Source organism: Mirounga leonina, unplaced genomic scaffold (assembly GCF_011800145.1).
Source record: "Mirounga leonina isolate KUSES-001 unplaced genomic scaffold, KU_Mleo_1.0 Mir_91, whole genome shotgun sequence".
NCBI lineage: Eukaryota > Metazoa > Chordata > Mammalia > Carnivora > Phocidae > Mirounga > Mirounga leonina.
This window is the reverse complement of record NW_023270839.1, coordinates 49487536-49629975: the sequence shown is the minus strand read 5'-3', so window position 1 is coordinate 49629975 and position 142440 is coordinate 49487536. Positions and strand designations below refer to the sequence as shown.

The 142440-nt window shown below is 47.1% G+C and overlaps 3 protein-coding genes across 6 annotated transcripts in view; 2 read left to right on the top strand and 1 right to left on the bottom strand.

The window, feature by feature from the left end:
• The window catches only part of RCN2 (reticulocalbin 2), a 15966-nt gene extending 3617 nt beyond the window's left edge, over positions 1-12349 (top strand). Inside the window, exons 3-7 of one of the 2 annotated variants that reach the window (XM_034993722.1) lie at positions 221-417; positions 6228-6341; positions 9876-9972; positions 10852-10991; positions 11520-12349. In XM_034993722.1, coding sequence (XP_034849613.1) covers positions 221-417; positions 6228-6341; positions 9876-9972; positions 10852-10991; positions 11520-11672 — 701 coding nt within the window. In that variant the 3' untranslated portion in view covers positions 11673-12349. Of the gene's footprint in view, positions 1-220; positions 418-6227; positions 6342-9875; positions 9973-10848; positions 10992-11519 lie in introns of both variants that reach the window. The other variant, XM_034993721.1, reaches the window with a different exon arrangement.
• Positions 12350-45535: 33186 nt separating this feature from the next.
• Positions 45536-91882, top strand: PSTPIP1 (proline-serine-threonine phosphatase interacting protein 1). 3 transcript variants are annotated; one of them, XM_034993609.1, is made up of 15 exons: positions 45537-46069; positions 65111-65211; positions 65578-65652; positions 74064-74098; positions 74321-74427; positions 76728-76790; positions 77411-77509; positions 78266-78311; positions 85480-85559; positions 86162-86260; positions 87354-87450; positions 87852-87942; positions 90200-90255; positions 90518-90588; positions 91573-91882. In XM_034993609.1, the coding sequence occupies exons 1-15, from the start codon at positions 46034-46036 to the stop codon at positions 91702-91704; spliced, it is 1188 nt and encodes a 395-aa protein (XP_034849500.1). In that variant the 5' UTR covers positions 45537-46033; the 3' UTR covers positions 91705-91882. The 3 variants fall into 3 exon arrangements, with proteins under 3 accessions (XP_034849499.1, XP_034849500.1, XP_034849498.1); XM_034993607.1 differs by having other exon boundaries at positions 45542-46069; positions 90455-90588; XM_034993608.1 differs by lacking the exon at positions 90518-90588 and having other exon boundaries at positions 45536-46069.
• Positions 91883-99498: 7616 nt separating this feature from the next.
• On the bottom strand, positions 99499-127080 carry TSPAN3 (tetraspanin 3). Its single transcript, XM_034994904.1, has 7 exons — positions 126841-127080; positions 112776-112967; positions 112474-112548; positions 108499-108600; positions 107440-107592; positions 107096-107179; positions 99499-100399 (listed from the first exon to the last, which is right to left on the bottom strand). The coding sequence occupies exons 1-7, from the start codon at positions 126901-126903 to the stop codon at positions 100307-100309; spliced, it is 762 nt and encodes a 253-aa protein (XP_034850795.1). The 5' UTR covers positions 126904-127080; the 3' UTR covers positions 99499-100306.
• Positions 127081-142440: the final 15360 nt, after the last annotated feature.

Here is a 142440-nt window from a genome sequence, read left to right as displayed (position 1 = left end):
TTGCATTCTGTTTGGATCACATATTGTTATATTCTTGGACTCCAAACCACTCTCACACCTTCTACTCCTATTTCTATGGATACAACTGGGCTAGTTCTCACTCAGTATTTGAAAACACTCAAGATTTTTGTTTTCTTTTAGAGAAAGTTTAGAAACCTTCACTTCTGTAAATATCAGAATTATTGTCAACATTCATTTGTGTTCTGGGAAATTCTCACAGGCGAACTCAGTTCGTGGATTCAGATGTCTTTTAAACATTATGCTATGCAAGAAGCAAAACAACAGTTTGTTGAATATGACAAAAACAGTGATGGTAGTGTGTCATGGGATGAATACAACATTCAGATGTATGATCGTGTGATCGATTTTGATGAGAACACTGCTCTGGATGATGCAGAAGAGGAGTCTTTTAGGCAGGTGAGTACCAGTGCGCAGGTTGTTCCTTTTGATCATATCAGTTCACTTTTCCTTCCTGCATGAATGAGCACAAGAGGGCCTGAGCTCATAGACTGGGGTTGCCTTGTTCTCTGGGCAATCACCTGTTCCACTTCACTGGTCATTTTGATGATTTCCTTTCTAGCGGGATTTTGACCTCTTATTCTGCACTACCTAAATTATCCTTGCATCTGTTTTTCTCAGCGGCATCATTTGTCCTCATTTTGAGTTGCTTTTTAGTGTATTTTGAATATATATCTCAATATTTTATTTTTTGTTATAATTGAACAGTTTTATATCATAGTTACTAAGAATATAGAGGCCAATTCCCATTTTTAAACAGATAGTTTTATATAAAATAATACAAAATTTTTTAAATTGTAATAAAATACACATAAAATTTAACCATTTTTAAGTGTGCAGTTCCATAGTGTTAAGTACCTTCAGACTGTTGATACAACCCATCTCCAGAACTCTTTTCACCTTGCAAAACTGAAATTCTAAACCCATTAAACAACTCCCCATTCCTTCGCCTGTAGGCCCCTGGCAACCACCATTCTACTTTCTGTCTCTGAATTTGACTCCTCTTGGTACCTCATATAAGTGGAATCATACATATTTTTGTCTTTTTGTGAGTAGCTTACTTCACTTAACATAATGTTCTCATAATGTTGTGTGTGAGAATTTCCTTTTTAAGACTGAGTAATATTTTATTGTGTGAATATACCACATTTTGTTTATCCATCTACTGATAGATACATGGGTTGCTTCAACTTTTTGGCTATTGTGAATAATGCTGCTATGAACATGGTTGTACAAATACCTCTTTGAGACCCTGCTTTTAATTCTTTTGGGTATATACCCCAAAATGGAATTGCTCGATCATATAGTAATTCTATTTTCAATTTTTTGAGGGACTGCCATATGGTCTTCCATAGACGCTGTACCATTTAAAATAACTCATTTTTGAAGATTTAGTATCACTATGAGTTTTGTTGATTCTCATGGTTTAATTTGTCAAAATTAAAAGATGTCTTGTTCTAATGCTTTTTAAGCAGAGGTGAGGAAGACCATTTTTATTTAGGAATTAATAAGAACTTTTAGTAATTTGTAGGAACTTTTCAAGACAAAGGACTATAAGCTTAAGAAGTTGCTATTTCAATACTTCTATATTTCAAAGGTAATTATAAAGACTTTATATTTAAATAAAGATTTTATTTTATTTATTTTAGAGAGAGAGAGAGACAGCATGTGGGGAAAGGGAGGGAGAGGGACAAGCAGACTCCCCCTGAGAGCAGAGCCTGATTCAGGGCTCAATCCCAGGACCCTGAGATCATGACCTGAGCTGAAATCAAGATTCAGATGCTTAACTGACTGAGCCACCGAAGCACCCCATTATAAAGACTTTTTTTTTTTTAAGGTATGTTTTTATATGTGGAAAAAAACAAAACCAAACACCTTGTAGCAAACTATTATTCCCAAAATACTAGTCAAGAGTGCTTGGAAAACATTTGAGCCTCTTCTGTTCCTTTACTTATCCCATTGTGGGTACCTACCTTTTAGTTTTTGTTGTGGCCATATTTATCATTGTACATGCTGTTTATTTTAGGATCATATTGGCCACTTGAACTCTGTAGGCCATCACTAACACAAAGTGGATTGCTTTTTCTGCTAATGACTATGCATATGCTCTGCATATGCCACCATTGTAGAGTTTAAGGGCTTCAGCCTTGGAGCCAGTCTGCCCAGCTTCACATCCAGCTGTATAATTTAACAGTTGTGTAGTTGTGGGTAAGTTATTAAACTTCCTTATGCCTCAGTTTCCTCATATCAAAAAAATGAGGATAATCGTATGGAGAAATAGTAATATATTTATTATACTATACTATTAAATATACTATTGTAGCAGTTGGGCTGGTAAACAGTTCTCTGTTGATTTAAGAGAATATTGTTGAAGAAAGCATGTGTGATTCACGTAGGTTTGTATTTAATATTTAGTATAGAATTAGCTTTTTAAAATTGTTGAAGCATTGGTTAACTATATCAGTTTTAGATTAGTTAAGATTCCTTTTCACTTTTTTCCTCCTTATTTGGGTCTTCATCTTACAGCAGACTGAAGAGAGTGGAAATCAGTCTTTTTACTACTTAGTGCTAAAAAAGAAACAAATGATAATGAGATTTGGGATTTGTCTGTCTAGAGATATCCTGTAGGAATTAATTAATCTTAAAAGCACCATTCGAGTTCTGAGACTTTTCTAAAACCAAACCATGGTATGATATTATGATTTCCCTGCTAGGTAACAAGAGAAGTTAAATATAGTATTATAAAATCTTACTAGAAAAAATAAATAAATAAAAAATAAAATCTTACTAGAATCAGATTATAATTGTGTCCTTTTTTTTTTTCCTTTTGGCACCCAAAAGATTTAATGATATCCCATCAAAACATGAGAAATATGTGTGTTTGGTTTCTTGAGTCTGTATTCTTGGGTGGGTGTGATTAGTAACAGATGGTGGTGTTGAGAAGAAAATCTTCACTTTGAAGAGATACAGGACTCATTAATATAAACTGCTTTTGAACAGTTTTTGTTTTAAAAAGTGTCTGGTTCTAATACTGTGTTCACCACCCAGGTACTCAGTACATGTTGATTATAAGACTACTTTTTAAGAATGAATTAGATAGATCTTTTTTTTTTTTTTAAAGATTTTATTTATTTATTTGACAGAGAGAGACACAGCGAGAGAGGGAATACAAGCAGGGGGAGTGGGAGAGGGAGAAGCAGGCTTCCCGCCGAGCCGGGAGCCCGATGCGGAGCTCTATCCCAGGACCTGGAATCATGACCTGAGCCGAAGGCAGATGCTTAACAACTGAGCCACCCAGGCGCCCCGAATTAGATAGATCTTAATAGTGTTAAGGAATTGATGGATCCCTAAAATGAACACTTCTCAATGGGAGTCCTGTTGGTTATTCTGTGACAACCCAGGAATATCCCTACATGAGATATTATCTCATGTCTCTTTTCATGTCTCTACATGAAGTCCTAATCATAATGCTTTATTAGAATTTGATATAAACCCCCTAAAATTGGACGTGGGGTATAAAGATGAACCCAGAAACTTCTGCATTATTCTTCAAATTAAAAAAGCAAGGATGAAGAATGGATCAGTCTTAATCAAAGTTACAGACTTAACATTATACCATAACTAACCAACAAAAGTAATTGGATATCTAAATAAAATAAAATTTTTCTATATGGAAGCCTGTTAAAAACAACAACAACAACAAAGGGGTGCCTGGGTGGCTCATTCAGTTAAGCTTCTAACTCTTGCTTTCAGCTCAGGTCATGATTTCAGGGTCTTGAGATGGAGCCCCCTGTCAAACTCTGTACTCAGCCAGGAGTCTTCTTGAGATCCTCTCTCTCTCCCTCTCCTTCTGCTTCGCCACCCCCCCCATACTTCCTCTCAAATAAATAAATCTTAACATAAAATTCAGGCATCAAATTTTTTTTTTAATTTTTCATAAGTTTCCATGTAAAGAATGGAGATAACCTATAGTAAGGACCCTCTTGTGCTGTGAAATGCCTGAAAAAGCATTTCTTTATGTAATGATGAATAATTATAGTCAGCACTTTTAAGCAAGATAATTAAAGTTTGGGAACCTACCTGGCAAAAGTTCATTTGGTGTAACTTCCAAAGCCAGCTGCTGAATGTGCATGTACAAGCAATATTTATTTATGTAAGATATAATCTGGGATGTGGCTCATCAGAATTTTTAAGACCTAGATTTTTGTTCTGGTATCACATATTATATATTTACTCATGTAAAATCATAAGTCTACCAAAAGATGGCAGATTTGTGCTTCACAAGTTTCTGTTATAATATGAAAATAAATGATTATGGTCATTTCTACCTTTTTACTACTGTATGTAGCACTTTCTATTCTCCACTGGAATACGATATTTTTACACAGAAAAAAAAAAGTGTGCTGAGGTTTTATGAAACTGACAGCCTTTTTTTGTTGTTATCGTTTGCCATTTTGGAAAAACAGTCTTTCTGTGTATTGGCTTCTTTAATTTGAGTTGCTCTTAAATGGTTTTCTTCAAATGACCATGAATAAAACTGCTTTTTAAAATCTCATTATTTAATCTTATTTTAAAAATCTGAGAAATGTGAACCAGAAAACTACTTTCCTTAATTTTTTTAAAAACAATCTGAGCTTGCTGAAAGAGATCCTTTCTTTCCATAGGCAAATTTGGCCAAATTCAGCTCCCACTGCTGAAACATGGACCTTTTTGCTCCAAACTGAAGGGTTCTTTCATAAGGAAATCTAAGCACTTAGTATTTTGAATAGTGGTTTATTCAAAAAGAACTTGATGGACTCAACAAAGTATCTCAAATTCTTGTTTGTCTACCTCTCCCCGTGTTAAACCCCTGAACATCAAGTGTAAATTATTTGGTCTAGTTATCTGAAATTAAGAAACATGAAGTTAAAAGCAGCTATTTGGAAACAAGTTTGTTGTTGTTGTTGTTGTTTCTGTCATGATTTGGTAAGTATAACTGGCTAATGGAAACTGGATGGTTTAAAAGATGAATTCTTTGGGGGAAGAAGTGAGCCTCTCCACTGTAAATCAGTCATTGTAAAAGAAGTAGTGTTCAGTAAATGACGGCCACCTAACTTCTGTTCTAGAAAACTGAAAAGAGCATTTCTTTTCAACAGTGAGACACATAAATTAAAAGCTCCTAAAATATTTGAAATTGTGTGTTTTTAAATATGCTGTTTAATACATGTAGTTTATAGAAAGGAGAGTTTTTCCCAGAAATACTCAAAATGGAATTTATGCAGAATTAGCAATATAGCACTATTGGCTTCCAAGGCTCTTGATTACAGAATTACCTTTGAAAAATGCATTAAAAGCATTTTGTCCCTAATAGCTGCTATTTGATTTACTACTTGAGCATACTTTACAAAAAGAGAAAAAGGAAGATTTACATAACCTCAAAATAGGTCCACTTCAGCTTTTGATATTTATGCCTGAACATACATAATTATTAACACTATAAAGAGACTACCAAGAATAGACTTCCAAATATTAGATACATATATCAAAAGTATTCTCATATGAGGACTGTTTTTCTGAAACCTGTTAAACATTTTTGCAGTCATTCCAAGGACCAGAAACAATTTGATAATGGCATATCAAGAATTAACACATAGTCTGAATTTATTGCTTTTTGGGCATCCAAAACAGCTGAGATTGTTAAAGAAGAGAGTGGTGCAGTACTGTAGAAGAACAGGGAGGATCAGAATCCAACCTATTTTAGCTGTATTTCTGACATCCCTCTCAATAAATCATTTACTTTCCGTTCTCTATCAGTAATAATAATATGTAACATGTAACATATTACATTTTTTAAATGCTCAGGTTTACTAATTGCTTGATAGGGGTCCTCATCCCAATTGCTTAATAGTTTTATCCCGATTTTATAGTTGAGAAAACCAGAGAGGGTAAGCAGTTTGCCCTAAGTTAAGCAAAATGCCCTTGCCACAGCTGGTAAGTGGCATTGCTGGAATTCAGATCTGCGTCTCTGACTCTAGAGTCTGTCTCTCTATTGCTTCTCATAAATGTTTGTGATTTTTCTAACCTACCTTCAAGAGAATGATGTGAAGGAAGATAAGATAATGTATGAGAATGTACTTTAGATTTCACATAGTATGTAATTTTCAAAGTATGTATAATGATGTTTCCACGTGGGTAAGATCTTAATCATGTTCAATGTTTAATTTTCAAAGCTTCATTTAAAGGACAAAAAGCGATTTGAGAAAGCAAACCAAGATGCAGGTCCTGGTTTGAATCTTGAAGAATTTATTGCTTTTGAGCATCCTGAAGAAGTTGATTATATGATGGTAAGGAAGAAAAGTTTTAAGAGAGTTCTTGAGTGACCAAAACTTTAAAACCTGTTTTTTTCTAAGTCATTAAAATGAATTGTATGGGGCAACTGGAATTTTAAGAGACAGCAAGATCCAAAGTTCTCCCCACTTAAGATAGGGGTGGGAAAAGGTTTCTGGTGGTGGGGGGAGGGGTGCTGATGAGAAGGTAGAAGGTAAATCTCCATCATATGGAGGGAGAAGGTAAATCTCCATCATATGGAGGGAGAAGGTAAATCTTCCTGGCTGTTTTCTCCTGCACAGCCACATTCCCTTCATTGCCTTCCTTTTTGTAGCTTTCAGACTTTTCTCTGTTTTCCAATATCAGTAACATCAGTATTTCCTGTTTAGTTTACAACATCACTTGCAAAAACTTTGGCTCTGGGAAAACTTACCACCTTTGGATCCCTTTTCATAGGGTTTTAGGGGGTGATGAAGCTGCTACTGACTAATGTGTTTACAGCAAGAGGCATAATGAGTCTTCTCATCCTTTAGTACTTAAAAGAAGTACCAGTTCTTCAGAACTTTTGTTGAACTCTACATTTAACTCAACAAACATTGATTGAGTCCCTACTATGACTTGGCAAGCTTCTTGAGAAGAGAAACTATCATGTTGGAGAGTAAAGACTAATACAACAAATAGCTTTGTAGAAAATAGACTAAGTATTTATATTAAGGTTTATTGTCTAGCCTCAGCCTCTAGCTGTGTGGCTTGGTTCTCTGGATATTTCAGGGAGGGAAGATACAGCTTTATGTTAAATGGGTCATGGTTAGAAGCTGCTGCCTTTGAATAACAAGGGTGCAAATAACATTTTTCTCCATAGCTCAGTGGCAAGACACGACTGTTGCCACCACTTTTGCCATTGAGGCTTCTGGTTTCTCACTTGGCACAAAATACACAACCTAATTTTAGAACAGTGCAGAGCACAATTTGTTCAAGTGCCAAAATTAAGTTGAGACAAGCTAATTGCACCCTTCCTAGCATGGCAGGCAGAGCATGATGGATACTGATTATCTGGGGAATTAAGGAATAATTGACTTGAAGACTGGCAGGGGAATGACCAGTGAAAGCAATGAAATAATTTGGGCATACCATGCTGCAGTCCAAGAGTATGATGTGGCAATGGCATGAAATGGACGTGAACATCGTTTTGAAGGAAGCACAAGCAGGAATGTTGACTGACTAAATAAGTATGAGAAGAGAAAGGAAGAGTCAGAGATGACTCTGAGATTTTGAGCTTGTGTAAAATTATTAAAATGGTGTACATTTGACAGAATGGGGTGTGTCAGGATGGGAAAGGATGTTCTTTGATTGTGCCGAGTTGGGAGTTGATTGCAGCACATAAGAGGTGTGATCATAAAGTGGTGTCTCATTTAGAGCAGCTTCATTAATTCGTATTTACCTTAATTTGTTTTGGTGTTTCACTTTTTCCATTTAAGAATATATTTGATAAAGGAAAAGGCAGGGTGCAAGATCAACTAGGTGATTTTGATTTGGATTAAAAGTTAGAATTTAGAGAAACTTTCATTCATAAAGTTCCAAAATTTATTTTAACCATGGCAACATTATTGAAATAAGTCTGTTGTTTCCCAAGAGGATAACTTGAATGGAAGAATAGTCATTTTAATCAGGGATTCTTAACTCATCTTGCATCAAGACTCCTTTAAAAATAAAGAGCAGTCGGGGCACCTGGGTGACTCAGTAGGTTAAGCATCCGACTCTTGATTATGGCTCACGTCATAATCTCAGGGTTGTGAGATCAAGCACAGCGCCCGGCTCACACTGGGTGTGAAGCCTGCTGAAGAGTCTCCCTGTCTCCCTCCCCCCACAGCCCTCCCTCTTCGCAGTCGCGTGTGTGCGCACGTGCACTAGTGCTCTCTCACACAAAAATAATAAATAAAAATAAGCAATCTATGGACTCTGTCCCAGAAAAATTACATATACTCATATACACAAAATATGGGATAATAATTTCAGGAGATCCTCAGATTCTCTAAAAGTAATCTTTGGATCTCTGGTTAAGATCCTGATTTCTATATGTAAAATCTGTAACATTTGATTTTTTAAAAAGTAACAACTTGTATTTAAGTGTTATTTCATACAAATATAAAGGAAGCCCTTGGGTTTGGCTAGAATTGGAGACTTTTGAGAATATATTTTCGTTACAGTTGTGTTGCTAGAATCCAGGCTGAAAGGTATTTGGGTGGCAGCAGGTAGTGAGGAAATGAGAATAATAAACGTAACCTATAAGAGACCTGGCATGGGAGAAAAGAAACCAGGATGGTAATTAAAGCGTGCAGGGGACTTGAATGTGTTTAAAGGCATAGAAGAAGGAGCTAACAGAGAAGAGAGTGGAGCCTTAGGAGAGGCCAGAGCTAAAAGTGAAAGAAAGCACTCAGGAAATGAGAAAGGATGGGATCTAGGAAGACTCTTGAGGGCTTCACTCTAGAGAAGGGGGAAAGATAACTTTAATTCCTGAGATTGAAGGGAAGGATGAGAGGAATAGGCATAAAAATAGAGGTAATTAAAGGGGAGAATGCAATGCTGGTAAACAGGCATTTCAGAAGCCTTGTACCTTGTTTGGAAAAATGGGTGGGTCTTTGCCAAGAGAGTATTTGGAGAGTGTTTCGGTGAGACTCAAAGTGGAGTTTTCAAAAAACAGCTTTAGAGTATGTGTTAGGGAAACTGAGGCAGAGACAGACTTCCAAGCTGCAGTGAGAGCCCACTGAAACGGGAAAAAATTATAAGGATTAGGTTTGTATTTCTGTTTCTCTTTCTTTTAGACTTTATGATTCTGAAATAAAGGAGAACGTGATGTGGGTGTGCTGTGCAGGGTGGAGACTGGCAAAGTAAGAAAAGGTAGAAGATATAGGAAGGTAATAAGGGAAGAACCGAAATAGCTGGCCATTAAACAGGTCATCTTGGGTCCAGTATAACTAGAAATCGTGTAATCTTGGGGTTAGAGAGGACTGGTTGATAAGCCATGATAAGAAAGAGGAACAGATTTGGGGCAGTTTGGGGTGGATGGGGTAGATTTGATGGAAGAGGAAGCAGGGAGGTGTAGGTTTATGGGGCCCGGCACCTTTGCTTTAGATCTGGAGGCAGAACAACAGTTCTGGGCAGAGGGATCCAAGATAAGGGTTCTTTTGGGGTTTTTAATGGACTGGAGGGAAAGTGGAGTTAAGGAAGACCAGGGTAGTAAGAGGTGTCCTTTTGGAGAAGGAGGGAAACATGCAGAAAATAGGAGTTTGAGTTTAATGCCGAGGTTGTTTAGGAGGGCAAAGCAGAGTTCTTCTCGCTAGTAGAAGCTTAAAGATGTTGAATTTAAAGCTACTCAGTACTTGTGGTTTTATTCCTGTCTCTGAATTCCACTGTTTAGAAAGACAGTTTGCAAGAATGTACAACAAAAATGATTATTCCTAAAGAAGTTCTATACTGGAATAGATTCAGGTGGTGGTGGGAAAATTTTGTGACTAATTGTTTTATTTTGGTTTTTTATGAACATGCAACAGGAATTTGTCATTCAAGAGGCTTTAGAAGAACATGACAAAAATGGTGATGGATTTGTTAGTTTGGAAGAATTTCTTGGTGACTATAGGCGAGATCCAAGTAAGTACCCTGGGTGTGTGGAAGGAGGGAAAAAAGCATGGAATTAAAGAAGAAAGGAATTGAGAGACAGTCTTGCTCATTGAGAGCTGTGTTTGACAGAGGAAAATGGAACAAGAAAGAGGTGCGCCTGATTTTTGCTTGTTCTGCCAAGTTAGATATAATACAAGCAAAACAGAAGGACTCAGCCTACGTGAGAACGTGGTCTCGCTCACTTTTAGTTCCATGTCTGGATTCAAAGATTTTTCTTCCTTTTCAAACAAATAATGTCATTCTCAATTCAAATGGGCGAGAAAGTAAAGGTTGATATTTTTAAACAAAATCCTGTACCTTTGCATGTAGATCTTAAAAGAGAAACAAAATACTATAAATACGGGTGTAGAAGGTGTCTTACTGAGCGTTTGAAATTTGAGGAGTTTGCATATGCAGCTTTTTCTATTCACGGCTGTCTTTTCAGACAGAATTATTGCTGAAAAGCATCACTTCCTGTGAATTTCACTTTAAAATTACACATGGTATTACTTGCTAAGCACATGTAGGAAGCTTTATATAGTCACACGATGTACATAAAAACATTACCCAGCTCAACTGTGGGAAAACTAGATACCAGAACAAGTAGCAGCAGTTAACAGACTTACGAGTTTGTGATAATACACATCGATCTAGAAACTCTGAGCCATTTAAACTTAAGTGTCACTTTGGAAAATCATATAGTGTGTACTTATGTCAGGACTTTTCAGATAAGTAGATCTGTTTCATCGGGCTTCCTTTATGTAGTAAGCTTTAAGTTCATTTCCTTTATTCTAGGGACGTACCAAACTTCTTATTGGATACGTGTTACATTCTTGTGATATTTATTGTTTTATTTTTGCCATTAAGCAGCAAATGAAGATCCAGAGTGGATACTGGTTGAGAAGGATAGATTCCTGAATGATTATGACAAAGATACTGATGGCAGGCTTGACCCCCAAGAGCTGTTGTCTTGGGTAGTACCCAATAATCAGGGCATTGCACAAGAAGAGGTGAGTGTTACAAAGTGACTATATACCCCTTTTTTCTCCCCCAAATTAGGTGCTAGTGATAGGAAAGGAAGTTCAAAGCCTTAAGCTGAAGAGAGAAGTACCAGAGTTGTTTGTCTAGGATCCGTGCATGCCATTTCTTGACTGAAATCTGTGAGCTGTTTTAGATTATCAGGGAGACAAGGAAGTTAAGATTATATCATGTATTAATTTGACCACACAGTGAATTGAACAATTAAAGTTTATAATTTACCTATAGGGGCCCAAAATGGGTTATATTAATTTGGTTTAACCTTGAGATATCCTAAATAGGAGTTGAGTAGGGAGGAGGCAGAACCTAGCAGAAATTAAGAAGGAGGATAATGAGAAAAGCGTAGACAGCCCTGGTTATAATGTATAGTATTTTGAGATACTCAGACAGTAAAGAGTACTTGGCATACCTGAATGATTTTGACAAACAAATCACATCGAAACGTGAACATCTTGCTGAAAATACTTATTATACTTGATTTATTTTGTTTTGTTTTAAAGGCTCTTCACCTAATTGATGAAATGGATTTGAATAGTGACAGAAAGCTCTCGGAAGCAGAGATTCTGGAGAACCAGGACTTGTTTCTTACCAGTGAAGCTACAGATTATGGCAGACAGCTTCATGATGAATATTTCTATCATGATGAGCTTTAATCCCTGGGTAGATCTGAATAGGATACTGTCTTCTTTTATAATTTGTTACCAGCTTTACTTTTGTGATAAAATATTGATGTTATATTTTACACTCAAGTCTTACCACAGCCAAAATGATCTTAAATGTAGATTGTAATTTTGGCCTTTTAGAAGAAAAATGAAACAAAACCTGGTATTTATTTCAAAATGTATTGAAGAAATAAAACAATATTATGCCATATGACAACAAAATCTTTCCTAAATATTCCATCTGTTTAGTACTGTATTGTGGGATATTTGAGTTCTATTTCCATACTTGAAAAAATGGAGGATTTTAGAGATGCCTGAACAATATTATTTAAATAGTATGTGACTGAGCTATTGATTTTTCTTTTGTTTTAAGTAGATTTAACTTGGGAACTGACAGAAAGGACATTGTCTTTAGATTTAGCATTTTGTTTTAAAACCTTTAAAGGAACCTTTAGAAGGACTTATACCTCACATTTTAATGTTGAGAAGTTCTGCTTACTTTTAAAATGGTTTCTATAAAGGGTTTTACTGTATGAAATAGAACTTTATATTTTTGCATATGTATAGATAGTAATTATATTTAATGTGTAACTATAGCATTATGGTGTGTGGAATTTGACATTGTCCAGAACTCTTCATTTTTGACTGATTAAAAATGAAATGTCCTATCTTTTTATATGTTTGTTTTTCTTTGATCTCCCAGATAAACCTAAAATTTAGAATAGGTTTTGTTGAATTACACATTATCTTACCTTATCCATTCCTATATTTGGGTAGTGAGTGTTCTCCAACCTTGAATTATTCTTGCTGCATATTATTTGGGTTTTTTTTTTTTTTCCTTTTTGATAAAAGAATCATGTTACAATTGAATGTATACCTGACATATTTCAGTTGCTGTTGTAACAAATGTGGTTTTGCTGTTTGGTGCTAGAAATAATCATAAGAATTACACAGGCTGGGGGCGCTCAGTTGGTTGAGCATCTGCCTTCAGCTCAGGTCATAATCTCAGGGTCCTGAGTTCAAGCCCCATGTCAGACTCACCGCCCCACAGGGAGTCTGCTTCTCCCTCTCTGTCTGTCCCTCCCCCACCCCTGCTCATGCTCTCTCTTCTCTCAAATAAATAAATAAAATATTTTTTAAAAATTACACAGGTTGAAATCAGCAGTAGAGCTGGTTAGTTATCAGTGGTAGAGCTCAGTATCTGTTATACTAAAAGTAAAATCATACTTGGTAAGTGTTTATCTATACCTAAATGGTCAGTTTTAACCTTATTCTGGAGATGAATTTATTTACCTTTGGGGGGAATAAGAAAAGTAAGAAGGTGAGGAATTTGAGTTTTCCTAGCCCTTACACCCAGTTTTTCTTTCTTTTTTAAAAAATTACTTTTATTTGTGGGGGAAGAGGTCAGCTACGTATTCTGTTAATCTTTTCCCAGACTAAAGTCGTGTCCTCTATGGCACACAGCTTTCTAGTGGCTTCATGAGGCCTTAATGAATATTTGGGAAAACCTGAAGCTCTTTTCTGATAGAATTGACAGCATCTGCCTCCCTCTCCCGTCCTCATCTTTGCTGATGTGAATTATGAATGCAAGTTGTAAACTTTTATACCATACTGATAGCTCGCTTAACTTGGTATCTAAAGTACAAGGTTTTCATTTCAACCTACAACACCTACCTGGTCACAGCAGTTTAAGAATTAAAGATATACCATTATCACTCACTCATCACTTGTCAGCCTTACTGAAATTGGGATATTTGGAATAACTAGTTTGCTTAGCATATGATAACTATTTGTTTTTATTACTAGATTCTTCAAAATCTATACCAGAATTATTAGATAATTAGATATGGATTTTATTTTCATCTTAATGAGTTAAGAATTAGCATTCTACATTAAGCCTTGATATCATGCAGATATAAGAATTTTGGTGACATTAGAAGAACATCTGTTCTTTCATTCCTGGCAAGAAGAAAATTACATTTTCTAGCCCCCTTACAGATAGACAATAGCTACTTCTGACCAGTTAAAAATGAGTGGCAGTAGTGTGTGTCACTCCCAGACTGGGCCAGTGACAAACCCATTTTCTTTGCCATGGCATTGTAGAGAAGGCCTCAGTTGATACGGTGGGTCTGCAAGATCCCAGAGGCCTTGATTTCTGAGTGACCACGTGGAGGTCAGCTGGACCCTCTGGACTTTGCATGACCAAAAAATAAACTTTTACTATGTTAAGCCGCTACGATTGTGCGTGTGTGTGTGTGTGTGTGTGTGTGTGTGTGTGTGTGTGTGAAGCCACTGAGATGTGGAGGAAGGGGAGGTGTATAACCACAGCGGAGCTTAGCTTATCCTGAGTGAAGATGTAGTATTAAACAGTTGGCTCTTATAAACATACAGAGAAAAAGAATTGTCTGCTTGAAAAGAGTTTCTGTATTTTCTGCTAAGTCAAACTAGAAAAATTTATTTTTAAGGCTTTTTTTGGATTTTAATTTTAATAAACCTTAAAAATAAAATTGCTTTTTATTTTTATTTTGATAGGAGAATTTAAATTTATCCTTATAACATGAGAGTAAAAATAGAATGTGGCTTTCTGAATTGTTGGCTGATCCTAGCTAAAGGACATAATCACTTCCATTGTTTGACTGCAGGTACTACTTCACAATGGAAAAGTGGACAGGATTTGTACAAATCAATGCATATATGGTTCTGATTGGACAAATTTGCAGGATAGAAAATGACTGTCTAGTTTGTGACAATTTAAAGGAAGCCAGGACACTCAGGGTAAAAGCCATGATGCCATATTTGCCTTACTTCTTTCCATTGCAGTTTTTTTAAAAAATAGGCTTTATTTTTTAGAGCATGTACAGGTCCATAGCAAAATTGAGCAAAACATATAATGACTTTCCATATACTTTCTGCTCTCCACATGTGCACAGCCTTCCCGCTCCCAAAATCCTGTACCAGAGTTGGTATTTGTTACAATCAATGAACATACATTGACACAACATTACCCCAAGACCAAAGACCATAGTTTACATTGGGGTTTACTCTTGGTGTTGCACATTCTGTGGGTTTGGACAAATAAATAATGACAGGTATCCACCATTATAGTATCGTACAGCGTAGTTTCATTGCCCTAAAAATCATCTATGCTCTGCCTAATAACCCTCCCCATCCCTAACCCCTACCGACCACTGAATTTACTGTCTCTAGTTTTGCCTTTTCCAGAATGTCATATAGTTGGAATCATACAATATGTAGCCTTTTCAGATTCCTATACAGGTTTAAATGTAAGGAAAAAAAATTGTGCTGTTGTTTCTCTAAGGTTTTTGTGTAACAATATTTCCTTCTAAGTGAGAAGTTTCTACTTAAGCTATGAAATCTTTTCCACTTGGGAAAATGATTTAAGAAAGGTAACTAGAGTTAAATTTTTGTTGTTTTGAGAGAGTGAGAAAGAGAGTGGAGGTGAGGGGGAGAGGGAGAGAGAGACTCCCAAGCAGGCTCCACGCCCAGAATGGAGCCGGACCTGGGGCTTGATCTCTCAATCCTGAGATCATGACTTGAGCTAAAATCAAGAGTTGGACGCTCAACCAACTGAGCCACCCAGGAGCCCCTGGAATCAAGTTTTTGATAGAAATATAACAACTAATTTGCTTCATTTCAACATTGAGTTTCTGTGGAATAAATATTTGGCTAGATTTCCTGCCTGCTATAAATTTTTTTACGACTGCTAACAGTTGAGAGTATCTCAACTACTTAAGGGCCTCCAGAGAAGCTACCAAAATACAAAATATCTCAATTTTATTTGGAAAAAAAGACTCAATCCAAGCACAAAGAAAAACAATTACCTAAAGTTTGCTATATCTTCATTTCAAATTAACCAAAGACAGAGAGTTCATGAGGTATAGAAAGGAAACTATTTGAGTTTATAAAACTATTTAAAAATGGTTAAAGGGATTTTTAGAAATCACATAGCCTTTAATCTTGGTTTTACATATCTTAAAAAATAAAACCCTAATTAGTTCTCTGTTCTTCAAAGATATTTTTCTTCTCTTCTGAGACCAGGTTCCAGTGAACAGAAGGCATCACTGTTCTGCTCTCTTGTACATTAGCAGTGTTTGCAAAGTAACGCAGGTAAGGAGGCCATCCCATTACAAGGATACACTGAAATCATAAACAAGGGTCTTTTTGGTGCCAGCTGCTGGACTATCGGAATTGATTTTTTGTCATCTGCAACAGTGACATCATACAAGTGATTGATTTTCTAAGAGTACACTAATGAAAAACTTGATCACATTTAATTGTGGACTACCTTCATGGCAGTCAGGAAAGGGAAGCTGGGCTAAGCTGAGACAGCTGTGATGAAGCTATTGATAAGTTGTTTTACCTGCCAGTTACACAGCAATGTAGTCAGTCTGTCCTCTTTCAGCCCTTCCACATTATAGACTACAACACCTCAGCAAAGCCCCCCTAACCCCCCAACAACCCACCAAAGCAAAACAACAATTAACACATGCTTAGAGAAGGCAAGAGATGAGGATGGTTTGTATTAATGCTACTCTCCTGCTAGACTTAAAGACCTGGTATTTACTAAATTTATGTGTGGCAAAAAGAAAAAGCACAACAGTTTATTTAGAAATCAATGTATTATCTTACAGTTTAAAAAAATGGAATGTAGGCTTTTTGAGGGCTGTAGCTGTATCTTCTTTACCATCATGTGTCGAGTATGTGATTAGCACATAGTAGATATCTACTGAATGAATTTACTAATGGTACAAGATGAGAGAGCAGACATAATATCAGTTGGTTTCAATGGCTGTGTTTTTTGTTTTTTGTTTTTTTTAATGTCTCTTAACCTGTTCTTGCCTTGGGGTCTCTATGTTCTTTATCTCTTTGGATATTTAAATATATATATGTTAAAGTATCTTTGAAATGATTCTGTTAGTTCTAGTTATATTCCCATTTGTTAGTCAACTGACTCTCCCTCATTGTGGTTTGCAAATTGGGGCTGAATTCACATTTAGTGAGAGTTGTTTTCATGGGAATCTGGTATGTCCAACATTGTGGAAGTGTCCTTTGTTAAACCCCATGGTTTTATCTGTTCTAGACAGGTTTCTGTGTTAAATTTCTCAGCCTAAAGTTTCCATACTTCACAATAGAGTGAATTTAGACCTCCCATATATCTGCACAGGTACAGTTTTGGATCTCAATTTCTTATGTACCCATGACTGGCAGATACTACACTTCCTTTCTCCATTTTAGATCAGTGAGTGGTGTTTTTTCTAGTCTCCATCTCAAAGAGATCTTCCTTCCTTCATGGTCCTGGCCAGATTCCTCCTTTGTTTTTATTCCTTCTTTGTTTCTAGCACCTGGAAATTTCTCTTTCTCACTCTTGTACTCTGATCTATATTCTTAAATGTTTTAGATTGTATTTTATCCAGGATTTCCATACGTTTGGAGCAGGATTTCAGTCAGCCATAATTACTAGAAGCCTTAGTGTTAATTTATATAGAAAGAGAGCTGGAGATGTTATGTGGCCACAAACTGGTAGCATCTAATAATGCAAAAATAATGCAAAGTAAAAAATGCAGTCTTACATGCTTTTAAAATGAAAATGCTATGTGCTGATTATGAGAAAATTCCCACTGCTAGTTAGATCTCATTTGCATTTTGTTCCTGAGACTTAGCCATGAGGTCAGAGCAAACCAGAGGCCAGTTGAGTCAACTAAATGACTAAACTAGAATTCTTAAAGTTCCTCAAAAGAAGAATAATGGGGACATGTCAAAAGGACACTGGTGTCACCTTGTAGGGGTTCCCACTGGCCAAATATGGTACAGTTTAAATATCAAAATGAATCATGGTAATAGATTATAACCTTTTGAATGAAATAAGAATCTATGTGTCCATGGTCATACAAAGTAATGAATTAAAAAATAAGTGAGAGGAAGAGGGAACCCACCTCCATATAGTAGAATCCCAACTGATAAATGTTGAACAGTTGAAGGAGTTAGGAAATCATCAACGGGAGCGCCTGGGTGGCGCAGTCAGTTAAGTGTCTGACTCTTGGTCTCGGCTCAGGTCATGATCTCACGGTCCTGAGATTGAGCACCGAGTCGGGCTCCACAGGGAGTCTGCTTAAGACCGCCTCTCCCTCTCCCTCTGCCCCTCACTCTTTCTCTCACACTCTCAAATAAATAAATCTTTTTTAAAAAATCATCAATGGATGCTACAACTAGTGTGTGAAAGTTTGATAAAGAACATTACATTTATGGTTTCAAAGTATCTCGCCACAAATTACTTTTTCATTACAAAGAGAAAAATAGGAACTTTATAGATGAGAAACCTGGTGGACACCACGTTAACCAAGTGATCAAAATTAACATCACCAATACTTGGACAAACTAGCATTTTATGTCTTTTGATATAGTCATTGAGAAGGACACACCATCATTTCTATGGTATTCCTGGCAAAAAATAGTCTGAATCTAACTGCAGGGAAGCCTTGGACAGACACAAAGGGAGGGACATTCTATAAAATGCTTGCCCTATGGTCTTCAAACATGACATGTCAAGAAAGATAAAAGGGGTCAGGGAACCCTTCTAGTTTAAAAGAGATTAAAATATGACAGGGAGATACAACAAGTATCCTGGGTTGGATCCTGAAGAAAGGAAAAATAGGTATAAAGGACATTAATGGAACAATACTGGCATTTGGAAATGTACTGTAATTAGTTAATACTATTGTACCAATGATAAGTCTTACTTTTGACAATTGAACCGTGGTTTTAATGAGAATGTCCTTGTTCTAAGGAAATACACACTAAAGTATTTAGAAGAGAAAGAAACACGATGTCTGCAACTCACTTTCAAACAGTTCAGAAGAAAAATAAACTGTGTGTTAATGCATGGAGAAGGAGGTTGGGGAGGGACGAGAAGAGAAAGAGAATAATGATGCAAACGGGGCACAATGTAAACAGTTGTTGAATCCGAGTCAAAGTTATATTCTTGAAACTTTCCTGAGGTGTGAAATTATATCAAAATGTAAGAATTACTCCATAAAGTAGCTCCTGATGCTAGGAATGACCTTAGACCTTGGATCAAGGTCGATTCTGCAGATGGATATAACCAGGAGGTAAAGGCAGAAAACCAGGTGGGTCATTTCAGAGTTTACTGGAAAACACCACTAAGTGTATGGGCTTGTCAGGTTGACTTGGAGAAGATCATTTTGGTTGTGGGAATAAAACGATCTGGAACAGGCATGTGTAGCTAAAGTGCGGAGCCACCAGAGTTGGTCTCCATCTTTCTAAGCCCCAGTCCCCAATCCCACTCTCCTCTAGAAACTCAGTATTTCTGATGACCTCTGAAGCCCTCAACTCTTTCCTTCCCACTAACTTTCCTTATAAATTCCCATACCCTCCACATTATCCCCTTTTTGACTTCTGTTCCTACCCTCTTGAGATCTTTGAAAGCAGAAAAATATTTCCTCTCTCATTTCCATTTGTATCATATTCAAGTTTTTATTATAACTGCAAAGGTTGGCAAAAGAGAAAGGGACCCTACATCCTTTGGTGTATGGTAACCTTATTCAAAACCCCATGAGAGAAGAGAGCTCACTAATGACACTGACAGGATAAAACCCCAGGCAATCAGGCTCACAGCAGAGAACAAACCGAGTTTTGATGGCAGAAGCCTACCAGGGAAGTTGGGTCCCTTCACCTGTTCGCTCACCTGAGCTGGCATCCGTGGACATGCAGTCAAAACAGAAGCTCTGGGGCGCCTGGGTGGTTCAGTCAGTTAAGCGTCTGCCTTAGGCTCAGGTCATGATCCCAGGATCCTGGGATGGAGCCCCGCATCGGGCTCCCTGCTCAGCGGGAAGCCTGCTTCTCCCTCTCCCTCTGTCTGCTACTCCGCCTGCTTGTGCGCTCTCTCGCTCTCTCAAATACATAAAATCTTTAAAAAATAAGAGAAGAGAAGAGAAACAGAAGCTGGGGGGCCGTCAGCAGGGCAGCCCCCCCGGGTAGTCCACTGTGCTCCTGGCCCCCACAGTGGGAGCCCCGCCTCACTGGCTTTCTCTTCGTTTGCGGGAGGCGGTCTCAGTCAGGGTTTCTCCACCTTAGCACAGTTGGCGATGGGGGCTGATTCTTGGCTCGGAGCCTGTCCTGTGTGTAGCAGGATGTTGAGCAGTGTCCTTGGCCTCTATTGGTGAGATGCCAATAGCATCCCCCCCCAAGTTGTGACAGATAATGTCTGCAGATGTTGCCAAATGTCCCCCAGGGGGTAAAATCACCCCATTTGGAACCACTGGTCTAGTTGCTCTGCGTACTGCTTTAAGAGCCTGGTTTTGAAAGCCTCTGTTTGTTTAGTGCGTCTGCTCTGGCAGGAAGCTGCATCACTGTGTCTGGAAAAGGCACGAGGCTGGGGTCAGAGCAGACGGGGGCCTTTGGTCACTCCACAGGCGGCCGGCATCGCAATCCTGGCCGCTCTCTCCTTCCCCGGGTCTGGGTCCTCATTAGAGGGCCATGGAAGGGATCGCGCACAAAGTGGAGCTTCTCATTTCCTTCCAGTCTTGACTCTGTCTTTGCCCGCTTTACCTAGCAACCCGTTGGAAATGGAGTGTGTTTTAATAATTGAAACATTTATTGAAGAGAATTTTATATTTCCCATTTAATTAAGAAAAATTTCATTGAATTGCTTTATGGTTATAACTTTTTTGATTCCGCCCTCCACCTCAGTAAGTTTCCTGTACCAACCTCCCAGGGGACAAACTAAAAGTAAGGCATGACATTGTTTTCATTCCTAAGTTACATAACCAATCTCCGTGTGGAATATGATTTAAACAGACAGGAAGAAACACTGCCTTTTTATGAGAGGAATTTAAAAGTGGAGACGATGGATTTAACAATTTAACTCTCAAAGACAGAAAAAAATGTAGGGATTTTAAAATGTAGATGTTATCTTTTTAACGTAGATTTTTTTTTTTTAACAATGCTAATATTAAGGGAACTTCAACGATCTATTTCCAGTTTGGGGTGTGTGATTTCAAACGAATCTGCTAATTCACAGAGACTCCCTTCCTTCTTTCGCCCCTCCTCCTTTTTTTTCTCTGACAATCACTGAGCTCCTCGTAGTGAAATGCGGCAGGGCCGCGCCAGTGCCCAGAGATCACCAAGCCATGGAGAGCCCTGCAGTGGGGCAAACGGCCGTCCTGCCGGGCACCGGGCATGCAAATCCAGCCAAGACTGCTGCCTTGCCCTTTAAGAGCCAACGGTGAAATCAGAGGAACCTGTAAAGGAGGCAGTATAGAGTCGGAGGGAGGGGCGAGGGAGGGGGCGCGGCGAAAGACAAAGCACTCGGGCTTCTAAGCGAGGCTCCGGGAAGCCTTGGAGTCCTTGACTCCTCTCTCTCCTCTCTCTCTCATTCCATTTCCAGCCTAGCCACTTGTCCCCCCTGCACTGCTCCTGCCTGGCGCATCTCTTCTGCTTAATGTAATTGCCTTTTATTTCTTGCTTCCATCTTGACTCCCCTTCCCCCACCCTCCACCTCCTTCTCCGTAATCTCTTCTCTAGAGGGCACCAGAGAATAGACTTGCTCCCCACCGAAGTCCTTATGATAGCTACAGGGTCCTGCAGAATCCGGCTTCCCACCCCTCCTCTTGTCTCTCGAATCTCATCTCCTGCTCTTCTCCCTTATCCACTCCTCTCCCTCCACACAGGACACCCTTCTAGTTCCTCAGACATACCAGGCACTGGGCATATTCCTGCCTCAGTACTTCTGCATTAGCTGTCCCTTCTCCCAAGGATGCTGTTCCCCCGACAGCCATAGGGGAACTCCTTCACTTCCCTCAGGTCTTGGTAAAAGGTCACCTGCTTAATTCAGCTACCCTGAGCACCCTATTTAATGCTGCAACCTGCCATTCACATACTGACTCCTCTTTCCCTAAGCCCTTCTTTTGATCCCATAGTACTCACCACCTTCAAACAGACTATATACTTTACTTTTAATGTGTGTTCTCTTTTGTCCATTTCCTGCCACAAGAATGTAAGCTCTTTGAAATCGGAGTTCTTTGTTTTCTTCTCTCCTGTTTTCCAAGCACCTAGAACAATGCCTGGAACATAGTAGGTGCCCCAAAACCACTAAAATGAATGAATGAATGAATGGTGGAAGGCTCCTCTGTCTCCCACTATACTTTCACACCTCTACTGCAACACTTAAACATTAGATCTCTGTCTCTCCCACAACTGTGAAGCCTGACCTTGGGCAAGCCGCTTAGCATCTCTCTGGGTCTGTTTCATTACTGGTAACTGGCATTGATGAGTTACTATATATCTTTACCTAATATTGTGTGGATCAAATGAGTTCTTACTTGAATGGACAGTGCCTGGCCCCTTGGAAATTCCTCAGTAAACGTTAGCTGTTGTTATTGTTATGAAAAACTGTGGCCCAGGGCCAAAGTAAGGGCACGGTGGGTGCTGAGTGAATGGATGAGCTCCAGGCTGCCCAACTCACAGGCAATGGCTGTGGGGTGGAGCTGGGAACTAGGAGACTGAGCAAGGGAAAGCTGGAAAGGCTGGTTGGTGGTGGACTCTGTGGTGCCCTCCTGGGGAGGAATGTGGACTTGATCCATGGGCCCTTGGAGGGATCTGTGTTTTGGGAAGTAGGTGGAAAATGGATTATTAACAAAATGAGAAGGGAAAGACAGTGGGGGTGGGGAGATGGGAGGTGGGGGTGAGGAAGATGTTGACTCATCTAGAAAGGAATAATGAGCCCTTGGGTAAGACAACTGTCCTCACAACAGATGGCAGAGACATTTTGGAGAGAATCAACTCCTTCAAAGGAAGCTCAGGAAGGCAATCTGCTTTTTATGCTCTGTCAGGTAGCAAAAATAAGATTAACATGAATTATATTCACTCTTACCTACCATTAATTTCTAAATAGACTTTACTTTTTATTAACAGCCTCTTTGGCCTATTATTCAATAGAGAAGCAGACTGTTTTTCTCATGGGGAATGTTTAGACTAGAAAAAAAAAGGAAATTCTTTCCTTGCTAGGTAATAATAAAAAGATGAAGCAAGCATGGCCAAAATACAATGTGAAGGAAAGCTCTGGAACCCTCTGTCATAAAACAGTTCTTGTCAAACCTCAGTGGGTACTGTAGCAGTTCCTCTTGAAGGTTAAAACAGAAAATACACACATTCTGATTAAAGCTCATCTAAATTCTGATAGCCACTGCCAAGGTTTGAAAACTTTAGCATTTCAAGGTCTCAATAAAGTGACTTTCTAAGCAACAAAAGGGCAAAGCTTTGATAAGGTGGCAAGGTAAGATGAATCCCACAGCTGGGAGTTAAGATGCCAGAGATGAAGCCTCTTTTTCCAGACCTTGGCTACCAATTAACAGCTCCTGCCCCTTAAACTTAATTGCCCTTTCTCTTGGACCCGGAAGTTTCACAGTCTGTTGTCAGTCTTTGATGCTCAGGTGGTAAAAATTTAAAAAACCAACAAGCTCCCCCACCTTCCCCAAACTCTAACACCTCTTTGCTCTGATGACAGCCCAGCCTCCTGCTTTGGTTTCCTGCTCAGCTTCTCTTCCTTACTAGTGTCGTCTAGGATTGCAAAATCAGGTCGCTGTTATTGTTAAAGTATTTCTCATCTCTTAGGAGCCACATTTCTTGGGAACCATAGTTCTCAGAAATTTGAAATGTGCCTTGTTGAGGTCTCTCGGACACTTTGACATACATGGGTGTTGTTTAAATGCTGGTTGAGGGCATGACTGTGCTCAGCAGGCTGTTCCGTTCTCTGATTACTGCCACCGCCAAGACGAAATGGCTGTTTTCTTACCGATTCTTTTTTAATGGCCAAAATTGGGTCCCCAGGAGCAGTTTCCTTTAGTCTCTGGGATGAAATGGTCAGCAAAGCAAGGCTTACGTGTCAGACACACTGCTTCCAGGCCTGTGAGAGTCCATCTGGCGGCTGATGCTGCAGGCATTTGGGGGGGCGGGGGGTACACCTCGGAAAGAGGCATGGGTGAGCTCAGCTCCCTGCAGAATGTGCGGGACCAGCCACAAGCTTCCCTCCTGGGCACTTGAAACACTTCCATTCTTTGAAACCTTGGTTTCATTGTGAATGCTTCTCATGGTCCTTTCACCCAGTGGTTCTCAAAGTGTAGTTCCGTGACCACTAGCCGGGGCATCACCTGGGACCAGGTTAGAAATGCAAGTTCTCGGGCTGCACCCAACACCTCCTGAATTGGAAACTTGGCACAGAGCCCAGGAATGTGTTTTAACAAGCCCTCCAGATGGTTCTAGTGCAGGCGTTCAGGTGGGAAGCCACCAGCTTGAAGGACTGTTTCTATTGGTGTGGGTCATCAAACCTCTTCACTTGTAGTTTAGAAAGCCTTTCCTGGGTAATTCTGTGCCTCTAACCTGGCAGTTAAGGCTGCCAGTCCCCTGACAGCCACAACCTCCGTGAGGGGAAGGGAAGAAGGACAGCTCTAGGAAATGCCTGGGGAGGCAATCTCAGACCTGCCGGGGCCTGCCTTCCATCTGACACCTTTAAAAAGGGAGAGAACTCACAACTAGGAGGAAAAAAAAAAAAAAAACATTAAAGAGCAAAACAACTGCTGTTTTGAATCAGTAGCACAGCAAATTAAAGTGATAGCCATAAAGCATTTTTACTTCTGACAAGAGAATCTCTTTAGGGCAGGTAATGGTCTGTTAAATATCAAAGGAGCAGACCAAGGACCTGAGGACATTTAATAAGGAGTAGAGGTGAGGTGGGGAGGAGGGGAAGGATGTGAGCTCTGCCTTTAACTGGCTGCAGCCCAGTCAAGGAGAAGAAGACAGGAATAGGACCACCCCGGAGGCTTGGGGGCTCCTTATCATGAAAGCTGCCCAACAGTGGAATGGCATCTCATGGGTGGTAAGGAGCGTCCTGGCTCTGCGAGCATGTAAGTCTGGATGGCCATGTGACAGAGATGCCACAGGAAAGGGAATTCTTGTATCAGGCACAAAGCTGCCCTAGGGTGAGTGTTTTGCAGACTAATTACTTTTTTAAAAATCAGAACTCTTTCTTCAAGCTAGATAGTACACCGTTGTACCTAAATTTATAAAACAGATTGAAGAGGGGCCTCTTTGGTGATCTCTGAGGTGCCTCTTGGGTCTCTTCCAACTTGAGTTTCTCTGATTCTGTGGAGCTTTGACAACTTTTCAAACCCGACTTCTCTTTCCAGGCTTCTCCTGAGCTGCCCACAAGCTTCCTTGGATGTGGTATCACCAAGATAGCGTTGTTTAAGGGAGGGGGGACAAATCCAGGAGTGTGCCTGCTACAGCCATAGGGCTCACCTGTTCCCCCCACGGATGCACCCCAGTGCATGTGCACGCAAGCTGAGGCTGAGGATCATAGTGGCAGGGAGAGGGCTGAAGCTGTCATGGGAGCTCACCCAAGCGGGACATGCCAGTCTTTAGCCACCTTCGGTGCAGACATGACAAGGAAGGCAGACCCCAAAGCCTGAGCCAACAGGTAGGCATGAATGGAATTGTTGCCATGTTGTGGGAAACCCATCTTGAAGGAAGCCCAGAAGGCTGTCTGGGCCTGCCTTGGTGGGGGTCCCAAAGGTGAACAAGGAATACTTCTTCGACTCTGAAGGGGCCAAATGTGAGATGGCACAAGGAGCTGCTGTGGAGGGCTGGCCTCCAGGGTCCTCCCTTCTCTGCCCAACACTTGCTGGCTCTGAGTCTGTTTTTTCCCCGACAGAACCAGAGCTCTTGTCATAAAATTCTTGGACTCCTTGTCCTCCTTGGAGTTTCTGGATTATAATATCTTTCTTTTTTCCATAGTGATGATAACTTGAGTCACTCTTCTAAACATCTAAAGGCAGAAATAATAGAGGAGGGGGAGGATGTAAATGGGGGTAGAGATGAAATAAGTTTGGCTCTAAATTCATAATTGCTGAAAGTGGGTGTTGGAACATGGGAGTTCATTCTTCTGTTCTACCTTCTGTTCTACTTTTGGATATGTTTGAGGTTTTTCCCAATAAAACGTTTAAAAATAGAAAATAGGGACACCTAGGTGGCTCAGTGGGTTAAGCATCTGCCTTCGGCTAATGTCATGATCCCAGTGTCCTGGGATTGAGTTCTACATCATCAGGCTCCCTGCTCAGTGGGGAATCTGCTTCTCCTTCTCCCTCTGCCCCTCCCCCCACTCGTGTGTGCGTGCACGCGAATAAATAAAATCTTAAATAAAATAAGATACTTAGACTGTGCTGGAACATGGACTCTTGGAAAAGGCTTCCTCTTCCTCCATCCCCCCAGCTTCGTCCTACATTGCAAGGAAATGTGTGCACGTGCATGTGGATATCTGAGCTCACATGTCCAACCTCTGTCCACACTGCCTGCCAAAGCTGCCCTTGGCCATCCTCTGGGCCTATGTCTACACATGCCAACAGTTTGGTTTACCCTCAGGAGGACACAGTTATGAAGAAGAGGCCCTTGCAGGCTTGGAAGCAGTTTGGGAAGGCTATTCCAAAGGTTCAGGAGCCTGAAATTTGTTCCAGAAAGAGGGTACACCTCTGCTTGGGTATGTCTCTTTGGTCCTGTTGACTCCTTATGCTGTGGAGAGGAATGTGGTTGGGGGAGGGCCGTGATGGGGCCCAGAGTCTGTGGGTCCCTAGGGTGATACCAGTGATGGCTGGCAGGAGGACGGGAATTTTATCTCAGATGAAGCAAAATGGGGAGGCCCTTGGAGTTTTCAAAATCCACGATTAAATACATGACTTTCATCTAAAGGATATGGAAAAAGGCTAATTTTCTCAGTCCTCAGCCCTATTCCCACAGCAAGATGACAAGCCATAGGAAAATCAAGGCACACAGATGGAGAGGGTGTCCTAGAAGCCATCTTAAATTGGGAGACTGATTCATCCTTTGAGGGTTTAAAATCTGACTGTTTGGAGTAACATAAATAATATAATTATTTGACTATTTGGAGTAACATTATAAAGAATATAATTACATTGTGAAAATAATTATATTATTTATAATGGAGGTAAATAAATATCAGTTCAATTAGACACAACGTACCTTCTAAAAAGTCACAGCACTTTTTGAAATTGAATTCATATTGTGCCTCCAAGATGAAACTGGCATGCTTCCAAGACCAAACAGCAGGGGATAAGGCCTCCAACAGTTATTGGGATGGTTGGCCAGGTGGCAGTCTTTTGGCCTAATTTGAAAATTCTTTGCCTCTCAGCTGCTTGAAGTCCCACCATCAGTACTTCATTCATTAGCATCAGCAGCAACATACATGCCTCAGGCTCTCAGAGCAACATGCAATTTGTCTGAGGAGGGGAAACCTTTCAGACCCTCACACCTTAGTGAGAACAAGTTGATCAGCTTTTCTCACAGGAAGGGCTGGGGCAGCGGAGCCTCAGGCATCCTGGCCCCTGAATGGAGGGCTGAAGAATGAACAGAGAACTTCAGATGGGGTAGAGGCTTCCACCCAAGTTTGCCTTCTTCATGATTTTCCTGAGGGTTCCTGTACCATAGGAGGTGGTGATACAGAATGTATCGCAGACATAAAACGCCAGGGATTTTTCAGAGCTCTATAAGCCAGGCAGCACTCTGTGAATCTGAGACTTGTGTCTCTGGAATCCTGGCTGATTTTGTTTCTTTTAGGAGCTGGATGTAAAGGACCAAAGGCACAGCAGGCTTCAGGTTGACCAGTGCTCTGCCAGGGACCTGCTCAGCCCGTTCCTGTCCCCACAGCCATGGCAGCCTGAACGCTGCTCATAGCTAGAGCTTTTGGGCAGTCAAGGGCTTGGAGGTTGGCCAGGACAGATGGCCAGGCTTCATTCTCTTGAAGTTTGATTCAACTCAAATAGACCAGAAACAGAATCCTGTAACCACAGGCCACTTCTCTGGCCTCTAGGGGGCGCGTCTCTCTGTCTTAACGGTCATAGGGTGAAACTTGAGCTTCGACCATCCTCCCTACAAGCTTCTAGGAATTTTCTGTAATGCAGGATCTCTGGGTGAGTGATAAGCCACAGGCCACTGTACTTTTGATTCAAACTCTTGGACGCTGTTGGGCCCCAGAGCTGGAGAAGATGGACTTGGCTTTCACCTGGAGACAGGAGCTTTTCAAGGTTTTTTGTATTTTTGTCCTTAGGTGTCAGGAGGGAGGTTGAGTTAGCATTCTGGGCCCATTATCACCCTTCAGTGAGACTCCCTCCTTGATTTCAAATTGATGAATTCCCTTTTATGTCATCATTTCTTTTCTTCCCCCTCTCCACTATAAACATTCAGATGTGCTTAATACCTATCTTATTTGCACGTATTCTTGCATGTGTTCTGTGTGAGTATATTTTTTTTAACTTGGAAAATTATGTATTTTTCTTAAATGTAAGTGGAAAATTATAAGCGTTAATACATTACAAGAACTTTATCCAAATGTAGAATAAGTATGTTATTCCAACTCAGGGCCAGGCAATGTGAAGATGAAAAATAATTTGGGGAGCAAAGATATATTGTGATTAACTCATATATTCACATTTCCACTGATGTACATTATTCCTGTAAATTTGTAAAATTTTCAAATTTTATTATTAAAATAGTACTAAATTGGGGCGCCTGGGTGGCTCAGTTGGTTAAGCGACTGCCTTCAGCTCAGGTCATGATCCTGGAGTCCCTGGATCGAGTCCCGCATTGGGCTCCCTGCTCGGCGGGGAGTCTGCTTCTCCCTCTGACCCTCCCCCCTCTCATGTGCTCTCTCAAATAAATAAATAAATAAATAAATCTTTAAGAAAAAAATAAATAAATAAAAATAAAATAGTACTAAATTGCTGAATAGTGCTGAATTACTGTAGTTACTGAAATAGTTTCAACTATGTGAAAGATGCAAAAGTGGCAAATTAAAAAAAAAATTTAACACAGGTGAGATGTTGTACAATCATGCTGGTCTATGAAGTTAGTGTTCAAATTTTGGATGAAAAAACGTTCCCCTAGCACCCTAAAAATAAGCAAAGTCCTGAAATCTTTTACACACCAGTACAAGATAGCTGTGTTCATTTTATTAACACCAGAGGCAATAGCACCAATGTTAAAAATCAGCACGCCACCCATGCCTGTATTATTCATGTACAGAAACGGTATCGTCTTATAAAATCTCATCTGATTTCCTATTTACTTATTTATTTTGAGTTCCTTCTTTTTAAACTAAGCACTTCCATTTAGATGCATTCATGTTACTGAGTGTGCCTGCAGCCCATCACCTACGTTTTACTAATCCACTCCCCTGCAGATGGACTCAACCTGCTTCCTCCCCCAGCATGGGCACAGGAACAGAACTTCTGGGTCATAGGACTGAGATGGAGGTTTCAGCCTGGAAACCTGCTAGTGCAGCAGATGCCAAAATGCTTTCCCTGTGCCTGGAAGAGATGTTCTGGAAGTCTGAAGAGCCACAACGCCTCTCTGTAGTGCCAGGGTTAACTCTGCAAACTATCAGATTTGGGGTATGAAAGTGGGAGTTGAGGAGCAGCCAGTCTCTGCTCAGAGAATAGTCATCCTGGGATCCAGTTGAGAGGCCCCACATCTCTGAAGACTTTTCTCGAATGTTGCTTACAAGTCCTGAATACTGAGCACAGCTCAGGGTAGGGAAAGAGCCACCTCTCGCCCCACGGCTAAGGAGACTTGGGAGCAGGGTAGGGCAGGCGGAAGACTTGAGCAGGTATACCTGGGATCAGATGGAGCCTATGCACCTGTCCCTGCACCTGGGGAAGGCCTGTGGGGAGCATCTTCACTAACTGTTGGACTGAAGCCACCTTAGGAAGTTCAGGCTTCTGGCACTAAATACCATTCAGAAGTGCCCAGGTTGACTCTGGCACGAAGCTCTTCAAGCCTAAAGAGGGGACCTTAGCGGGGGCTTTTGCTGATTTCCACTGTCCCACCCCTCTGGCCTTTAGGGGGTGCTGTTCCTCCACCATCTGAGGGTCTGAGCCAGAACCAAGGGCAGCTCCCAAGGGAGAGCTCGGTGGGGCCTCCTGGGGATGGTAAAGACCACTCCGATAAAGGCTTGGGGAGAATGAAGGGAAACTGGCTCGGGGAGAATGAAGGGAAACTGGCTCAGGCAGAACCCAAACCTGGACAAGTCCTTTGGGGTATAGCTTCGTTCTCTTCCACCTTTGCTCCAACAGCACCATCTTTCACCATTGTTCCAGGAGCTCCTCCTATTCATCCAGACTCTTCCAAAAGTGACCAAGACAGGCTGAGCCCTCCCCCCACCACTGGCTAGTCCTGCAGTTCCATTTCTTGCCTCCTCTCCTCCCTAGCGGGAGAGCAGTGTCCTGGCTTATCTCAGGAAGACGCAAGCCCAATTTCTGTGCAGAACACACACCACCACACAGTAAACAGCCGAGGTGGGATACTTTTCTTTGCCCTCTAGACCTGTGTCTTATGGGCATGAGTGCAGATTAAGGACACCCACGCTAGGGTAAGGCCAGTGAGATTGGGAGGTGTCAGAGTGGAGAGGTGAGTAGGAGCCCGTGGGGGGCCAGTGAGCTCTGGGGCAACCTGGGGTGGCGGTGGGGGGCAGACCCTCTAAGTCTGGCTGCTGCCTAGAGAAAGGGCACTCACTGTGAGGGTAACATTTACTCTTTGATTCCACAACTATTCTGTGAGCGTCTCTTATGTGTCAGGCACCGTGCTAGTTGCAGGATACAACTGTGAACAAGAGATGTTTGCTTCCGGCTGTCATGGGGCTGACACTGGAGAGCAGGAGAGACCAACAGCCAGAAAAAACGTAGTTACAAAGTGCAAGAAGAACAGTGAAGGAAACTGGGAGGCTGCTGAGATAGAGAATCATGGGGGGAGGGAGCCACTTCCCACAGGGCGATCCGGAAAGGAGACATCGAGCTTTCCTGTGGCTGAAGCAGTGAATTACGCAATGTTTCCCCCTGCCCAGCACCCCTTTCCCTCCTTGTACACAACAGCATTCTCAGTTCCCTCGGCTACGTGGGCTCCTGGAGGGGACATGTGACACAGATCTGGCCAATCAGGAAACTCCATCCCATCCTGGCCACAGTGATTGGCTCAGAGATGGGCGCCTAGGCAGGAAACCTTGGAGCATCAGATGAGAAGCGTGTCCCTTTTTGTCTGAGGATGCTAAATGAGGATGTCAGCCTTGAACAGCACATGGAAAGAGCCTGACTGAAAGTAGAGCCCACCCTAAGGAGAGCAGAGCTGAGAAATGGAGAGAGAGTGGGGAAGAGAGGCCTTTTGATCAAGCTCTAATGCCATGTTTGATTCTCTGAATCTGCAGGAGGGGAAAGGAAGAGATACATCAGCATTCCCCAAAACGCTCTCTGGGATCATGTTCCGTCAGCGGTCTCCTCTCTGCCCCCGACTCTACGTAAAGCTGGAGGTGGATGCTGAGCAACAGTGCAGGACCTGTTTGGAGCCCCCTGTTGGCCAGACCCCGCCAGCACAGGTAGTCTCCTAATATCTTTGCTCATCTTCACCTTTGGGTGTCAGCCAAAACTCTGAGATGACAGAAAAGCCCCATTTAACATCCTGTTTCAGGAGTATCGTTGGTCCTTTTCTACAAATGATGCCCAGAGAAGCTAAGCAACTTGCCAAGGACAGGCAGCTGGGCAGGGACAGAGCTGAATTCACAGCCAGGTTTATCTGACTTCGAATCTCCCTCCCCCTCCCCCCGCCCCGTTTCTACTGCTCCAGCCTCGGGGTGGTGTGGTTCAGCGGGCAGGGCTAACAAGGGCCAGACAGATGCATATATGGAGCCAGGTGGCTCCTAGCATCAGGGCCACAAGCAGCTTGGCCTGGGGTTCACGGCCCTAACTCCAGCTCTGTCATCTGGGGCAGGGCAGTCCTCCATCCAGCGGAAGTGATATTTATGGGGTCTGGAAGGTGCAGCTCAAGGTCTAGGGTTAGCACTGGGGGCTGAATGCCCACTGTATGTCAGGCACCAAGCCAGGCACTTCACTGTGTTGCTGTGTTTCATCCAGACGGGAAACTGACTGGCAGCCAGAGCTCATGACCCCTGCTGCTGGATGTCTTCTTAGTCTCCTTTCTTGGGCCAGGCCCGCCCTTTGGGATGGGGTGGGACTGAGGCTGACCAGCAGGGTGCCCCAGCTGTCTCGAGCAGTATCAGGAGCCAAGCCCATGCACTCGTCACCCACGTCCATCCTTCCCTATTCCTCTGTGCCAGCCTGACCCTGTCCCAGCCTCCTCATGCCTTTCTAGAAACCTCACCTGCCTCTCTGCCTCCAGGCCTACCCCTCACAAGAGTTGGAGCAAGATGCAACCTGAGTCTTATCTGGCCTATCTACCAGAGCTGCCATTGTTTTGATAATTTACTGTTTTGCTGCCAAATTAATGGTCTGAAAACATGTATTATAATGGCGACCTTTATCTACAAAGGATCTTTGAAACTTCCTGGCCTGGCATTTAAAGTGGTTCAAAAATGTGGCCCTACCGAACTTTTCAGCTTTACTTCTCCTTCCTTTCAGATGTGTATCCTTGTCCATGTGTCACCATGCGTGTGCTCATTCCTGCCACCACACCGCAGGCTGCTTCTCTGTCCATCCTGCTCTCCTCTCTCCATCTGATTAATAAAACAACTCACTCCTTCAGTCAACCTTTCATTCAGCAGGTATTACAGGCATCTCACTGTGTGCCTGCTGTCCTGACACCTCGTCCCCCGTATTGTGATCTCTGTAACCCATCTATTAACCCCCCGCGTGAGACCCCATCCTTCTTCCCCTGCTCCACTCAACTGCAAACCCTTGCCCATTTCACAGCCCCACAGTGTCCTGCCTGTGGCAGGGGTTAATACACAGTAAATGTGTGTCACATAAATAGGACAAACGCAGGCTCGACTGGAAGACACTAAACACTGGCTTGAGAGCCTAGAGCTTAGTCCCGGCTCTGCCACTGGCCGGCTGTGTGGCCTGAGAAGAGCTACTGTCTTTCTCTGGGCCTTTAGATCTCCGCCTGTAAAATGGGACTGCCCTTCCTTGTCCTGGCCGCCTTGTGGGTTAAGGTGAGTGGGAGATTCTGTGCAGGTGTGGGCTGTTATTACATTGGTTTCCCCTGCAGTCGGGATGTGTGTTGGGGCTGGAGGCGGTTGGCTGCTTCTTGGAGCTCCTTGGCTGGAAGAGCTAAGCCGAGCAAAGCCAGCATAAGGCCCCTCTCACACCCCTCAGAGGCCAGCCCAGGGAGAGTAGGTCAGGTGAAATGGCCAGCTACCTGCCACACACGTGTCTATCTGAGGTGTGGGTGAGGTGTTCCTATGCTCCTGGGCTTTCTGCCAGTGCCCAGACCAAGGCTGCCTGCAAGGGATCAGTGGATATGGCCTCACTTGGGTGGCTTGCAGTCCTATAGTCTCCAAGTCTCCAGGCTGCCCCCAGGGACTTGGGGTGGAGTTGGGGTCCCATCAGAGTATTTCTCATCATGGGTTACCTGTGATGATGGGGAGGAACAGTTGAGCCCTCTGAGTTAGCACCTTGCTGTCCAAGGGGAAGCTAGGGCTCGTACAGGAGAAGGGACCCCGCCAAGGTCACTTTTGCAGTTCTGGTGAGGGTTTTGCAGATAGAGAAGTTTGAATCTCTGCTCTGCCATTTATTAGCCATAAGAGTTGGAGCAAGATGCAACCTGAGTCTTAGTTTCTGTATATGTTAACCGGGGCTTTCAATTCTAACATTTTAGAGCTGTGAGCACTCGAGGGAATGGTGTATATAAGGTGCCCATTCCCGAGTGGCAGGTCAGGCATCCAGCTCCATTCCCCTGGCCCAGGGTGATGGGGATGCTCTCTCGTCCCCATCCTGGACCTCTCAGGGGAAACACTGTCCTGTTTCTCAGGTGACAAAGCTGCCAAGGCTTTAAGAGAGACTTGGGTTGGCTGTGGGCTCAGAGCAGGAAGTGGCAAATCTAAGATCCTGCCACTCAGAAGACTGAGTCCAAAGAGGTGAGTGGCCTGGGCCCAGGGCCAACCTTCCCACCCCTTCTGTTCCTTCATTTGCTCGCTCATTCCACAGTGTGGGTGGCGCACCCACTCGGAAAGAGATTCTATCGGGATGCTCGCAGCCCAGTAGGGAGGGAGACAAGGCAGGATGCCACCATCGGCGTGGACACCGCCGTTGGAACTGTGTCCCCTCCATGCAGGGAACACCGGAGAAGTAGAGCTGCTCAAGACTCGCACTTCCTTTTTTCTTGTTTTAGTTGCAGAGCATGTTGTCATGGTTGAGATGGAGCTGCACGCGTGATTTAAAATCTGCTATTTTTATTTGGCATTATGTCATAAACATCTTCCCCCTGTTACTATTAAACCCTCTGTAAATATTTTCAGTGGCTGCAGTGTATTTCCAGTAGAACAATGCCATAATGTAATTAGGCTTGGACATTTAGGTAGTTTTCAGCATAAAGAATGCTGTTACGAACATCTTTGTATATAAATTGTTTCCTACGTTTCTTATTCGTTCCTCAGGGTAGATTTCTTGTCACGGAATTCCTGACAGTATATCAACATGTTAAAAATCCTTCCACAATCCCTTGATATTTAGTGCCAAATGACTGTCTGGAATGGTTTTCCCAGCATGCCCTATAGTAGTCGTGGTATCGTCAGTGCTGAGGTCTGTCTGGAGGTACAGGGTTGTAGTAGCAAGACAGGGTTGGGGTGGGCTTCAAATCAAACAGACCTGGGGGTCTCGTGGCCCGGCCATGTCTGCTCTCCCTCCTGAGGGCGGTAAGACAGGCTGAGCAGTTTTGTGAGGACGAGACATGGTGACTCTAAAGCATGTAATTCCATGCCTGGCACCCAGTAGGAACACACTAATTGTTTACTGCTACAGTGTGACACTTCGTGATTGGGACTGGAGTGAATTCAGGCCCTCTGTAACCTGGTGCTGCCAGGTGAGGCCTTAGCTCTAGTCTTCACCATGCGTGTCATTAGGGGCCAAGACAGGACCCCCAGGAGCCCTGCAGATGGCAGGGCAGAAGGCGAAGACAAAGGCCAGAGAAGGTGAACAAAGGGTTCTGAGAAGGGGATCTACGAAGGAAGAGGGAGAAGACAGGAGGGGCCCATAGGAACAGTCAAGACCAGGGGGCTGAGATCCAAAGGGAAGGGCTGGGTTAATACCAGGACATAAGGTGAATCCAGGTACGAGGTGAGCACAGGTAGGCCCAAGGGCAGGAATGGACACCAAGGGGCTCTGACAGCCTGCCCAACACCTCTCTGACTAGCTCGTTGTGTGACCTTAGACAAGAACTCACCCTTGCCCGGCACTGCTCCCCTCTGCAGCCGAGAAAGGCTCTGAGGGAACGGGCACTGGAGACTGCCTGCCGATTACTGTCCCTGCAGCTGGGCAGCAGGTCCTTCCTTGAAGGGGGATCTGGGTAGTGCATCTTCACATTTGTCACACCTTGGGCAATGAACTACCTGCTCAACTGTACATGACAGTCCCGTGGAAGAGAAATTTTGGAGAGTACAAACCCGTGCCTTGTCCAGATGCTTAAAAAACTGTGGATAGGGAGAAGAAAAATCAAATAAGAAATCACTGTGTTTGTACCAAGGGAGTCCCTGTTAGGAGAGTCAGATACTCTGAGCACACTGGTTCCTGATTTTCTGGCCTGGCAGTTTTGAAATGTCAGGCTTGTCATATCTCGCCACTTCCCTCCCCTCCCCATCTGCTGGCTCCTGGGTCTGGTAATAGGCTTTCTGCTGGGAGAGGGCGTCAGATTATTCTTCAGTTAAACATTATCTCTCCTTTTCCCATTTCTGTGTGATCTTGTCCTGAGGCCTCGGTGTCAGGGAGAGAGGACACAATCCTAGAGGAGGCATGACCTGAGCCTTGAGTCTTCAAGGGAAAGTGGGAGACGTGATCCTCTGCCTTCAAGGCCTTCAGGAGCCCCTTAGTGTCCTTAGCTTGAAGTCCCGACCCTCAGCCTGGCATGTAATACCTTTATGAGCTGGCTCTTCCTCTTCCCAGGCTGACACCGACTGGGGACTCAGTGAGCGTCACTGAATGGGTGGAAATGCTTATTGTTATTAATAGTGATAATGGTAATAAAAGAACTCATGCTTCTCTAGGCTCCACCAAAGAACAGGCACTCCTAGGTTTTCAGTTTAAGCAATGACCTAAAACCTCTTGGCTCACCCACTCCTACAAAGCCTGGACCCTCTCCTCAAAGTCTAGTCCAACCATTTCAGGGAGACAAGAGAGAAAGAGGAACTAGTTAAAAGCAAAAGCTTTGGGCTCACCATTGAAAGGAACCAGGGATCCTTGGAGAAAGGTTGATTGCAGAGCTGGGGGGAGGTAACCTACAAGATAAGCCTGTGCATCTTGTGCAAGAAATTAAGGAAGTGCTCAAAAAGCAATAGAGCTGTATCAGAAGGAAACAGAAAGCACCCTAGAAGGGCTCCCACCCACCAAATCTGGGACAGTTTGAGCATCAAAATAAATAATAGTAACAGATTATAACTCATTGGATGCAATAGAAGTCCACATTAATATAAACAAATGGATAAATACACAAATGAGGGTAAGGGGACTCTCTCCCTTTCAGTAGGCTGCCAACTAACAAACACATCGGGACCGATGGAGTTAGGAAATCATCAATGGAGGCCAACTAGTGGGTGAAGTTGCAATGAGGAACAGGATACACATATTTACATAGTCTCAAAAAATTTTCCTATGAGCTACTTATGAATCACAAAGGGAAAAACAGTAACTTTATGGTAAAGAAAACTGGTGGACGCCACCTCAGTCAGGCGGCCGAAGTCAACATCACCGTGATGGGACCAGCTGACACCGCATGCCTCCTGATATGACCACTGAGAGGGACACAGAACCACTTCTGGGGTCTTTCTGCCAAAAAGGCAAGCTCTAAATCTCATCATGAGAAAAGATCTAGACCCAAACCTGAATGGAAAGACATTCTACAAAGTGACTGGCCTACAATTTTCCAAAGTGTCAGTGTCATGAAAGTTAAGACAAGACAAAAGAACTGTCACGGATTGAAGGAGAGCAGGAGAGAAGAAAATAGAGTGAAGGTACATTACAATTGCTGGAATCTAGTTTGAATGAGGAGTGCAGCCTCGACAATAGCGTTGTATCAGTACTGTGGTTATGTAAGAGAGTGTTTTTATTTTTAGGAAATATACACTGAAGAAATTAGAAGTGAAGGGATGCCACACCAACATAATATAAGAAATTAATATGCATGTATGAAAATAGAGAAACAATAATAAAGCACTTGCGGTAAAAGTTAAACAATCTGGTAAATCTGGGTAAAGGAGACAAGACTTCTTGGTACACTTTCCTCTAAATTTAAAATCATATCCAAATAAAAATGTACACGTTTTTTAAAAAATGAGAAAACATGCTTTTTTTCCCCGATACTATTTTTAATTTAAATTCAATTAATTAACATATAATGTATCATTTGTTTAAGGGGTACAGGTCTGTGATTCATCAGTCTTATATAATACCCAGTGCTCATTACAACACATACCTCCCCAATGTCCATCACCCAGTTGTCCCACCCGCACCTCCCTCCACTCCAGCAACGCTCAGTTTCCTGAGATAAGAGTCTCTTATGGTTTGTCTCCCTCTCTGGTTTCATCTCATTCCAGTTTTTCCTCTCTTTCCCAGTGATCTTCTGCCTTGTTTCTTAAATTCCACATATCAGTGAGATCATATGATACTTGTCTTTCTCTGATTGACTTATTTCGCTCAGCATAATACCCTCCGGTTCCATCCAGCTCATTGCAAATGGTATGATTTCATCTTTTGATGGCTGTGTAATATTCCATGGTGTATATATACCACATCTTTATCCATTCATCTGTTGATGGACATCTGAGCTCTTTCCATAGTTTGGCTATTGTGGACATTGCTGCCATAAACATTGGGGTGCAGATGCCCCTTCAGATCACTACATTTGTATCTTTGGGGTAAATACCCAGTAGTGCAATTGCTGGGTCATAGGGTAGCTCTGTTTTCAACTTTCTGAGGAACCTCCATACTGGAAAACATGCTTCTTACAGATAACCTGGAGGAGGGTGCTGCTGAGGGCCAGGCTTGGGAGGGAACTAGGAGCTGGACAACAGCACCGCCAGAACAGGGGGTCTCATGGTCTAACGAGAGTCTGCTGTCTGGGCAGCTCCCCACGCTGCTCAGGCTGCCAGTCACTCTTCAGGCTGGTTCTGCTATTAGAAGCGCTGAGAGTGAGGCTTTTCCCGCTGAGCCTGAGAGCACAGGGCTGTGGGCATCGACAGTGCCCTGTCTCCGATGCGTCACCACCGTGGGTTGGAAGCCTGCTGTGTGTGCGAGCTGGGCTCGGCGTCTCTTCATGTTCTCAACGTCTGGGCTAGGCACATTAGAAACACCTTATTTAAGCTCTAATTTAGAGCAACCCTGTTAAATACAGAGGCGCATTATCCCCGTTTTTTCAGATAAGGAAACCGAGTCTTGGCGAGGTGAGGCTGGGACAGGTTTCAAACCCCGCTGTTCCTACTCCAAGTCTAGCGCTCGATGCCCCCTCCCTGGACCCGCCCGCAACTTTCTCGCCTCCGGGGCTCGGCCGCACCGCACGCCGAGGGAACCTTTGTCGACATCTGGGGTCCCCTCCTTCTGTCTCAACTTCGTGGAGTTCCGGCCGCCAAGTGAAGTCAAGGTCTCCTGGCCTCCGAATCCCAAGTTCTCAGTGATAAGTAAACATCGACTAGGCCAGATGTGGCCTTACTGTGAACAAGTCATTTTCTGACGAAATTAAAACCAACCCAACTGGGAAGAGGATGCCGAAAAACTTCTGAAGTTCTTAGGCGAGAGAGCGGCGCAATAGAAAACACACACAGGCTGGGCGGGGATGCGGGCGGGGCCAGGGGCTGGGGTGGGTGGGAGGTGGTTACAGCCTGCCTTCCCTGCTAGAGTCAGGCGAGTGCTTCGCTCCTGCTGGGCCTCAGTTTCCCAGTCTGTAAAATGGAGCAGTAGGATGATAGCAGGAGTTCTGACCCAAGGGTGTGTCTGCCTCACTTGTGAAACCTACACACTATGCAGATTCCCCGGCCCCCTCCCAGTCAGGAGGTCTACGTTGGAGGCTCCCTTATACTTTTTTACAAAATCGCTCAGGGCTTCTGGGAGGCATTCGTCCTGTCGTTTGAGAACCTCCAGATGGTCTTTGTGGGCCCTTCCATCACGCAGGCCTCTGTCCTCCGGCCAGTGAGCTGGTGGTGGTGACTCTTGGCCCTCACTGAGGGAGCCCCTTCCCACGTCTGGTTCTCTGGTTACTCTGCCAGCTGCCCACTGGCCGCTTTGCACCTCTCTGATGTCATTCCAGGATCCTGAGCAGCACCCCAGCTTCTGAAGACTCACAGTGCTTGGAAACTCAGAGTCACAGTCCTGCGGCTGCGAATTAGTAAATCTGAAAGCTTCTTGTCAAGTCAGAAGAGCTGTCTGAGTGGGAAGAAGCCTTGCTATTTGCAACTGCTTTCCCGGTGCAAACTGAAAAACAATCTGTATCACGGCCTCAGGGCTGAGGGTCACACCCTCAGGAACCATCAAGGGCCTGGGAGAAGATATCTCCTCGGGTGACAGATACTATGTGGGAGCCCTAACCCCTGCCAGCCCGGCCCCTGGTGTCCGCACTTCCTCCTCAGCTGGGGACTTCCCCTCTTTCCCTTCCCATCATGCTTTTGCCCCAGACCCTGGCCTAGCCTCTCACCTCCAGCCCCACACCCTAGGGAGGAAAGATTCCACTTAGGATGGGACTCTGACAATTAACTGACCTCTCTGAGCCTCAGTTTTTCTATCTGCAGGATGAAGTGAGACCTACAGGACATGAAGTTCTTGGCACAGGGCCGGATACAGTGAGACCCTAAACAGCCTATGGCAGGTTTTCTGGAATTCCCTTCATCCTGCCTGGTCTCACCAGTGAGTTCCTTCTCATTTACCAGGCCCCAGATCCCCTCCTGTGGGAGGACTTCCCAGCAGAGCCTCTCTCTCACTGTTGCCCTGCCACTCAGCATATGTCCCCACCTGGGCTTCCTCCCCCACCAGACTAGCAGGAGCCGTGCCTTGTTTTCATGTGCCCAGAAGGAAGGCTTAGTAGAGGCTGATGGCATGTAAAATGCGTGCAGGTCCTGCAGGTACTGATATCCCCTCAACGTTGGCTAATAGTGCACTGCAATGGGTTTTTTTCTGTTCCTGGACAAGGTAGGTGGGGTTGAAAGTGTGAGCCCCAGTCCAGGGGACAGTGCCTCTGGCCACCTGAAGGGATTCTGCTGGCTTCCCCTAGGAACAAGGGACCACAGTGGTTAGGTACAGGAACATTTTGATTCAGCCATTGGGCACCTGACAGCCATGGCCAACGTCATGGACGTGCACTCTGCTCCTCCAGGAAGGAAGGAGATGCATGTGTTGACTGGCCTGCCTGGAGAATGACAGATGTTATTAAGACAGCGTGTTAGAAATGAAAGGAACAAAAAAAATGTCCCTTGGACCACAGGCAATGCCATTTCCAAGTGAAATTTATGGTAAAGGCCTTCTGGCTTCCTGATGTCACCAAGTAGCTTTGAGACACTCCTTTACAGCCTCTTCCCCTCTCCGGGATGCTCCAAGCTCTTGCTTCAGATTTTTCCTGTATGAGAAGAGGTTGAAAGGTAGGCTGGGGCTGGAGCACACAGGGTCTGTAAGCTGTGTGAGAACAATGACCACTGGGGCACCTGGGTGGTTCAGTCAGTTGAGCGGCCGACTCTTGTTTCAGTTCAGGTCATGATCTCAGGGTCCTGGGATCAAGCCCCGTGTCAGGCTCTGTGCTCAGCAGGGAGTCTGCTTCAGGATTCTTTCTCCCTCTCCCTTTCCCTGCCCGCACCCCCGCTCCCTCTCTCTCTCTCAAATAAATAAGTAAATCTTAAAAAAAAGAACAATGCCCATTGTCCTAGGAACAATGGGAAGTCATAGCAAGGTGACAATGGGGAGGTACATGATCAAATTTGGGTCTGAAAATGTTACTCTGTTGTGTGGGAAACAGACAGTAGTGAAGAGATTTGGCTTCAGGGATGAGCTGCTAGTACAGGTATGCGGGCTGCCGTTGCTCAGAAGAGCCCTGCGCTTGGGGCTTGATGCTCTGCGGTTGCCATCTTGAAATTCTTTTTTTTTTTTTTTTTTAAGGTTTATTTATTTATTTGAGAGAGATAGAGAGCGCACAAGAGTAGGGCGGGGGCAGAGGGAGAGAGAGAGACTCAAACAGACTCGGCGTTGAGTTCGGAGCTCGACGTGGGGCTCAACCTCAGGACCCTTGAGATCATGACCTGAGCTGAAACCAAGAGTCGGACGCTTAACCGACTGCACCACCCGGGAGCCCCTTGAAATTCTTAATAATATTATCTTCGAATTTGTGTTTTGTAAGTGAAGTGTAATGAGACAGTGAAGGGCTTGGAACCTTGGCTCCTATGTGGTCCTGGCTCCTACTACCTCCCCTGCGTTGGTTCTCAACTTCCTTCCTCCACTCCTGCCTAGCAACCACTGCCACTCTCTGCCCCCACCAGGGACCTGGGTGCAGGTGTGGGGAGGCTCAGGGTTGCCTGGTGGCACCTCAGGATGTGGCATGTCGGTGGCTGTCACTGCCCTAGGCTGACAGAACCATGGCACATTCAGCAGGTGACTTGGGGGGGGCGTTGGTAGTCTTTCTCCCATTCCTGATGCAGGTGAAAAGTGCATCTTTGGGGCACCTGGGTGGCTCAGTCAGTTAAGCATCTGCCTTCGGCTCTGGTCATGATCCCAGAGTCCTGGGACTAAGCCCCACATCGGGCTCCCGGCTCAGTGGGGAGCCTGCTTCTCCCTCTGCCTCTGCTCCCCTTGCTTGTTCTCTCTCTCCCTCTGTCAGATAAATAAATAAAATCTTCAAAAAAAAGAAAAGAAAAGAAAGAGAAGTGCATCTTGGCTTGAGTGTGCAAAACCCTTGGGGATTGCTATCCATGGGGGCAGGGGAGAGGACTGGCTGACTCCCCTGCCTCTAGCCAGGGAACTCCGTCCAGCAGTGGGCCGGAGAGGAAACCCAGCAGCTGATGGGGTTTGGGCAGAAGCACATTCAATAGCAAGTAAAGCACCAGGACAGACTGAGAGAACACGGCCAAAGGAAACACTTTACATTTTAGTGCCTTTAGTGGCAATTTTTGTCCTTGCTGTTTTAGTAAGAGGTCTTACATTTTCAGTTTGCCTTGACCCCACAAATGATGTAGCTTGTCCTGGTAGAAAGCAGTGAGCTAAAGCATGTAAAATGCATGCAGGTCCTGCAGGTACTGATATCCCCTCAACGGTGGCTAATAGTATTGATTTTGTTGCTCATTTGGCTCAAAAGGATAAACGAAGTGGCTTCCGGAGCGGAGCCCTGCCCAGGGGCTGGCGATGGTGATCGATGTAACACTGATTTTGCATTTTATTCTCAGTCCTTGGACCTACTACATCTTGAATCCTTCAAGCAGATGTGTTCAAATACCATGCAAAACAGGTTGGGGCTCTGCCTGGGCAGGGGGCGCCCCCCTTTAAAGAGGAGCCAGAGCCTGGCCTGAGGCATAGCCACCCGCACCTCAAGGCAAAGTGAGTTTTGAAGCAACTGGAACAGTCATTAAAAACCTGTGATTTTCAGGACTGGATTCACCTCCCTGGGGGAGCTGGTGACTGAGGGAGGCCCGAAAAGATCTCCCTTTTCTGAGGGGCACTCAGGTGTCTCTGTCCTGCTTTTCCACCTCCTCCATGGCTTGCTGTCTGTCCATCTCTTCCATCCTGGGTGCCCCGCCTCTCTCTCTCTATCAGGGGTATTATAACACCCTCTTCTGACTTTACCCCCTACCCCCCACCCCTAGCTACTTCTCATCAGGAGAGATCTTTCTAGAACCTGTCTGTGGGCCTCTCCAGGCAGCTACCAGGTCTGCCTGCCCTCTGGGCCCCAGTTCTAACAAGGCCTGGCAGGAGTGGGTGCCCCGCGGTGTTTGTGGACTTGGCTGAGAGAAGGCTGTGGTAGTCACGGTGGTTGGCTCCCAACATCCATGACACCCCAAGGGATCTCCTTCCCAGTGGTGAAGTGTGGCTCACTTCTGGTCACGAGACAGCAGGGGAGGTCTCCTGGGAGGATGAGGGTGGAGAGGACTTTGAAGAAAATGAGATGCAAGGAGAGGTAGACTTTCCCTTCCTGTAGATGTGGCTTTGTTTGGATAGTGCAGAGCTGCAGCAGGCCCAGGGGGAGACAGAAATGGAGGAGAACTTGGGGCGCCTGGGTGGCTCAGTTGGTCAAGCGACTGCCTTTGGCTCAGGTCATGATCCTGGAGTCCCGGGATCGAGTCCCACATCGGGCTCCCTGCTCGGCAGGGAGTCTGCTTCTCCCTCTGACCCTCCCCCCTCTCATGTGCTCTCTCTCATTCTCTCTCTCTCAAATAAATAAATAAAATCTTTAAAAAAAAAAAAAGAAGAAATGGAGGAGAACCACAGAGACGCTGAGCTGAAGCCCTAACGCACCCCATCTGGAGGCCCACTGTCTCCGGCCCCACCTGTGGGAGATAACACACGTCCTCCACATCAGACCCTTTGGTTTTGTGTTTCTTGCAGCTACCATGTCCTCAATGGACACAAATAACACAGTGAACTTGGACAAGGTGTGCAGCGCTGGACTCTCGCCCAGTAACACCACCAGCCCCAGCAACCTCCTGAGGCTCAGTTTCTCTGGCTCTGGATTGGGGTGAGAGGTTCTGGAGGCAGAACTGGAGAAAGGAAGGGTGAAACCCATCGTTAAGAGAGGGCTGTTGATAAAAGACACCCATGGAGATCAAGTGCCTGGGCTTTGGCATCAGACGGACCTGAGTCTGAAGCCCAGTACTCTGTTCACAGGCTGAGGCCTTGGGTTAGTCACATAAACTTGACTCCCTAGTTTGCTCCCCTGGGAAGTGGAGGCAATGGTGAGGTGAGGACCAAGTGTGGTGGGCTATGTAGAAAGCTTCACGGTGTCCCCTGCACTAGGCAAGGGCTCCAAAGCCGAGTTGCTGTTCGGGCGGCCCAGCCTTGGGAGCTGTGGAAAGTGGGGTGGGGAGAGGGGAGGAGGAAGTCCTCTGCAGCCGAGAACTTGGGAGCCTCTTTGGATGCCTCCCATCACTTCCTTCTGCGATTGATCTGGCCCGCGACCAGCACGGTAATCTTTCCGGGGCCATCCTGGCTAGACCAGAGCAATTGGGAAAGGAAGGCCTCCTGTGCGGGGTCCTTGAGGTAGGCCCTGGGGGAATTTGCCCAGGTAAGGAAGGCCAAGGAAGGAATGCCAAGAGGGAGGCTGGAGAGCAGAGGGGAAAACTGTAGCAGTGGAAAGGTACCTTTGGGGAAAGGGAAAAGACCTGTTTGGAGCAGAAATTTGTTGGGGGTGATGGGAGGAACCCCTGGAGAGGCAGGGGAAGGAGCCAGGCTGTGAAGTTTTCTGCCATTGAGAGGGTAGAAGCCTTCTATCACAAGCGGGTTTCTAGTCTGCCTCCAGAACTAGAGGCATCACCCCAATTGATAGATGGAAAAACCGAGGCCAGGGAGGCTGAGTCAGTGCTATCAGAGATCAGTAGGATAAGGTGCAGCCTCCGCATTTGGCCTTCAGGGTTCAAGGTGATATGTACACCATTAGCTACATCATCAGCTGCAAGCAACAGAAAATGTGGGTGCCTTCAATGCTGAAGATGTTTATTGGCTCAAACCTAAGGGTTCTGGAGGTCGGGGTCTACCAGGGGCAGCCCCACTGCTCTGCAGTTCTCCCTGAAGGATTCTCTCTGGGGCGGCTATTTCAGAAGTATGGGTGTGCCCCATCTCTAACCCTGGGCACACATAACTGGCACTTGGGAGCTGAGCTCTCTTCCACAAGAGCTTTCATCTGTCTTACCACCTGCAGTCGGTGGTAAAGGAGGCATTGGTAAGGGTGGTGATTTGTGGACAAGGCTGACTCATCCCTTCTTACCTACCCAGCTTGGGCACAGGCCCCCCTGAAGGCATATTCTGCTGAGTGGTCAGGCCCTGGCTCCTTGGGGCTGTGTTTGGGGCTGCAGCCCAAGGCTCTTTCCAAGGTCAGTGTCCCCAGCACCTGCCCAACCAAACCGAAAATCCCGGTAACATTCTCAACATTGTCTCCTTTCTAAAGATGGGGGCGGGGGTGGCCGATAGGGAAACTGAAGCTCAGAGACTTGGAGGGTGGATAAACCACCCACTCAACCACTAAAGGGCAGAGGCCAGACAAAACAAAAACGGGGACCTCAACCTGGGTTTTCAGACTCCCACATTGCCTTTATAATCCTGTCTCTCAGTTGAACCATAGTCTTTCAACCTGAAGACTCCCATCTCCCTGGGGGGGCGCCGGGGGGGCTTCCTGCCCCAGAGAGTGTGTAATCTGGAGATTTAGGGGGCAGTGCCTATGAGAGCTCAGGCTCTTCTCCCTTGGCTAGTTACCTGCTCACCCCATCTCTATCTCCCACACCCCCCAACACACAGCTGTCTGCCCCCAAACTGTGAGCTCCTTGAGGGCGGGCTGTGGATCGGGGCCCCAGGCAGCCAGGGTTTGATGAATGATAGCGATGTCCTGGGCCTGAGTGAGCCTCTCAAGTACAGTTTGCTGGTGTGGGGGGGTGGGGTGGAGAGTCTAGCAGCTCTGTGCCTGGCTCAGCATGGGGCCGGGGTGGTGGGCAACAGCACTCGGGTTCCTGCCCTGTCCTTGCCCACAGCTTCAGTGGGCTTCAGGCTCCCGAAGTTTCTGGCCACTGGGCATGGCCCAGCGAGGGCTTTGGAAGGGGACAAGGGGAGGCGGGCAGCAGGGTGGCGGGTGTCAGGCGGGGCTGCACGAGGGAGCCCTGCGACTCCACTTCCTGTGGGCGAGGGCCCTGGTGCCTGCCCCAGGGGAACTTGCACAAACCTTCCTGCGCAGGCCCCAGGCTGCCTTCCCGCCTGGCCTGTGCGCCAGCCTGCCTCTCCCGCTGGCTGCAGCCTCCCACCCCGGGCTGGTATCTGTGCTCTCAGTGCTGCAGCCTGCCTGCGTCTCCATCAGCACAGGGCTGGCGAGGGGCCGGCCGGACACCAGGGCCCGCCCTCCCATCACTGGAAGGCCACTGCTCCTTCCTCATTTTGCTGCTGATTCTAGCCCCAAACAAAACAGGTTGAGCCCTTTTCCTCCCTCCGGCAGCTCCTCTCTGGCTTGCGGCCGCCTTCTGAGGCGCTGCAGACGGCGCCGGCTGAGGAGGGGGGCCTGGGCCAGCGCTGTCGGGCCTGGGACGGTGCGCCTGGCTCCGGGCCCTCATTCAGCCCTGCCTGTGGCAGGAGAGCAAGCTTTGCCGTGGCATTCGCCTGAGGATGCTGCCCCAGCTTCAGTTCAGAGATGCCTTTTGGGTGAGTGAAGACGGTGGGGCACTGAACAAGCAGAACGGGCTCTGGGAGGGCCAGCGGGCCTGAAATTTCCCCGTGGCAGTTAATGGGGATGCGGCTCCAGGAGGGGGGTTTTCTCATAAAAATAGCGGTCGATTTTTGGCCTTAATTATCCTGGGGCATAACCTGAGCTTCTGTCCCTTCTGAGTTGGGAGAAGAAGGGGGTCCTTGGTCTGGGGTACTGACTTCTCTGCAAACCTCACCACGGTGGGCAAGGGATATCCTCTCTACTCCCAGGTCTGACTTCTCTGGGGGACCCTCCCCCCCACCGCAGGATCTTTGTAGGAGAATCTAATATGTGGGTGAGAGCTTGAGAAGGCCATGTGAGGTGAAGGTGGGAGTCAAGGGTTTGGGGACCAGACAGACTTGAATTTGGGTCTTGCCTCCGCTACTTAGAGACTGGGCGAGCTGTTTGACCTCTCCGAGCCTCACTTTCCCCAGCTCTACAGTCCAGATCAATATTAATAAGCATCTCAACCAAATGGGAGACTTTAAAGAGGCCGTCTAATGTAATCAAGTCCCCAGCACCTTGCTGGAACGCCAAATGACAATTCTTTTCCCCTCACACAACCTCTCTTGCTCGCAGACTTTCGGGGTCCTCTGAGGAGGCAGCAAGATGGGGCAATTCCTTGCTTCCTTTCTTCAGTTCAGTGCAGGTGTATTTCAAGTCCTTGTCCCCCATGAAATAGCGGCACCCAACAGGCTCGGGAAGCAAGATGGCTTGGTGTGGACCCCACGCAGCCTGCGAGCCCACTTGGACCCCGGATCCCCCCAGCTTTTCAGGCAGCTGTGCCTCTACCTTCCCCTCTGTGTCTCAAGCTCTGGCTGTCCCCAGTGGCTTGTGGGGACAAAGCTGAGACCTCTCTGGTTAGAGCTGGGGAATGAGGCTGTCCTGAGGGTGCGCCCCCCTCCAGCCCCGCAGAGGACTCCCTGGTCCTTCACTCAGCCGGCTCAGCCTCAGCCAGCAGCCTGGCCCTCCCTGGGCCCTTTCCTGGGGCCTACGGCCAGGAGGATGAGAGCTAATGAGCCAAGCCTTCCTTCCCTTCCGGGCCGTGCTCTGCTTGGGGCCTGTGGCCAGCATGCGAATGGCCTGCTTCCCGCTTGCCCTGACCACACACTGGTCAGAGGGCCATCTGGGGAGGGTACCCTGTTCCTCTCTGGGCTCCCATTTCCCCATCTCTACAAAGAAGAGGTGGGCTCAGGTCAGAGATGCCAACGGAGGCAGACCTGGCTCAGCTCAACCCAAGCACCAGGCTGGCAGCTGGGCCCTCACAAAGGGGCAGGGGTTGCAGTGGGGGGTGGGGCAGTGAGTCATCACCTCTGCTCCGACTGAGAGTGCGAAGTGGGGCGAAGAGGTAGGGCCTGGGAATCCAGGGTACTCGGTAGGCCAGGGCAGACCGTTTTACATCTAGGACATCTGTCCCAGCCCAGGGCCCTTGGCCCCACCTTCCCGAGGGCAGAGCTCTAGCAAGGAGCAGCCCCCATGGCAGGATCTGGGCAGTGGGGGATGGCATGGGGGGGCAGGGTGTGGCAGGGAAGGCAGCACAGGAAGAAAGGAGCCCACCTGTGGCAGCTTTCTAAGGGACATGCAGCCATGCTCTGGGCTTGTCCCACCTCTGAGCCACTGCAGGCTTCATGAGCTCCAGGTGCCTCCTCCCCTCCCCTGCTGGCTCCCTGGGCTGCAGTGAGGATCTAGCCTAGGGACGACCAGAGACAGATGGGGAGAGAAGTGGCCAGTGGGAGCTTCTCACCCTGAGCCTGGGCAAATGCCAAAGAAGGTCATTGTCAGCATCACTGCCCCCAGGCCTCTGAATTCGAACCCCTCTGATGCTCAGGCCAGCCCAGCCCATGAGGACAGCTAATACTGAGTACTAAAGATGAGTTAGGCACTGTTCTCAGGACTGTTTATCTATTCATTCATTTAAACTGATGAGGTAGATGAGATCATCCCTATTATTCAGAGGAGGTAGTTGAGGCACAGAGAACTTAAGTAGCTTGCCCAAGGTCACCCAGTGGGGATTAAACCCTGACAGCCTGGCTCCAGTGTCCAGGCTCTCACCCAGGGTGTTTTAACACCCTCTATCAGCACAGCAGGTCATTGGATCTTTGGGCCACATCAGCAAAATGGAGGGGAAATTTCTGTTCTTCTTACCTCCCAGAGAAGTAAGAAGATCAGATGAGGCTGATAGAAGTATTTGGAAGCTCAATTTACAGACAAATCTGTAACACAAAAGACATAGTGATCTAACTGCTGTGTACGAGGGACAGAGCCCAGCCTGCCCCTCCCCCAGCCCGCCCCCCACCGTAGCCCCAGGCATTAAACCCGTAGCCCCACAGTTTGGGAAAAAGAGGGGGCTTACGTAGAGGAAGGGGGCCCGTGAGCTAGAAGGATCACGTCTAATACCATAGCACTCTCAACCCTCCGAGCGCAGGTGAGAGCTAGCCCTGTTCCTGGCACTAGTTCACAGTGAGAGAGGGAAACAAAAGTGGTTTCTGAGGCACTAAGAGCTTATATTAAAGCTCACATACTTTACTCACATGAGCTGCCCCATCATTTTTCAGTTAGGGCCCATGAACTCTAATTTTACCCACAATTTTAACAAGTTTAGTCATGTGGTCTTTTAATTTATAGGTGCAGCGTTTAGTAGGGGTCTACGTGGAACCTGACAGTTGGTGACTGATAAATATCGGTGGGCCTGAACTGTTTCACAGGGAGCTGGTAGCCTAATAGCAGGGAGGAGACCAAAAAACTCTAAAAAGCAGACATAATGGCTCAGAGGTGGTGGGAACACTCAGCATGGGAGCTAGCCGCTTCTGTCCCTCGGTAGGTCTGTGTTTGTCATTTCATCCGTGTGGCCACCTGGTATTTATTTATAGCCTGTGTTTTCCTGTGGCAAAACATTGAGATGCAGGCCACTGTGGAGTGAGGCAGAGGTGGACTAGCCACAGGGGAGGGATAATTTGATTTCTGTTATACAGATGATCAAGAGCATCGCAGCTTTGCAGGAAGTTAGTGGCTGGGCCTCAGAGCGGGGCCAGTCAGTGAGACAAAGTTGGGGGTGAGAATACCAGCTACCTGAGCTGAGAGGGCTTTAGATCTCGTAAAACCTGCCTCAGCAGTGAATCAGAGGGGCACAGAAGCCCAGAGAAAGCAGGGTCCCGTCCCCCACCTCCCAATCTCGCCTTGCCAGTGGCTCTGCTCCCAGCAGGCAGCCAGACTCTATTGCAGAAAACAGTGGTCTGCATCCTTAACACAGTGTTCAGTGTTTGTGGAATAAAGGTATGAACGGTGAATGCCTCCATGGTCCCTTCCTGAACCCATTTTTCTTCTTTGTTTCACTTTAGTTATATTCTACAAATATTTGCCGGGCGGTATTCTCTGCTAGGTGGTCTCAGCTGGACCCCTAGCCTCACCCCCACACCCAGTCAGGTGAAGGAGACTGTCTTGCCCTCAAGGAAGTCACTGTCCAGCACTGAAGACTGAGCTTCCCTACTAACTGGGCAAGGCACAGGGAGGGGCAGGGCTCGGAGCTGTGCCTTCTCACCCACCTCCCCCTCCCTCCCAGACCCATGCAAACAAGCCACTGGGTGTTGTTTTAAGAGGGAAAACCTAGTTCTGGGCCAGGTTTTTTCGAGATCCCCATCCTATCCCTTTGGCGGTTGTTAAAGGCAGAGTAAGGGCTTGAGGAGGCTGGGCCACATACTACAGTGATATCTCCCCCCTGCTTTGGGCAGGAACTACCAAGGCGGTGGAGGAAGTAAGCCCGAACTTTTCCCTCTGACTCGTAGCCACATTGCTCCCCTTTGAGGCTAGGCTCCAGCCTCATCTGGAAACCAGCCAGCTGGGAGGAGCTGAGCTCCCCAACACACAGAGGACAGAGGAAGACACCACTTTCCGGGTGGGGGGATGACTCACCAGGGACACGCAGGGGGCTAAGGATGGGCCCACCTCTCCCCCATGTGCCGGCTCAGCTGCTGTTGCCCCTTCCCTTCCCAGTTCTGAGACTCCGAGGTTCCGCATTTAGGAGAGAGGCCCCACTTTGGTGCCTCACAGAAAATCAGGAGAGACTCATGTTCCCTGGGCACCGATTCTGTTCTGAGCACTTGAAGCTATGTATATACCTTCTCATTTAAGTATAAGATCCTAAAAGGAAAATAGAGAAAACCAGGAAAAAAGCACCCTTAGTCTCATCACACAAAGACAACTGGTAATATTTCGCTGTGTTTCCCTAAGATTATTTTTACGTAGGTGCAAGCAGATTGTGTACACGGTGTTGTGTTCTCCCCGACTTTCTTTTTCTTGCATTTTAAAACTGATTTCTAACTGTGGTAAAGTATACCTCACATGAAGTTCACCATCCTAACGTTTAAGTGTCCAGTTCAGTGGGGTTAAATGTACTCACATTGTTGTGGACACCCTTCCCCTCTGCTTTTCAGCATAATTCCATTTTGAACATGTGTGGGTGTGGGTGTGATTTCCTCGTTTCAAAACACCATTGTTAATGGCTACACAGTCCAGCTTGTGGGTTTGGTAGACATATGATTCATTTATCCAATCCCCTATTGTTGGACATTTAGGTTGTTGCTGCCAGTTATTCATTCTTCTGGACAGAGAGGCAATGGGTAGATCTCTGTGTATCAAAATTTTTCACTTGAGGATTATTTCCTTGGGTGGATTCTCAGAAGAGGAGACATTCCTGGGTGAGAGAATGGGGCCGCTTTTCTAGCTGGGCAGGAGCCTTTTGATGCAGGAAGGAGGGACCAGAGTGGCCTAGATGGGGCTGGGAGGGCCAGACCTGGAGGGGCTCTGCTGGGAACTGAAGCTGCTCAGACTTTGGGGGAGAACTTGCAGCAGGGCAGGCCCCGATGGCCTTGAAGATCAAGGAGGCCAGTGGCTGAGGAGTGGGTCTTCCTGAGCAACAGGGGCTCGTACGCAGACAGTGCAGGAGATGGGAGAGGGAGGCCCTAGCTCTCCTGCCCTTGCTGCTACCAGCTGGCTTCTCCGTGCCTCCCTGGCTGTGGCCCTCTGAAGGAATGAGGGCAGACTCTTTCTCTGTCAACGTCCTCCTATCTCCTGAATGAAGGCATGGGCCGGCCTACTCCAAGGTCACATGTCCAGGGCAGGGCGGGGACTCCCACCCAGGTCTGTGGGCCGCCGACTTACTCTGCCCCTGAAATCAAAAAGATAGGCTAGTTGATTCTTGTTTGAGTTATAATTCGTGTAGGACAAACAGGGGGGCCCCCCTACGTGTTAACATTGATTTCTGTGGCTTTGAAAGTAAGCTCATTTTTCTATTTCCCCCTTAATTTTCCATAAGTGAACACAGATTATGTATGTCATTTCTTTTTAATTTTTTTGAGAGAGAGAGAAAAAGCGCTGGGGAGTGCATGTTCATGGCGGGGGGGCGGGGGGGGGAGGTGATGGAGAGGGAGGGAGAGAAAGAATCTTAAGCAGGCTCCCTGCCCAGTGTGGAGGCAGACACGGGGCTCCATCTCACACCCCTGAGATCATGACCTGAGCCGAAATCAAGAGTCACACGCTTAACCAACTGAGCCACCCAAGTGCCCCCTGTTTATGTCATTTAAAAGGAAAATATTTAGGGTGCCTGGGTGGCTCAGTTGGTTAAGCGACTGCCTTCGGCTCAGGTCATGATCCTGGAGTCCCTGGATTGAGTCCCGCATCGGGCTCCCTGCTCGGCTGGGGGTCTGCTTCTCCCTCTGACCCTCCCCCCTCTCATGTGCTTGCTCTCTCTCATTCTCTCTCTCTCAAATAAATAAATAAAATCTTTAAAAAATAAAAATAATAAATAAATAAATAAAAATAAAAGGAAAATATTTAAAAACAAAACCAGGCAATTCTTGTTTTCAAGCCTAAGATGGTGTTTTTAGGCGACATGTGTGGTTCGATAGTCTTACCTCTTCCACGCTCTGTGCACACTTTGTGGTACGTGTCGCCCGGGGCTGGGAAGCTGGGTCATCTGCGCCCACTCCACAGGACACAGTCAGCTGTGTGAGGTTTGTGGCTGTGCTCGATGCCTGCAGTGGTGACCTGGAGGACTTACTGTCCGCAGCGGCCTGGGTCAAGAGAGTCACTTGCACCTTCAATTTTATTCTTAGCAGAAAACAAGATCTGCTTCTCAATGGCCCTCTTTGCACTCCAATTCCCACAGACTCTTGTACTCTTCCTGGCTGTTCCTGGCACCTACGCACAGCAGGGGGAGTCCCTGGAATGGAGGCGGAGGGCCCTGCTTGGGCTTTGCAGGGTGGGCAAGGATTTGGGAGACCGCAGGAGGGCAGATGGACTCCAGGGGAAGGAATGGCAAGGGCAAAGGTGTGCCAGTGGGGAAGTGGGCGCAGTTGGTTTGGAAGGCAGTTTTCTGGCCCACAGGGGTGTGCAGGCGCCCGGTAGGGAGGTAAGGCCCCAGCCAGATTGTGAAAGGTCCTGACCGGCCTGAAGTGGTGGCAGAGACACTTTCTTCTGCTCTCTGCATGCTCTCCAGCAGCGGATGTTCCTCTCCTGCAAAGGAGCCTGGAGGTAGCAGGCCGTGGGCGGGATGCCCTTCTTCCTCACCCAGAGTCTAGCTGATGCCACAAACCACACAGTGAAGGGTGTGGAAACTGAAACTGCCTGGGCTTCCAGCAAGAGTGGCCCCCTGTTCCCCGGGGGCTGCCCACGCCGGGACCCTGCCCTGGACCTGCTCCACCTGGGTCTCCCCCCAGGCTCAGGAGCCAAATGCTTCCTTGAAGTCTCACCCGGCCTCCACCTTCACTTGCTGGGCCTTGGAAAGTCATTTCCCCTCTCTGAACTTCAGTGTCCTCATCTGCTGGACAACAGAGTGATGCTCACCTAAGACAAAGGCTTTGGAGATGGGGATGCTAAGGGCAGCACTAAGGGGACCGCCTCCCGCTGCTCACCATAGGGAGTTAGCAGAGCAGAAACAGGTTTGAAGGGACCCAGACTTACGATTGCATGTGCACCTCCAGGGTGAGCTGCATGTGTGCACCCTCCGATTCCCAGAATGCCTTCCCAACTCTATTCCCATTGCATATTAAATTCTGCCATCAGAGAGTCATGCCCATGGCTTCAAGTGACAACATGCATTTAATTCCAACAATAGCCCTGTGAACATGATATTCTTATTCCCGTTTTGCAGAGAGAAAACTCATAGAGGGGGTGTGGGTCTGGGGATGCCACCGAGGTGGACTTTGGGTTACTGGGCTAGGCCAGGCTGCTACCTTCCCAGGCCTGGGTCAGAGAGCCCCTGGGGGTTAGCGGGAGGTGTGTGGTTTGCGAAGATCTGGTGCCCTGAGCAATGGGTGAGAAGGTAGGCGAATGACAGCCCCTTCCGCTGGTGTTGACAGCACCCACTATTGGGCAATAGGAAGAGCCAGCTGGTACTGCAGAGATCACAGCCAGCACAGGGATGGGGCGGCCAGATGGGCTCAGGGCTTCCCAGTAGCAGAAATGGGAAAACAGAAGCTGAGCCCTACTGGGGAGGAAAGGAGGGGTGAGGGCTGAGGCAGGAGAGTGCCTGATATGTTCAAGGGACAAGGAGATCTGTGTGGCTGGGACCAAGGGACCGAGGTGGGGGTACTTGTAGATAAGATCAGAAATGTAACAGGGAGCCAAATCTTATACGACCATAGTTCTCCAAGGTCCCAATGCCCAGGCCACACCCACGGCCAGTTAGATCTGAATTTCAGGGTGGGAGGCTGGGCATCACTATTTTCCGGAGTTCTTGAGTGTGTCCCCAGTGCGGCGGAAGCCCTGGTGCCCATCATATGGTGAAGCTGGATGCACTGCCGACAATGAGCGCACCTGGCTTGTACCATTGATGCAACCTCGTTCGACTCACTTGGGAATGAGTAGAGGGTAGAGGTTTGTGTTTGTTTTTTTTAACCTTACAATCTTCTACGATTACATTTTTTTCTTGTGTTAAATAAACGTAACATAAAACTTACCACTTCAACCATTTTTAAATGCGTGATTCAGCGGCATTAAGTACGTTCACAATGTTGCACAACCATCGCTACTATTTCCAGAACTTTTCATCATCCCTAGCAGAAACTCTGTACCCATTAAACACTAACTCCTCACCTCCCTCCCCTCATCTCCTACTTCTATTCTACTTTCCATGAATCTGCCTATGCTCGCAACCTCATAGAAGTGGAATCATACAATATTTGTTCTTTTGTGTCTGGCTTCTTTCACTTAGCATGTCTTTCAGGTTCATCCATGTTTTGGGGCGTCTGGGTGGCGCAGTTGGTTAAGCATCTGCCTTCAGCTTGGGTCATGATCCCACGGCCCTGGGGTCGATCAAGCCCCATGCTCAGCGGGAAGCCTGCCTCTCCCTCTGCCCCTCCCCTCCACTTGTTCTCTCTCTCTCTTTCAAATAAATAAAATCCTTAAAAGGAAAGGTTCGTCGTGTTTCAACAGACATCAGAATTTCATTTCTTTTTGTGGCTAAACAATATTCCATTCTCTGTATATATCCCATTTTGTTTACCCATTCATCTGTTAATGGACTCTTGGGTTGTTTCCTCCTTTTGAATATTGTGAATAATGCTGCTATGAACATGAGTGTTCTGGGATTCTGTTTGAATCCCTGCTTTTAGGTCTTTGGGGTATTTGCCTAGAAGTGGAATTACTGAATCATACGGTGATCCTACGTTTAACTAGCTTAGAAGGCTAGCCCACGCTCCCCAGCAGCTGCTTCACTTCCATCCCCATCAGCAATGCACGAGAGTTCTGATTTCTCCACATCTTCACCAATACCTGTGTGTGTGTGTGTGTGAGTGTGCATGTGCACGTGCTTGTGTGCCCATGTGTGTTTTAATTACAGCCAGCCTACTGGGCATGAAGTGGTGTCTCACTGTGGTTTTGATTTGTATTGCCCTAATGACTAATGATGTTGGGCATCTTTTCGTGTGCTTATTAGCCATTTTGAATTATTTGTGTTTGCTGTGTTTCTTTATATATTCTGGATATGAATCCCTTATCATATATATGATTTGCAAATATTTTCTCTCAACCTGTGGATTGTCTTGTTATTCTCTTGTTAGTGTCTTTTGATGCATAAAAGTTTTTCATTTTGACAAAAATCTAATTTATCTATTTTTTCTTCTGTTAACTGTGCTTTTTGGTGTCAAATCCAAGAAATCATTACCAAAGTCAGTATCTTGAGGCTTTTCCCCTATGTTTTATTTTCAGAGTTTTATGGTTTTAGCTCTTACATTTAGATCATTGATCCATTTTGAGTTAATTTTTGTATACAGTATAAGGAATGGGTCCAACTTCATTCCTTTGCATGTGGATATCCAGTTTCCCGGCACTATTTGTCGAAAAGACTGTCCTTTCCCCATTGAATGATCTTGACATCTTTGTTGAAAATCATGTATGTGTTTATTTCTGGGCTCTCTATTCTCTTCCATTGGTCTCTATGTCTGTCCTTATGCCAGTACCACGTTATTTAAAGTACTCTAACTTTGTAGTGAGTTTTGAAATCAGGAAGTGTGAGTCTTTCAACTTTGTTCTTTTTCAACATCATTGGCTATTTGAGGTCCTGAGTGGAAGTGTTTCTATTGTTCCCATTTTATATGTGAGGAAGCTGAGGTTTGAACCTTCCTGTGGCTGCCCAGCCTGGATTGGCCACCAGTCTCGGACAAACCTTCTATAACTCTCCCAGCCTGGGCACACTGGGGAAACACCCTCCTGGGAGAATCTGGTTTTCCTGGGTTCTGACATCAGCCACATTCGCTCCTTTGACTCCAGGGTCAATTTCCATCCCCTTCCATGTCGGAATGACCATCATTACGGACGCGAGCACACAGATGGCGAGATCCTGTCTGTAGTTGTTCCACCTCCCGGCTTCCTGGGCTTCTTTGAGGTCCCACCGGCTCTCACTCTTAAGGAGCATCGGCCCATAGGCCGGGTCACCAACTTCCTCAGTGGATCATGGGAAGATCCTGCAGGGAACTTATGTCTGCCTTGGTCTTGGCCTGCCTGGACCTGAGGGGCCTATGAAAATCGGGACTTCTGGCCCCGGCCTTTCCAGCTGGCTTAGAGGGAAAGTTAACCAGCGCATGGTCTCAGATCGCCCAGGGGTCCCTCAGGTAGCCCAGCGCTACAGGGTCTAGGGGGTGGCATCTTGCTCTATTTCCTGCAGTGTGGCTCTATGCCAGATGCACACTGGCTGTGTTGGGCAGGGTAAAGCAATTTCCCAGCCTCCAACACAGAACCCTTCCTTGGAGAGTACCATCTTTGTCTCTCACACTGCCTTTAGAACCCAATGCCCTGCTTTGATTCTACTTCATTCACAGTGTGGCCCTGGTGAGTCCCTCCATTCTCTGAGCCTCTGGCCCCTTGTCTGTATTAAATTGATGTTTGTGGTTAGAAGATAGAGACGTGGAAACGTGCACGTTAATGGCCTCGTAGGGGCAAGGAGCCCCATGTGCAGACCCCCTGCAAGTGCAGGGGCCCAGCTCGCACCCAGAGCCCAGGGTCAGCTCTGAGACCTGGAATCTGCCAAGGCCGGCAGAGGAGGCCAAAGGGCTTTCTCCAGAGGCGGCAAGGGTCTGTCCCTGCTTTCAGGAAAGGGTGTAGCAATGGGAGCTCTGCAGCTCCAGGGCTCCATCTCTGTCTCTTGAGCAAGTCTCAAGCCCAAGGGAGGAGCAGTTCACAGCCACAAAGAAAGACACCCCACGTCAGTCCTGTGAGGGCACATGGTCCAATCATTCTTCCCATTTTACAAATTCAAAAAAAATTGAGTCTGAGGGATTGGAAGCAACCAGTCCAAATAAGAGTTACAGCCCAGATTCAAACCTAGCTCTCCTTTTTTATTTCCTTTCTTCGACTTAATATGTACTCATTACAGTGGGCACCATTTTCCAGGAACTCATTCAGTGTCAGGTGCCTGTTGCTGGGCTCCTCCATTTAGTCCTCAGAGCCCAGCGGTGGGCCACAGGTTCACAGTCATTTTACAGAGGAGGGACTCTTGCTCGGGAGGTTAAGTGACTTGCCCACGGTCACACTGACTGTGCCCATGCAACTGGCCAGGACTAGAAACCAATGCCTGAGCTCTTGCCACATTCTGCTACCTGGACTTCCTCCTGGGGTGGGGTTCCGTGGGGCCTCCCCTGGCAGGTGTAGGCAGTGTGGGAGCGGTGACACTTGGGGAACAGGATGTGCAGGGACAGTAGGTGGACCTTTGTTGCCAGCCTCTAGTCTCTGGCTGGTCACCCACAAGCTGACGACTGTGTGGCAAGGAGCCCCGTGTGGCCGGCCACGGGCAGGGGCTGGACAGTGCCTGTCCTTGCTGAAGGGGTTAGTCTCCTCCGGGGCTGAGGGTCTGGGGTGGCTCAGCTCCCTCCTTTCCTCCACGTCCCACTGCTTCCCTTACCCACCCTTTCCCACTGGCATCTGCTTCCTGCTCCACCCAGGGCTAGATCAAGGGAGCCCCTGCTACCAGATCAGCTTGGTGGGGGTGGTGGAGAGGAACCGTGTGGCCCAAGCAGGTCATGCACCTTGCTGAGTCTCAGGTGCTCATCTGTAACGTGGGGCAGTAATTATGGCACAGCCCTGACATTCCAGGGGGTTCTGAGGATTAGAGGTAACAAAGTATTTAGAGCCCTGGCCTCTAAATACTGCACCCCACCCAGCTCCCTTCCCCTGAACTTGGAACGTGAAAGGGAACCCTGGTTCCCCTTACCTCCTGGGAAGGCCCACACCTGCTCCTGAGGCTCTCCTGCAGCTGGCCTCATGCGACCTCTTCAGACACCTGCTCCAGCACCCCTCAGGTCTCACCAGGACCACTCGGAGGGGTCTCCTGAATCTCAGGGGCTCATTCCCACCTGCAGGCCTCTGCCTGGACTGGTGTTCACTCCCTGTCCCTCCCCTGTTCTACTTTTTCTACACGTTTTGGTTTCATAAAGCAGGAGGGAGAAGGGGGCGTGGGGGTTGAGCTGGGCCTTTAAGACTAGAGAGAGCGCAGGGGAAGTGGGCAGGGCTTCACAGCCTGGGGGAGGGGAGTGCGGTAGGAGACCTTTCCTTCCTGCTGATCCGAGGAGCTCTAACTAAAAGAACAGAACTTTCAAACCAGACTGATTCTGGTTGAAAGGCAGGCCCGCCCACACAACTGGGCCTGGACAAGTTACATAACCTCTCTCATCCTGGCTTTCCTCCAACAATAGCGCCCCATCCCACAGCAGGTCCTCTTCCGGTGCCAGTGTTGCCCCCCACTCCTGGTGATGTGGGATTCCCGGGAGGCTCTGAAAGTTCCCAGGGCTTTGACAGGCCCCTGGAAGGCTCAGGGTGACCGCCTGAATATCTCAGAGGCCCTGCTGCTTGACTGCTTGGGTGGGGGGCCCCTGAAGGCTCCGGGGAGGCTGGGGCTCAGGGGAGAGATGGAATCCTCTGGAAACTCATTTCTAAGCTCAAGCTCCTGTCAGCCCAGCTGAACCCAGATTCACTCATTGAATTGCATTCAATGTGCTTTTTTTCTTTAAAATAAAAGTCCAGTCTTTGCCTTCTTGGCTCTCTCCCTCTGGCACCTACCCTGAGCCATCTTAGAAAAGCTGTAAATCACCCCACAGTTATCTGCTTATGCAGGGACCCCTCCAATCCTTGGGTCAGCTCACCCTCCCTGCTGAATCCCTGACCTGTGAGGGGGCGTTCTCTACCTGCTGAGGCAGCTGACCCTGTGCAGCCGTATCTGGGACCACCTGGGTTGGTCTTGGGAGGCCCTTGCTTGTGCTGATCTGGAGTTGGCCTCCCTCCCTCTACCCGCGAGAGTCCTGGCTTGGGCCTCTGGGGACACCAGCCACAGACACTCCCTCTGCTCCTGATGGCCCCACAAAGGCCTGCAGGCCTCAGCGATTTCTCAAGCACCTGGGCTTGGGACCCTCTCTTCACCCACCTGCCCCTGGATACTCCAGGGAAGCAACTAGCTTGCTTACAGAAGTCTCTGGTCATCCATCTATCCATCCACCCATCCAAGCCACACTTGGGTTTTTTGTCCTTTGCCTTCCTCAATTTGCCAATTAAGAATGGCAGAGATGAGCCTCACTGTGGGGTAGTAGCTGTAGGGCATTGAAAAGAGCCTGGCTGCCACTCATGGACTGAGCCACCCTGAGCCTCAGTTTCCTTACCTGTACAATGGGGACAATAATACTGCTTTAAGAAGTAGAGGGGATGAGTCTGTCTGGCTAGTAAAGGTGTTGGGTAATGAGTCACTGAAACGCAAGCCAATGATCTGGTCCCCTCCACGGGACATCTCCGGAGCCAGCAGTTGTAAAACCACATCCTCTCGAGGGCCTCCCTGAGACATTTATTTGGCGCTCGTCCAATGTGTTTGCACTGCAGATGCTGGGCTCTGGGACCCAGCAGGAAAACAGACCCACTTCCCACCTTCAGGGAGCTGCTTTCTGGAGAGTTCAGTTTCCTGATAATCTTCACCCTTCGGTTTCTCAGTCCACTGAAGACAAGCAACAGTAACCTGCTGCCAGGAAGCTGGCCACGGGAGGCACGCTGGCTGCAGAGGTCCCTTCTGTGAAACTGGGATCGTGTGGCCCCGAACGCCTGCTCGGACTGCTGCCCTGGGCTTCCGGGGCGTCTGGGGTGAGAAGAGTGAGTCTAGTCTCCTGTTCTGTCCCCTCTCCCACTGATAAAAGGTGATTTTTTTTTCCCCCTAAGGCTAAAGAATGAAGAGCCCATCAACCCAAGAGCATGTCAGACATTAGAAAGGCTTTCAACAAAAATGGTTAACATTTTACAAAATGGTTTTTGAGCCTGGTAGGGTGCAAGCTGGCAACTGAATTTTTCTTTCTTCTACCTTCTAAAGCCACTGTTAGGTCTTCCCTCCCCACTCCTGGGCCTTTGTGTTAGAGCTTTTCCTAGTCCTTTTCTAGTCTCGGTATACTCATCCAGTTCAACCTCCTATCAGAATTTCTCTCTTGTTCAGTTGAACACTCCTAGTCTCCCGACTCCACATGGGAAGCCTACGATGGGGAAAGGACGGGGTCCATTTCTTCACTTGCCATTTCTCCCCATAAGCCCTGCTTATGGTGTCTCCTCAGACGGGATGGGGTGCGGGGTCAGTGACTCTAAAGGGGTGAAAGGTCTTATTTCCCTGGAGCTCTGGGAGCTGCTGATGGCGTAGCAGGGGGCAGAGGCCCGGGGGGTAGCTCTTTCTCTTCTGGGTTCTCTGCTGACCGCATCCCCCCGAGAATCCCCCTGCTCTGCTCCCTGCAGCTGTCCGCTTCTGAGCCCTCCGCTCCACGGGGCCCCAAGTGGGGGCTCCTCCCTCCCTGTCAGGTAGTTCTCGTGAGCAGCAAGTCACAGGGCAGCTCTTCCCAGCTACCTTCCACAGCCCTTCACTTGGTCCCCAGGAAGAATGTCTGCCGATTCCTGGGCACGCCAATCCCTCTTACGCCTCTGCCTGGTGGGGCTGGTGGCAGGCAGGCCGGGACAGGGCAGGGCCTGGGGAGTACCCCCTTGCTGAGCAGCCACTGAGCTTGGGGGGTTGCAGAGAGGCACGAGATTGGTAGGTGAAGAGTTAAGCTCTTGGCCTGTGAGAGCTGGGTTCAAATCCCACCTGTGCCCTGGGCACGTTAGGTGACCTCCCTGCATTCCATTTTCCTCACCTGTAAAATGGGGGTAAATAATCCTCAGCCTCATACTGGACCCCGGGCATGCTGTGATCTCTGTTCACTGTTCTCAGCTGTGCACATCATTTCATTGCTCCTTAGGTGGTGGGAACTGCTGGGCCCATTTCACTGGCAGAGGGAGAATGACCAGGGGTCATGACCCACAGCTAGTCTGCCGGAGTCTGCACGGTCTCTGAGACGCGGCCTGGGCACCGTCCCGACTCGGCAGCCGCAGTGTGCCCCGAGGGGGCTGTGCCCTAGAGGAGCGGGTTGTCAGGGCCAGGGGAGAGGTTGGCCTCTGCCCCCACTTCTTTGATGAGGAAACCAAGTCCCACGAAGAGAAATGCCATACTCAGGCCCTGGTCTCTGTGGTCTAGCCCCTGCAGCCACCAAGAGTGATATGGGTAGGAAAAGGGAGAAGTGGTGGCGGGTACAAAGGCTGTTTTTCTATCCACCCAGTGCGGGCACGGCACCCTGGGCGATGGCTGCCACGTAGACCTGCGTAGAGAAGGAAGCAGCTGGGCTGTCCCTGGGCAGCCCGGGACACCCAGGCCTTCCCCACACTGCCTGAAGGCTGAGGCAGGAGTATGCTTCTACCTGCTCAGAGCTTTCCTGAGCATTTCCTTCTAGAGCCTCAGGAGACATCCTGCTGTCCTGATCGGGCCTCCCTGGGTGGAGGCCCGATCCAGCGTGATGGCGAGGCCTGGGCTCCCACATCTGGCTTGAGCAGGCCTCCCAAAGGAGGGGACCGTAGCTTCTCAGCACCTGGCACCCTCCCCCAGGATGGATTGTTCTGGGTGCCGCCGGGCGCAGGCCCGGCTTCTGGCTGCCTGCTGCTTCCCAGGGTGCACATCTGCGGAGCCAGCATGGCCCCTCTCCAGGGAAGAGTTCCTCTGACCCAGCCTGGGCACAGAGCTGGTCTCTGTGAATCCATGGTAACTGGATGATAGCCCAAAATACAGCTTTGATCTAAGCTGGAAAGAATTTGAGTAATCATTTTCAAAAGTAATTTTTTAAAATTATTTTTTGATGTTTCAAAATGAAAAACGGTGCTGGTTATCTCTTGAATCACTGATGTAGGTATGTGGGCTGGGGGACAGGCAGACCTGGGTTCATAGCCCAGATTCTGACCCTTACCATTTGAGAGAAACTTGGGTAGTCACTTCCCCTCTTTGGGTTTCCTCATCCCTGTTCTTACGTCTGTGGGTGGGAGGCATTTTTAATAAGAAAACTGCTGTGATGGGGCGCCTGGGTGGCTCAGTTGGTTAAGCATCTGCCTTTGGCACAGGTCCTGATCTCAGGGTCCTGGGATCAAGCTCTGCATCGGGTTTCCCGATGGCAGGGAGTTTGCTTCTCCCTCTCCCTCTGCCCCACCCCCCGTTGTGCGCCTCTCTCTCTCTCAAATAAATATAAAATCTTAAAAAAAAAAAAAGAAAGAAAACTGCTGTGATGTTCCCAGTGTGTGGCTGGTAGATCCCATAATTTCACTAAGATGAAGGCCATGGGTGGGTTTCAGGCAACAGAGGCTGTGGGTAGACAGAGGAGGGGTGAGGCCCTGCCTGGTAGCTTCTGCATTGTGGAAATGTGAGTCAGTAAAGGAGGGGGACTGGCAGCGAGTGCTTGGCACTTAGAGGGTGGAGCTGGGTGGGTGCTGGGAAGGAAGGCCAGCCCCCCCCCTCCCCCCCTCCGCCCCGCTGCAGGGGTGATATGCGGGCTGGGCCTTGGACTGTGAACTTACAGAACTGATTGATTATTTAATTGAATGATTGGCTCATTCATTTCCTCAACAGCAGCCTGAGCAGACTCTGCCCAACTCTGGGTAATGAGTCAGAACCCATTCCCTGGAGGAGGAGGTGGTCGGGTAGGGGTGAGGAGGAGGGTGCAGGCTGGGGGAGGGGTGCAGCGCTGGGAGGGAGCAGCCCCTAGGGAGCCAGGCACTTCCTCAGAACAGTCTCATCGCTTGTGACCATGGCTCACTTGGCCACAGCGGTTGCTGACGCCACTGAGCAGAGGCTGAACACCATTCTTGAGCCAGCTGCACTTTGGGGACTTGAGCTCCTGGGGACACAGCCTGCAGGGCCCCTTGCTGCCTTCTGCCTCCTACATAATGGCCAACGTAGGTTTGGTTTTGCTTGTCTTTCCAGTCTGGGCGTCTCAGTAAGGATGGAGGGGCTCCCCTGGAGAGCTGGGACCGGGTAGGGGCCTAGGAGGGGAGAGCAGAGCTGCAGGGGTGGGCTATGCCAGCTCTCCCAGAGGCTCCAGGGAGCAGTGACAGGTCCCCTGCAAGCCCACATGCTTGTCCTGCCTCTGCCCGTGTTTCCTGAAGTAGGTCCTTCCCTTCTCTGGGCCTCAGCTTCCCTGAGGACTGACGGGCACTGGACAAGATGCTTCCTAGTTTGCTGGTCTGTGGCCCTGGGCCCTGAACGCTGGTGTCCAGCTCAGAGTGCCTCCCTCGTGGGGAGAGGGCAGGAGGCTGAGGCTCCGGATTCCTCTCCCTCCCCATCTGTCACAACCTTCTGCCAGGGGCGTTTGGAGGGAGGGCAGGGACTGAGAGGCGGAAAGCCCTGGTCTGCTGGCTGGTTAGTGGGCGAATGGCCACTCACAAAAGCCACAGAAATGCAAGCCTGGCCCAACCACACCAGCCCAGATGTGGGGGTGACGCCTGATCCCGGACAGGCTGGCAGGGGTTCTGGGGACAACTTCCTTCTGCTGGGGCCTTGAATAGCCAGCCAGGGCCCACACACACTGCTTGACACCCTGTGGGCAGCTGAGCCTGGGCCTCAGGAATTTCTAGGGATGCTTATGGAGAAGGGAATAAGCTTGGAGTCCTAGGTATCCTACAGGCCTGGAGATTTCACTATTTTGAGTTTGCTGAGGGAGGGCTGGACCTGGCACAGGGCCAGTTGAGGCAATCTGTGGAATCTCTGCCCTTCCTACCATGTCTGATTCTACTTAGACCTTGAAGAACAACATCTTCTCTCCTAGAACCTGGCTCAAATGCCTCTTCTTGTGGGAAGCTCTCCTGGATTTAGACTCCTCTCCTGCCTCTCCCTACATACCCATACACAGCATTTGAGGAGAGGCATGGATGGGGAAAGGTGCACCATCAGCTCTTGACCCTAAGATGGGCTTGACTTGCCTCCCCCAAGTTGTGGCCCCACTGATTCGCTGAGGTCTGAGATGGGATGGTGGTATGTGTGCTCAGGAAAGCAAGGACCCTTTCTCCAGTCTCCGAGGCTTTGGGGGTCCATGGGGATGGAAAAGAAGACAAACTAGGTGCTGAAATTCAGGGCTCGCCTGGCCCAGCATCCCAGAGGGTGGGGGCTGGGGGTCCTTCCTCAGGCATGGGTGCGGGAGCCAGGCTTGGGTCAGAGACGCAGGAAGGCCCTGCTGTCAGCGTCATGTTTCACCACTTTCTCCATCTCCCTACCCTGCCAGTTAGCCCTGTGTGCAGCCTGGCCCCAACACAACTCCCTAGCCCCAGGGGAGGCCCTAGGAGGCCCTTTAAGTACTACCTCCGTCCCCCAGCTCTAGCACCAGCAGCTCAGAATCCCTTCCAGGGCTGAGAAGGGAGATGCTGTTGGCCAGGAGCGCCAGGATGGGCTGAGCAAGTGCCAGGCAGCAGAGGGGCAGTCGTGTCTGGGAGACTTCTCCCAAATACCCCTTTCCCCACTGTCCTGCTTAAGGGCTGGCCCTAGGGTGCTGGCCATGTGCCAGGGATCCTAGGCATGTGTTAGGGTGTGTGCGCCTCCTGGAAGTCGCTCTCAAGGCCCACCTGACCCGGTGGGGACAAGAAGGTCACCTGAGCCCACACACAGAGTGTGGCACGGCAGCTGACACACAGTTGTCAATCAAGAAACACCACTTGGTGCTGTTGTTGCAGGAGGCCATGTGGTGTTGAGGTGGAGAGCACGGACTCAAGCCAGACAGCCTGGGTTCAAGGCCGGGCCTGTGCGGTCAAGCCTCCCCCACCTGTGCCCCAGTTTGCTCCCTTGGACGATGGAGATAATAGGGTTATTGGGACTGTGACAGGAGCAAGCTGAGCTGGGCACCCTGTAAGGCTGTCATCACTGGGCCTTGGAGGTGGCCTTTCCCACGGCCACCTTGTGTTGGAGTTGCTGCGTCCTGGACTGGGCGCTCTCATGGCGCGTAGGGCTCCCACACCTGGCGCATCCACGGACGGGGGCCCCACTGAGTGCCGGCGTGAAGCCGGCTCCTGAAACCCGAGAGCCTGTCCCTGAGTGGGGCCTGGAGGCGGACAGGCAGGTCAGGCCCCAGTAGCTGGAGAGAGACTTTCCCTGGAGGCGGCAGTGGGGTCCTTGCCCCACCCACACTCACGCACCCCTCTGTCCCGTGTTCCAGTGCAGGGACTTCACGGCCCACACAGGCTATGAGGTGCTGCTGCAGAGACTGCTGGATGGCAGGAAGATGTGCAAGGACGTGGAGGAACTGCTGAGGCAGAGGTGAGCCAGACCCGGGAGGGGGCCAGGAGGGGGAGTGGGCCGTGGAAGCAGCAGGCCCCCCCCCACTCAGCCAAGCTGCTGTTGGGACACCCCCTGCTCTGAAGATTCGGGAGGGTGACTTCCCTACTTTTCCCAGCCAGGGCCTCCCCCCAGTGGGCCAAGAATCTGATGTCCCCTCAAATGTGCAGGTATTTGGCCAACATTTATTTCAAAGAAGGGCTGGGGGCTTAACCTTCTCAAGGAGGAGGCTGCAGGGCCCGCCGGCCCCCAGAGGCCGAGTGGGTGGACCCTCAGTTTGCAGCACAGACATCCAGGGCCCGCAGCCAGCGGAAGTGGGGACACAGGGCCCGCGCTTTGTTCCTGCAGGGCCCAAGCAGAGGAGCGCTATGGCAAGGAGCTGGTGCAGATCGCCCGGAAGGCAGGCGGCCAGACAGAGATCAAGTAAGAGGTCCCATGCCCTGGGCTCCCTCCTCCTTCGCCAGGTGCTTTCTGGGCCCGTCAACAGCGTTTAGGACTTCCTGGCAGCGGGTGGAGCGGGGAGGGCCAGGAAGGGTCTGGATGGCTGCAGGACGGAGATGCCTGGAGGACAACTCTCTTGGGGACGGGGCATTCTGGGTGAGGTCAGGTTCGGGGGTGGGGGGCCCTGCTGTCTGAGTGCCAGGAAAGCTCTGGGCAGGGGACAGAGGACATCTGTCCTCAGGCATTTGTAGCACGGCCAGCAGCACCTCTGCCCTCGTCCTGAGAGCCAGGTGACAGGCCCTCCCCTGGTGGCCCACGCCCCGTGTAGCCTTGGCATAGCCTGGGCCTCAAGGACAGAGGTGTGACCAGGGACAGTGGCGGGAGGGGCCACGCCCGGGCTCCAGTATCATGTCCTTACCCGTCTGCTGTGTGATCATCAGCTGGGTCAGGCTGCTCCCTGATGCTCTCCCTGCCTCCATTTCCTCGACAGAGAGCGGAACGATAACACAACCTTCCTCAAAGGATTAATTGAGTCCAGAGGCTCGGCTCAGGCCTGGCTCGGAGGGGAGGCAATGGGGGTCGTTGCTGCTGTGAAGCAGGGGTCTCCTGTAGTCCTGAGGCCTGGGTCCCTGTGTGCAGAGTGGGGGGCGGGGCAGCAGACAGGGAGAGCGGGACAATGTGAGGGCAGCTGAAGAACTTTCTAACAGTGGCATAGAGGGGCTGCCTTGGGAAGGTGTGGACTCTGCCCTGCCCCCCCCACCCCCGGGCCAGGACCTCCTACCCAGGAGCGCCGACCTGTGGAGCCTGCAGCGGCCATAGCAACCCTGAGCCTTGCCCCTGCTCCCCCGGAGGTCAAGCCTGTCCACGTCTGGCTCTGCTCAACAAAAGTGGCCCCAAAGCCTGTGAGCTCCGAAACCTGGCACCTAGTTCCCTCATTTGAACACCCTGAATATACAACATTCTCTGGGGGTTCTAAAGACACAGGGGACCCTGGCTCATTCCTGCTTCCAAACTGGAGCCAGAGAAGACATGGGGAGAGCTAGAAGAAGGTCAAGAAGTGGTATGGGCCAGGGGAGCTTCATGCTCAATGCCCAAAGGTCTGTGCCTGGGTGCAGAAAGCATGAACACAGCTCTGGAAGTAAGAATGCATGAGCTCCAGTCCCCTCTTGGCCTTTGTGAACCGTGTGAGTGGGGACAAGTTGAGTTGGGTTCTCATCTGCCCACTCCAGTGGGCTGTGGTACAGATAAACAGGGCAGGGGTGGGGTTGGATGCAGGCTGGGTGCAGAGGAGGGCGCAGGACGTGGTAAGGAATGAATGAAAGTCTGATGGAACCCTTCTCTGTCTTCCCTGGGGAAGAGGGATTGAGGGAGTATGACCCAGGAGGTGTCCCTGCCCGCCTGCTGGCCACCCAAGCCAGATGGAAAAGGAGAACCTTCCCAGAAAGAGAGGAGACCTCCTGGGGGTGGGGGGGGGGGGGGGGGGGGTGCTCCAGGCTGGGCCATGACAGGAACCCGGGCTGGAGGCAAGCTGTGTGAGGCACACTCACACTCAGAAGCCTGTGAGTCACTGGGCACTTAAATAGGGAAGGAGAAGCCACTGATGGAGAGAACAAAATGGAAGGGGATCCTGGTGGGCAGTGGGGAAGGTGGGGAGGGACACAGCATCTTGCCCCACTGCAGGACTAGGAAGTGGCTGGAGCAATGCTCTGGGTGGTCCTGATCCCCTACACGGCTATAAGAGGCCAAGTGGGGCAAGGTCTGCCCTGCCTCCTACACTGCGTGGCCGTGGGGGGTCACTGCCCCTCTGAGTTCTGGGCTGGGCTGTGAGAGGGGAGTGGCCCCCCCGGAGGTGCTCTGGCATCACCATGTCAAGCAGAGAGCACCAGGCCAGGGCAAAGCTCAATCAACAGTGGGGTTCTTTCCGGTCTTATAGGCACCTGTGTATGTCAGATAAACTGGGCTCTCCCTACTTAGTTTAGGGCTGAGAAGTCTGACTGGGCAACCTAGACCATTTCCTTCAAGGCCCAGCCGCTCCCCGGCCTAGAAAGCCGGAGGCCAGTGTCACTGGAAGGCAGCCCTCGTCCAAGGTGGGAGCATCAGGGGTAGAGCCCCAGAGAGCAAGGAGTAGAGACAGGGTCCGCCTTTCTGCCTACCAAGGAGGAGCTGGAGCCCAGGTCGGGAGTGCCAGGCCCCATGGCTCAGCCCACCCAGCACAGGGGCCCCATGGCCCAGACGCATGTTGCCAGAGCAGACAGGGAATGGTGGGTGAGAACCCAGGCTGGGGTGGTCAGAGCAGGGTGGCCTGGGGAGGGCGCCTCCTGGGAGAGATGGAGAGGGAGGGGAGATGCCTTCCTCCTGGAGGACTTGCTGGAGGTGGGCAAAGGCAGGGCAAATTCAGAGCCAGTGGGCAAGAGGGGCAGGAGTCGAACCCATCCTGGTTCACCTACTGCCTGCCTTAGGGTCATGCCCCATGCAGCGTGCAGGTTGGCTGACTGCATACACCAGGCACTCAGTAAGTGGAGCTGTTGAGCCATGTGGCATGTACTAAGATTAGTGAGACCATGCAGTCATTCCTTTCCTTAACCGTGGGCCAAGCATCAATCATCCGTTCATTTATTCAGCCAGCATTTATGGAAAGCCTATGATGAGCCTGCCATGCCCTAGGCTGAGTCAGGAGAATTCAAAAATTTAAAAATAACACAAAATGAATAGCCCACCATCCCAAAGCTAGACTCTAGCACACTGTGGGGAACCTCCCCAATCCTTTGCTTCAGAACCCCTCCCTCTAGGGCCTTCTCCTGCCCCACCTCCTCCAGGAAGTCCTCCCAAACACTCACCCTTGTGTGACTGTTCGGGTCTTGGATTAGACCAGGTCACCCTGTCCCAGTTCCAACCTGGAGGGCTCCCTGTGGGAAGAGTAAAGGGTGGCCATGGAAGCATGGGTCACTTCCTCATTGTCATGGAGACTTGGAGGTATGTTGGGGTTGGCCCCTGGGAATGCCCTGGTTATTCAGCGTGGGGCTGGCAGCGCATCCTCCAGGGCCCATCGCCTGGTGGGGTGACGTCCCCAGCCCCCCCCCATGGCCAACCCCCTCCTAGGTTGCATGAGATGCTTATTCTTAGCTCCTCTGAGGGCAAGCATAGGCTAGACAGGAGCAAATGGGGAGGACCAAAGCTGAGGAGTTAAGTGACCTCAGACGAAGCCCAGTGAGAGCAGGAGGGCAGAGTGGGCTGGCCTGCCCGGCCTCTGCTGCCTGAAGATGTAGCATTTCTGCATGATCCTTTGACCTCAGACCAGCCAGAAACCTCGCTCAAGCCTGGAGGCTCAGCCATATATATTGAAGGGAGGTTACCCCCATCTTCAAATCATTTCCAGCATTCACCTCCTCCACATGCTGCCTCAGCAAACTCCCACTGGGCTGTGGAATGGAGAATGCACATATGAGACCTGGTCCCTGAACTAGGGGAGCCCCACAAGCCCTTTCAATGCACTTTAAAGACCTCATCACGCGGGCGAAGGGCTTATCGATACGGTTTAAACTGCACATCCAGCTCGGCAGAAAGTTCACCCTGACTCTCCCTTCCAGCATCCGGGCCTTTGCTCTGGTTGTTGCTCCTATTTCCCCCCTGCCCAGGCCTGTCTTGCTCACATTGCCCCAGGTAGGGTGCTGGGGTGCCACAGGGTTCTGGAAATGAAAGGAAATCAAGGCTGGCAGGGCTGGGGCCAACTTCCCGTGAGCCCCCAGGTGGTTACCACCATTCAGGACACCTCCTCAAGGCACGTGGGTTTGAATCCCCGCCTCACCTGCTCTTGTCACAACCTAAAATGCTGTGGTTTTCCTGTCAGAGGGATTTTTTTTTTTTCTCCATGATCTCTCTTCTGAGCTCAGAGAATGAAGACATGCTAAGGACATTAGAGGGAGCCAGGCAGGCCCTATTCCCATCAGGGGCCCTCCGACACTAGCGCCATCAGGCCCTGCCTCCAGCCTCCAGCACTGAGGCAAGAAGAGCCTGCTCCTGTCAGCTGGGAGGCTGGAGCCTCCTGGCCAGCAGGAGGGCAGGGGTAGCGAGGCTCAAGCAGGGACGTGACATGGTGGGGAGAATATGGAAGGAGGTGTTTACACTCGAAATTTTGACCGTGTTTGAGCAGGGCACTTCAGGGCGCGTACTGAGAGCCAAGGCAGAAAGGGCAATGGGATGAGTCACACATAAGGACACTGGTGGCAGATAACAGAGGGTAGAGGCCTGCACGAGGCCCCGTCCTTGCCATGTGACACAGACACAATAGAAGAGAAGCTTGAGCAGGTCCTGGCAGCAAGAGGGAGGAACCGGGAGAGAGAAAAGCTATGAGACGCCATCTCTTCTGGGTCGGATGGAGCAGAGAAAGACTTCAAATGCTCCGCAAATCCTCAAGATCAGAGTTCAAGGCCATTCTCCAGGGGAGAGTCTTGGCTAACGTACAGTGGGCTGCCTCTGGTTCCAGGAAAAGTGAAACCCCCCTTCCCCCACACAACCAAGGCTGCCTTCTTCTTTTTTTTTTTTTTTTAAGATTTTATTTATTTGACAGAGAAAGACAGAGCGAGAGAGGGAACACAAGCAGGGGGAGGGGGAGAGGGAGAGAAGCAGGCTTCCCGCTGAGCAGGGAGCCCGATGCAGGGCTCGATCCCAGGACCCCGGGATCATGACCTGAGCCGAAGGCAGACGCTTAACGACTGAGCCACCCAGGTGCTCCCCAAGGCTGCCTTCTTGAAAGTCTGGGGCCAAGAAAGAGAGGTGGAGTCCTGGGCCCTGTTGTGTGAGTGGAGCTCTGGTGGCTGGGCAGGAAGGACTGCAGCCCCGAGGTGAGCAGTTGCGGGGGGGGACCTGGAGTGGTCACAGCCTGCAATCCTGCCCCCCACACCCCACCCCAGGTGGAATGAGCACTGCCACCCATGCAGCCCCAATGGGCAGCAAGCCAATGGGAGCCCAAGGTGAGCATGGGCTTCGTCACCATCAGGACTGACCAGGGTGGAAACAGAGACTGCATGTCACATGGCAGTGCTGTGGACTCAGGCACCCAGCATCCCAAGGTGGGGTAGGGAGAAGGACCAGCTGTCCCAGGAGGCTGTGGTTCCTGACAGACACCCCAGGCTGGGAGGGACGGCCTGAGTCCATGGGCCAAGGAGGGTGCGGCAGGGTGGGTTTAGGATTGAGAAAGGCCTTGGTATTTATCAAGTGTTGATGCTGGGGGGTCGGAGCTGATGGTCTGAGGCTAGGGTGGTAGCAGTGAGTGGCAGACAGAGAGGAGACTGAGGAGGTGAAAGAGAAGGCAGTGCAGGGGGAGGGAAAGGGCTGAGACAAGGACGACTCTGGGTTTCTGGTGCATCCAGCCAGGTGCAGGTGCTCTTTGCTGAGATGGAAACGGGCTGAGAAGGGAGGTTTGTGGGGGGGGAGCTGAGTCCAGTTTTGGACATTATGCATTTGAGGTGTTTGTGAGCTGTGAGATATAAAAAGAGGTGAAGACCAGGTGGTGGATGTGCAGGCCCTGAGCTCTGGGGCGGGATGTGGTCATGAAGGACTTGGGGCCTGACGGGGTGTGGGTGAGGCTGGCCGTGGGGGAGGGGGGTCACACTGAGCCTGGAGGAGCTCTCACCATGAATGGAGAGACTGAGGCAGGACATGAGTGTGTGAGTAAGCAGAGGGGTTGGAGGGAGAGCCACTGGAAGGCATCAATTCTGTCAGAGAAGAGTCCTGACCCCTCATGCCCAGGGCAGGCGGGGTCACCCTGGCAATCCCCCCTCTCCTTCCTCTGGTGAGAAGCAGGGGGCTGGCCTTGCGTCTCCCCCACCGTGTGGCCACGGACCAGTTTCTTCACCTCCCTGATGCTTGTTTTTCTCATCTGTAAAATGGGGATCACGATGGGACCCTCCCTAGCAGAGCTGCGAGAATGGAGAATTAAAGAATTTAGGCCAGCCATTCTCACATTCGAGCGGACGTCAGCAGGCCACGGAGGCCTGTTAAAGCGCAGAGTGCTGGGCTGCCCCCTGGAGTTCCGGCTTCAGGAGGACTGGGGCGGAGCCTCGGAATCTGTGTTTCCAACAGGCTCGCAGGTGGTGGTCATGCTGCTGGTCTTCCGACCACACTTCGAGATCTACTTAGTTTAAGGCCCGGGTCGGCCACGGGCCAGACCCCCGCAGTTCTCTCCTAGGCCTGGATCCCTGTGGGTCCTAACAGGTTGCTGATCCTGGTTGACCTCAGTTTCCCTAACTGTCCAATGAGAAGAGGGAGGCCCCTGGAAAGCCTGCCTTGCAAGGCTTGCGGGGAGACCACGGCAGGAGGGCAGGAGCCCAGGGCTGTGCCGGGAGGACGTCAGGAGGACATATGGCCACCAGGGGGCGGGCGCGCTGCTCGGCGGAGGGGAGCGGAGGGGAGCGGAGGGGAGCGGAGGGGAGCGCGGGGCCGGGCAGGGGGCGGCGGAGCGTGCGGCCAGCGACCCGGTCCCTGCCTGCTGCTTCTGTGTGATCCCAGCACGCCCGGCCACGCTCTGGCCTCAATTTCTCTTTCTGCCTCGACTGACTGCGCCTCCTCAGGCATCCTGGTGCAGAGGGAGCCACAGCTTATTTCGCCTCCTTGGTTAAGGGGCCACCAACACAGGCAGAGAATGTTACCCCAGATACTGCCCTAGGGCAGTCTGCAACCTCTGTGCTCCGTCTCTGGGTGCACTTGGAGACTTGACACCCACGGGCCCTCGCTGGGGCATGACGGGCCCAGGCTCCCCTCACACAGCTGCTGGTGAACACAAGTCTGTCTGCCCCACGTGCCCGCTCGGGCTATGGGGAGGTGAGAAGGGGTCCGACCTATGGAGCCCCACAGAGAACCTCAAGGGCACCCCCACCTGAACGCAAAACCTGGCGGGTTTCTGATAAGAGGGGGCACCCAGTAAGCTCTTAGGTGGGGCACTTTGGAGGTACAGCTCAGGTCAGGTTCAGGGACCTGGGGAACCCCCCCAACCTAGGACAGGGATGTGCAGATGTGACTCGGGGGAGGGTTGCGCAACAACAACCAGGTCCTGACGGAGGTGCTTTAGACATATTAATTAATTTATTCCTCACAACCATCCTGTTTGTGTTATTATCCTCATTTTACAGAAGGGGAAACCAAGGCACAGAACATAAGTCCCTTGCCCAAGGTCACATAGGCTGTCCGGCTCCAGAGCAGAGCAGAGCAGGAGCCCCCGCCCAGGTCCTGTTGCTCCCCCAGGCTGGGATTTCCAGTCACTCTCCTGCTCCACCAGAATGGGGAACCCACCCCACCGAGAGGCCCCTGTCCCTGAGACCCAGTGACCTGGAGAGAGGTGTTTGCCCCTGTTGCTCGTGTTTCTGACCCAAGGGGATGTTTGCCTCATGGCGCCCCATTACCTACCAGGAGACAGGACTGGGTCCTGGGTGGACTGACACCTTTGATCAGGCACCAGCTCCATCCGTGGTTCTGGGGGGCAGTCCCCACAGTAGGGCTGCTGGATAAGCTGTAGGAGGCCCAGTTACATTCAAATTTCAGATAAACAACAAATACTTTTTGGATGTAAGTATGTTCCATATATTACATTATATTCAAAAACTATTTGTTGTTTATCTGAAATTCAAATGTAACTAGGAGCCCTGTATTTTTATTTGCTGTCTGGCAACCCCACCCTTGGGCATCGTCCCCCAGTGCCCCCCTCTTCCCTTCCTGCTCTCTGTGGCACCCACATCTCTACCCCAGAATGGCCACACTGCTGCCTCCTGACTCCTCCTGAGGGGTTCTCTCAGGCACCCCAAGCTCGGTGCACCCTATTGTATACCCCCTCCTGGGTCATGTACTCTCTCCTGGGTCCTCTCTTGGAAATGTCACCACTGTCTGCCCAGCCGCCCCAGCCAGGGACAGGGACAGCCTCTTGCTGTCCTTACCCGTACATCCCATTCTTCCTGCCCTAAGGCCCCACCTGTCTCTCCTCTTGTACCCCTGCCCTGCTTGCCTCTCCCACCCAGCTTCTTCCAAACACCCTCCAGGCCACTTGCCTAAAGCCAGGTCTGAACCCTGCGCTCTCCTGCTTCAGCTCGTCCTGATGGGAGAGGACTGGGTGGGAGAGGGACCCCAATGAGGGAGGGAGAGCCCTGAAAACATGCAGAAGCCAGGAGCACTCTGCCACTGCCGGGAGGTGTGATGGCTTTATCACCTCCAAAGAGGAGCTCTGCCTTCCAGAAATCCCAGCTTGGTTCTGAGGGGGTGGTCACTGTCTGGGTCTAGATCAGTGTGTGTGAGTGACCTAGAGCCTTCCCACCAAATGAAAAGTCCCTGGGGTGGGGGTGGGGGTGGGGGGAATTCCAGGCCTGCTGTGCCCTCCTCCCCCTGACCCTGGCCTTTCTGTTTTGCAGCTCCCTGAGGGCTTCCTTTGACTCCCTGAAGCAGCGTAAGTCCTGACTGCCCCCAACCCAAGGCTGCAGGGTGACAGGACCTTCTGGGAATAGCCGTGTCCCCATAGATGGAAGCAGATAGGTTCTGGCGGGGAGGGGTTGCTCAGGCTGCACACAGGGCTCTGAGGCTGGAGGAGGGTCTGGGAGGTGCAGGGCTGGTCCAGGCACGGGTGTGGGGGGGGTGGTTGGGGCTCCACGCCTCTGTGCTCTGCCCCCAGAAATGGAGAATGTGGGCAGCTCCCACATCCAGCTGGCCCTGGCCCTGCGCGAGGAGCTGCGGAGCCTCGAGGAGTTCCGTGAGAGACAGAAGGAGCAGAGGAAGAAGGTGAAGTGGGTGCGGGGGCATGGGCCCTCCACACGGAGCCCGTGGAGGGGGGGGAGACAGCACTCCAGGCTTGGGGGTGAGAGTGACTCAATGTCGAGGGGATGGGTGTGGGCGGGGATGGGCCACTGGAACCCGGGCCCGGTGTGCAGGCCTGAGAGCCCCACTGGGGGTCTTTCCCTGAGCTGTCTCATGCCAGGAAGAGGGAAAGGCATAGGTCTTTTTGATTACCTTCCTACAACAGACTGTGGAGGATCACTGACAGCTTGGGGGTATCCAAAGGCGGCAACCTGATTTGGGGAGTCGCTAGAAACTGGTCCTCAGCCCAAGGGTCAGGGCTGCTTGTCCAGGAGCAAGGCAGACTTGGTGGCCAGCCATAGTAGCTGCTCTGCGGGGCTGCCCAGGCTGAGAGGGGCAGACAGAGGCTGCGGGCGGCGGTGGGGCGCTGTGGGCTTACCTCGGCATCCCAAGGTACTTCTCACCCGTGGGCAGGGCGTGGCTGTCCCTAGATGGAGGGACTACATGGAAAGGAAGTAAGGTCCCCATCATGGAAGGTATGCAAGCAGAGTCTGGAAGCTACAGGGGTGGGGTGGGGGGTGGGTTTAGTGACCTCAGTGTCCCAGGGCCCCCTCCCAGGCCTGAGACTCTCTGACTGGTGAGCACGTGGCTGCTGGGAAGGCAGGTGGGGACATGTGCTCAGCCTCTCAAGGCTTTAGTGTTGAGGGTGGCACCCCAGACAGGATGGGAGAGGCCAGCACACAGAAACACTTCTCACTTGGAGATGAAGGATCATAGCAGACTCTCCAAAGAATTGAAAAATGGAAAAGTCCACCCAACTGAGCTGTGAAGGGAAAGGCTTGCCAGCTCACAGCTGGATCCAGGCTGGGCCTGGGTGTCCTGAGCAAGCTCTTCTCCTTGTTGTGCCTCAATTTCCCTCTTGCAGGCCACCTCCCAAGCTTTGGGGACCCAGCCATGGACCAGGCCCCCCTCAGTCTTCTCAGACAGGCTCCGGCTCTGATGAGCGGCTCTGACCACAGAAATCTAGCGTCACTGCCCGCCCTATCCGCCCAGCCAGCCCCCCGGGCGCTCGGGCTGTCAGGATTCTAAATTTGGGTCCCTGAGCAGACAGCTGGTCTCCAAAGCCAGCCCCAGAGGCCAGCTCCGCCTCAAGGCGCTGGAGCAGGTGACCTCTCTGAGCTGGGACTTGCCCGCAGGGTGCAGAGCACCCGCCGAGACAGCGAGGCCCCGGACTGGCTATTTTGAGTTCTCCTGGGGCCAGAGGGGCTGTCGTGTCTGCAAGAGCTGTTGCAGCCAGAGAGATGCCTTCCCCAGAGCAGCCAGGGCCCCCACAAGTGGAGAACCGTAACGTAGTTTGCGGGGACACAGTCTGGGCTCGTGTGTATACACGTGTGTGCATATGGACACGTGTGTGTGTGTACGTGTGTGCACGCGAGAGAGACAGGGGCAGGGGGGCAGGGGGCCTGGCACACGTGGGGGCCTGCCGGTGAGCAGGGACGGGTGTCTCCACGTGGGTGTGCCCGCGCCTCTGTGACCTGCGGGCTCGCCAGACGTCTCCCCGCCGACACGGGCCCCACGGAGAACCCAAGCCCAGCCAGCTCCAGTGCTCCTTACAGCCCAACCTCTGTCCGAGCCGCATTTCATTCCCCTGCCTGAACAAGAAGCCTGCGAGGTGAGGTAGGGGTGCAGTGACCCTGCGTGCGCACAAGCAGCAGAAGTCGGCTGTGCGTGTGTGTGCGTGGGTGTGCCCCTGTGTGAACAGGCCCACGGCTGTGCATAGGGACACAGGAGAGTGTGCTTGTGTGTACTTATGAGTGGTGTCTGTGGGCACTGAGTGTGCACATGAAGGCCTGGGCGTGCAAGTGTGAGCAGTGGGAACAATGGGGACCTGTTAGTGTGTACTTGTGTGTGTGTGTGTCATGTGAATTTGGCATGCATGTGTGTACACAGTGTGTGACAGGTGTGAGAAGGTACAGAGGCTATGAGTGAGGGCTGTGTGTGTGTGTGTGTGTGTGTGCAGGGTGCGTAGTCCGGGGAGAGAGACCAAATCGTGGCTGGAGTCTGAGGCAAAAAGATGTGATGGGCACATCCTGTCCTGGGCTCTAGTGTTCTGTCCTGAGCAGATTGTGAAAGAGCAGGGCACGGGAGAGGGAGGACATATTGTCACTGCCCCCTTCAGAGCCAGGAGGGGATGCTGTGCCTCATCCCAGGGACACCAGTTCTCTTGGCCTAGGGAGCATCCTGAGGCCACAGCCCCCCTGCTCAGAGCCTTGTGTCGCCTACAGTACGAGGCCGTCATGGACCGTGTCCAGAAGACCAAGCTATCTCTCTACAAGAAGGCCATGGATGTGAGTGTGAGGGTCACGGGCCTGGAGGACGCATCGTGTGGACCCCAAGAGCCCTGGGCTGGGCCCCTGGGACAGGGCCAGCCTCCAACCACCCATCCAACAACACACACCATGGCCTGTTGGGTGCTCGGGGCTGCACGGGGAACCAAGGGCCCATGTGGATAGGCCCAGGCCCTGCCCTTGGGGAGCTTCTGACTGATGAGCAGGCGGGCAGTCCCAGACAGTGGCCCACACGATGATCCATGCTGTCAGCTGGGGACTTGGGGTGGAGGGAGAAGGGACCCCTGAGCTGTCTCCCCTAGGGAGAAGGAGAAAAGGGGTTCTGCAAGAGGGGACAGCATGTGCAGAGGCCAGCATGGCATTTTCAGGGACCTGCTGGTGGTTTGATGTGACCATGTCTTTAAAGAGGATGCGGCCATGGGCAGGGCCACACTGTCCCCAGGGGGGCAGGGCCTGGGAACAAAACTCCTCTCTCCATCTCCCTTCTGGACCCCCAGACCCCTGTCCCTCATCAGGAGGCCCCCACTCCACCCACAGCCCCCCGACAGGGAGAAGGGAGGCTGGGTTCAGGGAGCCTCACTCTGGGCGCCCCCCCCAGTCCCGCTTCTCCACTCCCCCAGTCCAAGAAGTCATATGAGCAGAAGTGCCGTGATGCCGATGACGCTGAGCAGGCCTTCGAGCGCATTAGCACCAATGGCCCCCAGAAGCAGGTGGAGAAGGTGCGTGGGGCCACTGAGGCCATATGGTGTCACCCAGGGCTGGAACATGGCAGGGAGGGAAGGAGGGGGTGCCAGAGACACCCCGAGAAAGGTCTGTATCTGGGACATCTACCCACTCCTCTCTGAAACCCCGTCTCCCCATCTGTGAAAGGGGTTTCCTAGAATCTCAGGGCATGGACAGGCAGGACCAGCTAACTCTCACATAACCCTTGGAGAGGGGCTTGGGGAGACCCATGTCACAGAGAGGAAACAGGCCCAGAGACGGTGAGTGAATTGTCCAAGGTCTCAGAGCCAGGAAGCAATGGAGAAAGGATGCACACCCAGATCATCCAGAGCCCAGCGTCTTGACTGCTCTGGCCTCTGGGGTGAGGGTGAACAGGGGCCCAAGGGCGACTTAGGGGCAGCAAGTCGAAAGCAGAGCCCAAGTCCCAGCCAGCGGGGTCAGCGGTGGCCAGGTGGAGCAGCGGTACCTGGCTCCATCCACATTTCTCCCTCAGGTCTTCACATCCAGTTGTCACACCTGTGTGCATGGGCTGCACGCTTCTGTTTTTATGTATTTTTATTGGACCCTTTTTGACTGTGGTCCTCTGTGGAGTGAGGCTGGAGTAAACGGTGGAAGGTGCCCACAGTTGGCTCCTGAGTGTCCTCTTGGGTGGCTCAGGAAGGGTGGGATGGAAGCACTTCAGAGCCCCCCGGGGAGGCTGGGACCCCGAGGGCTGGGGCCAGCTCAGCATGGCTTTCCCTCCGTCTCCTCAGAGCCAGAACAAGGCCAAGCAGTGCAAGGACTCAGCCATGGAGGCAGGTACGCAGCCCTGCCCGCTTCCTCCAACCTGGGATGGTGGCCAGAGAGGCCTGGCCCCCGCCCCCTGCACACCACTCTCCTCACCCTGGGGACACACACGGACACATGACTGTACAGAGGCACATGCTCACCACTCTCACATAATCATGCAAGTAAAATAAAAACATACGTGTTCTTGGTACTTTGCATGTTTCAACTACTCTGCATAAGAATCCTACGAGGTGGCGCTATTACTATCCCCCTTTTAAATTTTTAATTGAAGTGAAGTTGACATATGATACTATATTAATTTCAGGTGTACAACAGTGAATCGACAATTATAAGCATTATGCAATGCTCACCAAGATATATGTGGTTACCACCTGTCACCGCACAGCGTTATTACAATATTATTGACTCTATTCCCTATGCTGTACTTTTCATCCCTGTGACTCATGTATTTTATAAATGGAAGTTTATAGCTCTTAATCCCCTTCACTTATTTTGTGCATCTTCCCACCCCCTTGCCTTCTGGCAACCAGTTTGTTCTCTATTTTTATGATTCTGTTTCTGGTTTTTTTGTTGTTCCATTTTTTAGATTTCACACATAAAGTGGAATCATATGGCATTTCTCTTTGATTTATTTCACTTGGCATCATACCCTCTAGGTTCATTCATGTCGTCAAGAATGGCAAGATTTCTTTCCTTTTTGTGGCTAAATAATATTCCATTGTATACATATACCACTTCTTCTTTATCCATTCATCAGTCGGTGGACACTGAGGCTGCTTCCACATCTTGCCTGTTGTAGATAATGCTGCTCTAAACATAGGTGTGCATGTATCTTTTCCAATTAGTGTTTTCATTTTTTTCAGGTAAATAGCCAGAAGTGGAATTACTGGACTGTATGATAGTTCTGTTTGTAATTTTTTGAGGAGGCTCCATACTATTTCCCAGAGTAGGTGTACCAGCTTGCATTCCCACCAACAGTGCAAGAGGGTTCCCCTTTCTCCACATCCTCGCCAACGCCGGTTGTTTCCTGTCTTTTTGATCCTAGCCATTTTGACTGGTATAAAGTGATACCTCACTGATTTTGATTTGCATTTTCCTGATGATGAGTGATACTGCACATCTTTTCTTTCTTTCTTTTTTTTTTTTAAAGATTTTATTTATTTATTTGCGAGAGAGAGAGAGTGAGTGAGAGAGCACAAGCCATGAGGCGGGTGGGAGCGGGGAGAGGCAGAGGGAGAAGCAGACTCCCTGCGGAGCAGGGAGCCCGATGCGGGACTTGATCCTGGGACTCCAGGATCATGACCTGAGCCGAAAGCAGTTGCTTAACCAACTGAGCCACCCAGGTGCCCGCATCTTTTCATGTGTCTATTTGTCATCTGTATGTCATTTTTGGAAAAATGCCTATTCAGGTCTTCTGCCCACTTTTTAATCAGATTGGGTTTTGGGGTTTTTTTTTTTTAAGATTGATTGATTTATTTTAGAGAGGGAGAGAGAATGCATGGTGGGGGGCAGAGGGAGATGGAGAGAGAAACTCAAGCAGACTCCATGCCAAGCGCAGAGTCCAACACGGGGCTCGATCCCACGACCCCGAGATCATGACCGGAGCCAAAAACAAGAGTCAGACACTTAAAAGACTGCGCCACCCAGGTGCCCCAGGGTTGTATTTTTTTAATGTTGAGTTGTATGAATTCTTTATATATTTTGAATATTATCCCCTTATCTTCTCCCATTCAGTTGGTTGTCTTTTCATTTTGTGGATGGTTTCCTTTGCTGTGCAAAAGCTTTTTAGTTTGATGTAGTTCCAATTGTTTATTTTTGCTTTTGTTTCCCTTCACTGAAGAAACAGATGCAGAAAAATATTGCTAAGGCTGACATCCAAGAGTTTACTGCCCAGGTTTTCTTTTAGGACCATTATGGTTTCGGTCTCACATTTAGGTCTTCAATCCATTTTAGTTTATTTTTGTGTGTGGTATAAGGAAGTGGTCCGGTTTCATTCTTTTGCATGCAGCTCTCCAGTTTTCCAAGGGGCATTTATTGAAGAGATTATCTTTTCCCCATTGTATATTCTTGCCTCCTTTGCCGTAGATTAATTGACCATATGAACACGGGTTTATTTCTGAGCTCTCTATTCTGTTCCTATGAATCTGTTTATGTACCGGTATGTGTTTTGATTACTATAGCTTTGTAGTATAGTTTGAAATCTGGGATTGTGATACCTCCAGCTTTGTTACTCTTTCTCAAGATTGTTTTGGCTGTTCAGGGTCTTTGGTGGTTCTGTACAAATTTTAGGATTTGTTCTAGTTCTGTGAAAAATGTTGTTGGTGTTTTCATAGGGATTGTATTGAATCTGTAAATTTCTTTGAGTGGTGTGGACATTGTAACAATATTAATTCTTCTAATCCATGAACGTGGTGTATCTTTCCATTTACTTGTGTTGTCTTCAATTTCTCTCATCAAGGCCTTCGTTTTCAGAGTACAGGTCTCTCATTTCCTTGATTAAATTTATTCCTAGGTATTTTATTCTTTTTGGTGCAATTATAAATGGGACTGTTTTCTTAATTTCTCTTTCCTCTAGTTCATTATTGGTGTACAGAAATACAACAGATTTCTGTATATTGATTTTGTATCCTGCAAAATAGTTTTTTGGTGGAAGCTCTAGGGCCTTCTGTATATAATGTCATGTTATCTGCAAATAGTGGCGCTTTTACTTCTTCCTTACCAATTTGGCTATTTCTTTTTCTTTTCTGATTGCTGAATAAAAATGGTGAGAACGGAATCCTTGTCTTGTTCCTGATCTTAAAGGAAAAGCTTTCAACTTTTCACTATTGATATGGTGTTAGCTGTGGATTTGTCATATATGGCCTTCATTTGATGTTGAAGTATGTTCCCTCTAAACCTACTTGTTGAGAGTTTTTGTCATGAATGGATGTTGAGTTTTGTCAAATGGTTTTTCTGCATCCGTTTTTTTCTAGTAGTCTCTTCTAATCCTTTATATTTTTGTGGTGTCGGTTGTAACTTCTCTTTCATTTCTGATTTTGAGTCCTCTTTCTTTTTTTCTTAATGAGTCTGGCTAAAGGTTTATCAATTTTGTTTCTTTTCAAAGAACCAGCTCTTAGTTTTATTGATCTATTGATTTGATTTGTTGTGGGTTTTTTTAGTCTCTATTTCATTTATTTCCACTCTATTATTTCCTTCCTTACTAACTTTGGGCTTTGTTCTTTTTTTAGTTCCTTTAGATGTAAGATTAGATTGTTCACATGAGGTTTTTCTTGTTTCGTGAGGTAAGCCTGTATTGGTGTAAACTTCCCTCTTAGAATTGCTTTGGCCACCTCACAGAGATTCTGAAATGTTGTGTTTCCATTTTCATTCATCTCCCAAGTATTTTTTGGTTTCCTTTTTGAGTCTTCATTGACCCACTGGTTGTTTAGTAGCATGTTATTTACTTCCATGTGTTTGTGGGTTTTTTTTTTTTTTTCCAGTTTTTCCCTTGTAATTGATTTCTAGTTTCATACTGTTGTGATCAGAAAAGATGCTTTGTAGTATTTTAACATTCTTAAATTTACTGAGACTTGTTTTGTGGCCTAACATGTGATCTATCCCAGAGAATGTTCACGTGCACTTGAAAAGAATGTGTATTCTACTGTTTGGGGATGGAATCTTCTGTACATATCTAAGTTCATGTGGTCTAAAGTGTCATTCGAAGACATCGTTTCCTTATTGATTTTCTGTCTGGATCATCTATCCATTGATGTAAGTGGAGTTAGTCTCCTAATATTAGTCTCCTAATATTGTTGTATTACTGTCAATTTCTCCCTTTGCATTTGTCACTACTTGCTTTATATGTTTAGGTACCCCTATGTTGGGTGCATGGATATTTACAATTGTTATATCCTCTAGTTGGACTGATCCCTTTATCACTGTGTAATGCCCATCTTTGTCTCTTGTTACAGTCTTTTTGAAAAGTCTGTTTTGTCTGATTATTTCTACCCCAGCTTTTGTTGTTGTTGTTGCTTCCATTTACATGGAGTATCTTTTTCCATCCCTTCATTTTTATGTGTCTTTAGGTCTGAAGTGAGTCTCTTGGAGGCAGTATTTGGATAGGTCTTACTTTTTAAAAACGATTTGAAAGAGAGAGAGAGCAAGAGCAGGGGGAGAAACAGAGGGAGAGGGACAAGTAGACTCCACGATGAGTGTGGAGCCTGACATGGGGCTTGATCCCATGAGCCTGCGATCATGACCTGAGTTGAAATCAAGAATCTGATGCTCAACCGAGCCACCAGGCACCCCTAAATAGGTTTTATTTTTTATCCATTCCGTCACCCTATGGCTTTTGATTGGAGCATTTAGTCCATTTATATTTAAAGTTATTATTGATAAATATGTTTTTTTTTTTAAGATTTTATTTATTTATTTGACAGAGAGAGAGAGAGAGATCACAAGTAGGCAGACAGGCAGGCAGAGGGAGAGGGAGAAGCACACTCCCTGCTGAGCACAGAGCCCGATGTGGGGCTCGATCCCAGAACCCTGGGATCATGACCTGAGCCAAAGGCAGACGCTTAACCATCTGAGCCACCCAGGCGTCCCTGATAAATATGTATTTATTGGCATTTTGTTAACTGTTTTCTGGTTGTTTTTGTAGTTCTTCTCTTGCTCTCTTCCCTTATGATTTGATAATTTTAGTGTTATGGCTGGGTTCCTTTCTCTTTATTTTTTGTGTATCTATTATAGGTTTTGGGTTTGTGGTTATTATGAGGTTCATATATAATATTCTATGTATATAGCAGTTTATATGTTGATGGTCACTTAAGTTCCAACACATTCTAAAAGCACTGCATTTTTACTCCCCCCTCTACATTTATGTATGTCATATTGTACATCTTTTTATTTTGCATATTCTTTGATTAATTTTTGTAGATATAATTGATTTTACTACTTTTTTCTTTAAACCTTCACACTAGTTGGATAAGTGATTGATCTACTATTTTTACAATATGTTTGCTTTTACTAGTGAACTTCTTCCCTTTCATGATTTTCTTGCTTCTAGTTACGGCCTTTTCTTTTCCATTTAAAAAAAATCCCTTTAACATTTCTTGTAAGGTCAGTTTAGCGATGATGAACTCCTTTAACTTTTCTTTGAATGATAATCTTGCTAAGTAGAGTATTCTTGATTTTAGGGGTTTTAATTTTTTTTAAGTAATCTCTACACCCAACGTGGGGCTCAAACAACCCCAAGATCAAGAGTCACACACTCCCACCAACTGAGCCAGGTAGACACCCTTAGGTTGTTGTTTTTTGTTGTTGTTGTTGTTGTTTTCCTGTCAGCATTTTATTCTTATCACACCACTCCCTTCTGGCCTGCAAAGTTTCTGCTGAAAAAATCAGCTGTTAGCTTTATGGTGTCCCTTATATATAACTAGTTGCTTCTCTCTTGCTGCTTTTAAGATTTCTTAGCTTTAATTCTTGATCTCTTAATGATTATTTGTTTTGGTGTGGGCCTCTTTGGGTTTGTCTTGTCTGGTTTGGGGCTGTCTGTGATTCCTGGACCCTGGATGTCTGGACCCAGATGTCTGTTTCCTTCCCCAGGCTTGGGATGCTTTCAGCTATTCTTTCTTCAAGTAAGTCTTCTGCCCCCTTTCTCTCTTTAGCTTCTGGGACCCCTAAAATGCAAATTTTAGTACACCTGATATTCCTTAACCTATCCTCATTTTTAAAATTCTTTTTTCTTCTTGCTATTTATCTTGGAAATTTTCTACTACCCTATCTTCCAGATCCCTGATCTGTTCTTCTGCATCCTCTAATCTGCTGTGGATTCCCTCTAGTGTATTTTTCATTTCAGTTATTAAATTCTTCAGCTCTGTTTGGTTCTTTTTTTCATCTCTTTGTTGAAGTTCTGAGTTCATCCACTCTCCTCTCAAGTCTGGTGAACATTTTTATGACTATCACTTTGAACTCTTTATCAGGTAGATTGTTTATCTTTGCTTTGTTCTTCTTTTTTTTTTTTTTTTTTTTTTTTTTGAGCTTTTGTCTTGTTCTTTCATTTGGAACATATTCCTCTTCCCCCCATTTTGTCTGTGTATGTTTCTATGTATTAGCTAAGTCAGTTATGTATCCTGGACTTGAAAGTAGTGGTCTTATGTAGAAGGTGTCCTGTGGGGCCCAGTGCACAATCCTTCCTGTTCACTAGAACCAGGACTCCAGAGGTATCACCTGTGTGGGCTACATATACCCTCCTGTTGTGACTTGGCTGTGACTGCTGCAGGCTTGCTGGTAGGGAGGGCTGGTCACCGACCAGCGCAGTTAGCTGAGAGGGTTGGCTGCAGCTGCTGCAGGTGTGCTAGTGGGTGAGGTTAGCCCCCACTGGTTCGGCCACACTGTTGCAACCCCCTTTTTAACAAATGAGGAAATTGAGACACAGAGAGGTTAAGTAATTTACCTAAGGTCACACAGCTAAGAAGGGGTGGTGATTGCATTTCAACCCAGGCTATCTGGCTCCAGAGCCCAGGACTTTCACAGCCCCGCCATCATGGGAGACAGACCCACTCACCTCTCTCATACACACAAACAGCCCTCTCTAGGCCTCTTTCTCTTCTATCCTTCACCAGATGCCAGAACCCCCCTCCCCCAACACGCTTTGTCTCTGTTGGCACACCTCCTAGTCCAGAGAGCTCACCCCCACTCTCCCTGGAAATGTTCTCCCTTCTGCTCTGCCTCTCCCAGGACCCAGCTGCTCCCTTGGCTGGCAGATAGGTGTCCCTCAGATTTCTGGGAATGGAGGTCATGGCCAAGTCTGCTGGTTTCCATCTCCACAGCTCCCATGCTCCCCCTACCTCCTTCAGTGCTGCCTTCTCCAAGCCTCAGAAAGTGTGAGAGGGTGGGACCCAGGGATGGCAAGAGGCCTGAACTCTGATCTTGAGGTATGGGCTCCACTGCAGCCCTGGGCAGCTCAGAGCACAGTGGGGAGTTAAGAGTCACCGCCAAAAGACCAGTACCAGAGTAGGTGGCCCTAACAGGCATTCAAATGAGGCGCCAGAAGCCAGGGCAGGTCTCTCTGAGGGAGGAGGGGGCACTCCAAGGACCTGGAGGGCACTCGGTACAGGGGCACTGCGGGAGCAAAGGGGTGGAGGGTCGGGGAGGGTGTCTGGGCCTTGGTCTCCTTGAGGCCCACCTGTGCTTCCAGAGCGAGTGTACAGGCAGAACATTGAACAGTTGGAGAAGGTGCGGGGCGAGTGGGAGCAGGAACACCGGACCACTTGTGAGGTGAGTGACCTTGGGCATGGAGTCCTTTCCCCAGCTGCAAAATGGGAAAGATGTCTATCCCTCCAGCTGCTTCGTGGGGGAAAGCAAGGCAGTGACGGGAGGAAGGCCTCATTCCCTCATTCACCCGTCCACTCTCTCCCCAGGCCCAGCGCTGGGTCCCTGTCTCTGGGAGCTCACCATCTGGCTTTGTGCCCTGGGGCCCTTTGTTTTAGGCAGGCAGCCTTCACCCCTTTCTGCTGAGGGCAAAACTGAGGCTCAGACAAAACTCATAGCTTCTCTGGGTCCTGCTGGTGGACAAAGGCCTGGGAGACAGGCTTCAGGACGCCAGGTCCAGTGCTCCTCTTACAACACTCCCCAGGGCTTTTTCCAGTGTGTGGTGGAGCCCGGAGGGAGGGTGAGGGCATTCGGAACAGGAAGCCTCAGGCACTGGCACAGAGGTGGGGGTGGGGATCCCCAAGAAGGGTGTTTCCTTTGGACTCAGCAGAGCGGGGTGTAGCTAGTCAGCACCTCCTGAGGTGGGGATGCGTCGGGCAGGGCCCAGTCTGGCCTGGCCCCGCAAGCCCGTCCTCACTTCTCGCTTCCATCCCGCCTCCACCTCCCAGGCCTTTCAGCTGCAAGAGTTTGACCGACTGACCGTCCTTCGCAACTCCATGTGGGTGCACTGCAACCAGCTCTCCTTGCAGTGTGTCAAGGACGATGAGGTGGGGGGACTAAGGACAGGGAGGGCCAGAGAGTGAGCTGGGGTGGGGGTGTGAGGGGACGGCAGCCTGCAGACAACAGCATGCCCGGGTCCATCTGAGTCCATCAACAAACACCTCAGGGCTTAGCCTCTGCCCCTGGGGCCCCAAGGACAGGGGGCTCAGTATAGGGCCCTGGCCTCCCTACCTGGAAGACTGCCTTTGTGGTTGCCCTGGCGTCTGCCTCTTTGCCCACCCCTGCCTCCAAGGTCCTCGACTCTGCTCTCAGGGCCACAGAGCACCTGCCCCCTCTGCTGGGGTCGGGGAGGTTGGTGGGCACTGCCTCTCAGAGGTTTGCAGAGATGCTGGAGGACCCTGGGCGGCTCTCCTCCACAGCTGGTGCTTGCAGGAGCCAAGGTCCAGTCCCTCCTCTGCCCCCCAGACTCTCTGCGGTATCCTGGTTCCCCTTACTGAACTCTACATGCCAGGAGTGTTGGGGTGGGGTCCCCCAGGACAAGGGGGCTGCCACTTCCACGCCAGGGGCTCTGACCTCTGTTGATGCAGCCTGAGAGCCATGAGCTCTCTTTTGAGGTAGCTCGGACTCCCTCATGCCCACTGCTATTCCTTGCCTAACCCTTTCTGCCCATGGACTGTGGGGTTTGGGGGTTTTCCCCCCAAAATGACTTGAGCCCATGTGGTGCCTTCCTCATGGCAGAGGAAGGAGTGTGGGCTTTGGATCTTCTCAAATGAAATCCAGTCTGGCTGCAATGAATTCTTGCTCTGTGACCTTGGGCAAGTCACTTTTCCTGTTTCCTTGTCTGTAAAATGGGGGAAAGCAGTGTCTCCTTCCGAGGGCAGGAGTGAGGTAGGCCCCTTGCATAGGACCTTGCGCACAGCAAGTGTTTAGGAACCAGGAGAAGCTGTCAGCCGGGGCTCTGACCCCTCATGCCACCGCCCCCAAATATAGGCACTGAGCTGTGCACACAAGGCCCGTGAGGAGGCTGGTGGGACGGGGGCTCCTGGCCAGAGTTCAGGCCCACTGAGGTGCAGGACTTGGACGAGGGGGGGGCGTCAAGGTGAGGCCTGGTCCCTCAGCCTCTTTTCTTTCCTGCCGCAGCTCTATGAGGAGGTGCGGGTGACACTAGAAGGCTGCAGCGTGGAAGCCGACATCGACGGCTTTATCCACGCCAAGAGCACAGGCACCGAGCCCCCAGGTGAGGCCTGGCCCCAGCTCTCCGAGCCTCCGCCGCCGGGACGGGGCAGGGCAGCTCGCAGCTCCCTTCTGGGTGCAGGAGCCTTGGCCGGACCCGGAGGAGGGGTCGGGGACGGCGCAGTCCCCTGGCTGGGTCCCCGGCCTGCCGCTGCCGCCTGAGGCAGAGGCCGCACAGCGTTTAAGAATGTTACAACACTGAGAAGCGGGGGCAGAGACGGGGGGCCCTCTTAGGGCCTGTGAGAGAAGCCCCTTCCCCAAGCCCGGAGGCAGCTGAGGGCCAGAATGGGGAGGTGGGGCCCGAGTCTGGGTCTCTGGACAGGGACCAGTTGGGGTATCAGGTGGCATAGGTCCTGCCTGCCCCATCCTTGGCCACCCTGGGCCTCACTGGCTTGCTGCCCACAGCTCCGGTGCCCTTCCAGAACTACTACAATCGGGAGGTCACCCCGGCATCGGGCAGCCCTGGCGTCCAGCCATCCTGCGGCATGATAAAGAGGTGAGGTGCCTGATGGGGCTGGGGAGGCACCAGGAATTGGGTCCAGCCTTCCCACCTGCAAGTGGCTCTTCCACATGTACTTATCGAGCACCTACGGTGGGCCTGGTGCTGTGTGTAGGTCTTGGGCACTCTGGGGACAAGACAGACTCAATGTGGCTCATGACACCCGCAGCCCAAGGGTCCCAGACATTGAGCAAATCATCAGAGCCCACTTACTCACCAGTGACTGTGCTGGGAGCTCCAGGGAGGCCCGAGGCCGGCTTCCGTGTCCCTTGGGCCCGGCTGCTAGCCTGGGTTGGTGCCCTGGACAGTCACGCTGCAGTGGTGGCACTTCCCGGCTGGGGCAGGATCAGGGCACAGGCGCGGGCCCGAGAGCCAGGACTCTTGGGAGAGTTCCCCGGGCTTCTCAGGGCCCCTTCTTTGGCCTGGCTGCAGAGGGCCCTCATACCACGCATCACTGTGTCACCCGCACAAGTCACTGGCCTTCGCTAGGTAAGGAGCCCATGAGTTGTTTGCATCAGACTCAGAACCTAAGGACTCTCTTGGTTCAGGCCTTGGGCGACAACGGCGACAGCCCACTGAGAGCACCATGGCCTGCTCAGGGAGGTCTCCGGCAGCCAGGCTCCTGAGGGTCTGTGGGCCCTGTCGGTGGGGGTCTGACAGCATCTGTGTGTTTCGTGTGGTGTCTGCGCCCCACTCCCACCCCAAGGCCCCTGTGACGCCCTCTCTCCATCCAACCTCCTGCTGAGGAAGGCCCTGCCTGCGGGTGGTAGGGAAGGGTGAGGATGGGTGGATGGATCTCCCAGCCCTCCCAGCTTTTTCCTGAGGCCTCAGGAACCCCTGGAGCCTCCCCTGAGGACACCTCTGGAGGCACAGCATGCCCCTCCAGGAGGCAGGACCCCAGGAGGAGGGCAGGCACGCCCTCACCATCTCACCGTGCGGAATCGTGGGGGACTCGGGCCTCCCTGCAGCCCTGGGAGGACCCGCAGCTCAACACACGTGGTCATTTAAACACCTGGACGGAAGAGCTCACCTGGGGTGATGTCAAGGAAGGACAGAAAGGGGTGCCTTCATGAGGACGCGAGAGAAGGCCCAGCGGCCGGAGGAGGCCTGGCCACTGGCGGGGCGGGCAGGGGCCACCGCAGGGGCCAGCTGGAAGGCAAGCACAGCTGGGGGCTGGCACAGGCACAGACAACTCCGGAGAAACGGGCGGAGGGAGGGCCCACAGCGGCCGCCGCGAGCTCTGCTCCTCCCAGCCATGGCCCTGCCGGCTTTTACCAAGGGGCAGGACTGTGTCATTGCTGTTGGAGCTGCGTGGCCTGAGGTCCGCCCGCGCCTGTCCTGCGTCTCCAGCCTGGGCACGAGTGTCCACGCCGGGCCCTGGGCTTGTTTGTGGGGGTGTGGGTGTCACGGAGCTTCCCCGCCTGGGGGAAAGGCCCCTCGTGCCCCACCGAGCCACACTCAGGACCCCCTGGGGTCTGGCCCAGTCCCTACTCCGGTCTTGTCTCCCACGCCCCCGGTGGGCCCACTGCACTCAGCAAACTCCTCTGCCCGTGCGGAGCTCCCCCTGCATGTCTGCCACTCACTGGCCAGGCCTTGTCCCATCTCTGCCTGGTGAAGCTCTTTCAGGACTTGGCCCGACCCTACCCAGAAGCCTTTCCTGAAGCTGGGAATGGCGTCAGCCTCTTCTTATGTAGCCCTCAGCCCTGCCTGCTCCGTGGGGTGCCCACGCATGCCTCCCCACTGGTGGCCCCAGTGTCCGCCTCTTGCTTGTCCCGTTCTTTTATTCGACAACCTTCACGACTCCCGCTCGCCCAGGCCTGAGCCAGGCACGGGAGAAGGGGTGAACGACCACGGCACCGCCTCGTGCGTACACAGGGGCCCAACGTCGCCTGGTCAGGGAGCGGCCGGGCTGGCCGGGTCACGGTGGAGCGCAGGGAGGAGGACTGGCTGGGCCCAGGCAGGTGGAGGCCCCAGCGGGGCACGACTGGGCTGCACGCTGAGGGGCAACGGCTTCACCAGGGGGGGAGGGTGGGGCAGGGGTCTAGGGGCACAGGGCCCTGGGAGCGGCGCGTGGAGGGCCCGTGAGCAGCAGGCGCAGGAGCAGGAGCAGGAGCCGAGGAGGCCCGGGAGGGTATGGCAGGGGAAGGCAAGGCCACTGGGACCACCCTTGGGGGAGCTCAGCCCTGGAGCTTTGAGGGCCCCCTGCCTCATCCCCCTCCCTCCAGGGCCCACCTGCTTTCCTTCTTGTCCCCAGGTTCTCTGGACTGCTGCACGGGAGTCCCAAGACTACATCATTGGCAGTTTCTGCAGGTGACTGGGGGTGGCGCAGGGGCCACTAAACAACTGAGCCCAGGGGAAAGGAGAGGACTCCTATATGGCATGGATGGGTTGTCCAAATGCTTTTGTGGGGAGGCTGAGCCAAGTCTGGGGAAGCTCCACACCAGGGGGCGTCTCCAGGGATCACTGCCTTTGAAAGGAGTGGGCTCCAGGCCTCTCACACTGCTTTCAGCCTTCACAGAGACCCTGACCCCAACCCCCGAACAGAATGAGATTGTCTACTCTACCATCGCAGTGAAGGAGGCACCGGGCCCCCCAACCCCGCCAGCCCAGGGCTACAGGGTGCTCTATGACTACACGGCCCAGGTGAGGCCCTCACCCTCCTCTCCTCAGGAGGGCACAGGTATGCCCGAGTGCGGCCGCACAGAGGCTCGTGCCCTGGAGTGTGCCGGCGTGTGCGCCCTCAGAACAGCACCCAGCACTTAGGAGTGGCTCGGTGTAGAGCTGCTGAGCCAACGTTGATGAATGGGGACAAGGGCTGTGTCTGCCTGGGTGTGCGTGCATGAGCAGGCACGCTGACAGACGCTGGGGCTACCTGCAGGAAAGGGTCCGAGGGTCAGTCTCTGTGCCCTCAGGTTGGGGCCGTGGGTGCCAAGAACAAGCCACAGCCAGAATGAGCCCCTCAGCTGGGCCCGGGTTGGTTTTCTGAGGTCCACGGGGAGAGGATGGGTCAGGGGGCCACAGGGCAGCTGTGCTGAGATCCTCAAGAGTTCAGTCTGCTCCCTGCTTTGAGGTAAGGTTGCAGAGCCCCCTCAGTCCACCCGGGTTGAAGGCAGCCATCCCCTCGGGGCTAAGTGGTCTGTGCAGACTCCCAAAGCCGGTCCTTGGTTGGCAGGGGGACAGGCCAAGAGAGTGAGAATGTGCTTGCACGACAGGGGCTAGCTCACCAGCACTGGGGAGGCTGTGTGCAGTGGGCCTGGGGATGTTTGGGGCATGGTGAGCACACCTGACCCTGGGCCTGGAGCAGAGCGGGGGGCGGGGGGCGGCGGGGGAAAGTGAGGGGAAGAAGCCCCAGGGTGAGGGAGGTCTACGTTGACAAACCAGGGAGGGCAGGAGGCTGAGTCCCACACCGGTCTGACACCCCAGACCCTACCTGTCTCCAAAGGCCACCCCAGCCCAGAGAGCGGCCTCATTCTGTGGCTCCAGGAGGCCAGGTGCAGCTCTGAGGACTGCGCCCACCTGGGAGACAAACTCGCATTTCCTGCCTGGGGTGGGGGTGCCGACCAGAGCCTACCCCCAGGCCCCCGAAATGGCCCCTCCAGCCCAATGCACTTTCATTCTCTTGCCCAGAATTCCGACGAGCTGAGTATCTCTGCGGGAGACATCCTGGAAGTCATCCTGGAGGGGGAGGATGGCTGGTGGACAGTGGAACGGAATGGGCAGCGTGGCTTCGTCCCTGGTTCCTACCTGGAAAAGCTCTGAGGAAGGGGCAGCAGCCCCCACCTGGACCTGCCCTGCCCGTGAGGCCAGTGGTGCCCCCAATCACTGCCCTGGCCTTCCTGGGGCCCCAAGATGGAGCCTGCCTCCCAGAATGGACGCTGGCAGCTCCCTGAGCTGTCTCTCCCACAGGGAATAAAGGAGTGCATTTTTATTCCTTGGTCTGCAGGGGTCCCTTTCACTCTTCTGCCCCCGTGCCCAAGTGCCCCAACCAAGATGAGGGAAAGGAGTGGGGGGAGAAGTCCTGGGGGGCGGGTGGGTGGGCAGAGCTTGCCTACTTCCAGTGTCCTCACTGAGGCCCTGGCCAGGTCTGTCCCGAGGTCTGCTGGGGAGGGAGAAGAGCCCTGGCCCCAGTCTGGGAACTCCCAGACTGTGAGGGAGACACACTCACACTTGGGCAAATGGGAGAAGGCCGCAGGGGTCGGGGGACGGGGTAGGGCAATGAGAAGGGGCTCAGGAGTCCTGTGATGGGGGCACCAGGCTTTCTGGGAGCAGAGGGACTGAAAAGGGGCCTCGGAAGGGCAGCAGCAGACAGGGCACAGAGAAGAGCATCAGAGTGGGGTAAATGTGTGAGCACAGGGAGGAGGTGGGAACACCTAGAACCTTCTGGGGATGAGCCAAGCTCAGTCTGGGGAGGAAATAGGCGATGAGTCCACTGGAGGTGAAGGGGCCATGGTGCAAAGGCCAGGAGGACAGGCTTTGCACCTTGTGGGTGCAAGTGATCCTGTCTCCCAGACCCAGCTGAGGCATAGGGAAGCCACTTCGGCCTGTGCCACTTCCTGTCAAACATGGCAAATCCCACCCAGGCAGTGGCTCCAGAGCCCATGCAGGCTGGCCCTGGGCCCTGAGGTGGCCACACTCGTCTTCTGTTCTCAATGCTCTCAGGCCTTTCTCTTTTTGGACCCAGGCCCCCAGAAACACAACTTCCAATGCTGGCCAAGGCCTGCCAAAGCCCTGCTCTGGCCACAGAAGGCTACATCCTTGCCAAACGCATTGGGAGTGGGTGTCAGGGAGAGAGCCAGTGCAAACTGGTGGCTCCTCAGTCCCGGGCCTCCCCCTCACTCACCTGTGGGAGCCCAACACTGTCAGCACAAGGGGCCAGACTGCAGGGGTGGAAGGGGGACACGCCATTCTCCTCCACTGCGCACACCCTGAGAGATGCTGCTGGAGGGGGCTACTGTTCCCTGAGGACTGGAGCCCAGGCTCTGTGTGAGACAAAGGGGTGCCTTCAAAGAGCTCACTCATTCCAGAGGGGGGACACAGATGCCATAATCCCTCTGACACAAGGCAGACAGCAAGCAGGGTGAGATGTGACCGGGAGGCCAAGCCCAGGCTGCCCAACACAGAGGTGATGGCGGCTTGTCTGGGAAGTGGCAATGGGGCTGGAGAGCAATTCTGGAAGGACGAGGGAAGCAGATCAACAGGACTTGGTAACTTACAGGCTGTGAGACAGGAGCGGGAAGAGTGGAAAAGAAGGAGGTGAGGAGCGACTTCTGAGCTGAGCCAGGCCTTGCGGACGGGCAGGTCCTCCTCAGGCCGAGCAGGAGGCAGAGAAGGGGCTAGCAGCAGGGACAAAGCCCGAGCAAGGGCCCAGAAGAGGAAGGGCAGCCAAGGAGACTGACCACCAGGGTCAGGTCATGTGTGGCAGCCAAGAGGGAAGAAAAAAGAGTAAGTTAGGTATCAGTGCTTTATTTATTCCCTGAAAATACCCTGTCATCTTGATCGAGCATTCCATTCGACTGCAGAGATTTTTAAAAAAAACCTTTGGCCTAGATATTTATCATCTCTGACAGGTGCTGCATTGTCTATGGGCCCCAGAGGGCGCTGGGTAATAAGTGTTAGATAACAGAGCCTGGGCTCCAGTCATTCAGGGAGCCAGAGAATGGAACTGAAAGCAACTCGTGGGTCCTAATTCATCCCAGGGAAAAAACCCACAAATGAATCTAAGTCCGATTCATTGCCTCCACAGCATTCTCCACTCTGTGCACCAAGCAGGTCAGAACCTCAGCGGCTGTGAACCAATCGTGTGGACGGACAGCCCTCCCAGCAGAAGAAATGGTACCAGACAAAGGGGGGCTGGCATGTGTGTAACTGGATGTACAAATAACAGCAGCCCTCTCCCCGACGGAGGGCTGGTCGGACAGATGAAGCAGGGGACAGAAGAATGGCCAACATCAGGACGAAGCCAGGCTCAGGCTTCCCTGTGTGATCATAGGCAAGTGATCATTTCTCTGGACCTCATTTTCATCATCAGTAATACGGGTGCAATAAGCCCCTTGTGTAAGTTGCTATCCCCATAAAATTCAAATTAGATAAAAGTGCTAATTAAAAGCCAGGGATGACCATTTTTAACGAAAAGGCCCACCACCTCTGAATCTTGGCTATAACCAGCAACAACTCTGGGCTTGGCAGAATCACCCTCACAGCATGCCCTCTGGAGAGCTGCAGTTATATCAGTAAGTCCCTCCCAGAGGTGACAAGGAGCAAAGGGGTAGCAATCCACTATCTGGCCGAACTAGATGCACGGAGGCCTGACACCTAATTCCCACCACCTTCCCATAGCTATTCCCAGGCCCTGCAACCTCAGCACAGGGGACCCTGCTCCTGGGGCTGAACCAGGACGTCTGCCTAATTCCCATGCTGGCGTGTGAGGCAGCAGCACAAGCCCCGAACAGAACTGCCACCAGCAGGTGGGCACACCATCCTCCACATCCTCACAGGATTCTCGGGACCATGGGGCTGATGCGGCTTTCAAACTGTGCCCAACAAACCCTGCTGGGGGCCAAAGGGAAGAGAGAGGCAGCCCCCGCTCCACCTCAAGCTCTACTTGTAGCGTTTCTGTCCCAGACAAGCAGAGGTTCTCAACCCTGGCTGCTCAGTGAAGTTACTAACAAGTCTTTTTAAAATGCTCATGCTTTGGGCGCCTGGGTGGCTCAGTTGGTTAAGCGACTGCCTTCGGCTCAGGTCATGATCCTGGAGTCCTGGGATCGAGTCCCGCATCGGGCTCCCTGCTCGGCGGGGGGTCTGCTTCCCCCTCTGCCCTCTTCCCTCTCGTGCTGTCTCTCATTCTCTCTCTCTCAAATAAATAAATAAAATCTTTAAAAAAATAAAATAAAATAAAATAAAATGCTCATGCTTTGGTCCCACTTTGGACAGACTGAAACCAATTCTCTGCCAGTTGAGTTTGAGCATAAATATTTTAAACATCCTCCTGGTGATTCTACTATGCAGCCAGGGATGAGAAGCTTTCTGGCTAATGGGCTCTTCAGCTTAAAAAAAGAAAAAAAAGAAAACCATATTCTTATGGCACCATAGTGACTTATGTCAGACATTCAGTGTCCACTATGTGTCAGGTGCTAGGGATGCAAAGGTACACACATTTCTTTTCTATCTTATTACTAGAATTTCCATATCTACTTTCCTGTCAGTGAGGAGAGAAGGAGAGAAGGACTCAGGAGAGAAGGACCTGTGTGTGAGGCCATTTCCTCACCACTACCAATGCACTCAGCACTGTCCAGGGAAGTATTCAGTAGGTAAACCTAGGGTGTTTCTACAAGGTCACGGACACCCTTAGGAGACCTCAGAGACACTGCAATAAAGAGCCACCCAGAAGATACAAACTTAGGAAATATATCAGGAAGATTAGCGCACGCGCACACACACACACACACACACACACTAGCAACAGGCACTGAATTTCATAGAAAAATTTCCTAAGTAAACTTAGCCCTGTAAGGGAAAAGAAGCCCACCGCCAACAACCTATCAAACTAGGCAGATGACTGAAACTGGAAATCCAACAGAAACAAATGACTGAAACATCTTTGAAAACATTCTGGGCCTAGCTACTAGTCAAAAAATACATATTCTTGTCTATCAGATTGGAAGAAAAATAAAGGCTGATAATACCCAAAGTGTCAACAAGGGTATAGGGAAATGCACATTTTCAATTGCTAGTGGGAATATAAACTGGAATAACCTAGAAAGGGCAAGTGGATGTAGCTATGAAAAACCTTTAATGTGACTTTTGGTCCAGAGTAAATCCACTACTAAGACTCCTTGAATCCATATAAAAATGCACAACATGGGCGATGAATATGCTTTGGAACCAGAGAGAGGAGGTGGTTGCACAACACTGTGAATGTGCTAAATGCCACTGAACTGTGCACTTTAAAATCGTTAATTTTATGCTATGTGAATTTCACCTCAATAAAAAGATTAAAAAAAAAAAAGAAATGCCTCACAGTATGTGTATGGGAGTGTTCACTGCAGCAAGGCTGGATTCAATCTGAACGTCCACCCACTGTACGCTAGTTAAGCATGATACTATGCAGCTAACAAAAATGTCAGAATTCTACATTCTGATACAGAGCACATACTATGTTGTGATGAAGAAAAAAAGACCTTGTAGAACAGAATTCATATACTAGCCAAAAGCAAAACTAAACCCCACCACCAAATCTGGTTTTATGTATGTAAAGTCTGGAAGGATACACACCATCCTACACTTGTCTACCTGTGGGTACTTTTTTCTTTACAGATGTCTGTTATGGTTTACATTTTTTAAAGCACTGTTACTTTTGTTTAAAAAAAAAAGGGGGGGGGGGGACAATTTTAAAAGAGTAAGACAAGCTCTTATTCTTAGGATGAGAGGCAAAGACACCCTGGTAGTAATGAGCACAGCTAGAGCCAGGGACCAAGGCTCCTCAGAAACTGATTCCAGGGCTGGGCACCAGGGGTATGACGAGAAGAGCCTGGAACATTTTATTAAGTCGGAAATTACAAAAGTGTTCAACAAAAATGTCAGGACACAGAATGCAGCTTGAAGAGGCTCCCACTGGCCAAATCTGGAACTATTTGAGAACCAAAAACAAAACACAAAAGGAAAATAAGGAATTCTAAACCACCGAAAAAAATGGGAATCCATCAGTCCATAGCAAATATAAATAGATATATAAAATAACTGGGGGAGAAGGGAGGGAGGAGCAGGATATTTAAATGTTTAGTCTTACAGTAGTATGTCTCCAGAAATCGCCTGAGTTGGAAGGGATAAAACAGTAACTATAAACCACCCTAACCAAGTGTGCCAAACTTGCCCTTCCTCTCCCTTCCTTGCCATGCTGGGACGTTCCTCTTCTACCAGCTGGCCAACAGGGACCTGTGAAGAGGATGGCCAGGCTAGACGAGACTGTGTTTCGGTCAGGCATGGGTGCCAGCAGCATCCTCCACGCCGCCAGCGCTCCGCTCTCCTGGCTCGGGGCTGGGCACCTCGGGGAGTTTATCCTACAGCACAGGGCAGGTGGTGCTCCTGTCAGGGGTCCGACCCTCAGATTTGCAGGGCCCTGCTCTGAGGACAGTTCCTTGTCCTCTCTTCCATGACCCTCGGGGTGGGAGCTGTTTCCTACTAAGCTGCTCTAGGGCCTTTTTTTTTTTAACCCCCTTTTACTAGTTAACCAATCTTTACCACAGTAAGCAACTGTTTCTGTCATTTCTTGTTTACATTTTCCCCTCATTGGACCCTGAATGATACATCAGGTGATCAAAATGAACAGCCCCATGGCAGGGCAGATGACATTGTGTGCTCCTGCTGTCACACCCTGAGAGGACACATGACACGGGTAGTGCTCCGACCACCTGGAATGCAAAACCTAATCTAATCAAGAGGGAACATCCGATAAACCCAAAATGAGTAGCAGCATTTAAAAGGGACTTTATTCTTCCAAAATGTCAATGTCGTAAGTGACAAAGCTATGGCAACGTTCCAGATTAAAGGAGACCAAAGAGACAGGACAGCTAACTATTAACACCTGGTCCTTGACTGGATCCAGAACTGGAGGGGAAATGGTATAAAGGACGTTGTGAGGTCAACTGAAACACGAATGGTGGGTTTAAGTATTGTGTTAAGTGTTCTCAATTAGAATATCCTTATCCTTAGGAAATCCCCACCAAAGTATTAAAGGCCATGATACTGGTACAGAGACAGCACATGCAAGAACACAAGTGACAGGTTAAGCAGGGCAAAATGTGAATAGGTGAATCTAAATGAAGGGTTTGGGGGCCTTGTATGTATAATTCTTATTCTTGTAATTTTTCTGTAACTTTGAAATTATTTCCAAATAAAATTAACTTTCAAAGAAAAGGCAACAGGATATGGTAGTGGTTCTCAGCCTTCACTGCTCTCTGGAAGCTCCCAAGGGACCCAAGCACCTGTAGTTCCCAAAGTTCTCTAGGTGATTCCAATGTGCAGACAACAGTGGGGAAAGTGGCACAGCCTGAGGGCTCATCCATTAAATTCAGACCTAAAAAGTGGCTCTTTTGCCCTCTGAAGAATAAGCACTGGGGACCAGAGTCTCAGGGTAATACAAACTCCTAGTCCACCATTAAAAGGGAGGAAGCTGCTCTTTGACCAGGCAGAGAGGAATGAGTAAAGGGGTGTGTGAAATTAGCGTCTTGGGCAAGTTCAAAGACTAGGCTAGCAATCGGCACATTTTCCCAAAGCAATTTCCTACTCTAGAGGCTCAGTTCTGCCATGCAGAAAACATCAGTCCAGATATTGTTCACCCCAGCTCTAATCTGTGACGGGGCAGCCACAGAATGGTACAATAGAAAACCGGAAAGGGGAGGAAAAGAGACAGTACTAGGGGGAGAAGGCACTAGTGAAAGTCGTGAGGACAAGCAAAGCATCCCTGCCTGCTGTGCAACCTGTAGGGACAAGAGGGGGATGGGTCAGGGGACCTAGCAAACCACCTGTAGTTCTCAGAAGCCATGAATGTTTTAGTTAACTTCCGCTTCGTGAATAGGAGTTAGTTCTTATCCCTCTCTCAACACCTCCATTTTCAGGCAGGACAGACCTGCGTAATTTCCCCCAAACGGACTGATCCAAAACGGAATGTGAACCCATACCCCTAGATGTGGTCCTTATTTGCTCCCTAGCTCTATTCCTAATTCTGTTTCCTCAGCCGACTGAGCCAGAAACCTGGGCCTCATGCTAGACTCCTTCCTCTCCCTTCTCTCTGTCCCACATGCAACCAGTGATGGGATTCCACCATCCCCCTCCCCACTGCCACCAACCACTCTTCTGCTCTCCCCCAAACCACTACACCCCCCTCACTGAAGCCCAGTCAAGTCCCTCCAATCATCCTCCCTACCGCAGCCACAGGGACATCCACAACACGTCCACTGGCACCACACATGGCTGCCTCCACCTTCCAGGGACACTGGACCTCCACAGAATGTCGTGGGACACCCTAGAGGACTTGCGCTTTGCCACTTCAACTTCTTTTCCCAGCCCTGTATTTTAAGCTAAAGGCACAATGAGCTACTTGTAGCTCCCTGCACACTCTAGCCATCTCACACTCCTGTGTGCCCTCTCCCACAAAGCCTATCTGAGTTCAGGCCTTTTCTCCAGGAAGTTGCCTCTGACCTCTCTGGGTACTTCCTCTGCACTCCCATTGTTTTGTTACTACAGTCATTGCCCTGTATGGAAATTATCTGCTTCTTTCTATGTCTCCTATAACAGGACTCCACATTATCCTTAAAGGCCAGGAGAGCGTCATCGCCGTATGCCGGAGTCATGCACATGCTCAGGTGTTCTATATTTGTAGGATATACTGGACTAAAAAGCATCTGTGGTTTTCTGGATCCCAAGGCCTTTAGAATTTGGCAACTGATATAATTAAAACACATGCAAATCTTGATGAACTGTAGACAGCACCAACATTTAAAACATTACACTGCTGCTTGGGAACTGAAGTATCCCCAAATAATTACAAAGTACATGTTGAGGGGTGATACAGAGTTTATTGAATTAGATTTTTCTATTTACAACTGAGATCACATCTACATACTATTTTGCTAGTCTACATGGGTACATTAATCCTAACGAGTTTAGACTTACAATGAATGGGCTCAATCATACAAAAACACACACACACTCACACTAATTGTTTTAAAACAGTAGTGCATACATTATACTCCTCCTATAAAGCCAGCTTTGATTAAAAACTGCTAGTTTCAAAAACCAGTCTGATTTTGAAGATGAACCAAGAGACACACTGTATGATTCTAAAATCTATTTTAGCAATTTTATACAGTTGCTATCTTATTGGACTACAGTATATGTTTTTTTCAAAGGACACTGATGAGGGGCACCATCTGGTGTTAACTTTAACCGCAGCTGGCTTCCTCCCCCTCCCCCCAAAAACCTTTGGCCCCGAGTTCTCCATCATGAAGACTGAAAGGGCCCAGTGATACTCTGGCAGCAGCCCTGTTACTGCATGGAGGTCACAGAAGCAGGCCCAGGCCCTCCTTTGGTTCTCCCACACTATGCAACCTGCAAATGGTTCTGAAATGAGAACATATACTGCCATACTTAAAAACTTAGGGACATGGAGAGTCAGCTAGACTAGAAGAAAAGAAAATCCTGGGTGGGTAGGGAAGTAGGTGGGCACATGAAGAGCCAAGCTGCTTTGTCCAACACCTGTGTGCTTTAACTAAATGAACTCAGGCCGCTAATGAAGTAGACCTGCTCAATTCACCTTCCAAATCAGAACAACAAGACTAAAAAAAGCTCAGGCTTGCATTTTCTACTATGCATAGGTTCCGCCGGTGATGAGGAGCTCATAAGCAGGATCTCTACTCCTTCTGCACAATACGATGCATGCACACAACATGCCCAGCAGCTGTGGGAAGAAAACAACAGGGGAGAAAAGGCGGCTGAAGGCTCTCTCATAGCAAGTGTGTATTTCTTGGTTGGCAATGGAGCGGTTTCAAAGTTCCGCAGTAACAACAGGAACAGAAGTAATTTCTAATGAATACATTAACTTTTTAGGAACCAACTTTTAGTTTCCCTGTCTCACACCTGAGAACAATATGTGAAAAGCAGAAACACAAGACTCTCTTCCTGCCATCCCCACTCTCAATCAACAACAGTGCTCTAAAAAAGAACTTTCTGCAATGATAGAAACATTCTATCAAACTGAGCTGTCAAACTTGGTAGCCACTAGCCACATGGGGCTACTGAGCACCTGAAATGTAGCTAGTGCAACTGCCGAATTATGTTTTTTATTTTATGTAAATTAAACTTGGGACACATGTAACTGGCTAGTGGCTACCATACTGGACAACAAAGGTCTAGGGAGTGGAATGACCAAGACTACGTGTATTAAGGAAACTTACTGGTGGTCTTTTCAGACATCTGGATTTGGGGACACAGGCTTTACTAACAATCCACAAAATTCAGTACATGAATAGCCCAAAAGCCCTATGGTGGAAAACTAATCTTGATGCCAAAAGAATGGTTTGAAGGTTTTTGTCTCTTTCATAATTATTTACTATTTTTGAAATCCAGATTTGGCTCTGTATTACACACACATTATTTTTTAAAGGTCACTCTTCCTTCATCATTTTAATAAGCCCTAATCCTTCTGTGGCAGCAAACTGGAATTGTAATAAAGTCATGCCACGTTATTTTGAATAAGCAAGAGGATTAAACTGGATTAAAGAGAAAATGATTCTAGAATTTTGACCTGGCTTCTTACAAAATATAAATAGTAATAAAAGAGCTAAATAAGAGTAAGTTAATTTGCTGTTCTAACTTTTCATTGGCAGTGAAAGGTCTCAGTTATTTGATTTTTAAAAGGCAAGGCTTTCTGTATATATGGGGTCAATCAATTTCAACAAAATGTACTGGATCCATAAACAAGCTCTCAAAGTCTAAAGTGGAAGATTACTAATGAGACACAATACACAGAGAATACGGATGTCCTCAAACTGAATTCTCCATAGTATAAAAGTCACACACTCCAATTTCTGCCCTCAATTAGCCCATATTCTTTCTACCCATTCAGGATATATTCTTGCTGCTTAAATCCATCAGTTTCATTATATCAATATTTGCTAAGTGCAATAACAGCACAAAGCACCTTGAAGACATTTTAAAAGTGGATATTGTTAAAATTCAGTAAATATCTTTAGCCAGGTCTGGACATGTTTTGTATCTAATTCCTATAGAAATACATTTCCATTCACTGTACATCAAAATATTCTTAGAACTGCTATAAAATCAAACACAATTATATTCCCAGGCAATGTTAAATTGAGCAATAAAAACGCTAAGCTCAGAAATTACTGATTTTCTGGAAAAAAAATCTCTCTTCCTATGCCACTTCCCTCACATTCCTTTCAGTTGGTTAACTTCTACTGAAGGAGTCAGCATTCTCAAATGGTGTCTGAAATAAGCATCATTTCTTTTCCTGACTTTTATTTCAATTAAGTCAACTTGTACCGATTTTAAAACAATTAAATAAGCTTGATAAAACCCTACTCATGCTTGGGAATGAGTCTGTTTATGAACATTAAGCTCTGCACGTTAACTTCTTATGGTCCAAACCTCATCACTAAGTACTACAGGCTCACTGCCAAAGCTCTGCTATACTGAAATTTCACTGATTATTAAAATTTTCCAGCAATAGACCTGGAAATATTTTAGCTCCAGAGTTATTTCTTGCAATAAAAATTTTCCCTGCAATATTCAAGCCATGAGAACTAATCTGCACTTAGTTTAAATATAACATCAAGCAACTGCAAAAAATGATTGCTAAATAGAGAGGCAAGTGGTGATTAAAAAAACCGACTGCCAAGGATTAAAATGTTCTAGAATATACTATGTAGGGGGCACTATGGGAAAATAGGTATTGTTATACAAGGTTTTGAAACTGCACACTGGAAACACCCTTTTCTGAGAAAAATGTGGAAATACCTATCAAAAAGCCACTGACTCTTCAACTTCATAACTATAGACTTTGTACATGCATACAGAGGATATTCACTACTTGCATTTCTAGAATAGCAAGACTTATATAAGTGCCCATTAATGTAGATTAGATAAATTATAAAGTATGCCCCAAAATGAAATACTATGCAGCCACAGTAAGACATAAGAAGGAACCAAAGGTTACATACCATATGGTTCCATTTACATATTGAAATGACAAAAATTTTAGAAATGGAGAACAGATTAGTGGTTGCCAGGGTATGGGGGGAGGAGGCACAGGATGGAGGTGGGTGCAGTTAGTTACAAAAGGGTACTAGGCAGAATCCTTGTGGTGTTAGAACTGTTTAGTATCTTGATCGTGGTGGTAGATACAGGAACCTACCAGGTCATAAAACTATACAGAACCAAATATACAAATAGAAATGAAAAATCTGAATAAAACTGGTGGATTATATCAGTGCCAATACCCTGGTTGTGATACACAAAACAAAACCCAGTCATTCAAGAATTATCTTCCCAAGCCTTGGTTTAAATTTTTAAAGAATTACTTGAAATATTTCTTTAAAAGTGTGTCAGAATCAACCCACTAGATTTTAACTATCTGGAGGCCCAATCTGAAGTGTTATTCACTAATGTATTTTAAGTCATTTTAATGAATATCTGGCAATCAAGAAGCAGGAAGGAAATAGCAGGCTCAACCTCCTTCACACTTGGCATATAGACCAGAAAAAAGCAACATGGCTTTGGGAAACAGTCCTCTGTGAAAGTTTGCTCTTGATCACTCTATCTTGAGGACATGCCAACTTCATGAGACTCCAAAGACATCAGATAATTCCCATTTTTCCCATACTGTCTTTTTTTTTTTAATTATTTTATTTTTTTAAAGATTTTATTTATTTGACAGAGAGAGACACAGCGAGAGGGGAAACACAACCAGGGGGAGGGGGAGAGGGAGAAGCAGGCTTCCCGAGGAGCAGGGAGCCTGATGCGGGGCTCGATCCCAGAACCCTGGGATCATGACCTGAGCCAAAGGCAGACGCTTAAGGACTGAGCCACCCAGGCGCCCCTCCCATACTGTCTTTGCAGAAAGCCTTACTCACAGCAGATACTTAAGAGATTGCCAAATCCAAACCTAGATTTTTTCTATTATTACGACCAGATCTTTTAGATATAAAATTCCTAACTGATCATTTGCTAATTTAAGAGGCTGGCTCTGCTCACAGAAGTCAAATATCTTGCTGATTTTAAAAAGCGAGCAAAATAAAGAGGTGCCTGGCTGGCTCATTTGGTGGAACATGCGACTCCTGATCTCGAAGTTGTAGGTTCAAGCCCCATGTTGGGTGTGGAGATTACTTAAAAGTAAAATCATTAAAAACGAAAGCTAACAAAATAGGGAATGTAGCAAAATTTTAAAAATCTTTCTCTCACATTAAAAAATCCTGTTGTAACAATTAACCACTATTTTTCAGGGTTTTTAACTTGAACATTTTGGTCCTACTCAAACCTAGATCACTTAACTAGACTAGAACAAGGGTCAACAAGTGTATTCTTAAAGGGCAAATAGTAAATATTTTAGGTTTTGTGAACCAAGAGACAAAATCAGTCTCTGTCACAACCATGCAACTCTGTCACTGTAACACAAAAGCAGTCACAGATAATATATAATTGAGTGTGGCTAACACAAAAAGAGGTAGTGGGCTAGATTTAGCCGTAGGACCTACAGATGGCTAACACGTGAACTAGAGCCTTCTATTCGTCAATTAAGTTTATGAGAAAAATTCTTCAGGGCACCTGGGTGGCTCAACCGGTTAAGCGGTTAAGCGTCTGCCTTGGGCTCAGGTCATGACCCCAGGGTCCTGGGATTGAGCCCCCACATCAGGCTCCCTGCTCAGCGGGGAGCCTGCTTTTCCCTCTCCCTCTGGCTTGTGCTCCCCATGCTTGTGCTCTCTAGCTCTCTGTCAAATAAATAAAATCTTAAAAAAAATTTTTTTCTTAAATTCACCTTATGCCTTAGAACTTCAATAAAATGTAGCTTAACAGTGCCATAAATCACACTCAAATTCAAAAAAGACAATGATTCAGTTTTGATACAACACTACCAAAAATCATCTTTCAATCTTTAACATTATTTTTTTTAAAGTTTTAATTTAAGAAATCTCTGCACCTAACATGGGGCTCAAACTCACGACCCCAAGATCAAGAGTCACATGCTCTTCCAACTGAGCCAGCCAGGTGCCCCTAACATTATTTAAAACCATACTTCCTATGACAGCTCTTAGAGCTTCCCTATTTTAGAACCTGAAGGAAAGTGCCAATGATATTTCAATGCTATCACATTGTGTATTTTCTTAAGCTGAAGTGCCAATTAACTGTCTGGTTTCATAACAGAATTGAAGAATTTAATCTTTTGAGAACCTTAATTCTTCACTTTGTAATTGGAGGCAGAGTACAAGAGGCCAGGGTTCAAGCTTCACTGATGGTCATTAGTCATACTATCTTTGTCCCCCTGCCCCCTCATTTTCATGGCATTTAAAACAAAGGAAACAGGGACTAGAGACTCTCCAAGTGTCCTTCTAGCTCTTTCTCTAGCAGGATGGGCATACATGCACAAGAGATCACTGATCTCTGAGCTGTTTTTGCCTTTGCTCAGGTTTTCCACACCGAGGGCACAGATCTAAATCAGATTTTGAGTATCAAAAGTTCAGAACATTAACAGGTACTCTTTTAAAAAAGAAAACATTCGGGAAAATTCTTTCATTATTTCAAATGTATGTTTTTTCCCTTAAAACCAAAGTTTTTAAATTTTCAAAACCACTAGGTTTTGAGTCTGTGAAAACTCTGAATCCTTTCCTGAGTTTTGCTGAACTGAACACATCAAATCTTTATCAGCCATTACCTAAATCAGGGTGATTTAAGTATAAAATGCATATGAGAAGGCATACATAAATTAAGAGACTAGTTAAAATATTTATTAGCCCCCACTGAAAAATATTTAATGAAGCAATATCTGCCTGGTTAATAAGCGTAACTAGATGAGGGACATAGCTAAAGCAACGATTTTCATCAGTGTTCTTTATACATGCTGCATATTTCATGATCACAAGCACCTTACAGTTTCAAAGCTTTTTTGCTGCATGCTGGTATGTGCTGATTTATTAACACAAATAAAATCATTAAGAATGCACAGACCAGGATTTCACTTGGGAAAAAAGACCTCCCTTATGTTTCATTATTTTTAGCTAAATGCATGTGTTTGCACAGACAATCAAAATATGAAATACATGCCTCCTGATTAATATATTACTGCTATGCTGAGCCACAAAGTAAATGCTTAGAAGGGCAGAGACCATAGCAAATAAAGAACTAGGCTTTTTAATGAATCATTTCAGGGCCGTCTGCATACCAGCAAAGTAAACAATCACCTTTTTGCCATTTTCAAAGGCATTTCCCATTAAATACACTAGCTTTTGTTCAAATATACAGAGAGCAGGCAATCCAAGCAATTTACACTTAAACTAGCAATTACATTGGTTTTATCTAACAGTTAAAAGATACCTACACTTTCTTAAAATAGATTCTCTAGGCCTGAAGCATATTTCAAGAACTACCAAAAAAAAAAAAAAAAAAAGAACTACCAAAAGAACACTCAGAACTAGATCTGACACAAAGGATTCTCAATCATTCCAAACAATTGGCTCTTCTCAGTTTAAGATTCCTCTAACATAATCCCCAAGATACATTGTATACTCCCGAGAAACTAGCAATGTAGGTGTACTGAGCAGAAAAATAGCTGTCTTTCTTACTTGTTTTCAGGTGAGGGAGGGAGGAAGGAGTAGATAAAGTCAGAGGTAATTAAACAATCACCAGCTACTCTGTGCATGCCATTTTTAGGTAGGAAAAAGACTGTTTTCACTGGTAGGAGTTGGGAAAACAAGTCCCCTCCGCGACCCAAAATGGCATGGTTCACTTGCAGAGGTGCCAAGTGATGACACGGACTCCTTGATGGCTGTCAGTCTGAAAAAACTAAGTCCACAAATCCAGAATAGGTTAGAACCTCCGTTTTCACCTGGTCTTTTCTGTAAAGCAGTGAAACTGCTTCTATCACTTTAAGAGACTAGTGCTGTAGTATCAGTTCTTGATTTACATATATAGACACAGAAAACCCTTGAGGACAGAAAAATAAGCCAGAAGAAGAAACAGTACAAAAAGACTGAAAAAAAGCTTTCCATTTCCAAAGTGAAATAAAGCAGTACAATTGTTAAAAATTCTGTGAAGTTCTATTAAAATACCTCCCAAGAATATACTGGGACTGGGAACAGTATCTATTTTGAACAGGCCACTCACTACTCAAGTCAAGAATATAAAGCAGAGTCCCCTCAAACACAGTCCCCACACCCAGATCTCTGGTTTCTTGGAACCGTTTTGGGTCTAGGTCTAGAGACAGGAAATGGAAGATGTTGGAAACTGGTGGTCTGTTCCTCAATCACTTCCAAGTTATCTATATCCACAAAGTTTTAACTGCACTTAATGATTAAAACCATTCACGGCTGACACCAGAGAATCAGCACACTCAGATAACAACGCCTCAGCTAGCTGCGCTTACCTGAATAGCTGCAAACGCCAGCGCCGCCCAGATAACGTGCATCATGATTTCTTGTAGCTTCTTCACAACTAGAGCCTCACATCCCTGAAACACACAGTCATCCTCATTAGAAGTCTTTTTTAAAAGTGAAAGCTGCAAGGTCAAATATTATTACTCAGTGGCAGAAATGGAAATAACAGAAACCCAAAGAGGGAGAGACAATGCATTTAACAAGAATTTACAATAACATAAAACAGCATTAAAGACAAGCAAAAGAGTATAGAAAAGCTCTAGCTAAAGACAATTCACAGAGAAAAACAGGTTACCAAGCTAGATTCAAGTCTTGGCCAAGAAACCAGATTTACCTCGGCATAGAGGTCAGAGGGGTGGGCCAGACTGCCATTACAGCTGCTGGCGGTCTCTCTGCAGCAGCTGAGAGGGACACTCTGGTTTTTGGTTTCTTTGAACCAGTCTGTGTTTTCCCAGTCTGAATAGTTGTGAATTCCACAGCAATGCAGCTAGTGGGGAAGAGAAGAGAAATATTAGTCCTCAGAGGACACATACACCTGTATTGAACTTTAGAATTCTGTGCACTGCAGAGCTTTAAACTACTCTAGACCAGTGAGGTCCGATAAAACTTTCTGCAATGATTGAAATGTTCTGTCTGCATGTTGAACATGTTAGCCACGAGCCACCTGAGGCGAATGAGCCCTTACCATGTGGCTAGGATGACTAAGGAACTGAATTTTAAATTTTAATTTAAATAGCCACATACGACTAGTAATCTTAGAACCTCCACACGAAAAGCACCTTACCCGCAAGGGTAATTTATAGCTAAGAAAAATCTTCATATCTTACATGTTAAAAATCTGGTTCTGAGTTAAGTATTATTTCCAATGACAATGTGCTTCAAATGTTTTCTCTGAAATGTCTGGGATTTGCTTTAAGATAATTAGCAAAAGATATGTGGGGTAAGATGAAATAAGACTGACAAAAACCTGACAATTTGGGGTAGGTTTATGGGTACTATACTATTCTCTCTCTACCTTCACGTATTTCAAATTTTCCTTTTTTTTTCCCCCAATGCTATCTTTTCTGGTCTTGCTTTCTAAAGGTATATGAAAGACCTCTTGCCTCCTCTGAAGTCCCTCGAGGCTCCCACCTTTCCTGTGACCATACCTCTCTTCCATTATCACCTTCCTGGCTAATTATTTTCTGGTAAAAAGTCAAAGGCTTCTTATCTGGCTTTGATTAAGTGACAGTGGAAAAAACTTTTCAAGGGTGAAGGTAAAAATATTACACACATCATGAAGCTAGCCATGGCTATGAAAATACATATCTAATTTACATAGTAATAGAGTTTGTTTAAGGTTGATGCAACAGTGACTGGCCCTCAAAAAGAAATTCATCTCAGGAGAGCTCACCTGTCTCTGTACATAATCAATAGCCCGGCTAGCAGCATCAGGGTTGGTTCCATTGTAGGTCTTATACACTTTCTGAATGCTGCGATCAACCTCATTTTCCACCTGAATCGAAACAAAGAATTCAGTCCCTTAATAATACAGGTAAAATTAACATTTGTCAAGGCTCCAGCTAAACTACCTAAATGACATGTATGGCAGGTTGCCAGATATCTCTGTGAATTTCTTCTAGAAATAAAATTTTCTCCCTTCCTGTCTCCACAGGGATTCAGGTGAAAATTCAGACATATTACATCACACAGATTAAAAGCATTCAAAGAGAAGATTGTGTGCAAGATGGCAGAATAACAATCTATTCAAGAGGGAGAAAGAAGTTGAACCCTGAGACAGATATTGTAAATTATAAATGAACTGCCTTCCATTTCCAATAAACTTTTAGTGGGTTGGATCTGCTCATTTTCATTTCCTAAAGGAGGTAAAAATAAAAGAACTTTAAAACCGCCCACTTTTGGAACAAGTACCAACATGCTTTCCAAATGGAATTTGGAATTATTCAATGTTTAGATTTGGCCAAATATACAAAGGTAATCGCAGGTAAAAAAAAAAATCAGTCCTTAAAAGTGGCCCTTTATGAAAAAAGTACAGTTCAATGTTGTGCGAATGAGGAGACAGGAAATAAACTCTTCATAACTTACTGCTGTCAATCACTAAAGTGGCAAGAAAATGTCATTTAGTAAAATTTGCTTGTACCAGATTCTCCTTACCCTTCTAAGATGATTAGACCTACTTAGTAATTATACCAGTTATGTGATACAACTATAAAGTTGATAACCAGTAGGGGCATAATTCAATGCATTCCTTTTTGGGGCATAGCTGCCTGGTACCTTATGTATCAATGGTTTGAATGTTAAATTGGCATATTATGCCTTTGATTTAAAACTGTAAATTACAGTAAGAATACTTCTATTATGTCTTTATCATAGCTTTAAGTTATACTCCAATTAATTAATTAAAGGCAGACTGTTTAGCCTTAAACAGTACTGTAGGTGGAAAGCAAAAACAGGCAAAATAGCAAGAAAGGTGAAAGAAAAGAAGAGGAAGTGACTAAGAAAGAGGAAAGGGGGCAAGAAGGGAGTGGCTGGCAATGGCTGTCTTGGTGTTCAAGTTACCAGGACCCCTCGTTCCTCAGGACGGGCATAGATGGTAGGATCTCAACCCACAGTCATCTTTTTCTATGTCCAAAACCAAGGTTTTTGTTTTTTTTTAAAGAAGCAAAGGAAAATGAAGTCCTCAATTTAGTTCCTCTAAAACAGAAATCAGAAAACTTTTTATGTCCCCCCTCCCATACAGGGAATTTATGCACTGAGGAAATCTGAACAAACTTCTCAGACCAACTATTCATCTGTAGCTCATTCTGAGGGAAAGAAAGTTAAATACTTACAAATTAGAACAGTAGAACACTTCGATATATTAAATAAGACTAGAAGTCTTGACAAGTAATTTTTTTTCATTCAATCGATCGACCAATTCATAATATTTATTGTGCCAGGCACCTTGCCACTGCTGGACAAAGATGACTGCCTCGCCCTTAAGGAGTTCAGAGTCCCCAGGCTAGATCTTTAGAAGATACACTGTAGCAGAATTCAACAAGGGGAAAAAAAGAGAAAACTATCTTGTTCAGAAATTACTTGCTTGTTGGTTTAATGTTTCTATTATCCTGCCTCAAATGAGGAAAGTGAATTGTGATCAGATACTACAACAGCCTCTAATTTAAGCTCCAGAAGGATTTTACAAAGGGCTATAACCTCTCCTCCATGTGGAACAGTCACTACGGTGTGCCTATAAAGTTTAGTTAAGGGTTAGCTGGAAATTCTGCATGAACAAATCAACCACATGAAATAGCCTGAGGTTAGAGGTGGGCCTGGATGAATCAAATTTTAAGCAAATTTTTCCTTCAGCTGACAGCTGAAATTAAATGCAGGTGATAGCTGAATATTCTCTAGCATGTCTTGGGTAGAGAATATATGGGACAGTAGGTAAACCCTTTGGCTGATCTCTACCCTTTGAGTTCCAGAGATTTATGTCATATATTAATTAACTTACACATATAAAACCCCTGTGTTGTTCAAAGGTCAACTGGGTGAGCTGGGTAGATATATGGTACCCAAATATATATGTCTGTCAAATATAGTTTGAAATCCAAGCAGCCCATCTATGATTTTGACAAAGTTCTAAAACCATTCCTAACAAATATTTGTGGAGTGAAAGGACCTAACCATGACCTAAATTGACTTTCACATACTCTCTCAATCCAGAGAATATCTTGTGTTTTTCATTATTACCCCACATATAAAAATCAGTGGCAAATGCAGTTATACTGTATTTAACAAATGGGAGAAGCCTCCCATGGTCAGGAGAAGTTGATTAGTTAACTGAGAAAGTCACAGACTTTTTAAAAAGTAAACATTTTCATTTAGCTTAAAGCACAGAAATGTATATTTCACACTGATCTTAACATGCAAGCCTGTCTTGTCTTTGCATAAGATCCACTGATTAGAGCTCTTTATCATTTGTTCTGCACAAATCACACCCTCAATACACTGACAGTGACTTTCGGTTTGGTTTCTTTAAACTGTGGAGACATTGCAACATAATCAAAGTGTAGAATCCACTAAATATTAATAAATTTCCCCTAAACCTATAATAGTGATCATACCCATATCTGATTTGATCAAAAATGTTTTAGTAACTACTTGTTTTTACCAAGTCTCTTCAAATTATTCATTTCCTTTTTTTCATATACTCATTTTTTCCTTAGACTTAGTCAGTATTTAATTAACTACATAATTACACTAACAAGTACTTGGGATTACACTTGCATAAGCCTGATAGCCCTCAGCCAGTCCTGGTTCCTTCCCCATGTTCTCTCACAGACCTTTCCTCTAACATAACCCATGTACACTGAATACCATCTTTGCATGTGCTTCTCACAAGACCCCAACTGACACAGCACACAATACATTGTAGAAAAAAATTACTGTAGTAGAAAAGTACATAAAAATTGAAATAACCAATTAAGCTTTCAGGAGACTTCCTGAGATCAGAAACCACATTAAACACAATCTTAGATGCCTACATAGGTACCTTCAGTGGAAATAAGTGTTCAGAAAGAGCTTGAAATGTTGCAGTATTTTTTTTTTTTTAAGATTCTTTTATTTACTTGAGAGAGAGCGAGAGCGAGAGAGAGGGAGAGCACACGCACAAGCAGGGAGAGGGGTAGAGGGAGAGAGAAGCAGGCTCCCCACTGAGCAGGGAGCTGGGATGTGGGACTCAATCCTAGGATCCTGGGATCATGACCTGAGCCAAAGGCAGACGCTTAACGACTGAGCCACCCAAGCACCCCTGTTGCCATATTCTTAAACATAAAACAAAAGCTCAGTTCTCTGGTATGTACTCTTTATTAAGCCAGGAAACTGAACTTGTGTTTACTAAATGCATTTTGTTTTCTTAAATTGAGGTAAAATTGACATCTAACATAGTTTCAGCATGGTTTAAACTTTTTATATGGTAAAATGATCACCATAAGAAGTCTAATTCCTTCACCACATATAATTATAAAATTTTTTTATTGTGATGAGAGAACTTTTAAGATCTACTACCTTAGCAACTTTCAAACATACATTACAGTATTACTAACGTTAGTTGCCATGCTGTACATTATATCTCCATGACTTATTTACCTTATAACTGGAAGTTTGTACCTTTTGACTCCCCTAACCCATTTCACCCAACTCCCACGAATGGCAACCACCACTCTGTTCTCTGTGCAATTTCTAATTAACTTTAGATTTTTAAAGTAGTGACTAAACCGAAGTAAGGCAAAAGAAAATGTTTACTCTGATAAAATGAATTTGTTCTATGTCACTTGAAACACTTAAGCTGCCTTTTAAAACATACGAATTACAGTAGACAACATACCTTTGCTCTGTAAACGTATCCCAAAACCACTACAACAACTTCTGTGACAAAAACCAAGAGAAGGATGATGACAAACTGTAAGGAAGAAAACAGTGTCAAAAATTAAATACAAACTGCTCTAAATACTGTCTTGATATAAAAACAGTTACCTGAGATAACTGCTAGAAGACAAGTGCTAATTCTGTTTCAATCATAAGAGCCAAAGAGTCTATGGAGTTTCATGCTTGATTGAAGCCAGTAACACAAACGAAATACACTCACATACGATGATGACACATGCAGTCAGTAAAGTGGTAACTTACCGTGGCCAGTCCACAGCGGCTTTCTCGGATTGTGGCGCAGCAGCCAATTAGGCCGATAATGAAAAGCAGGGCTCCTACAGCTATGATCACTACTGCAGGGATGAGAGTATACACATCTTCAAAGAAGTGGTCATAGTCATCATAAGTGATAAAGACATAGGCTCCCACATAGCATAAAATTCCAGCTGCCCCCTGTAGAAAACAAGATCAGAGCACTGGTAAAAACCTTTATGCTCTGTTAGTAAAATGTTCCTACTATTTCTTAGTAGGTTATAATTTAATGAGATTTGCCATCACTTTTAAATCTACTTATATACTTTTTTTACAGTGAAGCTGAAAAGTCTATTATTCATTAGTAAGAACATTTCTTTACTAACGATGAAAAGTTTCCCAAATGCTACCTTCTTTTCAATAACGGATGGTTAAGATCAAGAAACCACGAATCCAATAAATAATGACAAAAACGAACTCTCCCACCCCCAAACACACAACAAAGGCTTATTTGCAACTCAACTACAGGTCTACCACAGATCAGTGGGGTGATGGGTTACGCCTTTGCTCATTGTAGTTGCCCTCAACGAATGAAGAAATTATGTACTAGTTATGTACAAGTGGCAGAGCCAGGATTTGAATCCAGGCAATCTAACTCCAGAATCTGCATTTCTAATCTTTATCCACCCACTTGGAAAAAGAAAATATAATAATAGCTAGTAACCTTGATATCCATTTTCAAAAAACGTACTGTCCTAAGCCAGAAGGCTGAGTTAACTAAAGAACTTTGCAAACCCTTAGATTTATTCTTTAGAATGGTACTTCTCAAACTCCAAGGTGAACAGGAATCACGTGAGGACCTTATTAAACTGCAGACTCTGATTCAGTAGGTCTGGGATTGGGGCCTGAGACTCTGCATTTCCAAATTCCCAGGTGATGCTGATGCTGCTGGTTCTTGGACTACATTTTGAATAACAAGGTTTTAGAGCACCTAAAGGGAAGGTGAATGCAGAAAGTCATGGAACAGAGATCTGCCTTATTTCGGCTCTGCTCCAGACACCATTCTCCAGCTGCAGAGTTTTACATGCATTCTCCTTCCCTCTATCCTTGTCATTTTGTTATCATTGTGCTGACAGCCTAATGTCACCTGCTTATAATATGAATGATCAAATGCAGTGTGAGGCGAAGTGTTAAAACATTTGGTGTAATGAGTTACCATTTGTAGAACACTTTGAGACTTTCACAGGAAAAGAATGGTTTCACTGTCCTTTAAAATTTAACACATAAATCATTAATCTCCAAACTAGAAAACAGCCTCCACAATGATATTAGAAATATCATGAACTCTTTCAACCTAAACATGCAGTTTATTTCTTAAGGCTATGGGACACATTTAGTTTGGGCAAACCAGATCAAGACATCAGCTTGGTTAAATTCAGAATGAAGCAAAATAAGGCCCCTGATGAACAAAGCTGCTGCTCCCTGCACCTCACCTCAGATTCCATTACATACACCCTAAGAGAAAACTGTTATACCCAAATGTACACACTCTCACTTCTTTACTCTCTGCTGTGCTCTTTGGAATGCCCTCTCCACACCTGCCTGAGGACTTCTTGTTGTCCATTAAGATGCAGATTCTTGACTTTTTCAGGCTGGATTAGGTGCCCTTTATCCACTCCCACATCACCTGGCTCTAAGAGAGCATTTATTACAACTGCCGCAACTTATATATGTCTCAGTACACACACACAACTGTAGTAACTATACATGTCTCAGCATACCTTTAGGGCACAAATTTTGCCCATCTGTCTTTTAGCCCTGTATCACCACCCAGCACCCAGAATGGTGTTTGGCACAATCAATCAAAATTTATTGAGTATAATTCATCTCATCCTTTCCGTTGAAATCGCACCCCCCCCCCCCATTTCTATCATAAGCTTTAGTTTTTGTTTTTTTCCCTTTTCGGTCTAATGTTTATAGTTTTTAGTTCACTATTCAAACATGATTTGGTAACTTAATCCGGTTTACTAAATTCCTGATGGCCATCACATCTGGAATAGATTTTTAGTTTATAAATGCTGAACTTACAGCAACTATGCCTGTTCAAAAGTTCTCAGAGTTCACTGACATATTTACTTAGAGGGTATATTATTATGGGATGAAGGCAGGTATAGAAAAGGGAAAAGAAGAAAAACAGCTTAATAGTTTGGGTGCATTAATTACAAAAGTACACGGACTACTTAACATTCTTACCAAATACTACTTTTTCTTTTTCTTTTTTTTAAAGATTTATTTATTGAGAAAGAGTGCACACACTTGCAAGCAGGGGAAGAGCAGAGGGAGAGAATCTCAAGCAGACTCCCCACTGAGCAGGGACTCAGGGCTCCATCTCACAACCCCAAGATCATGAGCTGGGCCGAAATCAAGAGTGGGATGCTCAAATGACTGAGCCACCCAAGCATCCCAATACTACTTTTTACTATATGTGTGTGATAAACACACACGTGTATGTACACACACATATTTTGCTAAAGTAAATACCTTCAGTCCTCAACTGAATTAGAAGAAATCCTAAATATGAATCAATCAAATTTTGTCCAGTTTGTCTTCATTAGTCATCTTTCTATTCTTTGGATTCTTAGCTTTTCTTACTCTAAAAGGTAATTTTTATTTCTTAAAAGGCTTAATTAAAATAAACTCCATTTCTGAGCTTCTAATAAATGAAATTTTAGCCTACAGAAATTTGAATGAAAACAAGATAAAACTGGAAAAGATATGTATTCAATTAATCTGAAGCATAGACACTGAAGTACTTGCATTTTATTTTATTTTATTTATTTATTTTTAAAGATTTTATTTATTTATTTGAGAGAGAGAGTGAGAGAGAGAGAGCACAAGAGGGAGGAGCGGGAGAGGGAGAAGCAGACTCCCTGCTGAGCAGGGAGCCCAATGCGGGACTTGATCCCAGGACTCCAGGATCATGACCTGAGTCGAAGGCAGTCGCTTAACCAACTGAGCCACCCAGGCACCCGAAGTACTTGCATTTTAAATACAAAATGATGAGCTTCCCATCTGAAGAGACTCACAATTGGTATTGCCTGGGAATGGGCCAAGGGAAATACTTCCAGTGGTGCCACCCTTCACCCAGACTGAAGCACTCAACTGAAAGTGAGACTCTGAGGAAGCAGAAAAACAAACCAACAGCAGATGTGACCAGACGTGTAACAAATGCAATGGAAGGCTAGCAGGAGATGCCACCTGTAAGGCTGCCTATTTTTTTCTAATTGACTTGAAAGCAGTTATCTTTTCCGAGGCTGCAAACCAGTCAACATCCAATTCACACAGCAGAGTTGAGAACGTAACAGAGCTCTATTTTGAACACATAGTGGGAAACAACTTACTAGTTGCACACACCAAAGCAGAAACTGCGCTGATTGCTGGTTGAGTATATAAATCAAATTACTCGTGAACAGAGGCTTGTTTCCTAAATTGAAGACAACTTCAAAATTTTCTCTTGATATCTGTATACAGTGCTTATATCTTAAGTTGCATAATAAACAACTTATGAAATGACATCAGTTTCTTTGAAAATATGGAGGTGTCCTAACAATAGCTGAAGGCCTAAAAACAATAAGCAACTTCTTCAAAGACATCTAACCATCAGTATTAAGAACACAGGTAGAGCTGTATGGTAAACAGAGAGGAAATGATAAGTAATTCCGAACTAGTATGCAGAGTCGTCATACAGATGTTTAATATAGGAATTACGGCTATTAGAAAGGCTAAAAGGTGAACTGGGTTAAATCCTGCTTTTGAAGGGTCATGATGGGATTGAGATCTATCAAAGGATCTGGGCTTTGCCAACAAAGCAGCTGCAGAGGGGGAGGAGGTGCCACAGAAGAGGAGATGAAATGGAGAACTTGGAAGCAACTGCACTGCACTGCACTGCTTTAGTCACTGCTGAAAAAAAACTCAGCCTAAAAGAAGGATTTGTGCCAGGACAGTATACTAAAAATATTCATCCTTTTTACAAAGACATGAAAGGAAATTCAAAGGAAAGGCTGAGGGCTGAAACTACCAAAAGAATAATTTTTTAAAACTATTCTTCCTTATCTTTTAAAAAACTCATGCCCCAAATTAAGCCACAGAATTTTAAAATTTTAGGAGAGCCAGTGCTTTTCCATACCAAGCTGTTCTCTAAAAACTAAAGCTATCTTGCTATCAAATTTGGGAGCAAAGTTCCAGAAGTACGATATTCATTTTACCCTTTTACCCTTCTACTACATACACACAAATGTAAAGTCTCTTTTAAAGTAAAACATTTCATTCTCACATAAGATTGCTTTTTCTATAGTTTAGAAACTATAAACTATAGAAAACTATAGTTGGGTTTTTTGTTTTGTTCTGTTTCTATTTTTCAAAACTTCTGTGAAAGAAACAGCTGATAAAATGCTGAAATCCACAAAACTACTAAATTCTTTAATTTCCTAAGGAAGAAAGAATATGAAATGAAAGGGTGCACATCATCCACAGTGAAACTTGACAAGGGAATGTGGCACTATCAAAAACTAAACAGACTTGTTACAAGCTAGGGAATAAAATAGCTCTGTCGTGAAAAGTGTACCTACATGGAAGTTTAGAAATGTGAAGGTGAAAGCATCCTATAGAACATTTAGGTGAAGATAAAGCAAAGAAGAAGAGAAGTGATTTTCTTACACTGGTATAGTCATCGATTCATGTCCAGAACTGGCAAGAACCAAGACAGTGTAAAGATAAGAGACCATGTGAGATCATTCAGCTAAAATCACAATGTTTGACAAGTTCTTACCACCTGCGTGAACTGCTCCTTCAGACTAATTTTTGCCTCAAAGAATCAATTAGTAAAGTAAAAGTGATTGGAATGCTGGGAGAAAAAACAGTCAAGAAAAGGCAACGTGAAAAACACTATGTACTCTAGACTTTGTAAGAAAGCAGATTTCAAAAAGAAAGCAGAGGATAAAAATACCAGCAGAAATCCATCTTATGTACATCTTTTAACATTTAATTCAGTTTCCTGTACACTCATACTAGTTTTTTATGTACCACACTTCTCTCCTGCAAGGAATCCACTGGTAATTCTACCTAGTGTATTTCTGAAAGCTTCCCCAAACTCCACCTTTGTGCCATTACAAGTGTCTTAAAAATCACCCTAAAATTTCTTGTAGCATTCTACATATCATAATATTCTCTAGTCCAAACATGCTTTGTTTCAACTCTTACTCTGATAAAATACCTCATATCATTAAACACAATTACTTCTTTCCCAAGCCCAATGCTATATATTTCATTCACTTTCTTATCAACTTTCAAGGAAAAAAAAAGACTATTCCAAAGATTTCAAATCTTCTTTCAGAAATTAAATCTACTCTTACCAAGATTTTCTGAAGCTACGAAAATAATTATATCATTTTCTACCTAACAAATTGTTCAATAAGAAAGCCAAGCAGGGCACCTGGGTGGCTCAGTCGGTTAAGCGTCTGCCTTCAGCTCAGGTCCTGATCCCAGGGTCCTGGGATCAGAGCCCTGCAGTGAGGCTCCCTGCTCAGTGGGGAGTCTGCTTCTCTCTCTGCCCCTCCCCCTGCTCGTGCTTTCTCTTACTCTCTCTCGCAAATAAATAAAATCTTAAAAAAAAAAGAAAAGAGAGCCAAGCTGTATTCAAAGATGTGTGAGGGTACAGAGAAAAGAACCCTCAGGCTGAAGTACAGATTAATACAGAATAATCTTTTTGGAAAGCAATCTGGCAACAAATACTGGCCTCAATATTTATGCTTTCACACCTATTAATTCCACTTCTAGGAATCTATCCTTAAGAAAATAAGTCAGATGGAAACAAAGAATTTGTATGGAAGGTATGTTCATCAAAATGTGATAATATTGTAACAAAATTATAGCAAAAACAAAAGAAAAAAACCTGAAGACATGAACAGACACTTCTCTGAAGAAGACATACAAATGGCTAACAGACACCTGAAAAAATGTTCATCATCATTAGCCATCAGGGAAATTAAAATCAAAACCACACTGAGATACCACCTTACACCAGAGTTAGAATGGCACAAATTGAGAGCGCAAGAAACAACAAATGTTGGAGAGGTTGTGGAGAAAGGGGAACCCTCTTACACTGTTGGTGGGAATGCAAGTTGGGACAGCCACCTTGGAAAACAGTGTGGAGGGCCTCAAAAAATTAAATATAGAGCTACCCTATGACCCAGCAATTGCACTCCTGGGTATTTACCCCAAAGACACAGATGTAGTGACAAGAAGGGCCATATGCACCCCAATGTTCATAGCAGCGATGTCCACAATAGCCAAACTTTGGAAAGAGTCGAGATGCCCTTCAACAGATGAATGGATAAAGAAGATATGGTCCATATATACAATGGAATATTACTCAGCCATCAGAAAGGATGAGAAACCCAACTTTCACATCAACATGGATGGGACTGGAGGAGATTATGCTAAGTGAAGTAAGTCAAGCAGAGAAAGTCAATTATCATATGGTTTTACTTATTTGTGGAACATAAGGAATAGAATGGAGGACATTAGGAGAAGGAAGAGAAAAATGAAGCAGAGGGGAATCGGAGGGAGAGATGAACCATGAGAGACTATGGACTCTGAGAAACAAACTGAGGGTTTTAGAGGGGAGGGGGGTGGGGCGATGGGTTAGCCCGGTGTTGGGTATTAAGGAGGGCACGTACTGCATGGAGCACTGGGTGTTATACGAAAACAGTGGATCATGGATCACCACATCAAAAACTAATGATGTATTGTATGGTGATTAACATAATAAAAGAAAAGAAAAAAACCTGGCATCCAGAGGTATACTTGGCATTATAGCTTTTAAATATTTTGTTAAAGCATAATAATAATAAATAATGTGATGTGCTAAGGGAAAAGCATATATCATATGCAGACATTAAAATACACACTAAAATGTCATTTGTCTCTGCATGTGGAATTATGGTGATATTAGTTTTTCTTTTTTTTTTTTTTTTTAAAGATTTTATTTATTTGACAGAGAGAGATCACAAGTAGGCAGACAGGCAGGCAGAGGGAGGGAGAAGCAGGCGCCCCACTGAGGAGGGAGCCTGATGCGGGATGTGGGGCTCGATCCCAGGATGCTGGGATCATGACCAGAGCCGAACGCAGACGTTTAACCGACTGAGCCAGCCAGGTGCCCCAGTCTGTTTTCTTAAAATAGTTTTTAGTATCTTCTTAAAAAAGCAAATATATTATTTGCATAATCAGAAAAGTAAAATTTTTTTTTTTCAAAAAAAATTTTTTTAAAGATTTTATTTATTTATTCATGACAGAGAGAGAGAGAGAGGCAGAGGGAGAAGCAGGCTCCCAAGGAGCAGGGAGCCCGATGCGGGACTCGATCCCAGGACCCTGAATCATGACCTGAGCCGAAGGCAGACGCTTAACCATCTGAGCCACCCAGGCGCCCTATTTGTATATTTTTTTAAGATTTTATTTATTTGTCAGAGAGAGAGCGAGCACAAGCACGGGGAGCAGCAGGCAGAGGGAGGAGCCCAATGTGGGACTTGATCCCAGGACCCTGAGATCATGGCCTGAGCCAAAACCAGACGCTTAACTGACTGAGCCACCCAGGCGTCCCAAAATATTTAAAATTATATCTAAATTGAGACTTTGTTGTTCTCTCACAAATGAATTCCTGTATCTGCCCTTAACCACCAACATAAAATAGCATCTCTTCCATCCCAAATACTTTAGGCACCTCTGCCAATCTCCCGTTTATCACTTTTCTCTGGTCTACCTGCCTTTGACTCATCTTCAGATGTTTTCTGATTATCTAACACAATTCTGATTCTTTCAGTACACATTATCCTTCCTCCCCCAACCACCACCACATGAACGTCACCTTTCAAGGAGACAAAAAAAGAACAAATCCCTACTTAGGGTTGCAAAGTTTTGACAATAAGCCACTTCTTCCATCATTAACTACATCACTGCATTACTGTCATTATTCCTAAAGAGGAAATATCTTCATCCTTTTACACCGCTATTATTTTGATGATATGCCAGAGGTCATGTTCCTCAATTATGCCCTATTTTCATTTTTTTTTCTGTATTCAGTTTTTTTATGCCATTGTTTATCTACTTTAACAAAGATGTTCATCTAATCCAATTTATACCTACCAGCTGAAAGACCCAAAAGTTCGGGTGGCAACGAAACTGGAGATGAACCAATTGCCAGATATCAGATTATTTTAACAGCATGGAAACTGGCTATTTTCCAACTGTAGGGCTCCAAGGGTCATCGGAGAAGCATGGAATTTAAACATGCATTTTTTTCCTGAGATCTTCTGTCCCCATAACCTACTCTGACTATAAAAACAATCAGTTATTAATACAGGAGCCTGAGATGCATAAACTTCATAGTTTGTCCATCCTTGGTGTTATGTATTTAATCAGCAGCAGTAACAGTGTAAGATACAATATCTTGGCATTTACTATAGACCACCTTTAGTAAATTAAAAACAAATATATAAACACAAGTCATTTTTCTCATCTACTGATTCTACCAAACTATTAAAGTAGGTGAAGGAGCAGAGATAAAGGCAGATTTGAGACTGTCCATAAGTTTTACCTGACGGGGAGAGGAGGAGGAAGGCGCACCTAGAAATTAAATTCAATCAGGTATTAGATGATTTTGCCTAACTGCTCCCTGACCCCATGGGCTGTTAGAGAACAGGGACTGTCTTTTTGTTTTTTGTTGTATTTCTCAGAAACAAGTAAAGCATAGATATTCAACAAGCATTTATGAGTGAATGATTCTTAGGGTATACCTGTCTGGTGCAAAGTATAAATTTTATGGAATATGTTTTCTGCAAAAATCCTAACCTGAACTGGATCTTATGGAATAAAATCCATGAAAATATTTTCAATGCATGATAAATATTCTAAAAATCTAAGAAACAACCTATTCCTTAAATTCCAACTAAAGAGAGCATTCCTGCATTTGGTCATCTGACTGCTTCCAAGTTCCCAGTGCTGAGTTCTTTCAGTCAACAATTACTCAGAGCCACAAGGCACTTGATCAGTGGACAGATGACTGTAAGTGAAGTAAGACTGGAAATATTCAATTTCTTAACTGCCAAAGACAAGGTAAGAAATAGGTCTCCTATTAATGTACCATAACTTGCTTACTGACAGCTTTTCTTTTGGTGAACTGAAAAAGAAGTATGGAAAAAAAAATCTGTTAGCTGAAGGTGTGTTCTGATGACATAGTCTTTGTCAGAGTAGTCATTCATGATGATAGAAATACAGGAAATAGAGAAGTGAATTCCAGGATGTCTGATGAAAGTTCCAGTTTAAAAGTATCACATCCGGGCGCCTGGGTGGCTCAGTTGTTAAGCGGCTGCCTTCGGCTCAGGTCATGATCCCAGGGTCCTGGGATCGAGTCCCACATCGGGCTCCCTACTCAGCGGGAAGCCTGCTTCTCCCTCTCCCACTCCCCCTGCTTGTGTTCCCCCTCTCGCCGTGTCTCTCTCTGTCAAATAAATAAAATCTTAAAAAATAAATAAATAAAAGTATCACATCCCCAGTTCAAATGTATAAGAAGTACTGGAGAACACAAAATATGTGTAAGGAGATTTCTGACAAGAAGTTTTCCTTGAAATATGTCATTATAAGTTTTTTTTAAACAAAAGCATGAACATATAGTTAAATCTCCTTTTTGGTAATTTGAATATACCAAGTATATTTTTGCCATTAGGCCTCCAGGCTGTTCCCTGCCTTAAATGCCTTCATCACCCCCAAATCCACTCCTGCTTATAGTCCAGATTACATTTTACCTCTTCAGGGAAGGTTTCTTTGCCAACCTAGGCAGCCATTCACTCACTCTATGATAGCACCATGTTTTAATTGTCTGCATAATCACATCACTATCTGATATTTTTCTTATTTTTGCTTGCTCGCTCCACTAAAAAGAAAGTTCTGTAAGAACAAGACCTCCACTGGCTTTTCCATCATTTTATCAATATCATTTTATCAATAATATAAGCATAAACTAAGTGCTCAAATATCTGTGCTATATTTAACAAAGTAACTTTCCTTAATTATATATATTCAGATGGAAGTATAATGTGAAAAGTTTTTTTTTTTTAAAGATAAATCTTAAAGGTTATATATGGCTTTCAAATATGATTTGTATGTATAGGGGACTACATATAAGTGAATGATGACTAGTGAAGGTGCCACAATTTGAAGTTACTTATAAAGGCACTTAAAAAGTGTCTGGCCTTCCTGTAGTACTTCCTACTCCATAAGTGTTTTAGTGTTACTATCGCCTCTCAACACAAATGAAAAACAAAAGTCTAAACAGATATGCCACATTATAAATTCTACAAGCATGGACAAAGTTTTGTCTTGTAGTCCCTATAATGCCTAAGACACATATCAGCAAAATAAATACTAGCCAATTGGCTTTTTCTTATAGGGTAGAAAAAGTAAAGGCAATTTGTGTAATATGGAACTTGACTGAAAACTAACTTACCAGAATAAAACCTGAAAATTAAAAAGTACTGATTTAAACTTGTTTTAGATGAGGCCTCCTATGGGTCAGATCAAATGACCCACTGAATTAAGAATACTTTCTGACCTTGGTACAAAGGTGCAGTTTATAGAAGAGGCATTAGTTTTCCTTGAAATATTTCATTATCAATTGAAGACTATTCCAGTAGTCTTCAACATTTAGTCATGTACCTCAAACACTCTGGTCTTCCATAAATTATCATGGTGTAGCACTAATACACTTACATTTAAAAAATAGAGATTCAAGTTGTTTACCTGATTTCACTTGTCCAAAATTATCTTTCAAGCTACAAGCCCTAACATTCTGGAATTTGGTAAGGAACTCTCTAGTTCCATGAAGACAACCTTCAGGATTTTAGAAACGATTGTTATCCCTTTTAGTTTGTGCCTTTCCACAGTTAACTTTCTTAGACTGCACTGTCCAAAGGACCAAGTCAACATTAACAATTTTGACTGTCAGGTCATTTGGTGCCAAGCCTAAGTATTTCAGGTACATACCTATTTCCACAGCTCATTGAACAAACTGCCAACTAAAACAGGATTATCAAGATATTAAAAGGTATAGTTTAAAGATCTTGCCAAAGCAATTAATCCACAGTTAGCCATTATCCACAAATCAGCCATTACCATCTGATAGTGAAGAACCAGTGCTACAGAACTATAAAGTCTTTACAAAGTTGCCCAAAGGGACCTAGGTAAACTTTTGATATGCTCTATGCAGGGAATGTTTATTCTTCCGTGTGTGTGTGTGTGTGTGTGTGTGTGTGTTAAGGCATTAAAAGGAGGGAGGGGCCACTATATAAGAATACACTTACTAGAACTGAAGAATGCACTACAAATTCTCAGAGAGAACCAGTTAACATCTGTTGTATGTATTTCCTCATGATGACCTAATTTTTTAAACTGACAAGTCAGTGTAGTTTAAATGATGGTACAGGCTCTAACCAAGGTTAAAATTAGTATGGTTTAGAGAAAGTGACTCTAACTTGGCTAATGAGTTCCTTCCCCCTTCCAATCTTTTAAAAAAATCACACTTTGCTCTAACATCACAGGCTCTAGAGTATCAGACAACCTGGGTCTGAAGGCAGACTCTGCCACACCTTGGGTGTGCAACTTCACCTCAGTAAATCTTAATGCCCTCATCTGTAAAATATGCGTAAGAATATTTACTGCCAGGTGGGGTTGCCATGAGGACACTCATTGTAAAGTGCTCAGCACCCTGACTGGATGTAATAAGCACTCAAATGTTAGTTATCATTACCAGCATCATCAGATTCCAACGGTCTGTCCTTAAACTAATTGTTTAGTGGGAGACACATCTAATACTGTTTCCTCATTAGTTATGTTCCACTAATCCTGCTCTAAGCCACATTCTCCCCCTTGCATGTCTGCTTAACTCATCACAGTTCACAAAAGCTTTACTATCCTACTAACCTAGAAAAAGGATATTTTTACTACACAGTATGACTTTAGTCTTGGCAATAACCCACCAGGAAAGCACAACTGAAGTTCAATCTAACCTTTCTTTACAGAAGTACCAGTAGTACATACACTTATTTCTAAAGACATTTCTAAAGATTCATGAGCATTCACTTAGAATTAACTGATATTTTAGAGAAAATGAAAATTTAATTATTTTTAATTTTTTTTTAAAGATTTGTTTGAGAGAGAAAGTGCATGTGAGTGGGAGAGAATCCCAAGCAACTCCCCACTGAGTGAGAGCTGGGGCTCGGGGGCTCAGGGACTCAGGGCTCAATCTCGGGACCCTGAGATCATGACCTGAGCCAAATCAAGAATCGGATGCTTAACCAAATGAGCCACGCAGGCACCCCAAAAAGTTTAATTATTTAAAGAAAATGGTTCCTGTATTTTAAATATTTTGTTACATTAACAAGTCCAGTCCCTGAGACTGAATAGTCTAGAATTCACTTGATAGTTTATTTTTCAAAATCAAATAGCTATGTCCATAAAAATCCCAAGAAACTGTAAAGCCAACTCTCTGCCTAAGTACCTTATCATCTAATAGAGTGTCTCTCATTTGAAGATCCCCGAAAAATTCTTTTACCTTTTAAAAAGGTTTGTAACTCAAACTAAAGTATGAGAAACACTGCTCTAATTGGAAGAGGTCATAGAAACTCCAATGTCACGCGGGTGATTTTGAACAGGTACTATCAGGACCCTTTCCATCACACCATAAATACCCTAAAAGACTCTATGGCAATATTTGTGTGTAGTGCCTTATTATACGTAATTATCCTTTTATGCTACAGCAGTCAGATCATGAAAAGTTCTGAACATGAAACAAAGTTTCATCCTTTGTTGAGGTGGGGGGATGTAAGAAGGCAAGGATTCTTTCCAAATGAGGTATGTGTGTGAGAAGGAGAAGCTGAAAGGGGACATACAAAAGTATGGAAGTGGGAACGTTCAAGGAGTGTCTGGGGACTGGACAGCAAGTGTTTAAGAACGTGGCCAGTTATGAGGAAGGAAAGGTGACTGAAGACTTCAGCTGCAATACCAAGAGGTTGAACCTTATTGTACTGCTGAAGATTGGGGGGCGGGGGTGTTTTTTAAATAAAATGATGTGAGGGAAGAAATGCTTAAAAAGATTTATCAGGGTGCAAGGTTCAGATGGACTAGAGGGTGGAGAGTGATAGGAACAATACCGGTTATTACAAAAGTCCCTGATAAGGTAAGAACCTGAACTGCGATGAAGTGGTTATAAACACCCCTTTCTTGGGGGCGTGTCCAAAAAAAATCATAAGCCACCTTTTGTTGAAAGTGAACTTACTGCTTTCAAAATCTTGTTTTGACATCTGAATCCTATTTAACCAGGGTTTATGATCTCAGGTTATTCACGCCCAGTGACCAAAACAAATATACCGATTTTCTTGGGCAAAGAATTATTTGGCTTATCAAGTTGAAACCTTTCAGTTTTCTGGGCTGGTAACCAGCTAACCAGTTCTCCACACACAAAGAGCTGTAAGTCAAAATCCCTCAGCCCAGAGTCGCTAGCGTCCCCGCGGACCGGCACCGTTTGCTCACACGCCTCGGGGCGGCCCCTGGAGCTGTGGGGACTCCGGGCCCTGACAAAGAAAGCAGAGCCTGACCCTTTGGGGAATATCCTATTTCGAGCCTGAGGTCCTGAAAGAATCTGCAGTGAGAGCTCTCGGTCGAGCAGGCTGTTCCAGCGGGAGGGCCGGGGGAGGCGGCCCAGCCTCACGGCCCGGAGCCCCTGGCGCGGAGCCAGCCGGCCGAGGACTCAAGCTCCAGCGCGGAGGCCGCCGGGGGCTTCCCTTCACCGCCCTCCATCCCAGCCCGAGAGGGACCTCGCGAACAGGCCTCCGCCGCAGGGCCCCGTCGCCGCCGAGCTCGTCACCGCCGCCCCCACAGCGCCGGGCACATCGAGCGCCTCAGTCGAGGCCTCCCCTGGGCCGCGCCGCCGGCCCCTCGCCCTCCCCCGCCCGTCGGCCCCGCTCACCCAGAAGATGAGGTTGAGAAACACCAGCACGGTCTTGGAGGAGGTGATGCCGCATTGACCCATGGTGCCGGCGGCCCGCTGGGGCCCTGCTCGGCGAGCGGGATGCGCTCACCGAGCGAGGCGGCAATGGCGGCAGCGCCTCTCCACTGGGAACTGCACGGCCTGCGCGGCGCTCACCGCAGCCCCCGGTGCCGTAGCGCAGCCCCTGCCCCAGCAAGCACCTCGCTGGTGCGCGCAGCCGCCGCAGAGCCCCAGGCTCCCCGCGCCGCTCCCTGGCAACCGAGTCCCGCCCCCGACAGCTTCAGCCAATCACCCCCGCGGCAGCTACAGCGAGGCCACGCCTCTTAAAGGAGTCGAAGATTCAGCGCCAGTTCTTGGCCTCTGGCCGCTCTTGGACGCCCAGGGCTCTTCAGGGAAGTTCCAGAGGAACAAACCCACTCCCCTCCTACTGAGCTAAGTTTACTATGCCAGCCTTAGAGATGATTCAGAGCCCGCAGAACCCTGTCTTTCTGCCTAGCCCGTTCTCCCCTAAAGAGGTCGGAGACCGGAATCTCTCCCACTTCACGTCGTTTTCCTGACAAGGTAGCACTTGTTTGGGAGAAGTGCAGTGAACACCAACAAATATTTATGGAGAACTTACTGTGCCAGGCGCTAGGCCAGCTCTCAGAAGAGTCATCAGAAAGGAGAAAAGGCTGCTGACGGCCTTTTAGCAAGGCAGAGACACGTTTGCGTGGGTGGTTGGGCGGTGGCAAGGTAACAAGTCAATCTCAGGGTAGGACACTTTGGGTCAGGACTTGGAATGGTTACAGAAACGTCTCCCCACCCCACCCCACCCCCATTGCCACATTTCACTCTCTTCCCACAATCTTGGATTGATCATAGAATTAGCACTTACTGAGAGCTTACCGCCTATCACGCTCTTTCTGGCTACTAGCTCATTTAACCCCCATCACAACCTCAGGTGGAGGTACTATGCTTATCAGCCTCATTTTACTGTTGGGAGAATTGAGGCTTAGAAAGATTAACAAGCTTGCCCGGACCAACACAGAGTGAGTGGTCTAATGCAGAAACCACAGTCTCTCCTGCTGTTACAACCCTGTGCTTCCTCCTCAGGCCCTTCAAGATGCCCATTTACTTGTCCTTACCTTGTTCTTCCTCAGTCTCCCTAGTTCATCACCTTCCCCAGGCACACTCAGCAATACCTTTTCATCTCAGCATCCCATTCATTTGCACCAGGTAGCAGCTGCCATTTATTCACTCCAGACTTTTTACAAGTGCACCTCTGTGCCTCACTGTTCCAGGCGGTGGGTTTTCCACAGCAAGCAGGACAATGGAGCTTGCATTCAGGTAGAGAAGGCAGACCTAAACAAATAGGCAAGTAGCTTTATGGACTGATGTTGGGCAGTAATGGAAAACAATTCAGAGGACGGGGGATTGAGAGTGACAAGGGAAGTCTTCTGTGAGGAGAGTACACTGGAGGAGATCTGACTGAAGTAAGGAAGCAGGCCATGTGAATATCTGGAGGAAGAACAGCCCATAGGTGAGGATAGCAAGTGTAAAGGCCCTGAGGCAGGAATGTGATGATTAGGAAAAGGAACACTGAAGAGCCTGGTGTGCCAGAGGTCAGTGGAGAGAAGAGAATAAAGTAACCAAGTGCCTAGTAAACCATGTGTGATGGATGGGAAGATACAACAAGACTCTGAGCAGGCCAGTAACTGTCTTAAAGTACTATTCTTGCCACCACGCATGTCTTAGTTAGCATTTAAGAAAGCAATCAATCATGGCTCTCAGGTTTGATTCCCTTTGAGCGTCTATCTCCTTGCTGGTCCCCACCCTTTAAAAATTTCTCTCTCTGCTTTACTGTTACTGCGTTTTCTCCTTCTGCAAAATATCTCCTTTGCATTCTTCATCCTCATCCCTTCCTTTCCCATTTCCCTGAGGAGGCCTTCATCCATTTTTCATTCCCTGGTGCCTGCACCTCCATCCTGTCCTTCCTTACTTGTGCCTTCCCCTCAGGTAGGTCTCCACCCCCATCCCACATGCCACACAGCTTTCCCAAGGGTAGGCCTGAGGAAACTGGTCATTTTAACAGCACCCCAGGTGCTTCTAATGTGCTGCAGGAGTTCCAAACCACTGGTCTCAGTCTATAAATATGCTCCAGGCTCTCCAACCTAAAAACAAAAAAACAAAACTTTCACTTAATGCTGTGTTTTTCTTTCTCTCTCCTCAACCAAAGTTCCTGAAAGATCATCTAGTCCAACGCTTCTCAGACTTCATTGTGCACATGAATCACCTGAGGAGCTTGTTAAACTGCAGAGTCTGATTCAGAAGATAGGGCCAGGGCTCGAGGTTCTGCATGTCGAAAGGGCTCCCAGGTGGTGTCAGTGCAGCTGGACCACTCTGTAGGGAACAGCTGGGCTTCTGGTCTTGACTCTCTTGCTTCCGACTCACCGTTTCACTCATTGCCATGTGGTTTCACCCCACAGCACCGCTGAAATCTGTTCCCATTGATGTTACCCATGAGCCACCTGTTACCTCTTCTCTGAAGCAGCATATATAATGGTGAAGAGCATGGACTTGGGAACCAGATTGCCTGGGTTCAAAATACAGCCCTCCCACTTACTAGCTGGGTGGTCTCTCTGTGCCTCAGTATCCTCATCACAGGGAGGGAACGATGACGGTAACCCCCACCTGCCTCACGTGGTGGTCTCGAGAATTAAGTGATTTAGTACATTGAGAGCTGTTAGGACACCGCCTGGCACACAGGTGCTTCCTAAGTGTTGGTGTTTTTCATTTTACAAGACCTCCCGACAGCATTTGACTTCACTGACTCCATGCTTAAAACTCTCTTCTCCCTTAGCTTCCAAAACACAACCCTCCCTTTGCTCTCTGCCTACCTTTACCTGCCTTGCCTTCCTGGGATGATGATGTTCCCTGGGGTTCTGGTTTAGGCTCTTTGATTTTTCTCAACCCACTTGGGCTCGGTGGGTAACCCATCTTAGCCAGTGGCTTCCATTCAGTTACTATCTAAGTGTGGAACTCTCCTGAATCTAGAGCTTCATCCCAGGTCTCTCAGTTTCCTATCCACATATCTGCCTGCTGCAGGGCTCCATGTAGGTTCATTAATTCATTCAACATGTTTGTTTTGCTTACTTACTCTGTGCCTGATCCTATGCCAGTGCTGGGGATATAGCGGTGAAGTGGTTAGACCTGGGCCAAGACCTCTGGGAGCTCACGACCTGGAGTGGAGATTCAATACTAATTCTGTGATTATTGATTAAAGTGCAATTGGGATAAGCAAAAAAGGAGAGTTGCAGGCTGCTATGGGTGTGTATAATGCGAACACTGACCTTGTCTGGGGAGGACTCATATGTTCTCCAGACTCAGTGTGTCCCAAACCAAACTCATCGCTTCCCCCAAACCTACCCCTCCTCTGCCTGTGTTGTTCCGTTCAATGAACAGCACACCCATCATATTATCCAGTGTGTCATGACCCACACTATCCCTCGCTGACCCTTCTACCCACTGGGAGACTCCTCCTTTCTAAAAAATTAGCCTTCTCAGGTAACTCCTGGCACTCTATAAATTCCTATTGCCCAGGGCTTAAGCAGTCTGATTTTACTGGTAAAGTTGTACCTAGAAAAAAAGCAAATGAGGGCTGAGGTTCATCCCCAGAAACACAGATTCACTGTGTGTCCTGTGGCCCCTGACCATGACACACCTGTCTGGGGGACAAGGGGAAGATGGAGTACTTTTGCCTTTTCTCACTGATCCTTGGCTTATAACTTCCCCCAATAAACCCTGCTCTTTAATCCACTGTGTGAAGTAAAATGCATTCTGATCCACATTATATGATACAAAGTGTCTATGTTTTATCAAAAAAGGAAAAAATTATTATTTTCATTATAAAAGCAGTGCCTACTTATGGTGATTAGTGTCTTTATTAGACCAGCTCTGCCCTCTGATTTGGGACATTGCAACTAATAATACTAATACTAATAATATTAATATCTGAGTGTAGTGGACATTTGTCTTTTTTTGAGCTCTCCCACATTTGAACACCCTATCAATTTGGAAGGATCCCTACCGTATAAACCTTGTAGGAAGCCCAGGCAAGAGCCAGACAGTCCTCCCTGTGCTCAGGCAGCTAGAACATGGGCACATGATTATTTGTTAGTGAATCAGATGATCCTGCCCAGAAATCTGGACCATGAGAGAGTGACATAAAGACACAGGGACAGTTAGACAGTTATAGTAGCGCAGGCACCGGGAGTCCAGCAGCAGTGTTGGCTAGGAGTGCCTGATGGCAGTCCCAGCAACAATCTCCTAACCAAACCATTGACCTTGGTTTAACCTTGGTTGGCTTCTCTTCTACTAAGCCTTCCTTAGCTTCCAAAAGATCCTGAGAAGCACCTAATGTTCTTACAATAAATCCTTTACTGCTTAAGGTGGCTGGAGTCAACTTCTATTGTTTATAATCTAGAATCTTTTTTTTAAAGTATCATTTATTTATTTATTTATTTATTTATTTATTTATTTATTTATTTATTTATTTCGAGAGTGTGTGCAAGCAGGGGGAAAAGGAAAGGGCAGAGGGAGAGGCAGAGAATCTCAAGCAGGCTCCATGCTGAGCGCGAAGCCCAACGTGAGGCCCTGATCCCACAACCCTGAGAACATGACCTGAGCCAAAACCAAGAGACAGATGCTTAACCGACTGAGCCACCCAGGCACCCCTGTAATCTAGAATCTGGACTGATACGATGATTGCTACAGAAAAATTGTAAAGTTCTAAAAAGTTAAAGGAAGAAAAAAACTCATTGCTCTACATACAGAAAATAATTACTATTAACAACTTCTTCCAGTCTTTTACTATATATACATATTTTGACATAGTTACGATTACATGATTATATAAAACTTTATATACTCTAAGCTGATTTTAAAATTGTATGATTTAGGGCTCCTGGGTGGCTCAGTAGGTTAAGTGTCCAACTCTTGATTTCAGCTAAGGTCATGATCTAGGGTTGTAAGATCAAGCCCCGGTTCGGCTCCATGCTGGGCAGGGAGCCTGCTTAAGAGCCTCTGTCTCCCTCTGCCTCTCCCCCAGTCTCTAAAAAAAAAAAAAAAAAAAAAAAAATTATATGATTTAAAAGGTGACATATATTCGTTGTAGAAAATTTGAGGATACCAAGAAATAAAAACCAATGCAAAAAGCTACAACCCAGAGATAACTACTGCTCATAATTTGGTGTATTTCCTAAAAATTTTTTTCTGCATTTTTACATAGCTGAGAATACACTGATTATTCCACACATTTATGCATAGTTAACTGAGTAATTTTAACAGTTCTAGATGAAAGGTGGTATGAAGAGGAGCTCAGGGATGGCTATGGATAATATCTGCCATGCATGTGGTGTATTACTCAATACCAATTAAAAAGCCTTAATGGATTCAGGGCTTTAAAGATGCAGAAAATCATTATGCAAGTTTCTTGGCAGTGAACATGCATATTATGCCGCCCGTCACAACTCTGCTTCTAGTGACAAAAATGCAGAAGACATTTTGTTCAGCCATTATCCTGGCACAGTGTTCCAAGCTCTTAAAAAGTTTGTCCATTACTGGCAAGTCCTGAAACACAATAGGAATCACTATTGTTCTTAGTGTCATCAAACATGGCAAAGACTCCGCACAAATTGTTGAATGAATTATGGAGTTTGAGAAACACTGTTCCAGGAATGGGGGAAGGAGTTGAACAGAAGAAAAACAGCTGACAAGCCGACTCTGTGGGGTGGCATAGAGCGCGAGTTCTGGGACCCAACTGCTGAGGTTTGACTCTTGGTCCTTACCCCTTAGTTGTTTTGTGACTCTGGGGAAGTTACTTTAAACTCTCTCGGCCTGTTTTCTCACCTGTAAAATGAGAAATGACATTTGCTGATTTTTTTTTTTTTTCAGATTTTGTGACTATCTTCAGAATGAGGGTGGGTGGGTAGATGATAAGAATAATACCTATTTCATAGGACACTATTTAATCAGAGAGGGCTAAGTAAGTGAGTAACTATAAAGTGCTTGGCTCTCTTGAGGAGCTGTAGTATCCACACATGACACAGAATTCATCTGGATCATGGAATTTGAGAAGCCTTGTAAGTCCTTTTATCACAATTTTCCATTTCCTAAATTATTCCTTTTTTTATTAAAATTTTTACTGAATTAAAACATATTCAGAAAAGTGCACAAACCATAAATGCACAATTTGGTTGTACCAAAGTGAACACACTTGTGAAGCTACCACCCAGGTCAAGAAATAGATGACCAACATCTGAAATCTCTCCTAGGCCCTGTTGGTCATTATCTCCCACTCTCCAGACTTCTGACACCATAGATGAGTTTTGTCTGTTTTTGAACTTTTTAAAAAAGATTTCATTTATTTATTTGTTTATTTATTTATTTATTTTTATTTGAGAGAGAGAGGGCGGGGGGGGAGAGAGAGAGCATGCGCATGAGCAGGGTGAGGGGCAAAGGGAGAGAATCTCAAGCAGACTCTGCATTAAGCATGGTGCCATGGTTAAGCAACTGATTTGGTTTCAGCTCAGCCCAAACCAAGAGTTGTATGCTCAACTGACTGAGCCACCCAGGTGCCCATGTTTTGGAATTTTTTATAAATAAAATCACACAGTGCATTCCTTCCCACATTATCTTTATGGAATTCATCAGGGTTGTTGCATGCAGCAGAAGTTTATTCATTCTCATTGCTGAATATATTTAATTGTATGATTATAGCATGATGAATTGTGCATTGTTATTGTTCAGAAACATTTGGGTTGTTTCCAGTTCAGGCTATTTAGAATAGCGTTGGTATGAATAATCTTACTCCTTCAATCTATGAACATGGTATATCCCTTCCTCCCTTGATTTAGGTTTCATTTAATTTCTCTCATTAATGTATGTGGTCTTGTAAGCCTTTCACTAGATGTGTTCCTAGATATTTGTTGCTTTTTTGATGTTATTGTAAATGATATTGTTTTTGAATTTCACTAATTGTAGGTAGTTAGTAGAAGTACTACTGAGTTTTGTTCATAGAGAGTGGATCCAGCCGCATTGCTTAATTTAATTAATAAATTGTCTTCCTGGGCGCCTGGGTGGCTCAGTTGGTTAAGCGACTGCCTTCGGCTCAGGTCATGATCCTGGAGTCCCTGGATCGAGTCCCGCATCGGGCTCCCTGCTCGGCAGGGAGTCTGCTTCTGGCTCTGACCCTCCCCCCTCTCATGTGCTCTCTCTCTCTCATTCTCTCTGTCTCAAACAAATAAATAAAATCTTTAAAAATAAAAAAAAATAAAAATAAAAAAAATAAATTGTCTTCCTATTTGACTCATTTTTGTTATTTTGTCTTTCTTCTACTTTACTTGGGCTTAGTTTTCTGTTTTATTTTTCTAACTTCTTCCTCCATAAGTGGGGTCATCTTCTGTTCCTGTTGTCTGGTCTCTCTGCCATTTCTGGATCAGTGGAGTTTATGAAAAACTGTGCATCATCACACATCATTACCAGGTCTCCCTTCCTTCTCTCCGTTCATGTCAGTGTTTTGCCTTGAGATTCTTCACCTTTCAGGATGATAAGTGCCAGCCATAGTAGGCTCCCCTACTTTCTCTCCTTTTGTTTTTTGGGGATTGCAACTTCATTTAGTTGCAAAAAGGTGGATGCAAGGACAAGAATTTGATGGGGTCCCTGGTTGGCTCAGTCGATGGAGCATGTGACTCTTGATCTTGGGGTTGTGAGTTTGAGCCCCACATTGGGTGTTGTGATTACTTAAAAATAAAATCTTTACCCACACACCAAAAAAAGGACAGGGGTGCCTGGGTAGCACAGTTGGTTAAGCAACTGATTTGGTTTCAGCTCAGGACCTGATCTCAGGGTCGTGAGATTGAGCCCCACATTAGGCTCCGTGCTTGGCGTGGAGTCCGCTTGGGATTCTCTCTCTCTCTGTCCTTCTGCCCCTCCCACTTGTGCTCTCTCTCTCTCCCTAAAATAAAAAAATAAAAAAATAATCTTAAAAAACAAACAAACAGGAATTTGAGAATACTGCACTGGCTACCTCAAAAAAGCAGCCCATTTACAGCAAAAGGGCAGTTGTGCGATTTTCTAGTTGTTAAATATTTGGGGTCTCTGGATGGCAAAGAGAATTAAGTGTATTTCTATCTTTATTTACATGAGTGGATTGCTTTATTTCCTAGTGGAAGCATGGACAAGCAATTGTTTTGTCTTTCAGATTCTCGTAATTGATTGTCAGTTTTGATTTTCAGAATTGTTTTGCATTTTTGTGTTTTGTGTGTGCGTATGTGTGAGAACTGCAGAAGGCTGCAATAGGGGCTACTCTCCAGGCACCGTTTAGAATAAGAGATCTTCTAGAATGATCTTTCTAAAATGCAGCTCGGACTGCCTTACCCTCACTTAAAGGATTTTAATCATTCTCTTCACCTACTGAATAGGGACAAATTCCCAGCTTGGCTAAGTGACCTTTTGTAACAAAGCCCCTGGCAGAGGCTCTGTCCATACTGAACTGTTTACTGTTCTCCAAAACTGCCCTGCCCCCTCTCCCCCTCCCGGCCTTTGGACATGTCATGTACATGTGCTGGAATGCCCTCTCTCACCTGCCTTGACCTTGAAGGACTGCTCATCCTTTAAGATTCAGCTCAGTCATTGCCTCCAAGAAGAATTCCTGATCTACCCCCTCTAGCTGAGTGAAATCCTCTTCCCTGAGCTCTGGCAGCCCCCAGCCCCCAGGCATTCTTCCATCAAGCCACTTGCCACATTGGCTTGTGGCAAGGACCACAAGGACCTTTTCTTATGCATCTCTTTCTTTATCCCATGCCCTCCCTGTTTAGGGAAGACCCCAGTCGTGGTTTGTTGATTGAACAGTGTAGTTCCTTTTGGGCTGGGAGCACCTATCAGATGTGATTCTCGTGATATTAAGGCTTCCACACAAATGAAGATGCTGGTACGGGAAAAGGCAAAGATAGCCTCATTTACTCCCATACGATCTACCGTCCCTGCTAGCTGTGTCCTTGCGCATGTGCAGACAGACAGACAAGCGTTGCTTCCCACCCCCACCCTGTCAGTCCAATTGCCCTCTTCTGTCCTCTGGGCCCAGCTCTGACCCACATCCCCGACCTGCCGCACTGAGGGTTAGAAAAGAGACAAGGTAGGGAACCAGTGTGAAAGCTGCCCCTATTTGCTATCAGAGCTGAGAGAGGCCTGCTCCAGCCATGGAAGGAACCTAGCCTTGGGGTCAACCTATCCTGGAATCAAATCCTGATGCTGCAGCTCCAATGTCACCGTGTGTAAGTGACTCAACCTCTCTGGGCCTCAGTTTTCTCATCTGTAAGGTAAGGTTAACAATACCCAACTTGCAAGTGGTTGTCAAAATGAAATGAGGCCACGTAAGTGAAGTAACAGCACAATGCCTGGCACATAACAGGTGCTCAAAAATGCTTCACAATTACTAAAGGGGATCAAGTTTCAGCACAAATACAACCTGTAGCCCCCCCATTATCCTTGCACATGCCTTGTCTTCCACAACACACTGGGGAATCTGTGAGGGCAGCGAGCATGTCCTATTCTTTTTTTTTTTTTTTTAAGATTTTATTTATTTATTGGACAGAGAGGGCACAAGCAGGGGGAACAGGAGAGGGAGAAGCAGGCTCCCCACTGAGCAGGGAGGTGGATGTGAGGCTCTATCCCAGGACCCTGGGACAAGGACCCAAGCCGATGGCAGATGCCCAACCCACTGAGCCACCCAGGTGCCCTGAGGATGTCCTGTTCTTATGTGTGTCCTGCTGTCCAGCTCAGAGCCCACAGACAGGGGGTATAGCTCAGGGGTAGAGCATTTGACTGCAGAGCCCACAGACAGGAGGCTACAGGGAGTGTTTGCTGATGGAAGGAGTGACTGGAGTCGGGGCTCTCATGCCTGGCTGTGGGCTACAGTGCATGTGCACGCAGATAAAATAATCCCAAAGTTCAGGTAGAGACATTTGACGCCAACTCAGTGGAATGGCCCTATGCGATCCAGAAACAAAAATTCCTCTGTGGAAAAAACGTCCTGGCCCCCGGCCCTAATTAATGGCTCCATAACCTAAACAATACATCTGAAAAAAAAAAAAAAAAAAAAAAAAAAAGGGGGGGGGCAGGGGGAGAGAAGACAGAGAGGCAAACCCTTTGGAGTTCCTTACAAGAGGAGGTGACCAGCAGTAAATCATGGGCGGGATGTGGGAGCAGGCTGGAAAGTCTCGAAAACACATTTTTTTTCAGTGCAAGTGAGTAACAGAGCAGGGATAGAATTACAAAAGCAATTTGCAGAAGAATAGAATAAAGAAGTGTGGGAGAAGGAGAAAGAGTAAATGGGAGATGTGATTCCAAGAGGCAGGTCCAGGGGAGCCCCAGCGCCCAGGGTGAGGTGCTGGGCATAGGGCAGGAACAATGGGGAGGGTACCGCCCCGGGGCCAGGGAAGCCTGAGGGAGGCAGAGGATAAAGGCCACCAGAGCTCAGGCAGGGGAGCCCAACAGAGAGTTGCCAGGGCCAGGGGTTGCGGGGCAGAGGGCGAGGGAAGCTGCCTGTTCTGGGCACACACAGCCCTCACTGCCACAGGTGAAGGAAGCCCCTCCAGGGAGGAGAGACCCATGGGGAGGGGGAAGAGCCAGGGAGGCCTTGGCAGCTTTCACGTTTCCAGGGCACCGACTCAGCAGGTGGAGCAGAAGAGGCAGAATGATGAAGTCATTGAGAAACCTGTTCCTGAACTTCATAGGGAGGAGCCGGAGGAAGCTGAGGAGGGGCAGAAGTCAGCAAGCCTTGCGGTAAGATAATGACGATGGGCTTGTATCCCCGCCACGGCCAAGCCCTAGGTCAGGGCCTCGGCCTCCTGTAGACACTGGCCAAAGCCTCACTCCCTCCCTTCTCCCACCAGCTAAAAGACCAGAAATATCTCCTGATACTGCCTCTCCTTTGTCTGAGATGAAGTGACAGGCCTGCGGGGCCATCTCACCCCTTGGCGGGTCAATTAAACCCCAAACATAAACCATGGACTTTGGTTGTAAAACCAGTGCATCATTTTATGGCATGGAGTGATTTCCAGGACCATTCAGTGAAAAAAGCAAGATACAGAGCAATGTATATAGTGTGCTACTTTTTAAAAAAACGTATTTTTTTAAAAGTTTTTATTTAAACTCCAGTTAGTTAACATAGTGTAAGATTAGCTTCAGATATACAGTGTAGTGATCCAACACTTCCGTACATCACCCATCATCATCATACATCACAAGTGCCCTCCTTCATCCCCATCACCTACGTCACCCATCCCCCCCACCCATCTCCCCTCTGGTGACCATCAGTTTGTTCTCTGTAGTTAAGAGTCTGTTTCTTGGGGCGCCTGGGTGGCTTAGTTGGTTAAGTGTCTGCCTTTGGCTCAGGTCATGATCCCAGGATCCTGGGATCGAGCCCTGCATCGAGCCCTGCATCGAGCCCTGCATCGAGCCCTGCATCGAGCCCTGCATCGAGCCCTGCATCGAGCCCTGCATCGCGCTCCCTGCTCGGCGGGGAGCCTGCTTCTCCCTCTCCCACTCCCCCTGCTTGTGTTCCCTCTCTCGCTGTGTCTCTCTCTGCCAAATAAATAAATAAAATCTTAAAAAAAAAAAAAAAGTCTGTTTCTTGGTGTGTCGCCTTCTCTTTTTTCCCCTTTGCTCATTTGTTTTGTTTCTTAAATTCCACATATGAGTTAAAACCGTATGATTGTATCACCCATTAAACTTGTTAAAAAAATAAAAATAATTTATAATGTCTAAGTTGCATGGTACGAAAACTCACTCATGGGACTCAATGTGGGGAGGGTGCTAATGTGTATCACACAGAAAAATAACCTGGGCCCAGGTACTGCTGGGAATCATGGGATTGGTAAACTCATAGGGCAGGAGGCTCTGTCTGGGGTCTCCTAACCTCTTTTTTGTGCTTCTGCCTTTCTGTGGCGGGGCTCCGCATTTGCATCTGTCTGGGCTCCTTTTCCATTGCTCAGACTCACCTGCTCTGGCGCCTAAGTCTAACCTTGCTTGGTCTGGATTGCCCTCCCTCATTGGCGTCATCCAATCGGCTGTGGCCATAGGGGCGGGGCTACTCGGATCTAAGGCTGCCTAAGACTCTCCTCCCTCTTCGGTGGGGCCCGGGGTTGGAGACTATTTCCAAGAAGAGGGGTTTGGGGAGGAAGACAGTGATTGACTTACGTGATACAAGCTGTTGTTGGATGGGTCACTCAGAGGTCAGGGCAAAATCCAGCCTGCAGTGGGGTCCCCTAGACATGGGGGAGCAGATGAAGGCTCCTGCAGAAGTGAGGCAGAGAGAAAAACGACCGTTGGGTTAGGAGTCCTTCCCCCCTCTCTGGGCTTTAGCTTCTCCTGTGTGGCTCGAGGGGATGGGACTAGATGATGCTCTGGGGCGCCTTTGATCTCTAAAGGGGAAGAGAGCCAAGTGCAGTGAAAAGAGCATTGAACCAGGAGTGGGGAGTCCTGGTTTGGAGTGCCTCTTTGCAGTGACTTGCTTTTGGGCCTTAATCAGGCCATATGACCTCCGATGAGCCTCAGTCTCCTCTACCGGAAAAAGGGATAACACTCCTTGCATGTTGCCTTGAGAGTTATAAATAAAACTCATGTGCATACAAATGCCTTGTCAACTGTCCTGTGGGTGTGGATATGACGGATGATTATAAAAGCTACTGCCTCTATAAAATGGGAGCATAAGCCCTTCCTTGCCGCTCTGTCAGAGTGACCGTGCACTAAATGAGACAGTGCAGGCCTTGTGTAGGCTCTGAGCCCTGGGCAAAGCACAAGAGCTGGGCTGTATTGCTTGTTGACTATGTGACCCTGGCCAAGAGCCCTTCCTCTCTGGGCCTCCACTTTTTATCTGTGGCCTGGGAAAATGATAATACCCGTTCCACAGACTGTAGAGGGTGAGCATGAGGGGTGTTGTGTGGACTGTGTTGAGATTTTCGGCGAGAGGAATGATTAATGGGACTATTCCCTGGTTCCCCCACTCCTGCTCTGAGAGCCAAGGCAAAGGTGGGTATACTGTGATGTTAGAGAAACTCACACAGGCCTTCTGCAAAGCCCTGGGAGGGATCCGTCCTATGCATGTACATGGTCATAATGTTTCTGTAAAACTGACAGAAGTAAAATGTTTCCATTAAGACCACTGTCTCTTTCACTATAACTTCCCTGTCATTATTTCCACCATGTTGGATGGTGTTGGATGGCCGAGGACATCTTTGGGATCTGGCTAAGGGGAAGTTGAACCGAAGATACATTTATTTGGTTTAGTGGGATATAGGTATGTAGTTTATAGTCACTCCTGTGTATAGCTAAATTATTGCTAGCCATTCTGGGGCAATAATACTCATACCCACCAATACCCACCATAACAACACACCTGTTATCATGACATGAAGGTTCTGGCGAGACGTCATATTGAAATATGAATGGGGTCAGCACCCAGTACTGGCAGGTTGTGGAGGAGAAACAAGGTTTGAATTGAAAAGAGCCAGAGTGGGTCGGTGAAAATGTCTTCCACCATCAGAACATAGGACTCATTTCTCATGGATGCCCAGTCAAAATGGAAATTCTCTCCTCTCAAAGAATATACTCAGTAATGCTGTGTATACAATTATAAGTGCATCACACATTTTGTTTCTCTTTAATGAGATTCATGGAGAATAAAATGTATCAGGATTTCATTGTTTACAGGGCTTGAGTACTGTAGAAGTTCCACAAGCAGTAGGTATTTCTGTGTAAAGTTGCTTGTTTTATGCATCTCATTATATGGAATCACATCTCAGTGTAACTGATGCATCTTGTCCTGATGAGGTTTGGTAGTTCCAGATGAAGGGGCACATGAAATTTCCACCAACAGAGCAAGACGGCCTGAAGGAACTTCCAGTGACAAGGCTGCTACGCATACTTATCAATAACTACAGTGGATAGAGCGTAAGAGTCATTTTATTACACAATTATGCAGCTAAAAGCAATGTAGCAGTGATTCCAGGATGCATCTGAATTGCTCTGGTTAACGAGCCATCAATTCCAAATATTTAAGATTGGTCCTCACCCTACAATCTTACAGCTCACTTATAAAAGTTATTTGATAGAGGTTTCTGCCAATTAGGCAACAATCCTGAAAATTTCCAACTTTATCGACAAATTGTGAAGCTGAACTCTCCTAAACTATTAGTAACAAAATAACAGATTGGCTAACCACCCCAGGAATTATCTTTCTATTCCCTTTTAGGAAACACCAAATTATCTTTTCTATTCTCTTTACAGGAAATGTCAGGCAATGTACTTTACAGTATCATTATATGAAGAAGCGACCAAAAGGTATGTAGCCAAAAATGAAGGAAAAAAGGGTATTACAAAGATGTGTGTAGCACTTAAAACTATTATGCTATTTGGGGGGATTATGTGACATTTGGACTATGTCAATTTTCCGTACTTGTTGGTGGTTTTGATTTCTTTTCTCATTCCAAGTAATATTCATGTTTGTACCTTATTTTGTATTTATAATTTTTATTATTTTCCTTATAGAAGTCCTCCGACGTATCCAAGCCTAAGGCCCCACAAAATGTGGGTCTGCTGCCGCCAGAGGACGAGATGCACCGACCCACACCCCAGAGAGCACAGCAGAGCTCCTGTCCCTCCCGCCCCCTCGGCCCCACCAGCGCCCACTGGAGCTGGCACTGCTGGTAACCCCCACCCCCCACTCCGGGGGATGGTGGCCACAGGCCCCTGCGGGGGAGTCCGGGGGGGGGGGGATGAGCCTGGCCCTGGGGCAAGGTCCATTCCTTCTCTGATTCTGTCCCAATCCTGTTTCAGTATTCTGCAAACAGTATATACAGTAGTGGATTAAAGGGAAATCTAAGAGAAATTCATTAAAATACGTGAATATACACATGGCTGAGCAAGGAAGAAACTATGGGGAGGGAACATGGGGCTCTGTGCCTTGGTGAAGGTGTATGACCTCCCTCCTCTACCATTTATTCCACATTGACTTTGCCTTCAGCCAACGCCTCAGTGGGTAGGGTTCTTTACATGGTGAGGTGGCCTGGACCATTATTCTTGAGGGGTCTGAGCCCTGGTGGTCCTGCTTAAATATGTTTGTTGTGGTCTTCCTTCCATATTGACCCCCACTCATACCAGTGCTAGCAGGTAGAGCAGAGGGGTCCCAGAGAGGCAACCCTGTTTCTTCATGCCCCATGGAATGACCTCCTTATTACCCTTTGGTTGTCGAAATCAGCACCGTCTAATGCAACTTCTGCAGTGATGGAAACGTTCCACATCTGCTCTGCCTAATTCTGTAGACAATAGCCATATGTTATCTCCTAATATGGTAGCCAATAGCCATATGCAGATACTGACCACCTGACATGTGGAACTGAATTTCTAGTTTTGCTTAATTTAAATGAATTTATAATAGCCACAGGTAGCTATAGAATTGGACAGCACAAATCACAATCAATCATTCCAGCCAACACCATGACTTCCCTTTGGACCTGTTCATCTAGTGGCATGGAGAGCCCA

What these genes read in the sequence shown, in the direction of transcription:
- PSTPIP1 (XM_034993607.1), top strand. Translation starts at nt 46,034, where the DNA reads ATGCTGCCCCAGCTTCAGTTCAGAGATGCCTTTTGG. An exon ending in CCCAGAAGCAGGTGGAGAAG is followed by an intron (nt 77,510 to 78,265) that starts GTGCGTGGGGCC and finishes CCGTCTCCTCAG; the next exon opens with AGCCAGAACAAGGCCAAGCA. An exon ending in CACAGGCACCGAGCCCCCAG is followed by an intron (nt 87,451 to 87,851) that starts GTGAGGCCTGGC and finishes TGCTGCCCACAG; the next exon opens with CTCCGGTGCCCTTCCAGAAC.
- TSPAN3 (XM_034994904.1), bottom strand. Translation starts at nt 126,903, where the DNA reads ATGGGTCAATGCGGCATCACCTCCTCCAAGACCGTGCTGGTGTTTCTC. An exon ending in TTCTCAACCTCATCTTCTGG is followed by an intron (nt 112,968 to 126,840) that starts GTGAGCGGGGCC and finishes TGTTTTCTACAG; the next exon opens with GGGGCAGCTGGAATTTTATG. An exon ending in GATACGTTTACAGAGCAAAG is followed by an intron (nt 108,601 to 112,473) that starts GTATGTTGTCTA and finishes GTTTCGATTCAG; the next exon opens with GTGGAAAATGAGGTTGATCG.